General features: G+C 41.5%; 2 protein-coding genes across 4 annotated transcripts; both read left to right on the top strand.

The window, feature by feature from the left end:
- Positions 1-12,351: 12,351 nt before the first annotated feature.
- ndnf (neuron-derived neurotrophic factor) lies at positions 12,352-26,632 on the top strand. Its single transcript, XM_044129350.1, has 4 exons — positions 12,352-13,215; positions 21,569-21,763; positions 22,087-22,211; positions 24,438-26,632. The coding sequence occupies exons 2-4, from the start codon at positions 21,570-21,572 to the stop codon at positions 25,832-25,834; spliced, it is 1,716 nt and encodes a 571-aa protein (XP_043985285.1). The 5' UTR covers positions 12,352-13,215; position 21,569; the 3' UTR covers positions 25,835-26,632.
- A 7,395-nt stretch (positions 26,633-34,027) lies between these two features.
- Positions 34,028-90,723, top strand: prdm5 (PR domain containing 5). Of its 3 annotated transcripts, none has more exons than XM_044129807.1 (17): positions 34,028-34,458; positions 37,606-37,711; positions 40,860-40,943; positions 43,617-43,739; positions 46,841-47,009; positions 47,105-47,282; positions 47,526-47,618; positions 47,718-47,839; positions 48,501-48,580; positions 54,749-54,833; positions 55,910-56,067; positions 56,557-56,650; positions 61,290-61,450; positions 66,393-66,486; positions 78,144-78,229; positions 83,426-83,530; positions 88,488-90,723. In XM_044129807.1, exons 1-17 carry the CDS (start codon positions 34,415-34,417, stop codon positions 88,650-88,652), a joined length of 1,947 nt encoding a protein of 648 aa, XP_043985742.1. In that variant the 5' UTR covers positions 34,028-34,414; the 3' UTR covers positions 88,653-90,723. The 3 variants fall into 3 exon arrangements, with proteins under 3 accessions (XP_043985742.1, XP_043985744.1, XP_043985743.1); XM_044129808.1 differs by lacking the exon at positions 34,028-34,458 and adding an exon at positions 39,812-40,241 and having other exon boundaries at positions 37,623-37,711; positions 88,488-90,692; XM_044129809.1 differs by lacking the exon at positions 37,606-37,711 and having other exon boundaries at positions 34,393-34,458; positions 88,488-90,692.
- The last annotated feature ends 31,173 nt before the right edge of the window (positions 90,724-121,896 follow it).

The following is a 121,896-nucleotide window of genomic DNA, read 5'->3' as shown; positions in this document are numbered from 1 at the left end:
TTTTCTCATGATGAGGCGGATGCAGCTGTCATTACAACATATTTTAATATCAAAGATGACCTGAGCAAATAAAAAAAATAAGCTGTTTACAAATGATTATTTTATTTATCAAAGGGAAAGAACATCCAAACCGATCAAAGCTCTTTGTGAAAATATGTCACCTCGACTAGTTTCAAATTATGAATCGACTGTCACCAACAAATGAAGAAAATCATGGAACGCTCCTTCACAAGAGTGAAACTCGCTCCAGGAAGTCATCAAACCCTCCAAAACATCGTCTAAACACCTGCAACGCCTCACCCACGCCTCGGTTCAGATCAGAGGAAAACGAAACAAAAGTTTCGCCGTGGCCTAGTCAAAGTCCAGACTTAAATCTGTCCGAGAGGCTGACCTTCTGCTCTGTCCTCTAAAAACCCCAGTCGGCTGCGGCGGATGGCCGCTTGCACTGGGACAGGCTCCGGTTCTGCTGGAGATTTCTTCCTGTTAATGTGGAGTTGTTCCTCTCCACCGTCCCCACATGCACGAGGGATAAGGGGTTGCTGCAGGGCTCCGTTGTCATCCAGAAAAAGTTCATGCTGCAGCTCTGTGAAACCCGCTGACTTTCTTTGGGCAGAAGACCTTTGAACGTACTTTGAACAACTAATTGAGTTACCGTTTGAGGACCACGATCAGTTGGAAAGATTGAACTGAAATCATTTGTTTTTCTTAGCTCTTTGAAACCACATTTCTCCATGAATTGGTGCTACATAGATAAAGCTGAATGGGACTGAATTGGTTGGGATTTTTTTCCCCCTTCTCCCCTCATTGGATGAAATGAACAGTTAAAACTATTTTTGCGTTTATTCCGTTTATATTTGCCTGTGCTTGAAATTCTCTTCCATGATCTAAACCTGAAATCCGTCAGGAAGGCGAACATGTGCTCACGGTATGTACGTGTGACCTCACATTGTCGAAGGGGAGCCAAGAAATCAGTCCGACCCAAATGATGATCTTCTCTTGTGTTTGTTTCCTTTGTTTTAGCCCCTCTGTGGACTCTTGCTCCTAATCCAATTCCCCCGATATTCCCATGAGCTCTCTCCGGTGATCGTCTCCATATCGCATCTTCTCTGCCTTCCTTCCTCGCTCTTAGCTTTGTGCGCACGTTTGAGCGAGGTGGGGATGTTATCTTAACATCAGTGTGACTTTCCTTCGGCTGTCGCACAGAAGCCAGAGCGCTGTTGTAACAGCAAACACTCACATGAGGAGATAAGTGACCCGAAGCCTCCTGTTCTCTTTATTTGCAAACAAATACGCAAAAAGGACACACCCACAGGCCCTAATGTCAGGTCCAAACAGGGGTTAGAAAACACACACGGGGATGCCGGCCCTACTGTATAGAAGAGACAAAAGGCACACACACACGCGCGCGCGCGCCCGTGCAGGCTGTGTGTTTTTCTGATTCAATCTCCGCAGGCACCTGTTCGCCAGTGCATTACCGCCGGTAATGCAATTAGGTGTGTGCTTGTGCCTCGCGCCCGTGTTTGTCCGAGCGGTCGGGGCTGACACACAAGCGTCTCGCGTGTCTCTCGGAGGGAACCGCAGCTGGGGGTCGAAGGTCGCCGGCGACAGGTGTTTCTCCGGTTTGCAGATGGCGCGCGGAAAGCCAGCAGGTGTAGCGGATATCGCTAAAAAATAATAATAATAATAATGTAACAAACAAATAAATAAGCAAGTAAATGAGCAGCGTTGTGTGGCGATGTTGTCTGATGTGACCTCTTCAGAAAAACGAAGTCCAAATTAAGATAAATTGATGATATCTTTTGTTTATTTTTTATTCTTAGGGATAAATGCTTATTATCTTGTCTAAGAGAACATAGATGTGGATTCATTTTAGATTCATTTTAACAGGTGGAAAGGTCAAAGTGCGCATATATTCTTAAAAGAACAACAGATTGCTCAGCCAAAGTATTCACACCCGTTAACTTTTTTCACGTTTTATTATGTCACATCCATAAAATGCATATTTTGTGTGACAGACCAACACAAAGTAGTTTTTTAAATTATTATTAATAAAGTAAAAGTGTATGTGGTCACTACCCTTTATCAAGATTCCCCTGAACATAATTAAAAAATGTAAAATGACACACAGTCGCGGTGGAAGAGCAACTTGGCATATGTAATATATGTAATATGGTGGTGGCAGCATCATGCTGTGGGAATTTTGCAAAAGCGTACGTCTCCAGGTGAACGGACACAGGTGGATGACTACAAAGGAATGCCACACATTTCAGATTTTACTTCTGGTAAAATAAAACTAAGTACACACCCTGTTATGCTTTCTCTGCTTCCCAAAGATGCGCTGTTGTTCGGATCCAGCGCGAATCCAAAGCCATAGTGAGGTTTGTTGTTGCCGCGGGAGGGAGGAGTTGAACATGCGAATCCTTTTGCAAATTACCACGTGTAATTCAAAATGCACTTTTGTTTTGTTTGACACGCTAAAACAAAAACAAATGCTCTTCACTGTGATGCAGGCTGGTGCTCGATTCGGATGGTAGAGAAACAAATGCAGAATTTGATACTTTACGTTTTATTTGGGTTACCGTTGTCTCTCGCCACATTAAAATCATAACAAAAAAACTATTTTAGACCTTAGACATTTTTGTTCACGCATAAAGTCAAAGTGTTAATTGAGTCTACAAAGAATCAGAAATATGAGAGATTTGTACCTTTGACCTCCAACCATGACTTCCCTGTGGTTGTCGCAGCTTTGTTTCTTGATAATAAAAAAAAAGAAAGAAAGAAAAGAAAAGGAGGCATGGTTAGGTTTGAAAATTGCCTTTCTGTCGTCTCACCTCCTCTTGCTTGTTCTCGCCTCCTGAGTTTGCGTCCCACCTGGGGGCCGCAGCAGGACGTGAGGAGGTGAGATGTTGGCAGACGAGATAAGGCGCTTTCTGGTTACTTCCTGTGTGCTTATCTTCGGTGTTTCATGAAAATTGCTTGCATAACAAGTACGACCTCCCATTTGATTCCCCCTTGATTTTAAAAATGAGGGAGCTAAATCACTCCTAAACCTGAATACATTCAACATTGATTTAGGATTTTATGTCTCTTCTCTTTTTTTTTCTTTTCTCCATTTATTTAAAATATGTGCAAAAAAACATCAGAAGAATTAGAAAACACAGCTTATGAAGGTCAGGATGACTGATGATCAGCAGTCACATATTTGTACTTGGATTCTTGCTCTCCGTAGGGTGTGTTGGTGTGTGTGTGCATTGCAAATGGTAAAAAAAAAAGAGAATTTGTCATGCAAATTGAGGATTAATAAACAAATATTTCCCTGAAGTCGCCTCAGGACGTTTATGTAGCGACTGGCAGTGTTATCGTGACGTGCAAAATGCTAACGGTGCCCTGTAACACTTTAAACGGTGATTAAACTGTAATGCAGAAACGGCTGGTGCTGATTAGTAGTGCATGTTGTGTTTCGTTGCTGTAAAATTTTAATGCATCGCTCAACCACAGCTGTAAAAATGACAAATATTCATGTATACTTATCCAAGAGTAGTTCTTCATCAAACACATAATAATGTAGTTTATGAAACTTCTGTGCTCCCTGTCAGAGTAAGCTCTAAACCTGACAAGGGAATCGATCAGTGTTCCCAAAAACGATCCTGTAAATCATTAGATAATGGGAGGGATTTGAAACTACCACTACCTGGTAAAAATTTGCCTACTGCAAGAATTTCCGCCAAAGAACAGAACATCTAAAGCGAAAACAGATCTCCAAGTTTCACAAGAATCTGCGGGTAAAAGTGTTCGACTCCTGGAAACACTTTTATCTTAAGGAGCACCAATCCCAAGTGGGAAAGGAGATAAAATAATGTACTTTATTCTACTTAATGTTAAATTCTGGCCGAGCTTCTGAGGATGGTGTACATTTCAGCAAACAGTTTTGCTTTCATTTGGGGCCAACAAAATAGTTACAAAAAGCCATATTTCTTTCTTGTTATGTTCACTTTTTTTGTAGTGGTCTGTTCAAATGGAGGGCCTTGGTGCAGGCAGGGATCATAAATACCAGGATTTTAATGATGAAATGGAAAATGTCCAAAGTAAAATCAAAACAAAGGTCCACCGGCAGAACAGAGGTAGTGCAGCAGAGAAATCTAACCAAAGGATAAATACTGAGGAGAGTGATTAGATTGGGAGACAACTGATGCATGATTAGACTAATGTGGTGAAAGTTGGCAGATATATAGTCTTTCAGTTTTATTTGACAAAATATTGTTTAAAAATGTAGAGTTAATGTAATAATTTTGATGGGATTATACCCCCGCCGCCACTAGAGTTACACTTTTCTTGGGATCAGTCTGTACTGACTTTGACATCAAGCGATGCCTAGCGCCCCCGTGTGGCTCAAACCGTGTGACAAAGGTGGCGCTGTTACTGGTGTTTTAGTTAGCTTTAATTGTTTTTACTTCCACATTGTTTTTTCACACTGCATGGGATGTTTTACTGCAGGTTAACTTACTATTGATAGTCCATGCTATCATTAGTATTTAAGCTAGCAGTAGGTTTTTAGCTAATTTTAAGTTTTGAACTGCTGTGACCTTACAGATTACAGATCATTTTCACCAAAAACATTCAGCTTACAGCATTCACACTGCATTTTTGCATCAAAATTGCAAATTGTGCTGCTTTTATTTCGTCTATCTCACTGCTCTCTATAGCTGACTTGTAATTTTATTCATATAATTTCATACATGCCAAGTGTACGGCATAAATAATGTCCAGAAAAATAGAATTGATAGGAAAAAGACAAACGTTTTCTTTCCAGCTGTATGTAGCATTATTATTTTTCTCTCAAAGGTGTCCAACCAGTTGTGCATAAGTTCATGATGCTATAACAGAAACATTTTTCATGTTCTAACTTTATTGTGATTCATTTTGTTGTTCTGAAAGACCATTTTCAAGTGTTTCCAGCAATATAATCGCTTTTTTGTTCAGAATGTGGAAGGCTTTTGCCACAATGTGAAAAATATTTAAAGTTCAATAATAACATGTTTTTATGTTACGCCATAATACAGCTTTCTATTTCTTGTGCTTGGGTGAAGTATTTTTTCTTATGTAATAATTACCTCAGGGCTATTTTCAGCATTTATGCAACTACTGTTTTAGCACTGATAAACGAGTCCAAGAAGGCCATTTACAAAAAATACCGAATATTCCTGAAAGGCTTGGCAGAAGCATCCGCAGTGTGAGGATCGAACCAGAGGGGGGCAGTCTCAGCCTTTCCTTTCTTGACTTCTTCGCTCCTCCCAGAGATGGGAATAAGGGACTAAACCTTTAAGTGGCTTCTAAAAGCTTTTCCAGTCCCCCGCGGCTTGATTCAAAGCAATTAAAAAACACCCCGCCTCTATCGTCTGCATTTCCATTTGTTTTCCATTCCAGAAATCTAGATTTAAATGTTGATCATTTCTTTCCCCCCTCCGGGGGCGGCAATACAAAATCCTGCGTCAATAAATGTATTTCCAGCAATTCATTTCAGACATTTACATGCTCCGCTAAACTGAGATATTGTACATGGAATATTATGAGAGCATTTTTATAGTCTTTTCCACTAAAGTGTCCTCTGGGAAACCTCCCTGACAAGCAGAGCAGATTCCAATGTTGTTGGTTTTTCTTGTGGAAAGTGTACCACGTCAACCTCAGAACAAATTAAATTTAATATAATCTCTCAGTACCTCTCCCCCCCCCCCTCTCCCAACATGGCGGAAACATCAAATCTGATCCACCATCAGGACTTCATCTCAATCTGTTAAAGGTCGATGATTTTGTGTTCAATTGTAACATCTTTCTTATGCCTTAGATCTTTTTGCTAGCGAATGAATTACAATTAATTATATATATATATATATATATATATATATATATATATATATATATATATATATATATATATATATATATATATATATATATATTGGACAGGTTGCCAGTCTCGAGGGTAACACAGAGACATACAGAACACACAACCATTCACACATCACACCTAGGGAGAATTTAGAGACCAATTAACCTGACAGTCATGTTTTTGGACTGTGGGAGGAAGCTGGAGAACCCGGAGAGAACCCACCATGCACAGGGAGAACATGCAAACTCCATGCAGAAAGACCCCGGGCTGGGAATCGAATATATATATATTTCAAATATATACACATTTAAAGCGAAAACATGTTTATTATTAGTAACTCTTTGGTGCAAAAACACCAAAACCACAACTTATTCACTGCATGTTTATGTCTGTTTGTAAAAGGTTGAGATGGAACTGCACATGAAGTGTCGGCAGTGTTTGCGAGGACCATTCGCGTAAATAATCCGTGTAAAACATGCGACCTTCCAAAATCGTCAAAATCGTCCAAATTTTACGGTGAAGGAACCTGCCCAAATTAATCACATATTGACGCGAAGTATACCCTTCGCGTCAATATGTGACGCATGGTCAGACGGCGTCCCAACTCGTCAATATATGACGAGTCGGGTGTGAGAATGTGTTCAGACTGGCAACACAAAAAAAGAGACACAATCAAAAGATCAGATGAACATAACGTTTTACTTCTATTTGAGGAAAAAGAAATGTGTTGAAGTAGTTCTTACTTAACCTAAGTACAATTTTTGGGTACTCTGCCCACCTGACAATAACAAACTGGCAGGATAAAATTATATCTGTCAGGGGAGATATAATGTCTCATCGTGTGTGTGTGTGTGTGTGTGTGTGTTTATATATCAAAGGTGTGAATGCGGCTAATGATGCAATGTTCCTCCTGGTCTGTCCTCCTCGCAGCCTGCAGACGGGAAGCAGAGCGGGGAGCCTCCTCCACTTGTTTCTGCCTCCTCATGGCTGTGTTTACAATAAGCATACCGCGCCTGGAGCAGCTGCCTTCTAGAGTTTCACTAAAAAGCTCCGGGACGGACCTCTGTCTGAATCTGGCTGTAAATGGAGAGGCGAAACCTTTGCTCTTTGTTTATCCCTCCCTGTCCCCAGAGTATTCCAGGCACCGCCGACATGTTGCCCTGACGAGCGCTGCCGACGACCGCTCCCTTATTGGATAACGAGAGGAAGTCGAGACACTGACATGACATGAGCTCATCACTTGCGTTTCCCTTTCATCTGACTTCGGTCGTGGCTTTTAGGCCTCTGGAAGAGCTTTTTGAGGAGGAAGTCAGGATGAGTTAATTAGTAACTTGAAGGACGGTCCGATTTCCAAACAAGCGAGACGCTCATAAAACCCGACTGCCATGTTTGTTTATACTTTTATCAGTGGAACCTTCTAGTTTTCTGCTTCACCAAAACCCCGCTAAGGGGCGTCGCGTGGGACAGTTGTTAAAGCGGGAGCTAGCTACATAGCTCAACATGGCTGTCACGAGTTTGAATCCCACCCTGAGTACCTTTCCCCCACTTTCTGTCCAACTACTTGGAAATGAAAGCAACTAGAGCCGGAAAAGACCGTCTTAAAAACCAATCCAAACTTCCCAAGGCCCGTTTTATCTTCTGTTTGAGCTAGTAGCCTCGTCTGCTGAAGGCCCAGTGGGTACGCGGTGGGGTGAAGCACGCACAACCCGGCTTCCTGTCGCCATCCTTTCCCTCCCTCATTCTTTCCCTTGAACCCTAACCTCCTGCCTTCGCCTCCTCCAGCTCTCCTCAGTGATGATGCCTTTAGCACGACGCAAAAGTGTTTGCTCTGAGCAAGTGTATCTGTAAGAGAACCGGGGAGATGGGTTCCATCTTCAGCAGGGTCAAAGTTCATGCATTGTTTGTCCTCCCTACTCCCTTTGAGAGGAGACAGGAGGTGGGAATGATGGGGAGAGATGTTTGCAGAGAGGTTGTTTGTCTGGAGAAGGCTTTCAGCTCTTCTGAGTTAATGATGAACTACGAATTAGGTGTGATAGGCAGCTGAAACGTTGCTACTTTTCTTGCTTTCTGCTTCCCCCCGTCATACCTGAGTAAATATATAAAAAAAAACAACTTTCAAATGCTGAGTCTCTTATGTATTTAAAAGCAATGTAAACTCCTTTGTAATCGCCCCTTTCTGTCAATCTTAATTTAAGTGTGATAGGTTTATTTTTATTAGCCGTACCGAGGTTTCATCAATGCCAGACCTTTTTAATCAAGAAATCGCTCAAAAAAAAAAAAAAAAAATCCATCTGGCAAAATAAACTAGGCCAAAAGAATGTGAATAGGCATCCCATCGTGTCCCGATCAAAGGAAATTCGAGAACACATCAGAAACAAAGTCTGGAAAACAAGCCTTTTTCTATGTCCTTTTGGAGTTCATCATTCAGCAATAAGAAAGAAACTGGGTAAAAAAAAAACAAGGTGAAAATAAAACCCCTCCAGGTCTTCAAGACTGTAGTTTGCATTTTCAAACATTATCGTCGCCTATTAAGATGAGTTTGATGATCTGAAACATTAAGCACAACAAAAAGAGCAAAAACTGTAGAAATCTGTAAGTACCTCTAAAGGCACTGAAGTTGTGTTTCCGTCCTGATGACTTCTCGTGGATCACCTGAGCCACTGGAGGTGTGTAAGAGGATCGCCTCCACCTCGGCGTGCAGTAACGTCTTACCCCCCAGAGCAAACACGACCCAGGTCAGAGTACAATGAGGTTTCTGTTTTTTGACAATGACCTGGTAGCAACATAGGACAGATACTCCCTTAAATCATAAACACGGGGAAAAGGTTTTCGTTACACCCTTAGTCTGGGGTATCAGTGTGAAATGCAACACCCGCAACGGCCAAAAACAAGTTTGGTTTTATGCATTACTTGATATTCGAAGAGGGTAACAAAAAGTCAGCCCTGCAATTGTGTCACAGTTTTATGAGATCCTTAAAGAAATAGCCAATTAAAATTCCAGCAGAGATCTGTATGTTTCTCACTTACCAACAAAAATGTTGCAGACGGGTCAGTTGAACATTACTGACTTTACTTTTTTTTATATTCTAAGTTGGGTCTAGCTAATTTAAGCTCTTGATTAATTGAACATCTGCAAATGTGATTACCTTCCATTCATTTCTGGTTTGATGGTCTTGTACACACGCAAAGACATCAGCACTGACCTTAGAGAAGAAATTGCTGCCGACCATTAGTCTGGAAGGGAATTTTCAAACAAGATGAAGTCGATCTTTCTGCGGTCACAGCAAATATCCAAAAGAAAACTCACCACAAGGTCAGACAGTGCAATGCTCAAAGACTTGCTAACAAGTCAAATCTACAACTGAGACTCTGGAGGCCTTGGTCTCCATTCAAGTTTATGGCTGAAAAAGACAAAGTGTCTTGCTGAGAATGGTTGCTATAGAGCTTAGGTATTTTTTTTCTAAAGACGATCAACCAAAACGATGTAGGTTTGTAAAAGCATATCTGATTTAACCACAAGATTAAATCCAACACTCCTCTGTACGTCCAAAACGCTCCGGAGTCCAACAGGAGACAAACTCCTCAACAGTTTGAAATTGAGCCATGCAAAGGGACCGTTTTCAAATGAACCGGTTCATGATTGTTTGTTTGTTTGTTTGTTTTTTTAAACGTGAAATGAATGTAGCTCACCTGCAAATCCCTCATCACAGCTCTGTTTGGGGGTAAAGACGGAGTCCGTCTGTGTTTTTCAGGGTCAAACTGAATATTTCACCCCGCATTTTCCCTCAAGGTGGGCGAACGGTGACTGCTGAGCTGCACAGACGCATTACAGGTAGTTTTATACGGTAGAATGACTTAAAAATGTGCAGTGAGGTAGTGTTGCTGCCCTGTTTTTTTTCCAGGACAATTTACTGTTGAGTGGTTTTGACAAAAAAAAAAAAAAAAGTCATGCCAAGAAGATGTTTTCTTCTCAACTGTGGATCACAGTAAAAATGTGAAGCGCTCTGCTGGGGAAAAAGTAACAGGATGTGCTTTGTGAACAATCTTTTCCCCTAAATTAAAAAAAAAAAAAAATAAAAGAAGAAAAAAGTAGTTCTTCATTGACTTTAATGGAGGAGATCATTTTCTCCATCTGCGCTATAAATCTTCCCCAGTGTGGATACGTTTTCAGGATTCAGCGCCCCAGCACCGCGCCTCAGTTCATTTTTGTGCGTCCATATCCATGTGCATAATTAGGGGACTTGTGAATGCACATGCCCTAAGAGCTGATCTGTTTTCACAGCTGAGTGGTGGGGCAAATAGACATTCAGTTTGGCCTCGGTTTCACGGTCAAGGATGCTGAAGTCATGAGGGGTAATATTTATGACCACCAGGGATAAAAACACACACATATATATATATATATATATATATATATATATATATATATATATATATATATATATATATATATATATATATATATATATATATATAAAACATCTGTATAAAAAATGTAATTTTGAAAGCCTGAAATGTGTTAATTACTTGTGATGTATCCAACTTGTGTTGCGTTTCAGCCACAAAATTCAAGGCATTTTGTTTGGGTTTTGTGTGACAGACTAACACACAGCATTACTTAATTAGTTTTGGCTTGGAATTTGTTTTTTATATGGAAAAATCTGAAAAATGTGGAAGCGCGTTTGCATCCTTCTCGACACTCTGTGGAGCCACCTTTCCCTGCATTGCCAGCTGCAAGTCCTCTGGGAAGCTGCCAGCATTGCACGTCTACACACTGAGAACATTTAGCTTGTTTCCCAAGATTCTCAATTTGATTTAGGTCTGGACTTTAACTGGGTCATTCCAACATGAATACACTTTGATCTGAATCATTGTATTGTAGCTCTGGCTGTATCTTTCCATTTCCAGATGATTATTCAACCTGAACCTGCATTAAACTTCTCCAGGACTTCATCCCTGACCTTTTCGATGCGTTTCTCCGTCTTCACTAATCTGATGAAAAAACGGGTCAGCTATATTTATACAATTATGCAAACACTGAGTAATCATATGGACTTTCTTTAGGTGTATCATATAAAAGAGGACTGAATACAAATGTGTCTTACACTTTTAGGATACAATTATGCACTACATAACAATGAAGCTGAAGTTAGCTTACATAAAACACGTGAGAGAACATTTTAATATGGCAGTATTATATAAAATCAACTTTTTTTCATCCTGTCATAATGTTATTCCCTCATCATAAACATACCTGGAGTGTTGTTTTGGTTCTTTCGTTCATGTTTGAGGAATCCTTTAGTCTCCCGTGGCAACCACTCAGCTGTACAAAACGCCTGGCTGAACCTTTGAGACACAGCTCCTCCTTCTAGGAGCAGCAGTTTACAAGCGTCAGAGCTTACACCTCGCAGAGCGGCCCTTGGTGGCTCCTTCAGACTAGCCGGCAGCAATTAGCAAACACCTGGTGGAACTGCGCATCTGCTCAGCTCATTAAAAGAGCTACTGCTCAGAGAAATATTGATAAAAACAGTGTTAAAGGGTTAATAGAGGAGCCCTGTTGTGATGGCGGAATTTCAGAAAGAGCAGGCGCTTCTTAAAGAGACAGAGGCCCAATTTCATTAACTTTCTTTTAAGTCATATTTCAGCACCTGAAACTAACATAATCACTTGATTGTGTCCAGGGTGCGAATACTTTTCCAAGATGCCATAGTTCCTTTAAAAAAAATAAAAATACAGACTACATTTATTTTACAAAACAAGGTGAGTTGATTTCCCATGCAAGAGATGTTTTTCCTCCCTGTCGTTACCTTTGCTGACGCTAGATGACGCTGTTGTATCAACACTGCGTCCTGTGATTTAGCTGCCTACACAGATCGAAAACAGATACTGACAATGAATGAATGAATGGCTTTGGAATGGGAATATCTTTTCGTCTTCTGTCATGAAGATTAACATAGATTTTAACAGCACGCTGTTGTGTTTACCAGTTAGCTTAACAGCTAACTTTATGTCCGGTCTGTTTTTTTTTTGTCTGTCAGATTTCAAAAATGTAATTACTTTCTCAGGGATCAAGAGAAGACAAGCAGTCATTAGTGTCCATCTGATGACCCCGTAGATGAAGAGGAAGCTGATTTTGTAACCTTGCATTTCAATTCCTGCAGAATTGAAATGCAAGGCGGAGGCGGAATAAATCCAGGGGGTGTGAGGAGGTTAGGGAACCCCCACCACCACCACTCCATCGAATCAAGGCCGTAAATTCGGGAGACTCTTCAGTTCCGAGACTCTTATCTTGAATAAATGTTTGCTTCCCCTTCCCAGCCAACAATAACAGCTCTTCTTTATGGCTCACTGGGAATTTCCACAGCTGATCGGGGGTGGAGGTGGAGAGAGATTTTGGGGGGGGGGGGAGGACGGGAAGGGAGGGCAGGGGGTTCAGGAGAAGACGTCGCGTCCGTGCGGTGTGCGGTTGCATGCGCGCGGGCCAAAACCAAACTACCGGCTGCTGTTGTGATTGTGTCTGTCTGCACACCCGCCCAGGTATCAGAGTTCCCGTGACAGAGCACGCCTAGCACGCCAAAAGCCCCCGAGGGTTGCGTGACTCCGCCAGGGCGCCGCTGCCGCTTCCACCGATCGTTTCCTGGGAGCATGAGAGTAAACACACAGGAAGGATAATCTGCGATTCTGACTGGGAGCCCTCACACCATCTTTAAAATTACAATATCCCACATCTTAATTTACTGTTTTTTTTATAGATTTCTTTTTTTCTTTTTAGTATATACTTTGTTAATCTGATCCTAAAGTTTGGGCTTCAGAAGTGCCTGTTTTCGGGGGCTGATTCTGGTTTCTGCGTCCCGGCGCGCAGGGAAGAGGAAGAAAAAGCAGAGGAAGAAGTTCGCACCAGTTTTCGCCTCCAATCCAGAGGAGGTTTCAATAGCAGCGGCGCGGCAGGGGAGGGACGCGCTGCCAGCATTCGGGATACCCACTCAGTCACACACACGCAAACACACACACATTCTCTCTCTCTCGTCTCTCTCTCTCTCTCTCTCTGTCTTTCTTAGACACACACACAAACACACTCCTGCCCACTGGAGACCAGTTAAATCCGCAAGAAAACTGCAAACGCGCATCAGAGCGGTCGCCTAATCCGATTGATCGGTCCAGACAAGACGCGTGAAAACTGGAGGAACTACTGGACACCGCAGAGGACAACTTGCTCTTTTGATTTTATTTTTCCCCCCACTGTGAGATCGGGGTAAAAAATTTTTTTATTTTTCCCACATTTTACTTTAGGGAAGTTTTGGCCAACAAGAGGCACCATCTTTAGAGAGGTAAGGCTGATGTGAAGATGTTATATTTATTTTTATTACTATTATTATTATCTGGCTTCATGCCTGACCCAGGATTATTTCCTTTATATATATATATATATATATATATATATATATATATATATATATATATATATATATATATATATATATATATATATATATATATATATATATATATACCAGAAAAACTTTTTTTATATGTGGAAACTTTTCTACCACTTCCCCCTTTTTTTCTTTGCAGCTCTCTCTTTCTATATTTAAGATCCGAGCCGATCGGACTTCTTGTCTGGCAATGAGAGACAGAGAGCGGAGGAAAAGAAGAATGTTTTTTTTTTTTTTTTTGCGGCTTACAACTGCGGGAAGTGAAAAGTTTCAAACACATATGAAATCAAGCCCCGGCTCGCATGCTGTTTTAATTTTGAGTTTATCTTCGGGTTTGGCACGGCAACACACGGTGCGGATGAGATGATGAACTTTAGAAAAATCCTCTTCGCCTTTGTGCCTGCCTCCCCTCCCCGTCGGACGGGTTCCCATGCTCCCAGGGGTGACCCAGCACCCAATAAAAGGCGATTTATCATTACGCGCAGGACGTCTCCAAACTCCACGCGCGCTGCTTCTGATATTTGCCCCTGTCATAACGTTTTAGCATAAAAACTTTTCTGTTTCCCCCTTTTCTTCTCCCCTACCATCCCCCTCCAAAAAAAAAACAAAGTTGAATGCGTCAATTTTTAGTGTCAACTTTGGCACCCATGGGTGCTATTGCGCACCTGTGAGATCGCAGTCCGGGACGAAAGGAGCGCTGAAAGCGGAGCTACACTACAAAAACCGAACTGTTTCGATTTAGCCAAGATATTCGGTGCATGCCTTTCATTTAGGTAGAAATTAACCAATAGTTCGTTTGCAACCTTAACCAAGTTTTAAAAAGTACTTACCAGTCCCAGTTAGTTCAATTCTAACTGTCTAAGATCTTTTTATGTTCCAAATTAATTGTCATTGACAAGTCAAATAAATTTTGAATGGTGATAGCTGTTTGACTTTATGTTGACTAATTATTATTATTATTATTATTATTATTATTATTATTATTATTATTATTATTATTATTATTTTAAAACTGTAATAATCACCAAATGATATCTAACTAAATCAAATGAAAACATCTGCACAATGGACAGCTACAAAAACAACAAGAGAATCACATGATGGTTCTCAATCGAGAAAAAAAAGCCTTCCTTAATCTATCCCTAACCCTAACCTTAATCCTCTTTGATCAATACCAGGATCACCTGATTAATGATGATACAACACAAGTGCTTTACAGATGCAGAACTATGTAACTTTGCTGGTCGTCACTGTTACTTTCATGACGTCCTCACTTGTTACGGAGAAGCATAAAACTAAGACTTACCCATGGTGTAGGCATAAAACCTTGTTAAAACCTGTTTCAACATGGTGGCCTGATGGCTTTTTCTTTCTTTACCATACAACCACAGATTGGAGTTCGTTGGCAGTGAACCCCCGTCTGCCAGTGGCTTGCTAGCTGTCAGACCTGCTAGCATGTTCAACACGACACGCAGTGGGGTCAAAGTTTTGTTCCTGCTCAGAAAGTCTCTCAACCACAATTCCTAACCTTTTAAGTTGAGATGCCATGTCCAAGGCGTACCCTGCCTCTCGCCCAACAATAGAAACCAACATCTTCAGTTGGCCTGAACAGTAGAAATTTCATCATAAAATAAACGTGGCTAATGTTCCTAAAGTGGGAATAAATTCTTACAGTGGTATAAAATTTTACTCTTGCTCTGAGGAAGAACACCGTGCAACTAAAAACTAAAAACAATTGCTAACTTTTACGAAGACGACGTATTCATTTACGTTACAACCCACATGTACAGCCCCATATGCAATGGGTAATGATAATAAGGTAGTTAATTAGTCAAAATTCAACCGTCTCCAAAATCTTTTTATTTTTTTTACAGTGAACTTCTATTTATTTTTAATTACTTTTGTTTTACCTGCTGATGTGTTTTTGATTCACTGAAGTGATTCCTTCCAGCTCTGTGACACTTTGTGTTGTTTTCCTCGTCCGGTTCATCTGAGAGCCGCTCAGTGGGTGTTTGATGAGGGACGTACACCCGGGGGAGAGCACGGGGAGCTGAATAATGTATTTAGCCGGGTGAAGATACGCCGACTACTCTTTAGCTTTCTCTGGAGAATGAATCACGAAGATGGAAAAAAAAAAAAGAAAGTGGTGGTTGGGGTTCGGTGGAGTTGGGGGGCAGAGGGGAGAAAAAAACAGTCCTAAAATGGGAAGGTCCGCGTCGCATACCGTAACTAAACCGTGATTTGCATATGAAAACTCTGGGGCTGAAAGAATTCCACCAGTGTTGCTGCTGCTGCTCCTGCGGTCGCTCGCTCGCGTCCTGAGAGGTGACAGGTTTCTGCTTGTGTGTGCATACAGTCTCCTTTGCTTCTCTGTCACACATCCAGAGTCGGAGTGTGCAAGTCTTTTCCCCTTATTTCCTAGTTGAATTATTCATCATATCTCATGTGCCTCCTGATGCTCCAAACCCCACCCACCGCCACGCTCACTTTGCGAAGCCCCTTATTATTCTCCCTCAGACGAACTGCTTTTTCCGTGCGCCACCTATCTGCTCTCACACGCACACATACATTCACACACCATCCGGAATGATGGGCAGTGGGTGGATGACTTTCCCATGAGGGGGGCATTTTGTCTTGTAATCTACAATCACCCTTGTGGCAGTCACAATGCCAGCCACATCAGTCAGACTCAGTTCCTTCTGAGTGGATACTTAAAGCCCACCCCGACCCCTGCTCAGAGACGGGGGGAGATTCCAGGATGCGAAAACCCCAAGGTCCGACGTCGGGCCGCGCAGAGAGCGAGGAAGGAGAAGGGGAGAGGGAGTTGGAAGGAAACTGAGCTCCCCCATTTCCATGACGGCGGCGAGCGGTTCTGATCATGTGGACGCGGTTCAGAAACTCAAACTGTGAGTGATGTTGTGGATGGCGAGGCGACAGCTCCTGAGTGATGATGTAGACTTTGCGCAGAGGGTGGAACAGTGCAGTTTGATGGTTTGGATGCACTGCACTGCACACACACAAGCACACGCACATCCACACACACGCACCCCTACACACTCAAACACAAGATTAAAGTCTCTGTTCTTGGCTCCAAAGTCCCCCGCACACCACAAGTCTCTACCAAACCATTAACGAGCTGTTCTCGCTGTCCAAGAGATCCAGACCTGATTTGGTTTGGCCGGTCTCTTGCGCAGGTCCGGGTTCCTGTGCAGATTTTTTTTTCTTCTCCTCTGTCTTTGACTCTTGATCTTACTCTCTCCCTTCTTCCACTCCATCACCAATCTACCGTGTTGCGCTGCAATTCCCCACGTTGGCCCTGAAGTGACAGCGCTGATGGAACTATCTGCACAGCACCCATCGTAAATCTGCCCCCACAGACTTCCTTTAAGAAAACTCAGAGAGAGAGCGAGAGAGAGAGAGAGAGAGAGGTCCCGTGTGGGCCCCCGCCAGGCGTCTTGTTGGGTGGAATCCGAAATGTGTCTTTATTTGTGTAAAAATTAAACTGCCTTTTATTCCTTCCCATTCTGTTAATGAGCTCCATGTGTCAGCAGGCAGGAAGCTTATCCATATTGACAAGGAGCTGGAAGGAAGGAAAAAAGAGGAAGGTAGGAAAAAAAGAAAAGTAATGGGAGGAAGGGGAGGCCGAGGGCAGATTGGTGAGCACATGCAGCAGGGAGAATGAGTATTGGAGTTTTTTCTTAGGAAATATCTAACTCATTAGACATACTGATTTGAAATTCAGACTGGATGTTGCCAATAACCCGATCAATCCAAACGTACAATACATTCACAAGCAAGCAACGGGCTCTCTCAAAACCTTCGCAGCCTTCTTGTTGGTTACAAGCATCAATCGAAACCTCTGAAAGTTCCACTGAGTCCCTTAAGGGCCATAATCTAGAAGTGAAAGGAATGAAATTGTTACCGCAGACCAGTCATGGGAAGCCAAAGGGATAACTGGTTGTCCGAGGTCCAATGGCCACTTGCAGTAGAACTGGAATCAGCGTCGTTTTTTTCTTTTCCCCACAAAGAGAACGAGTAGAGCACTCAACCGCAGTGAAATCTGTACATTTACTGTGCGAGACTCCACTGCTGAAGAATAGGCGTGTTGAAGCCTTTGTGCTTCAACGCATTCGGATGCCTTTCGGGGAGAAATGGCGCCGTACATCACTCCATAGACCCCATGCCCACGGTGAAGTTTGGAGGAGACAGAACCATGATATTTTCAGCACCAGACTTTGTAGAACTGAAGGAAGGGTAAACGGATTAACGCGCCAGGACAGGAATCGGTTGCCGTTTTTCCAAAATGCTCGACCTGAAATGAAGATGCAAGAAGTGGCTCCCCAATACGCAGCCAAGGAAACCCTTAACTAGCTTCAGACAAAGAAAATAAAGTTTATAGAGTAGCACAGAAGATTAGAGTCCTCTGAACAGTCAAGATTTGAAGACAGGTGTCTGGAGGAGCGGGCCAAAAAATATGAAACTCCAGAGAGAAATTTAAGCTGTCATCATCAAGAGACGCTTTTCAGCCGTACATTTAATACATTTAAGTAAACAAGTGCAACACATTTCTTTCTGTTATTCCGCCTCATCACACAAAACTTTACTTATGCTGTAATTTGGGATGATTGCTTTGTATGAGTGGTTTGCTTGGTAATAGTTTAGCGTCCATTTGGAATCCAAAGCACGAATCTTTTATTTCTGCTTTGCGCGTGATTTGCGTTGTAACGTCCCCAAATCAGAGCCGGTCAAAGCTTTTCCAAGTCTTTAGAGCGGAGTGTCATTCCTCAAAGAAAGGGTGTGGAGGTCATTGTTGAACATTTATTTATTTTTTTCCCGTTACTGTAGACGTCGAAAAGACTGTGTCACGGAAACAGAGAAATGATGACCAAAGTGCTGCGTTTTGTCCTTTAATCCCATTATACGGGGCCTCTTAGGCACCAGTTTCCCCATTATACACACACAAGATGGGTTTTTTTTTTTCCATCTTGAATTCCTGTTGATTCCCACAAAAAAACAAAACGAAAGCTATAAATATATAAACAAGCAGACCAAAAGCAGCGGGGAAACAAAGTTAACACGATTGTGGGTTAGTTCGTCTTAAAATGATTTGGTCTTCGAGATGGACCCAATTCTTCTGTGTTCTAATTAAACATTGCACTTTATTTCTTCCAGATGCTGCTTCGCTTTTAATGTGTTGTTTTGGTAGGTTAGCTGTAGAGCACGGGAGTGTGTGTGTGTGTGTGTGTGTGTGTGCGTGTGTGTGTGTGTGCGTGTGCTTTGGGGGCGGGTGGACAGCAGGCTCGCATGCAGAAACTGCCACAGCCTGGACCGTGTTGACACTGCGACAGTCCTTGCGGCTGCAGTGACCCGCCGCAGCTGCTCTGACATTCAGATGTCATCCCTCTGCGATATACAGCGCGCTGCGATGAAGGAGCGAGTGTTTTCGGTGTCTGTGGGAGAGGTGTCACACATGAGGAGCGCTCTGAAGACACCTATCAAATGTGCTAATGACAGGGGTGATAAAATACTTGGAATATGAGCCGGGTGACATCAGCGCGCAGGGCCACGGCTGGCGCAGGAGAAGGGGTCCTCGCCGTCTCTGTTAGGCGTTTAGGGGATGTTGGAATGACTGGCAGCCGAGGGCAGCTATGCGTGTACCGCCTCCCCTGCCGTCTCGAGTATTAATAGACAACGTCTTTGTTCTAACTGACATGGTTATTTTTTTAAAAGCGGAATGAGACAAGCCGAGACGATAAGGATCTCCGCTCTCTGTGTGAGTCAAACCTCAAAGTACCACTTAGGTGGTTTTTCTTTTGCTCTCTGATGTCTGGCGGTACAACAGCGGGCTTGGCTTAGACAACAGCCAAGACCGAGACAATGACAGGACCTATCGAGGTTTTTTCTTTTTTACCATTTCCTGCACTTTTGGAAGACTGTAACAAAGAAATTAACAATTTTTTTCAATGGAGGTCCATCCTCATCACTTTAAATCCTCAGATTTTTTTAAATCTGCCCCCGTTTACAGTGACAGTGATAGAAACCGCAAAGAATCGAAAGGGAAAGATGTGTGTGCACAAGTGTTAAAGGGATTATTTGCTTGATGGAGAGAAAAAAAAAGAATAAAGGAAAAAATCTGAGATCAACAGGCGAGGGAGGGAGTGCTAGAGAAAGAGAGAGGGAAAGAGGTCATTAAAAGGACACCATCTCACTTGCAGTAAATGGCAGTAAAGTATCTGGCTAATCTGCCATCATTACGCTGATTAAATCTCAGGGGATTTGGCGTTCCCATCAGCTGCAATCAATGGGGCAAAAATCAATAGACAGGCGATACTCGAGAGGCGGTTTGGCCTTGGTCAGCTGCACCTGGCCCAGATCGCTGCTCCAACTGTGGACTGCGCCACCAGCATTTTTATATTGGGGTCAATAAAACTTAAACGACATGGACCGGAGGATTTTATGTTGAGGGTTTTGAGAAATACTGCAGTGTGGTTCCCCCGGGGGCACGAGGTGATGTCTTTTCCCTCTCACACATTCCCACTTAAAGTATAATCAATTTTCTCTTTTGGAGGAGGCCTGGGGTTCTTGTTAGCGCCCTGTTTTTGGTGATTCTCAGTGTAATTTGGATTGCCATTTATAAATTCATAAGAATTTTGCTCAGTAGAATTAAATTCCAAAGTCATAAGTCATAAGTGATGCCAAATTGCTGCACCGAAATATTCGGAAATTATATTGGAGGTCTTTATTTATGTAAATAGCTCATTGAAAGTGATAGCTAACTCTATAAAGTAGCCATTCATTATTTTGCTAACTGACTTTGTGCAGAATAGGAAGTTGAAATGTCTCATATGTCTGTATGCTTGACATCAAACCACAAGCAGTTGTCAAATAACTTAATTTAGCTCACTTAGTTTTACTTTTCTACATTGTAATATTTGGACCTTAAAGAAAGTTATATTTGTGAGAATTTAAAAAAACCAAACTATTCATAGAAAGTTGCACAAAGCACTCATTTATATGTGCTAACCATAAAACTGGCACCAAGATTAGCTTGACCTAACTATTTGATACGAATGCATATTGACAGATAAACATGATTTCATAGAATGGGAAAATCACAAAGAAATTCAAAAGACGTGGTTTTTATGACATGTCAAAAAGCTTAACAGCATCTATTTATTGCATTTAGCTGTGTTGTTAGTGGCTAAAGTTTAGCCAACAATGACAGTTTTCTCACAGTGCTTGCAAATAATTTGGATTTTGTCTGTCACTGTTACTTTTTTCTGTTCAGTACATAAAATAAAAAAGTTAATAAGGCTCCTTCAGTAGTTTTATGATTATTGTCTATATTAGTTTTGCTCTTGTTAGCATAACAGGACTTTATTTCATTTTTAATTAACTCAGACTTTCCTTTTGCCTTTGTTGAAACTGTTGGTTGATCAAACTGATTGATGACTGGGTATTAGTTGCTATAATGACATCATCATTGTAGCTCAAGAGACAGAACAGAAAACTAAGTTCAAGAGAACAAAACAATATTTTTGAATAAGGAGGTGCGGATGCCAAAAAGCTATTTTTAAAGAAATGGTTTCTCCAATAAAATTGACTTCAATAAATCTTGCCTAATTTTTAAAAATAATAATCCATAATGTCATTTAAACAAATAGACTGGGTCATTAAGAACTGTGAAGTAGCCCTTTAGTTTAATGCCGAAGCTCGGAGGAAGATGCCAAGTTTAGTTCAGCTAGCGGCTAACGGTTAGCCGCTAATGACACAGCATACTCACAGTGCTTACACATCATTTGTATCTTCTCTGTTAGCGTTTCCTTTCCTCCTGAGAGCCTAAAATAAACCACAAAGCGATTTAGAAGTAGCAGAAGCCTCTCTGATGGTTTCATGACTGAAGGTCTTCATTAGTGGACTCTGTTAGCATAACGAGGCGACTGCAGAATTATTTTGTTTTTTACATCAAAATAAAAGCGTCAAACATACATAAAGTACACACTTTTATTTCATTAGATAAATTAAAATCGCAAGATACAGCAAACTTCGCATTGACTAGAAACTTTGTGTTGTTTTAATATCCTGAGATCGTCTCTGAAATCGTTTCAACCCCATACCGGAAATTCATATTGCTTTTCCAAACATTAGGTGGTTCGTGCCAAGTCAAGAAACAGTAACTTGTGATGCATGTCTCTACTCTTATAGTAGTATTCTTATAGTAAATACACAACGTCTTTGTGTGTTTCAGAATGAGGCAGTGTAAAGGCTGGAGCTTGGTGCTGCTGATGGTTTTGGGCCTGGGATCGTTGGCCCAGAAGCTGCCTACAAGAGACGAAGGACTCTTTCAGATGCAGATCCGAGACAAGTCGCTGTTCCACGACTCGTCCGTCATTCCAGATGGAGCTGAGATCAGCGGCTACCTCTTCAGGGACACGCCAAAAAGGTGAGCACTCCCCAAGACTGAATAAAATGAGTCAGTTTCATCTCGAGGTGGCTCATTCATACTCGGCATGGAAGAAAATATCCCATTTGTGGATGGTTTCTCCCTATAAATAAGTAGGAATATAAGATGTTTTTCTGTAACGCGATCTATTGAGTCGATGCAGAAATAAATAATAGATGAGAATGTCAGTGTGGGAGAGCAAACAAGGTCGACGGTATAATATCCCTGTGTTCTTCAGTGTTGGTGTCCTAAATGGCCTGTGCATACTGTTTGGATAACATCAGACTATAATGAATCGTAAGCGCCAGTGTTAATTTCCACAGGTACTACTTTGTGGTGGAAGAAGACAACACCCCGTTGTCTGTGACGGTGACACCTTGTGATGCTCCTCTGGAGTGGAAACTGACCCTGCAGGAGCTGCCGGAGGAGTCCAGCGGAGAAGGATCAGGTATAACTTGACATCAGACAGCAGTGGAAGAGGTTAATGACATGCCATGTGGAAATATCTCTATCCCCCGTACATAATTAGCCTGCGCGGCAATGTTAGGCTTGGTGTTTTGGAGGGTTTTAATTAAGTCACACTCGTAGTGTCTAGTCTGACCACTAATGAGGCATGGGCCTGTCCCAAACTGACGTCTATAATTTCAAAAGAGGGTTGTTCCCTAGTCAGCCTTCTGAATCAAAGTCATTATGTCCTTTGACTCAAAGCATTTTTGGCCTTTTCCAAGCTAAATCCTTCTCTTCTCTGTTCTGTCTGATTCCTTCTGCTATTTTTTTAATTTTTTTTGTCTCGCTTCAAAACTTTGTCCATATGGAAGCTGCCCTATGAGCACGAGAGGCCTTGCCAGATGACTAAGGCAGTGGTTTAGACTACAGGAGTGTGACGTGAGCATATATTTGAATGTTAATGCACAAGCACCTGCTTGGGCCGCTGCCATTGCCATCAAATACTCTAAAATGGATAATTGGCCAGTAAACTAGTAAGTTTACAGAAGCCCTACCTCAGGAGAGAAGAATTCATCCTAAATCCAAATAATGTAGAACAATGCCAGCTGGGCTATGCTTGGGCAAAGTGTGAAACAATAACTGTGAAGTTGAAGTTTCACACAAACAAATGTATACTTGGTATAATATTATTTTTGCTATATTACAATCTGAGCATATTTTCATAAATTTTTTAATGCATTAAAAAATGTCACTTGGCTGTAACAGGTACGCAAGTCATCATATCCGTTGCTATGACATGAGTTCAAGTAGCTCAGATTTTCACTAATCATCCTTGAGATATTTCTGCAACTTCACTGGAGCTCACCTGTTGTACGTTCAGATTACTCAGCATCACTTGGAACCAAACAAACTCTCAGTTGACATCAGAGGATGAACCATCAAATGAAGTCGATGGAATTACTTGTCGACCTCATAGACTGGGCTATGTCAAAGCACATATCTGAGAACTGGACACAGACAAAAACAATCAGCAGCACTGATTATTTGACATACAATGTCAAATAATAGCATACTGTGGAGACACTATAGGGAAGCATCCAGAAAGTTAGCTACAGCTAATGCACTACACCGACCAGATCTTTACAGTACGGTGGCCAGATGGACATGGAAGCTTTAATTTAACCAAAAAGCAACACAAAGGGTTAGACCATGATAAACAAAATTCTCTGGTCAGACGAAACTAAATTAGGATCTCATCAAATGGCTATAAAAATCATTTCTGTGATGTGAGCAACTAGACATAGAAGGCAAGTTGACAACATCCAAACATTTAGAGTGTTCAGGAAAACCTGTTTTGAAGCTGTCTGGACCTGAGAATATGGAGAGGATTTGTCATCCAACCTGACAACGACGTCAGGAGAGTTCAAACTGACTGAATCCAAGTCGAATGAGCTCAAAAGGATCTGCAGAGAGGAATCGAAAAGATTATTTTAAGACAGGTGTGCTAATCTTACCCAACAACAGATGTTCCTCAGCCTGGCCTTCAAGGCCAACTTGAGGTCAGAATTGTTGCCAAATGCCCTTTAAAAGAAACATCAAGCCATTGATGGGAATACATAGAGAACACTGAATTACCAGTTGTGCAAAACTGCAGAATTACCCCATTTAAAACAAAGTACCGTAGTGGTTTTGCTATGCCAAATATTTGATATATGCCAAAACTCAACACGCTATCAGTTTTGTGAATCTGACTTTAAAAAGGTGCTACAGCAAGAGTTAATCTTGTGAATTTCTTAATGTCTTTGGTCTTGGTGTCTCCAGGGGGAGTTGATCTTTGAGCATTAATTTCTAGCACTCCACTGAGCACACTCTCTGGCTAACAAACATAATATTATGGTTTCTGGCTTAAGTTGGAGTTGGCACTCAGACTGTCTCTCTCACATACGAGCTACAAGGCGCCTCTTTGTGGCATAGCTTCTCTCGGACGGCCAAGTGAATGCTAGCCTGTGATCTTCGGGGATGTTCAGAATGTAAACACAACCGTGATGCGAGCGAGCTAATTATCTATAGGTTTCATCGCAATCTAACAGCAATAAATTTCTTGTAGTGGATGTTTTTGAAAAAGGCATGAAAGATATTCTACAGTTCTAATCTATACTCATGACAAACTAGCGGAGATGCAACATCACGCAAGGAGCTCATGTTGTGTGTTTGCTTTTCTTTCCAGGAGAGCCTGAACCCCTGGACCAGCAGAAACAGCAGGTGACTGTAGATGAAGGCACAGAGCTCTTCACCTACAAGGGAAACGATGTGGAGTCCTACGTGGCAACAAGCACGCCCTCTGGTCTCTACCAGCTGGAGTTGCTGTCCACTGAGAAAGACAGCAACTTCAAAGTGTACACCACCACAACTCCAGAGTCTGACCAGCCTTATCCGGAGCTGCCCTACGACCCCCGTGTGGATGTGACCGCGTTGGGTCGCACCACAGTCACGCTAGCCTGGAAGCCGACGCCAACAGGCTTTCTGATGGGCCAACCTGTTCAGTATTGTGTAGTAATTAACAAGGAGCACAACTTCAAAAGCATGTGTGCTGCTGAGGCCAAAATCAGTGCCGATGATGCTTTCATGTTAGCTCCAAAGCCCGTCAGAGACTTTAGCCCTTTTGACTTTGTGCACTTTGGCTTTGTTCCCTCTGACAACGGGTTTGGTAAGGAGAGAGGACTTACTAGTAACAAGATTTCACGAGCATATTTAGCCAAACCCAAAGCGTCTGACACTCAGAAGGTGTGCATTGGCAACAAAAACATCTACACCGTGTCAGACCTTAAACCAGACACACAGTACTACTTTGATGTGTTTGCCTTGAACTCGGCCACCAACACCAGCACAGCGTACGTAGGAACATTTGCCCGCACCAAAGAGGAAGCCCGTCAGAAGACCCTGGAGCTGAAGGACAGCAAAGTGTCGGACGTTTTCATCAAGAGGAAGGGCACAAAGTTTCTACGCTTTGCTCCCGTGTCTTCGCACCAGAGGGTGACGCTTTTTGTGCACTCGTGTCTGGACGCGGTCCAGGTGCAGGTGAGGCGAGATGGCAAGCTGTTGCTGTCGCAGAACGTGGAAGGGGTGCGGCAGTTCCAGTTACGGGGAAAGCCGAAAGCCAAATACCAGATACGCCTTCGAGGAAGCCGGAAAGGGGCCTCCACGCTGAAGGTGCTCGCCACCACGCGCCCCAGCAGCAAGCAACCCTTCCCTTCTCTACCCGAGGACACCCGCATCAAGGCCTTTGACAAGCTGCGCACCTGCTCCTCCGTCACCGTGGCCTGGCTGGGCACGCAGGACCGCAACAAGTACTGCATCTATCGAAAAGAGGTGGCCGACAGCTTCGGGGAAGAGCAGCGACGCAGGGAGCAAAATCAGTGTGCCGGGCCAGACACCCGCAGGAAGTCCGAAAAGGTGCTGTGCAAGTACTTCCACAGCCCGAACCTGCAGAAAGCTGTGACTACAGAGACCATCACGGGTCTGGAGCCAGGGAAGACCTACCTGCTGGACGTTTATGTGGTGGGACACAGTGGCCACTCAGTAAGATACCAGAGCAAACTGGTGAAAACAAGGAAATACTGCTAAATGACTCTGCAAAGAATAAATCTATTATATAAATATATATATTAAATAAGTTTATTTAACACTAAGTGATATTCTACTAAGAAGTGTACACAGACTGACTACTCATGCAGCTGGTGGGCCCGTAGTAGAGACTCAACTGTTTGTAGAGAAAGAGAGAGACATCAACCTGTATATTTATGTTTACATTTTTATCTCGGCGCGTCCGAGAGGCCCGAAGCGTGAGCTGCTTTTCCTACCAGGCTTGTCGTCTTGACATCGAGTTGCCACCAGGGAGGGAGGCAGGACTAAAGCGAAAAACCACATTTCCTCAAGCGTCGGTTCCCGTGTCGCTGCATGACGTTTGCTTTCGTCCGTCACATCCTTCGGTAAGAATCACGGCGACCGGAGGAGATCCAGAGGCTTCCCGCTTTGTATAGCTCTCTCAACTGCATACTCGTTTCATGTTTTAGGAGAAAATTTAAATTATTTTATACTTTGTGTCTATATTTTTGATCGTCTCTTTTTATTGATGACAGCGTCGGCTGTTCCAGATAATTTCCGGTCTTTATGTGGAAGCTGTAGTTCAAGACATTCCCTTTATGTATCCCAGCCAGTGTTTTCCTCTAGAGCCCATCTTGTAAACGTATTCTGTTTTGTGCTGGAGATCTGCGTTATCATCACTGTATCGCTGTGTGTGTGTGTGTGTGTGTGTGTGAGTGCGTGGGTGCGTGAGTGAGTGTGTCACATGTACAGAGATGTCCTGCCAATATTCATGTACATAAAGCCTAAATATAGAACAAGTAATCCCTGTGTCACCCTGGGTGTCAAGTTCTTTTCACCAAGCAGTTAACATCGCATCCACAGCTCTGTGATGATCGAGCACATTGTGCGTTTTATTCCAGAGACCTGAAATAACATTCCATACTTTTCCAAATGATAGCCCGACGCTCAAAATATCAGATGTCAAAATCAAAAACGGTTTCGGTAAATCATTGCCAAAAGTAAGATTTAACAAGGAGGACTTGCATTTTCTAACAAATAAATAGCTATACTTGCAATTCAATTCGAGCTTAAATCTTTGGTCCATTTGAGATCTACGTGGGGTGCAGCTGCAATACAAAAACAGTGCAGCATAATGCACTGTTTTTGTATTGCATTATGCTAGAAAAAGGTATTCGAGAGGTAAAGTGTTGAAAAATATCAGTACCACGACTGGATGAGGAGACAATATGCAGTAAAATAACTTGATAAATCTCAAATGTCTGCCGCTCTGATGAAGCAGAGATCAGTTTTCGACTTAGGAGCCCGTGAGTGATGCCAATAAAAAAAAATAAAAAGGACTTCCAAGATGTTAAAACAGCTCAGAAAGTTAATTCAAAGCGCTTTTTGAAACAATCTTTAGACTGTTTGCAGTAGATGAATATCCACTTATCCATTATCTACGCCCAGGTGTCGCAGCAGGTCGTAGGTGTGCTGCTGTCTTATCTCCAGCAGTCATTGGGTGAGCGGTGGGGTAGGCCCTGCACAGGTCAACACTCACAGGACAAACTACCATGCATCCAATAGATGAATATTTCCAAAGAAATGTACTGACCTTGTTCTTTACAAAATGACATAGATTTCAGGGTAATGGGGTTTTTATCCAGAGAGGCATCCAACCAGGCCCATCATCCAACATGACCCATCATATGGTGGACGTTGAAGTGCGACTTGCTGATATCGATTTAAACAAATCCTGATTTCTGTTGATAGAGACTGAATCCGACAGAAACATACAGATTTACAAAACTACTGCCATTTATGGATCAAAGCATACATTAAAGGGGATGTATTATGCAAATATCACATTTTGAACGTTCTATCCTTCCATCTGGGTTTCTTCTGCTTCTAAAAACAACCCAAGTGCTTATAAAAAAAAACCCCACCTGGATGGTTTTTTTTTTTTTTGGCAAAATGAGCCGTATCAAAAACCTCCGGAATGTAACGTCACAAATCAACAGGCACGACCCCTCGCCTAACAACCCCAGGGAAGCCCAGCCGTTACCTAGCAACCCACACTGAGCTCCAGGACCTTTCGTCAGCTGGTTTGCATGTGCTGCACAATGCCTACTGGAAAAGACTAGTGTTTTGTTGTTGACTTTCAGAAACCACTTGGAGGATTCTTGTTGGTTGTGAAGGAGGCAGCACTTCTGCTTTTCAAAGAGGTAGGGGTCGCATAACTGCGCATCTGTTTGCAGCCATTTTCACGTGCGAGGGTAAATGATAGGAGGCGTGGGTAGCAGAAGCTTATTTGAATCTAAAGTGACAAGATGCCCTAAAACAGCTCATTCTGAATGAAGCTCAAAATAGGCAGAACTGAGCAGGACTGAGCATTATCCAAGAATGATTTTATGCAAAGTGGAATGAATATGTTTTGTGTAGCCCACAGTCCTATCCTAACATGTCCAAGGAAGGGTAACAGATCACCTGAACAGGGGCCTGTCACCTTTACTAACTTCCAAAACCTTATTTTTATTGAACTCAACATTTACATAAAAGTAAATGCTTTTATTGAGGTCCAGAAATAATTAATAAATTGAAAAGAATAAACACAAATTTAATTTTCTAGTACTCGATCAACCTATCAATTGGAGCTAATCAAAACAAAAATTGGTTGTTTTCAATGGCTTCTATCTAACACATTATCACTCTGCAGTGAGCGAGCATCATTTGCTTTCTTAAATCATACATAACAAAACACAAAAAAACTAGTACATCATGCCATAAGAAGAGGCCACAGCAGCCACAGGGAAAAGCAATCCACTCCCAGGTTTCATTTACTTTTCAACAAACTTGCTGTGTTTTGCCTCATTTCTGCTACAGGTAAACGAGCCATTACTGATAGTGGTTCGCTTACTTGTTTCACAGAAACTCGCTACAAAAAATACAAACTGACCCTTTACAGCTGCAGTTGGTAACTTATATATATGTTGTTGTTTTTTAACATATTTGTTAAAACTATCGCCAAGTCGTGACAGTAGGACACAGATAATCTGAGAAAAGGTCAAGCTTCTCCACTTCCTCCAAAAAACAAAGAATCAGAGCCAGGAGGAGCAACTCAGCGCCGACAATCAACCTGCTAAATGTGCTAATGGCGGAAAAACAACTTAGCATGGCGGGAAAACCCTTTATCCGTGGTCATTGGTGGTTACGCTAACTAGCTACTACAGCCGCAGACAGAGAGAAAGCGAGGGAGGGGCAGCGCAAAGACCTGCCTCCTGGCTCTGATTGGTCGTTTCTAGTTAGCACTGAGAAGGCAGAGGAGCTTGATTGTTTTGCACAGATTATATTGCCATGCTAAACTGTCACAACATAGTGACAGTTTCAACAAATATGTATTATATACTGCAGTTTCAATAAGCTCTATCTCTATGTTGCTTTTAAGCGCAGGTGCTAGCTGTGGTGTCCTTTTTCGCTAAATTTGCAAAACATACTTCAAACTAAAAGGATACATTGATGTACAAAAGTTTATATACAATGGAAGGAACCATAGTCAAATGTATAAATCCTTAATCCCATAAAAATATCAAAAGTCAGTCAGCTCTTTCATGCGTTGCAGTGATTACTCCTCCTATAGCGGTGACATGGCCCGGCATGTCTGTCTCCTTGTCCAAACCCATCTACACACACATATATACAAAACCCATGCATCAAAGTCCGGCTCTCGTTGCTACAGGAAGGATAAACACAGGGAACACTGCAGATGTAGGCGCTCACGTGGAGGCTCGCCAGTGGATTTCCTGCAGCACGTTGGTTGCCTCACTCGTCTCGGGCCGAACCAAAAGCGGGACATTTCTGTACGCTTCACAGCTGATATCCTTCACACAAGCTGGGGAAAGCATTTGAGCAGAGCTGGCCGGCTTTATTAGCAGGATACCCATAACTCCCACAGCTCTCTGAAAGCCCCTCCGCATTATTCCAGGGCAACGACAGGTTAATGGAAGCCAGGTGGGGCCTCTGCGCATTTCCTGCAACCAGGAGCCCCCGTGACTGACAGCAGGCTGTGGCGGTAAAGTGGGAGCGCAGCTACCCAAAATCAGAGTCAGGATGGAAACATGGCCGTTTTTTTGAGAAATAGCTGCTTTTCTTGGCCACGTCGGACAAGAGTGAGCTTTTCCATCCGCCGCAGACGGCGCTGTACGTGTGGATATGTGGACTAATGTGGGCCTGACCTTCCTTTTCGGAGGACTCAGTTCAAATGTGTCCAACTCTGGATTAGACAGACCGCTATTCAAATTTAAAGCCTGTTTATTTTTTAAAGCTCACAAAGTACAAGTTAGTAGAATCTGCAGAATCTGGATCCTTGACTACGTTCCTAGATTTACTTTGAACTGAAATACTTTTTAAAAATAAATCTTTTTACTAAAAAAATAAATAAAAAAGTTAACTTAGTGTACATCTCAACAATTTTTGGGATATAATTGCAGGGTTTGTTCTGTTTTCAATAAACATACGAACAGACTTCCTGGTGTCACACAGGTTGGAACTTTAGCATCAGGATCAATTTTCAAAGTGCTTGACAAAGATAGTGAAGCAGTGTGTAATTATGAGAAGGGTTAAGATTTATTTGTGTTTAAGTAGACTATTTCTCATCTGACTTCCATGTTAGCAGCAGATATTAACAGTCCCACTGTGGTGCAACATCTGTGTTCCTCCCCGAAGTTATCCTGATTAAAACTGAGGGATGTGTGTCTCTTGCTGCTTTCCCACTGACGATATAATGGCACAGTTTGACATTTTGGAATATGTTGCTTAATTGAAACATGGCAATTTTGAAAAAAACATGTTTTTTTATTAAAAGGTTTGCTGCTAAGAGGAGGTGTTTTGTTTTATTTTCGTTTTGAAATTGGTTTATTTTTCAAAACTGAAACGTAAACACTTTTTTTTGCAGTACATAAGTCACATGATCAACAACCGGTTGTTACTACTGGTGCAAACTACGAAGAAGAAGACAACAGGAAGTAGTAGTAGTAGTAGCAGTAGTAGTACTATGGCATGTTTTTTTAATGACTTATCACATAAGCACCCTTATTTACTTGCGATTTTAATTGCACTCCTGTTTTTTCGACATTAGGGGACTACTGACAAAGCTTTGTGCATATTTGTAATGGAAATGGAGCTATTCTGCCAGATTAGCTGTTACTCCTCTCTAGTTCCTCCAAGAATGGGGAAAACCTTTAGGTTTTGCTTCATGATGTCAGTGGTGGAGAAGCATTAAATTTCTTTCTGGATCCTGCAGGTGTTTAGAAATGGCCCTAACTAGTGGACTAATACAAGCAGAAGGCTCAACCCACAAAACATCACACAAAAATACGGATGTTCCACTAAACAACAGAATAATTGTCTAAATTAGCATTAGCTCACACTGGTTCGCTGTAATCCAGTGACATGACAGCCGTCAGATCTTAATCCAGCAGAGAACCTCTAGATCTGGTAAAACAAGGAGGTTGCGTCATCGATGTGCAGCCAAGAAATAAAGTCTTTGGAAGGAGCACTTTTAAAGATCCGTTTCTTTCCAAATATTTAGATTGAGTTAGGGTTAACGTAGCAGAAATGTATGCGTCAGTGCAGCCAGAGAGCCTAAGGTCAGTCACTCGCTCTATTTAAAGAGCATTTGCACTTTGGCATTTGTGAGTGTGTTTTGTGTACATGAACATAAAATGGACTTGCGGCTCAACTGAGAGCTGAGCTATTCTTTCGAGCGTAAGTTGTGAAAAGAGGGCAAGGAACAGACAGACACACTGGGACAGAGCTAAGTAAATCTCCTGGGTCAGACCCACACTGTCGGACTGATTGGGTGACTGGCATTGAAGGAGAAGGTGAATTAGAGGGCATTTGAAATAAAAATGACATTAACCAGCAATCAAATTGGTTTAAATTGGCGCAGCTAAACTGTGAAAACTGATCATGAGATTATAAATTTTTGAACATCCACACAAACAGGAAGTATGCGGAGAGCAAAACTGAAATGATTTCACTTCAACTTCTCTGGGAGATAGACTAATTACTGAAGTACCAAGTCCAACCCAGTTTTCGTCTCCACTCAGCCCCGATTTTAGAGCTTTCAGCTAAAAAAAAAAAAGAAGGAAAAAAAAAAAAAAGAAATCCGAGGCTTCCTTCCAAACCATTGCTGACCAAGAGCTTCATTCCCAGGAAGGGTGGAGAGGCACCAGTGGCCCTGGGGCATTGCTCATCACTGCTGATTACCATTGAGATAATTCATGCAGTTCACACACACACACACAGAAAAAGACTGACTTCACAAGTGGAACTTTCATTCGGTTCTGCTGCATATTAAACTGCAAGGTCGGTTTTATATTTACGCCGTTTTATCGCCGTAACCAAATAATCCTGTACACATGAGAAAAATTAAGGGATAAGAACATGGTTGGGGTTCAGAGATGTCTGCACACAAATGGAATTTCAGATTGTGTGTATGCATATGCCTTTCTTACTTCCAGGAGTGCATATATATATATATATATATGCATATATGTGAGTGTGTGTGTGTCCACTTACTGCCACCGCTCCCTCTTGCCTGATCTGCCCAGGGGGTGGTCCCCCCCTCTCTGCTCTCTTGTGCTGGTGAAATCACATCTAAGTGCTTGTAATTTCTCATGCTTCATCAGTACTGTAATTTCAAAGGGCTCCCACTGAAGACCCTCCTTGCAGCGGCGACCTGAGGTTGTCAAATGAAAACATCGTTTATCCAGTGGCCTCGAAGCTTCAGGAAATGGTTTGCCGGCTATCCAGCGGCAGCAGCCTTGAAAAAGGGAGCTGCGGTGAGGGTTTCTGAAACATGAAACAAAAGGTGGTCTGGCCCTTCAATCTACAGTATCAGGTTTGGGAGAATTCAGAAGAATGCACAGATCCATTTGGAAAAATCTCGTATGAAACCAATTGTATGTTGGCCAAAGTGAGGTTTTCCCTTAGTGAAAATATTTACTTTGAAAAAAAAAAGAAAAAGAAAAGAAGTCCCGACTATTTATTTCAGCGCAGTTCGTTCCTCTGCTGTGTCCTAGACCAGTGCGTTAAAAAAAAAAAAAAAGTATTTCATTTTATTTTTTGCAGTTTCTGGTCCTCGGAGATGCTTACAGATTAGCCACCGAGTGGCTCGGTTCCAGCGTTCGATTGGTTCAGGTTCAAATTCGACGAGGTGATACTCAAAACCTGTTTGGAATTAGCTGCACGTTGAGAGAAACTTGCACCAAAACTTAGTAAAACCACATGAAATACACGTCGGTTAATCAAAATTCTTTATTATTAATTTTAAAAACCCCCCAATAGTTTTAAAAATATTTTTCTTACTAAACCTTAATTTAACCACATAAAAACCCATTGAGATGAAGACATCTTTCACAAGGGCGACCTGGCCAAGAAAGGCGTTATTAGCACACGCCATAAAAGGCAAACCAGTAAACAAAGACAACAAAAATAGACATTAAAAATATATAAAACGTGAACAATTTCACAATAAAGGGCATCAGCTGCAACCAGTATGGCTTGCAAAAGCATAAAACTGCAGCTCTGACACATTTACTATTTGTGGAAAGTGAAAAATTAGTCAGACCCATTAAGTCCCCTTCACAACAGACAAAACAAGGCCAAAATATCCAAATTCAGGTAGAATGCGAACTTGTTCCCTTGGCAGATTATTTCGCTCGTAACATTTTCCCCTTAAGTGAAATAATCTGCCAATGTAATTAGTGCTTTTCAGTCAATATTAGGAAATTATTCATTTAAAACACCTATTTGTTGCCGAAAAGTAATCTTTGTCCTATTTCACGCGTGCTAAGATATTTGCACTTGAAAATCGATCAAAATTGCTCGGTAAGAGTTTGAGTGTTTTGCAATGCAGCAAGGATCTCCCTGTGTGTCCTTCTCCATCTTGTTGTGCAGGTGTTAAATATCAGCGGTGGAGAGATAATAACTACGGTATCTTAGTGAAAGCAGAGTGAAAGTTAATGCTTTGGAGGGTCTTTAGAGGTCCTCTAAAGGTAAAAAGGAAGGTCATGACTTTAAATAGTTCTGCCCTAGAAGGCCGAGTCACTGGCAGAGCAGCGGACCAAGCAGGACGTAGGTGTTGTATATGAATAAATCAAAGACCTTCAAAACACCGCGATAAGACTTGTTACCGAGGTGGGGCTCTCTCTGCTGTGGATCAACTCACCATACACACCAGAAATATAACTCCAGGCAGCTCACATGTAATTGTTTGAGATAAAGACATCCGTCCCAGGAATGAAAGGGCTTGTTTACCACCACTTCAAAATGGAAACGTTTCCTAAACAGCAGCTCGTGCACTCAGACACGCCGGTTCGCTGCCCCCCCGATACTTGGCTTTTGCTGAAATCGCCGACCAACGCTCGTCATTTGGGCCAATCACGGAGCAGTTAGGCACAGAGCCGCGGCACAACAGGAAGCAACTGGCATAAACACAGGGTCCGAACATAGTAAACAGAACCGCCGGAACACTAAACCAGTGCAGATTAAAGAGGAGCTGGAGGTTTGTGGAAGAGGTGTCCCGAAAGCCGAGCACACACAAACAGTGAGTGATTGGAGATGACGCTAATCTCTGACCGAACAGCGAAAGTCAACAAACCAAGGTGAGCGGAGACAGATCGACTATAATGGATATCATGTGAGGTCCGTTTGAGAGTTTCAGCAATTTACGGCAATGTATCTATGTATATGTTGTTCGGTATTTCTTTACTGTTTAAAGCTCAGACATCACAACTTTTCTTTTCCATCCTTTAAATTGTCGGGTATTTTCTTCGCTTTTTAACCGAATAAGGTAGTTTCCACTTCTTCAAATAAAAAGTGCTTTGGAAAAGTTTTCAAGCCTCATAAATAGGTTTCACCCACAAAACTTCAGTATCATTCATGTGAAAAACAAATTAGCACACCTTATGACAAGCTGTGTTTTCCAATATAAAAAAATATGAGAAAAATTAACAATTAGACTGAGTAATATACTTTTTAAAGTAGGTGAAGTGCAGTTCCTGATGTCGAATAAATTAGGATATAATTGAATATAATATTTTTTCCACTAAAATTGCGACAATCACACATCGGTGTATAAATTTGAGATCAACGATTCTACACTGTATATAAAATATATAAGTATAAGTGGAGAATGTTCAAAACATCTGCCTGTATTCAATTTCTGGTTGTACAAGGAAGTTCACCCCGAAAGCAGACAACAAGATGCTGAAAGAAGTCTCCAAAAATCCTAAAGCGCCATCATTGGTCCGACAGCAAGCCTTGGGAGTAGTCATCCAAAAAATTTGTAGATTCAACTCCATCTTCCTCCTGATAAATTACTGATGTGTTGTTGGGCAAGGCACTTAACCCCAACCTGCCTTTTGATCTGTTTATTGCTGTATGACAGTGTGAATGTATGCTTGCGTAAGGGTTGAAATTGTTTGTAAAGGTATCTTAGCTAAAGCAGATCTGGGCCCCGTATCATGCTGATTACCCACAATACACCCCGAAATTCACCAAACGCTGGCTGAGAATTAAGAGCACAGAAAGTCTTTGGTTGAGTCTGAGCTCACCTCGATCTCGTTGAGATGCTGTGACTTAGCATGGCGCTTGAAAGGAAACCCTCACATGTTTCACAGCTGAAAGTAACTAGCAGGGTAAACACATTTTGTGTGCTGCTTTAAATAAGGCTAACATGTGTTGTTTGAGTGCAATCGAATTGCCTTCTCTTCCAGGTTACGGTAGTTGCAATCAACAGTTTTCCATCTAACAGATTAGCTTGTTTTTCCATTGAATTTTTTTCTGCATGTGCCAGGCTAAGTGATTTAGCATTGTTATTTGAAAGTCATTGTGATTTAAAAGGAGGTAAACATTTATTCAGTCCCCTGTGCAGTTTCATTTGGGGGGTCAGGGGGGAGTTTGTAATGCTCAATCTGATAGAAAGGTTAATGCAACAAAGCCAGCCTTGGTAGCTGAAACTGTCGCAGAGGATGAAGACAGCAGTCAGAACAACAGTGAAACTCTTCTGTCCAATGCCGGCTCCATTAACCCCTGCTTTTAAGAGTCACCTGATCTCTCTGTGTTTTGTTTAAGCTATTAGAGGCTTTAGATAAGCTTAGCAAAAAACATTTTTAATGTTTTTTTTTTTTTTTTTTTTTACTAATTCACTGTTTATAATCCATCCTCCCGCCAGTTGACAGCTGAGATAGGCTTTAACCTTCCCCCAGCCCCCAACTCACTATAATACAAAGTGGTAACAGGAAGTGTGACAGAGTGAGGACATCTGTGTTCAGAATGCTAACTTATTTCCTCCCACACCAAATATTCCTCTCTGTCAAAAGCCTGCAGATTTGTGGTCTACGCAGCTCAAGACTCACCTGGAAACCGAATATTTGGAGTGGCTCCAACATGAAGGCAGCTCGACCTACTTTCTGATTAATCCAGCAAATAACTATTTAAGAAATAAAATAAGACGCAACATCTGTCGCTAACGTAGGCAGTAGGCGACTTTAAGTTCCACACCACTTTTCTCAGTACGCATGTGGAATACAGAGAGCAACGCAGCTGAAGCAACATGATTCTTTAAAGTTGTGACGCAACATGAGGTTCCACAGAATACGGTACATTTTGTGCATGGTAAGGCCAGAAACAGAGTAACAGGAAACTTGGTTATTAGGTAAAGTGTGGAATCTGTGTGCACATAAACTATGCAATAGAAAAAGTTTGGTTGAAATGTGTTTTTGTTTGTTTTTCTTGTTATGTTCTGATGATCGTTGACTTGTTTTCTGTTCAAACAGGACTATTGTTTATAGATTCTGTGTCTTTTCTCCTTCATCTGCTTACACGCACACTTCTGCTGCTTACATAACCATATTAGATAAGACCGGCGACAGTCACAAAATGAAACTGGTTAGACCACGATCTTTGCCTCACTTGGTTACATCCATAAGGTGAGCTGAGCGACGCCCAGCGCTGGACGGTGAATGTCACTTTGTTTCTCTTCCATTTGTGTGACTTGCATGGCTTGTAACATTTGGCCATTTTTTGGCATTACACTGAGGGGTTTTGGAACTGCTAAACGGACCTGGGTGGTGCACAGAGGGGAAAACGGGTGAACTACAACATTATTTCTGTGCATATTTTTTAATAAGCTCATAACTGCTGGGACTCAGAAAAAGGGAATATAAGTTGAGACCCCTGGTCATCGCCAGGAGACCAGGAGTGGCCAGGATTTTCAAAAAGTGATACAAAAGTGGTACATAAGAAGAAATATTTTCCGGCGTGTGTAGTAGTATCTGTGACATACTAGTGGCAGCACACTTGGATTCCTCCGAGTACAGAGAAAGAAAACAAAGTGTGGTTAAATATTATTTTTCCCATCCATTTTGTCTATCTCAGTTTGTGTTTTTTTTTCTTTCTTCTTCTTCCAGATTTTATTTTAAAAGCCCGGCCTATTGAAATATGATAAGAAAATCGTAGCAAGGATTTGTATTACTATTTTAGGAATGGAATGAAACCAGAGTCTGGAAGAAGTTTGGAATTATGCCAGGAGAAATGTGTGTTAATGAACAACACAGCTAAATAATACTGAATACTGAATAATAACTATGGAAGGGATGATTTACCACCCAAACGTTTGCTATTAAGCACAATAAGAAGCATTATTTTCAAATGAGTTCCTGATTTCATTCAGCTACATTTATTTCTGTTTGCTTATGATTTTTAAGTTTTTTTTTTGTCGTATATCTTCCTGTGAGACCGACCGTAAGGCTGCTTTGCTGCTGGCTTCAGGCCAGAACCATAAGAACCACAATACCACAGATGAATTCAAGCCAAGACACACAGAACATTAAAACGTTTGATTTCACGCTAATGGTAAGTGGGGCAAGTGAACATGAAGTTCTTTCTCATCTATGTCAAAGAGTCCTTGGTACACCTTCAAAGCACCTCTGGGGGAAATAAAAAACCTCAAGTCTTCTTGGAAATGATCGGACTTTCCTTGCACACCTTTCTCTTTGACGTTTGTCCAATTCCTCTTTATAAAGCTGACAAGCTCGGCCAAAAAACGTACCGATGCAAAACCGTGCTCAGATCTCTGGAGGTCCTTCATTAGGCTCCGGTTGGGGATGTAGTTGGGTTGCCCCCCATATCTGTTCTGTTTCAAATAGCTGCTTCTGTGTTTTATTAGCTTTTTCTTTTTTTTTTTTTTGAGGGGTGGGGTGGGGGGGATTGGCTTTGCAAACCTTTTATAGAAATGCTGCCTCAGGTAAAAAACAAAGTTTTCAAAGTATGACTATGACAGTTCAGCAAGATTTCAGGATTTCATCCATCCGTCATCCGACAACTTCATATTTGCTCCAATTTAGAGAGACGGGTTAACCTAACAGAGATGTGTTTGGACTGTGGGGCTCAGAGTATGCAAACTCTGCAGAATAATCCCAGATTGAACCTAATTTGAAGTTGTACCAACAGTTCTCAGGTTTGTAAGATTCTCTCCATTTTCCTCTATGTGCAACAATGGTCTTTGTGGATTTGTACTCCAGCTTTCTGAGCGGAGTCTTGGCTTCTTCCTTTCTGAGCAGCTTTTCAGGGAGCGTCGCAATAAATACTGACATTCCCTTAGCTGCTTCAGCCAGCACCTTCACAACTTCTCCAGATTTTTTTTTTGGCGTAGATTTGCACGATTGGGATCAAGACACGTTCCCCTCCGCGTACGGCCGGACATGTTTACATCTCCATAGAATAGTTTGAACTCGTAAATGTGGCGCCTTGAGGAATCTAGAAGTGTAATCACAAAATTATTCACACTAGCTGATTCATTCAGATTTTTTAATGATATCACAAAAGAAAGAAGGATTGCCCTAAAATACATTGACCTTTGTACCTCATTTAAATTAAATAAGCATGCAAAGTCTCAACATCATCATCTGGGCTTTCCCAGATGGATTGAAGGCATAGTTATGTTACAATGTACAGTTAAAAGTTTGAAACCCCCCCAAAAAAACTTAAAAATCTATATCTAATTATTTTAACAATTAGCTAACAGAAATGTTGCAATCCTAACTGACCTAAAGCAGAAAAAGTTTGCTCTGATTTAATGTCAAAAAGACAAACAAAAACATATGGGTTTATATACTTGCCATTACACCACTCCTTTGTTGTTTACAGATAACTGAAGAATTATGGCTCTCTGATGAAAAAAAAACAAAACAAGTTTTAGCTTAGAAATGAAGATTTTAACATGTGATATTGAATTGCTACTCAATGATAAAACCAATAATAATGCCACAGTAGTTTCAATTTGCAATGTTTCAAAGACATTTAGCTTTAAATTGTACTCAAGTGAGAGTAGCAGTACTTCCACATGTTTTTAGTCAAGTAAAAGTAAAAAGTAGCCGTCCAAGAAATTACTCGAGCAAGAGTGAAAAAGTATAGTAAAGTCTACTGAAGTACTGAGTAACTGATCAAATGATCAATTCTTTAATATTTAAAAATGACATCATCAGACGGACCAAGATACACAGTTAAGTGGAAATTTTGGTATAAGTGCGCGAATGATAATGATTCATATAAGTAATAAAAAATAACAAAATTGGGTAAAAAAAAAAAATCCAATTAGTTTCTTTTAATAAAAGAACATAGGAAACTAACAAAAACTGCAGGTGTGTGTGTCTGGTGGATTTTTGGCTAAAACATGTTTGTTCCTCATTCAGTGAAGTTGCACAATGTGTCGAGTATCCAGAAATTGTATTCAAGTAAGCGTAGCGATACTTCATAATAAAATTACTCGAGTAAAAGTAAAAAGTACAGCGCAGTAAAAAAAAACAAAACAACAAACTTCTAAAAGCCCATTTTTTCAAATAAAAGTAAATATAATTTTGTTAATGTAACTAGTTGCCACCCAACTCTGTTTACCATGCTTTTACTCAGGTTGATTTTTTTTTTCTTCCAACCCTTAACTTTTCCTGTTTTCAGTTGCTTTTTGGGAAGTCATCACGCCACTGAGAACGGTCAACATTGCCGCAGTTGGGAGTACAACCCAGCTGCTGTGCTAAGAAGCTGCAGCCTCTTCGGTGCAGCCCGAGTGAAACGCAGGCTGCAGCGTGCAGCAGGGCAGAAAGGTAGCCCCCGGCTGCGGAACTTTGGACCAATCAGGACGCTGCTTTGCCTTTCTACAGCAGCACCAACCTGGACCGCTCTGAGAAGAAACTCTCTTGCCTTGAATTCAAACTGCCAAAAGCTCCTCCACTTCCGCTGACACATAAAACAACCAACTAATTATCACTGAAGGAAACGTTTCCAAGTGATGACAATGTTGGGTATGTACGTGCCAGACAGATTTTCTCTGAAATCGTCCAAGGTCCAGGATGGAATCGGTCTTTACACGGCGAGGCGAGTGAAAAAGGTTTGTGGTTTCCGACTGCGACGACTAATGGGTATGAGTTTGTACACCGGGGGCGTTTTGAAGTGACTTTTAAAAACTTTTTTTTTTGTCGCGCTGTAGATAGATTGTTTGCTCGCCTTGTTTCTCTCAGTCGCTGTCAAAGCCTCGCTACGAGCTCCAGACTGCTGTGACGTTAGATGCCACGTAGCTACAGTAACTGCAGCGGTTTCTCTCTGTTCCCTCCACGGAGTCATGTCCGCGAGGAAGCGTCTCGCGCCTCCGCGTTCATAATCATTTATCCAGAGGTTTCCCTCACCTCCCCACCCCATCCTTTTAGCGCCATTTTACTTACAACATACACATCCTTTATGCTCCCGTATATGCAGAGGAGACTCCTAAAGCTCTGAAACGTGTCAGAGGATGACGGGGTTCATGCGTCAGCGGGGATGTAGTCGCTTTGTCAAATTGTTAATACGAGGTAGTAGCTGAATACAATGTTGCAACTTTTAACCACGCCCCTTGTAAATGCCTGTTTTACTATACTTCTATATCACGTTAACAGTGTACGTGTTGACGTGAGTCTTCCATGACCTTGTTTTCGTTGTTTTACTGAAATTATTCCCTCTCCTCATGTTCAAGGGAGAAAAGTTTGGTCCGTTCGCCGGTGAGAAAAAGCTGCCCAGTGAGCTGGATGAAAGCTCGGACACCAGGCTGATGTGGGAGGTGAATGAACCGTTCACTATATGCTTTACTGCACACCGTTCAGTCGTACACACACTAAAACAAGAAAACACAATGCTAATACACCCCACTACTTGTAACAAGTGATGAATTATCAATACACGACAATGGAAGCATCTAGGTAACTTGGAAGTTGGAACATGTTGTATATCCGCCACGTTCCGAAGTAAAAAGAAAAAGGAGAAATTATTTTAGAAATCAGTTTTCATGCTCCGATCTGAAAAGTGTGGTGTGCATGTGTGTTCAGCCCTACTGAGTTGAGTACTTTTACAGCTGAAGGTCTTTTGGGGTGTGCTTTTCCAGCATTCCACATCTTTGCTTCTTTACAAAAATAGTGCAGTCACATTGAACAGATGGGACAGTTAGACTTAAGCCTGGACTTTCGTTGGACCAGCCCAACACTATGCTTTGCTTCATACTGTAACCATGTCTGTTTTTACAGTAGATCCACATCCCATGTTGGAAGTTATGCATATTCATATAAAACCAGAGTTGCAACCATGAAATATCATTCACATTTCATGTTTGTTTAAAAAACAAGTAGATATTTTCTTTATTTTGTATTTCATAAAATAAGTTCAATGCCCAAAATCTTATAATAGTAACTCCTTTAAAAACAATATGTAGTTTATTATTATTATTATTATTATTATTATTATTATTATTATTATTATTATTATTATTATTATTATTATTAGGTGTTTTTCTTTAGTTTGACAAGTATGTGTTTTACTTTTTCACTTAAATGAACACAACAGTGTTGCTCTTGATCAGCTGTGTCGCTATTTTTTGTCCAATCTGTGGCTAAAATATGCAGGAGATATCTTTTTAAACATCATATGTTTAAAATAAACATGATGTTGAAATCTGTTTTTCCTTACATGACCTTGGTATTTCAAAATCAGTGTTAGTAATAATTTTGATTATTATTATTATTATTATCATCATCAAAGAATTTTTTTTTTAATTGACACAAAATCAAATATTTGTCTTTAATATTTTTATTTTTTAAAACATGTAGAACAGCCAGCCATTGAACTGCCATAAAAAAAACACATATTTTTGTCAGAGTGGCACTAATTATTTAGTTTCATGTGGTGCCTAGAAAGATAGATTTGGTTTAAGGACGTTGAGCGTTTGATCACATTGGAGCTTTGCTTTACAGACGTGTGCTGTAATACTGTAATGAGACGCTATTTTGTGAAAGTGAATACAGACCTTTTTCTTTCATGACAACAATAGGCCGAATAAATCACTTTTCAGCACACAATCTTCGAAAACATAAAAATTAAGCTGTCGTGGCAACCTGCTCACTTTATGGTAGAGTAGAAAGCATTAAGCTAACAATGAAACATCACCGAATGCTACAAACCTTTTCATTTGCCACATAGACGAGGAGAAGCAGCATTCAGCATCTACGCACCACAAATTTGGAACAAACTTCCAGAAAACTGTAAAACAGCTGAAACGCTGACTTCCTTTAAATCTCAACTAAAATCCCACTTGTTTAGAGTTGTATTTGAAACGTAATCAGTTACAAATTTATTGATGGAACCTGACTTAATGTTGTGTTTTGATTGTTGATTTTATGTTGCATTGTGTTTCTGTGTTTGATATGATGTAAAGCACTTTGAAATGCCTTGCTGCTGAAATGTGCTATACAAATAAAATTTGATTGATTGATTGATAGAGCGAGCAGCTGTCGGGAGAAATACACCTGATTGATCTAAATTATTATTATATCCCCCCCCGGTGATTCGTTGCTGTCGATTATAAATATGTTATTGTCAGATTGTTTTGTTCCTTTTCCAGGTTGTTATTCCATCAACGCTGACCGGAGCTGATAAACAACCATGACAGCTGTGGAGAAATTTCATGCTATCCCAATGCCAATCAAACTGCTTCCCTGTGCGTTCAAAAGCCAGATGTCAGCAAATGTTAGCGTGTTTAAGAGCGGTGGAATGAGAGCAAAAGAAAAACTTCTGGAGGAAGACTAGCCATGAATATAAAGGTCTAACTGTGTAGAAACAAAAAATAAAAATAAAAAAGGAAAAGTTTGAATTTTCAGCTGATTTTGTGCAATGAAAAAGAATTGTTTTTTTTTTTATTAAAAACTTCAACTATAACAATACAGATGTGAGGTTAAGCTTGCAGCTATGACAGATCATGCGCAAACGTTTTATAATTAACAGTAACTAGAATTAAAAAGTAAGCAGAGTTCGCAGTCTTGGCACGGAAACGTAATTGGAATTAAGTAGGAAAAAAAAGCATCCTGTATCGGAGAACACAGCTGTCTGCAAAAACGCAGGGTTATCCAAAGAGATTCTCTGCTTCTGTGTGATAAAGGAAACATTTAATTACGTAGCAGATCAATGAGCCAAAGCCGATGTAAGAGCTGACTCTCGTCACTTGTTGGGTGCAAAGTAGCTGGTGATAACCAGTGGCGAAAACGCCGCAGTTATCTGTTGTTGTCACATTGCGAGGCGCGGAGCTGCGTTCAGTGACCAGGTGTTCACGGGAAAGGCCAGCGCTCTTTGTTGTACAGAGGACCAATCTTCAAGGCATCAAGCGGGAGGAGAAAGAAACTAAAAAGAGAAGCAGTTGTTCGTTTCTGAAAGCTCTCACGGTCGCTCTGCTTTCTTTTCTTTTTTTCAGGTTCGTGGCAGTAAAGGGGATGTTCTGTATATTCTGGATGCAAGTAATCCTCGCCATGCCAACTGGCTGCGGTTTGTCCATCAGGCGCCTTCACAGGAGCAGAAGAACTTGGCAGCCATTCAGGTACATTTCCACTCAGCAGACAATGAATCCCTCAGCCTTAACCCGATCAATAAAACAGGCTGCAGGATAGGGGAGCAAAGAATCGTGTCTCTTTGCCTCGAGCGCTTCCATGGAACAATTCAAAATGTTCGCTTTTCCCTTGTAGTTTTGGGCAGACGTTTGCTGCTGCAAGTACGTCCATTTTCCTCCGAGTTCTCCTCAGTTCATCATGTTACAACCACAAAGTCTAACGTGTTTTGTCTGGATTTTACGTGACGGACTCAAACAAACGTAGCCCGTGACAGTCGAGTGGAAGGAAGTGACTGCATGGCTTTCAAAAAAAAAAAAATAATGTTTCCTTCCACAAATCTTAAAAGTGTGGCATGGTTTTGTATTCCGCCCGCTTCACTCTTGTGCAGCTAAATAAAATCCATTACAGCCAGTTGCCTTTGGAAGAGAAAAATTATTGTGATTTGCTTGGAAGCTACAATGTAAAGACAAGTGAAAGGGAGAGGAGAAGCTTACACCTGAAACACATGGGACGCAAAATATAAAAAACCCCACTGCTTTAATCAAGCGTTATGAGTAATTCAAATCATTTATGAATACATTTTTTAAACTACTGATGTCAAATTTGTCATTTATTGGAGCTTAGAAGGATATTTGTTTGTGCGAAAGCGCTGTAATCTGTGAGTTATTTTTCCCAAATTCATATTTTTTCATTCTTTAAGCCATGTCACGTATTCTTTAAACTTTACACCATGGGTTATGTGTAAAAATATAAATACTGTCATTCAACTTTAGAAAAAAAAAATGTCATGGTTTTATTAAAGCTATCAAAACTTTGCCAATCAAATTATTCTTAAGCAGAAAACAGGATATTAGAATAGTCCTAAAAATACTAATTGTGAGAACGCGAAAACATTATAAAACCCTATTAGCTTGTGTTATTATACAAAAATGCATATGGATGTAGAAACCTGTTGGAGAAATGCCACAAAAAGACTGTTGTTGCCGTGAGAGGAAGTCCGACAGAGTGTCGACTCAGAGACGCTGAACACAAACGCTCGAGACACTTTTATGACCTATTTGTTAATAAAATGTGAATCATGTCTTATTTTCCATGGACTTTACGGTCCTGCAGTGCTTCGTGTTGATCCATCGCATAAAATCCCTCAGAAATAGACTGAAATGTGTGGCTGTGAAAGGACAAAGTGTGAAATAATTGACATACTTTTGCGTAGCACCGAGAAACACAACCAAGAGGTCATGTGAATTTAATTTACATTCATACAAACTGGAGCAGACAAGCCTGGAGCAAACACTGACAACTGACAGGAAATCCTCGTTGACAGCTACGATTATAATATTTTTTTTTATTATAAAAATATGTTTTCACAAATACAATCGCTTGCTTAAAGGATGCTTATGGTCTGAATATGTTCCTTGGACGCCGCGTCCCTCTGCAGCCAGATGTTGGAACCATTACGAGTGTAATTTGGGGTCTAAGGTTGGACACGAAGCAAAATTCCTTATCTCAATTTTGTATTCCTAAATGGCTGAGAAAACATATCTTTTATACGACTCTTGTGATAAATGATGTGTCAACAACAGTAGCCAGGTCTACAGCTTTCTAACAAAGAAAAAAAACAACAAAAATCAGATGAACTGAAGAAGAAGAAAAGAGAAACATAAACACAATTTCTGAAAGGACAGACAAACGTGAGGTCAGAGCTCTGGCTCATAAACTTCACCTCTTGCACTTTAGTGTAAAAAGACAAAAGGAAGAGAACAAAAAAAGATAGCTCTCCCATGACAGAAGAAAAATAGAGAATGAAAGAAAAGAACATGAACACTTAGGTCTTAGGGCCAAGTTCCTGCCATTAATACTGGAACACACAGTGTGATTGGTTGTTTAAAGGTCACGCATGTGAGTTAGACCTCTGTGTTTCATCAACAGTGACATTTATTGTTTGGTTTTCCCCTTGGTAATCATTATTTATGTACATTTAGAATCCTATAATTAAAACAAAATGACGGTTTGATTTTATTAACATGACCTTTCAGGACAAGCAGAGTAAATGAACACATTTTTAAGGTTGCATGCCTTTGACCTGTGGCCTCAATCAGGCTTTAAACGACTGTTGTCTGGGGGGTAATGGGTTCAGGCTTCGGTAGACTGACTGTAAAATAAAATGTTCTAGAACCGGGTCAGAGTGCTTTTTTCTCTACGTTCCACCGCGTTCTGCAAGTCTTACTACTTCTTGAACCGTTTGAGGTTTGACTAGGCCATTTCTACACCTAAAAATGTCTCTGGGGGCACTTTTCAGCTCGCACTGTTCTGGAAAGTTAAACTTCCACCCTAGACCGAAAGCTTTGCTGCCGTATGTAGCGCCGTCCGTCTTCACATCAACTGGGATTAGCTTCCAATAACTTTGATTCATTATGCTCATGATGAATTTTATTTACTGATTGTAAATAAATAAATAAAAAAAAACCTAAACAGACAGGATTATCAGAAATACTTTCTTTTGCTTTTTTTTTTCCACAGTTTTTTTTTCCATAACATCACCAATAAATATCAAGAAATGATGCAATATGGTTAAATGCAATTAGTGTGCGCAGTTTAGTGACATAAATCAGACTTTTTAAAGAATCCTGAAGACGCCTATCTCAGCAACAGTATTTGTGTTTGTGGTGCTAAAAATGTGTCATTCAGTCACAACCATACAGTTTCCTAAAAAAAATTGGTGATAGTCTTTTTTTTCATCATAATCTTTATCACAATCACAATTTTACCAAAAAGGAAAATCTAAGTCCATATTCCTATGTGTCTGTTTGCTAATGTTTTCTTACAAAACCTTTTAATCCTTAACAGAACAGAATACATTTTTTTTAAAATATTTATTGATATTCTTCTTGAACAAACAGTGGATAAAAAAATAAAAATAGTAATCCTGACAATAAGGACGATTTTAGAGGATTTTAAATAGCCCTGATTTTAATTTATTGTGAGAACAATAAACCAAAATCTTATCACGATAAATGAGAAGCGATACGATACGATACACTCCCACTTCATCGCAATGCCTTATCAAACGTGACGACGTTTTCTGGATTAGGACGGAGAGAACATCTTCTACCTGGCCGTGGATGACATAGAGACAGACACAGAGCTCCTGATTGGCTACCTGGACAGCGACATGGAAGAGGAGGAGGAGGAGGAGGAGGAAGAAGTCGTGAAAGACGAGGACGAGAACAGCAAAGAGGCCAAGCATCTTGTGGAAATGGGTAAACTTGAATCTCTCTCGATCGGTTTACGAAACCACGTGCAAGGAAACCCGTTTGGGTTCTTCTGTGAGTGACGTCTTTGCATCTCTGTGCAGAACTTGTCATAAAGAAGGAGGACCACCCCTGCCTGCTGTGCGAGAGCAGCTTTCCCAGTGAGGAGATCTTGGCGGCGCACCTCCAGAGTCTGCACCAGAGGCCCAGCACCGAGGAGAAGGAGTTCAAATGCAGGAACTGCGGCAAGAAGTTCCCCGTCAAACAAGCTCTGCAGCGCCAGTGGGTTTAATCATCTGTCGCTTAGCTGGTTGTTAGCCAGCAGCATAGAAAAATCCTGTGTTTAGCTTAAATACATGGAATAGGACGGCGTCTAGTCTTTTATAACATTTCAGGTTACAGCAAACGGAGAGAGTTAAGATGCAGAGCTGTGGGTTGCTCAGTTCCTGTTGCTATGTTGGTTTTTTTATTACTGTTATTTCATGGTCGCATCTGATTTGTTCTACATTTGTGGTTCCTCCTCAGCGTTTTACATTGTTCTGAGTCGCTTGACCCGTCGGGCGACTCTAAAGCACATCAGTGTTCCCTTTGCCACAACACCTTCAGCTCAGAATCCAGGTAACACACACACACACACACACACACACACCCCTTCCGGCCTGTGACACCAAATATTTCCTTCCTCCTTATTTCCCTTCCATATTTCACATTGCACAGTTTCGAACAGCACAAGGAAGCATGCAAAGGAGACGCCAGGTTCATATGCAAAGCGGAAAGCTGTGGGAAACGATTCAAAAGCAAGGATGCTTTGAAGAAACATAAAGGAAACGTTCACACAGGTGGGAATCTGTGTTTGCGCTCGGCACGGTGCCCTTGTCTTTGATGTTCTCCGTCTGTCGCTCCTCCCGATGCACTCATGTACAATTACCGCCCCATCAATTATTGTTTTCATGTAACGTTGCCCATCAACGCTCAAGGAACAGAACAAAAAAAAAAAAAAAAGCAACAACCAAAGACGAACGTGACCTCGATCAGTTAAAACCTCTCCAGTGTTAAGACCCGTCTCTAATTACACGAGCTCCGTAATTGCTGACCTGTGTTTTCTGGGGCGGCTTTGCTCCGCCAGATAATTGAGCTTCCATAGCTATTTATGATGGGATGTAGGGCAGCGTGGAATCCGCGAGAGCCTCAGATGTGAATCGAGTATCAAAGAGAGATTAAGATATTCGTCTGAGAGGCTGATGGAGCCGAAAGTCGGGCCTTCGTTCTTTTCCAAAGACGTGGTCGGGATGGGGAGAGTGTGTGTGGGCGAGGGAGGGAGCGGATCAGACACAACAGATGTTGATCTGGTCATTTAAATGGGGATAAAAGCTTTAAAAAAACAGTGGGTTTACTGTACATGCAATCATAAACTGGTCATTTTTTTTTTTTTATTGTTCCATGCTTGTTCTTAAATTTGGCTCTACTTTTGTCATTTATGTTTTGTTTTTTTTATTTAAGGAAGTGCACGACGGAAACTCACTTGCGCCATCTGCAACAGAAAATGTTCTTCTTCTCTGAATCTTCAAGAGCACAGAAAGGTGAGACGTTTGTAAATACAGCATCTTGCAAACGTGTTCAGGTTGGTGGTCTTTGTCATTTGACGAATTAAAAAAACCCCATTATTTTATTGTAACATCATTATAAGTCAACTCTGTTAAATACTGATTGAATAGATAGAAAATTATGGTTTTCTCCCATTATCAAACATAAGAGATATTAATAAAATAAGAACCTCGGAGGTTACTGAGTAGAAAAATAAGAAAATGAAACACTCTAGTAACAGAGATGTTAGGTCTGTGGTTGCTCTTGAAGGGATGTTAAAACTTCCCTATTTTTTGACTCATCCCTCAAAAATCAACCTTGATTTTTCTCACTGTGTTATTTTCCCCATCATGTTCCAATTTTTCTGCGTTTTCCCCCTCTACTCTTCTGTCATCACATCCTCGCCCTCGTGTCACATCAGTAATTCTTGGTTGGGAAGTTGACGCTGCTCCGTCGTTGTGGCTCAGTTGAATGAAAATGAAACTTTGGTATCTTGTCGAGTGTTTACATTTCTAAACAGAATCCAGCATTTTGTATCCCACGCTGAACTCTGTTTAGACTGTCTCTCTTTCCCGTTCTGGTATGGCTCTGCCATCTTTGTTTCTGTATCAACCGGCTCCGCTTAAAGATGACTAGCAGCCCAACTAAAACACTGAAAGAAGGTCTGAGCATTTAATTGATTGGAACTAATTTTAATCTAATAAAATATTAAAAGACAATTACCTGCAAGTTGAATATTTGCATCCTTACCCCTAACTAAAGCCATTTTTCACTGTGTGTTCAGTGAAAGAGAAACCACCCCACTGTGGAGAAGGGCTCTGGTGAAACGAGACTAAAATGTATTTTTGTGGTACAAAACGTCATGAGTGACTGGAACTAAAACTGCAGATCATCCCGAACACACCGTCCTCCCTATGAAACATGGTGATGGTGGCGTCGCGTCGAGGGGATGTTTTTGTGCATCATGAACAGGGCAAAGTTTATGGAGCTAAATAAATCGCTCTCCCGAAATAAAACCGGTTAAAAACTGCTGAAAGATTTGAGACCTGGGACCCGACAACGACCCCGAAACCCACACCAGAACAGTACGGGGGGCGGGGGGGGAAACATGGTCTGGTGGTATAATGGCCTAGTCTAAGTCCAGATCTAAATACATTTCCGGACCGGTGACAGCTGTTAAATATCGCTGCTCTTCATGCAGCCTGACAGAGAACAGGCCTGGATCTGCTGAGGATTTACTCAGCTCGCTCAGTTTTTACAGCAATCTCTCTCTGGAGCCGTTTCTTCCAGCTCGCTCGTTTCCATCCCGCCGTACGCCGCCTGCAACGCACTCTAACCCTTTTTATCTGACGTTCTGAAGTGCTTTATGTGCTCCTATGATCACTTGTTCCACCACTTTATGATCAATTTGTTGCAAATGTATGCTGGGTGACACAGAGCAGTGGGCTGGTTCCTCTTTCACTGGCTCATCCAAACAGGTCTTGTGAAATTTAAGAGCCTCTATTGGCAGACTGTAAGATTTTAACTTTGGCGTCAGGATCTTCTCTCCCTATAATTGATGGATTGCAGATTTGAACACAGCTGTTTAAATAATCCCCCCCCCCCCACACACACACAATTTATTTTTTTATGCAGACAAATGTTTGCTTTTGTTACTGTGGATATCTTCTTAATTTTGTTTTGTGCTTTTGGTCACTCATGATTGGGTAAGTTCTCATCAGACTGCATTCCTCTGAGTCACACAGCTGTAATTTTAGCGCAATTAGCTGCTATTACATAAATCATTTTAAATAATCGCTTATAACATTTATAACATCACAAGAGCAGTGCTTTCCACTGAAAGTATGGGATTTACTTCACAAAGTTACATTTTGGAACATTTAGCTCAAGTCCTTACTTGGCAATGTCATGTTCAGCTTTTCTCTTATGTAATGCTGTAAATTGCTCATTTGGCCATTTGGCATTGAGTTTAGTGATAAAAATGAAGGAAAAACTTTGAAAATGTAGCTGAGATTTTTGTATTTTGGCCCTAGTATTTCAAATTATTTCTTTAGTTTTTATATTTACCCCTTTTCGGACTGGTGCGCTTTTAATTATTTGCGTTTCTGTTCTGCCATTGCTCTAGTTTTCAGTTTCTTCACTCCCGCTTCCATTAGTTTTGCTGATTGTAGTCACCTGGTTTCCATGTCAGAAATCACTCCGCCTAGAATTTCAGCTCTTTGGTTTCGTGGTTCCTCTGTTGTTCCTGTCCAGCTTTCCGTCACCTGTCTTTGATTTAATTCTCATCTTTCATTAAGCGTCTGGCTCTGATCTGCTTTTGGCTTCTAATCACCAGCATCAAAACAATACAATACTAAAATTTACTTTTTGTGTGACACCTCAGTCAGGGTTCTTGACAAAGATCTGATTCAGGCTCAGACCATCTGTTGATGTCAAAAGCTTACTGACTGCTACCTGGTCACTTAAGCTAACGAACCAAGGAACATTAATTTGTTAGGCATTCAGCGTAGAATCACAAGTAAATGTATTCCGCACTTACTAAATATATTTGTTAATGTTGTTCACAGTTGTGTAGTTTTTTAACACGTGCCTATTTGTTCTTTTGTAGTCACAGATTTACCTATTTTCATATTTTTCTGTGGAATGTAACTGCGAATTATTCCTGGAAAATTTGCCAAGTTCAGATTTTTTGTAGCGCATGTCTAAAATATTGAAAAGAAAATGCAGCCTGGGAAGCTAAAACAGATAGGCCCAATGGCCTGGTGTTTGCAAAATGGCCAGTCCAGAAGCCCCATTCATTTTCCTTTTGCGCTGACTGTTTGTATCCTCAAGTGACGGAAATTAGGAAGACTGCGCATCAGAGGAAGTATTTGCGGATTTTTATCTATTTGCTGGCGGCCGTAATCCCTTTCATCTCCAAATACCAGGGATCCAGTGTCTAGTCTTTTAGCTTGTTTTCCTGTTGTTCTCCAAGTGAATGTCCAAATAACTACAAGAAAAGATCATTACTGGTTTTAAATTAATAGTGAGAGATTCATAAATCAAAATTTGTTGACAACATTCAATTTCCACTTTCTGTAAGTTTTGTAAAAGTGTTCAAAACATTTCTTTATAGCATTTCTGGTGAGAGTATTTAATATACAGGAAGAGGTGATGTCACACTGGGTGTACGAGAGAACAGAGGTGGTAAAACAGAGTTTTACTAATTTTGTCAAGCAACAATAAAATGACTACAGAGTTTAAATTTTTTTTATCTAGTTTTACTAATCAGCATGATTAGCGCAGTTAGCATGGCTACCTGTAAACATCGTTCTTTGGATATAATCCCAACGGAATGTAGAAATTGTAATCCGAGATTTTCAAATCGCTGTCAACATTTTCATATCTCTTTGTTACCTGATGAAAGTCTCAATCTCTCACCTAAATAAACCCTCAACATGTCTTAGTATTTTGTAGTCAAACCATTTAGAATCAATTTTAAACATCTCACTGATGCTTAAAAAGGCAAAATGTGAGTCTTCTTCCCTCAGTAACTATATTCACATGATCAGGAGTTGTTGCAGTGCACTCAGTGATTTCACACATGGAGGATTAGCTCATCGATGTTTATGCTTGTGAACGTACTTGAAGATGAACCATTCTGTCTAATTTCCTCTTATTCAAAAAATGTAAATAGCAATACTCGCATAATAGAGTCGTCGTCTCACTGCTGTTTCGGCGTCAATAAAGTCACATCTGCAGAAGAAGAATTATGATCCAGAGTGAACATTTGATGGCTTTGACGCTCTCAGTTTAGAGCTATAGCATAAAAAACACTCATGTTTTCCAGGAAATTGACTATGGGATCAGACTTTATTTCAATTACGTTGAAATATTACACAGAACATGATTTTACATGACCTCATTATGAAGATGAACGCACATTTGAGAGTTCAGCAGTTAAAAAACCCCATCTGCGCAGGTAGTAAGGAGAGTAATTGTTCATCATGTACTGCAAAAGTGAACGAGTGCATGTGAAATATACAGCAATATTACTCGGGAATATCAAAGTTTATGGAGATATGAATATTTTTGCAGTCTATTATTATTCTTTATGGCATCCGTTGTAAAACCAAATAAAAAAATGTTCGAGGAGTTCCTTTTGGACGTGCTGTTATCCTAGCTGCTCTTCAGCCAGGTCAAAGCTGCACGCTGAGAGACGTTTGGGGTTATATTAAGAGCATCCTGGCCGTCTCCGTTAACTCACCCCAGCGGCTGTCATCGCTTAGCTTTCATTAAAAAAGGTGGTAATTGGGAAGTGTAATTTTCTGTTGTCAAAATCCATCACTCAGCTGGAGCTACTGATATTTTGTAAAACCCTGTTGGCTTGTTCATCTTCGGATGCCACACTTTGTAAGGCTTAAAGTCACCTGGAAGCTGGGATTTACAGTACGGTTTCTCCTCTGGGGGGGCATTTAATCTACCTCCGCTATCTTTTCGACTCGGAGCTCTCCTGTTTCAAGTCTCCTGTGTGTTTTTACTGTAAGAGTAAGATGTTCCTGTGTGGCCACTGAAACAGAGAATCACTATTTCACTGCGGATGCTGGAAAAGTGTTTTGATCCTTTTGCACCAACAAAACCAGAGACAGTAAAATATTTAATTAGCTTAAGGGAACAACATTAAACTTTGATGAATCGGTCGGAGTACGTTGACCTCGCCAAACTCATGTTTGGATTTTATGCAAGAACTTTCTAGGAAAACTGCTTACAGCTTTTTCTAGTTGTCAAAGTTATGACAGAATAATTTCACTGCAGTTAAAAAAGCAGCAAAAGCCATTCTTTTTTCCAGTATTTAACCTTCATACATGGATTAATATAAAGTTAAATGCTTTTCAAAAATGACTGCCACAAACCGGGATTCATTTTATTGAGATTCTTTGTGATCTGATAAACACAAAGTGGTGCGTGCACTTATTTCTGGCTTTTTTTTCTGCTCTTACAAACTAACTAAAGTTGCAACAAATTAGATGGAGAGCCGTTGCTGCCACCAATTTTCTCGTCTTGCTGTGGTTCCTGGCTGCGACTCGGTCATTATATCACATGGATGTGCTTTGATCTAAACTGTTCTATTGTAACTATTTATGTTTAGAGTTACCGTTCTGCTGGAGTTTAACCCTGGCTGATCTTAAATGGTTGACACTATTTTCGGGTTTTTATTTGTACAAATCCATGCACCAGTTTTTCCTACTTCAAAATTATGTGATAATTTATGTTCATCTATCACAGAAAATCCCAACAAAATACATCAGAGTTTGTGGTTGTTATGATTTCATGGGGAACAAGTTTTTAAAGGAATGTTAATACTTTTTGAAAGCGTTGTATTTTCTTTCATTCAGTTTTTCCTAATTTTTTTTATGCACATTAATCCAGATGTGAATCTAGATTGTCATGAATGCCGTTTGTACCTCAACCAGTTTTGCAGGCCAAGCCATTAAACGAGGCAGTAATTCAAATTCTCACTCACACACACACCCACACACGCACACACGCAGTGATCTGTTGCCTGTCATAACACAAACATCAGAGAGGCAGAATTTGTGTCACCATCGAATCAGATCTTGACAAATTACTTTTCCCCTGGAAGGTGGAAACGCTCCAAAGAATCCCTTCCCTACCAAAACATAAAGTGTTATTATAAAGATGGCACATTTATGATTGCGTAACGTGGCATGTTCTCACAACTTCAATCATTTCCGCCCAAGCATGAAGGATTTTTCAAGCCGAGGAGCAATCAAACTTTCCATAATGACACTTTAGCTGAAAAGCAGCTTAAGACTTCCATTATCATCATTTAGCTGAACAAGCTCCTGCAGCAGCAGCACTGACAAGAGGAGCTGTGTTGCATTAGCATATGCTATTGTAGCTGTGGGAACTATTAAAAGCGCTATTATTGGAAGCACGCACTGAAGCAATGAAGGGATTGAGACTTTTCATCACTTTAATTGCTTTTCTGTGTGTGGACATCAGTCTAATGAAAACAGTCAAGATTTTTGCAACAGTTGACCATCCCAGAATTATACCCCCGAGCTCACGTCGGCCCAGGCTTTAAAAGAAGAAGAAGAAGAAGAAAAATAACATTTGCATGGCTTTAACATAAACTCATTGTCATTTCTTTCTTATTGTAGATACACGAAATATTTGAATGTCATGCATGTGACAAAAAATTCATCTCAACCAACCAGCTCAAACGCCACATGATCACACACTCTGGTAAGAAAACACTCCATCAAATGAGCACAGTGGAAACCAGATTATTGCATGAGTAAATGTGTCCTGTTTAAAGTCAGTTGGGATTTTCAATTTCCTATTTGCTAAATGCCAGAGCAATGGGAATTTGTAACACTTTACATTATTACGTACAGGTTTAACCACGTCACCTGATAGCTTTTGGTAGCATTGCCTTTTTGAATGGTATGACTTTGGTTTTATACTTCGAGTATCAACAAGCTTCTCACAAGAGTTTCTTGGACCTCTTAGTGAAATAGTGTATCTGAGTCAGGTTTGCAGGCTGCCTTTTCTTCTGGAATGAGATCAGCGCTTTGTGATGGTAACTCCGAAACCCTGAGTTTGTTTTCCATCCGACACTTTGTAATAAATTTGGCTGGACACTGAGGGTCATCCGCCAAACGTTAACGTCTTGGCTGATGTCTTCAGATGTTGATTCAATAGCCCAACATTATGAATACCATCTTTTTTGTGAAGTACAAACTCCCACAACATGATGCTGCAACACCTTTTACTTCGAAGTTATAACACTGGTAATGTTTTTCCTTTTACGTCCACCGTATAATGATGATCATTATGGCCAAACTACAAGTTTAGTTTCATCAGACATGTCTCCAAAAAATAGAGTCTTTGTCCCTCTGTGCCTTTGCAAAGGTGTAATAAGGCCTTTTCCATTTCTTTTTGAACAATGGCTACTTTTTCTCTGAGTGGTCTTTCAGCCCATGTGGTTACAGGACTTGTTTCAATTCATATCTTCACTTTTTTGCTTTTGTTCCCGTGATGTCTACACTTGGCAAGTTCAGCTTGCTAGACACAACCTTCTGAATTTCTAGGAAACAATAGAAGAAATTCTATGTCTCGTTATTCTAGAATTTAGGAGATAAAAATTATTTTAGAGATCCCAACTGGCCTAACACAGGAAACATTTAGTCTGACTGAATGTCAAACAGTGAGATGAATTAGGTCGCGTGGTTTTTAGACAATCTAGTTTCAGCGTTTTGCACCTTTCTTAAGTTTCATTTCTGCTAACTAAGCAGAATTTGCATCCAACTGTCCCTCAGAGAAGCGACCCTACACCTGTGAGATCTGCAGTCGGTCATTCAAGCGTTTGGATCAGGTCACCGCTCACAAGATCATCCACAGTGAAGATAAACCGTATAAGTGCAAGCTGTGCGGAAAAGAGTTCGCACACCGCAACGTCTACAAGAATCACAAGAAGGTGAGCAAATGCAGAATCAGAGCTCTATTGTTTGTCTTTTAGCAAATTAAGTTAGAGTAGGAGGTCTTCTCTTTATAGATTCATTGTTTTCTTTGGGGAGACAATCTGTCACTTCAAAGTTAGTCATTAGCAAGGCTGTAATCAATCAGGGTCTCGTTGGTGGTTGTTATCTGTGGGGTCTCTGGTCCTTTCCAGCCCTCCGGGTTCCTCGTGTTTACTTTGGGGATTAAGGTGTCATTCAGATTGATAGGGGAGTGGATGGATGGACGGAGCGGTGCGGGCATGGTCAGGTGAAACAGAAGCGTTTTGCACAAGAATCCCCTTAAGCCACTTGTCTTGATCACTTCACCAGACCTAATTGGGTGCTGCTGTTATGTGCGATCCATTAAAATCAGTTTATGAAGCCGTCTTAAAGGCCAAGCTGAGGCAGGAGGCGGCTCAGCTTGCTCATTATGAGAAACGCTGACTCTGCCCGACTCTTCCCTGCAGACCCACTCCGAGGAAAGGCCCTTTCAGTGCGAGGAGTGTAAGGCGCTGTTCCGCACCCCCTTCTCTCTGCAGCGCCACCTTCTCATCCACAACAGTAAGTATGGACCATGTTCTTCAAAGATTGCTTGCTCTTTCACAGTCCCTTGCAAAAGTTTAACTTTTTTTTTTTTTTTTTTACATTTTACAGCCACAAACCTCAAACAACTTTGCTCTCCCTAATTAGGCAAAGGCAGATTTAGAAAGTCGGTAATTCTCAGTTTTGGAAACTTGGCTGGCTCTGTTCTCGTTGTAGCTCTGGCTGTATGTTTAGGTGTCAGACAGCCAGGTGACCTTCCACCTTTCACTACTACTTTCTTTCAGCCCAATCTTTCTTCTTACCTCTGATCCACCAAGATTTGTCCTGTCAACAGTTTCTCCCACCAGAGCTGTGGATCTGTGATGATAGATTGAAGAATGCTCTAGAGATGCTCAAAGCTTTTGTTATAGTCTTATGACCCAACTCTGTTATAATGTTTTCCACATATTTCTCATTGACCTCTCTAATTTGTTCACTGGTCTTAATTTAGCTGTTTGGTCACTAATGTTTTCTAACAAACCTCGGAGGCCTTCATCGGACTTTCATACTTGGATTAAATTCCACAAAGGTTCCCCCAATCAAGTAGTTTATTCGTGAGTCTCAAAGTTTCTCAAACTACTTTATGTTGAGCTTCTGTATAAAATGTCAAGAAAAATTAAGCTGAAGTTTGTGGTTATAAGTTGATAAAAATGTGAAAAATTCAAAGACTATATGCTTGTTTTCTAAGCATTAGTCAGTGTTTCTGCAAGCTTTTTGCAATGCTGATCAGCATTTTCAATGTCCTGTTAAGTCTAACTGATTCTGCAAACATCGGTCTGCATTCACGTCATTGCTTGCTGGAAGATTTCAGACAGTTGCTCATCTTCTTTTTAATGCTATTAGTTTGTTTTTTTTCTCCCTAGTTGTGAATCAAAGAACGTGGGGAAATTTACAGTATGGGAAGTTGAAACTTTCTAATTGCTTGTTGTTGGTCTCCATGTTAGCTGCAGATTGTCCCCTGCATCTGGCAAGAGTTGATTCGCTCTGACCCAGCAAAGAGTTATTCTAAGACCGAACCAGTGTTAAGTTCTGCTTTCTGTAGAAATACCAAAAAGAACAAAAGGAAGAGGGGAAAAAAATCAATAAAGCACTTTAAGGAATCTGCTACGTTTTTCTTCTCAATGCCACATTTACTGGATTCTGTTGCAACGTCATCAATTACGCATTTTTGTCTGCAGTTAAAAGTGGAAAGTGTTAAAACGGTTGAATTGAAGCAGGAGTCTGTCACTGCAGCGGGACATTATCTTATTATCTGTTTCTCTTTAAGAGAACAGAGCTGTAGTGACATGTAAAAAAAAAAAATGAGAGGCTGCCTAAAAACTATGATAAATAACTTGGTTAAAAAAAATTATAGATGTTATGCTGACTTTAAATTGACCAGCTTTAGCAAACGGTAGCCAGCAATTGGTACTATCAAAACCAGACCCATAAAGGCCGCAGCTGCAGAATTCTTGAGTGTATTTTCACAGAGTAATGAGGCATGTAATTGTGTCTGAGGGAAAGAATTTGTTGCATCCTCTCTTAAAAGCAACATAATCTCACTGTACGTCATTGTATAGGCATCTTCTTGGTACAAAGTGCTTATTTGGTGTAGACCTTTCAATGAGACAAAAACAAAACTCCAACTAAATGTATTGGTGTGAATTCTCTTTATTTGGATTGACTCTTGAGCTCAACTAAAAATGAGATCAAGAGTGGTGGCAGGGGGAGAGATGTCTGGGTTTCTGTTCCCCAGAGATCCAATTTAAGTGAAGAGGATGGAAGGATGGATATTTGTATTATTGGATAGATACTATAGATAGATAGATAGATAGATATCTACGATGCATTCTGGCTTGAACTGCTCCAGAAATGTTACTCCTTCCCACTGAATCTTGTGGCTTTTTATAGTTCTTTCCATATTTCCCATATTGCTATGAGTTATCAGCTCGTCCGTGTGGCTGATTAACAACATGTGTCCTCTCTCTGAGAGATCGTCAGGCTGACACACCCTGTGGCTGAGGCTTGGCAGGATGCAGCTCCATTTCTCTCACAGAACCAGATAACAAAGGAGATTGTAAAACTGGAGGCATTTCCTGCTGCTGTCCCAGGTGGCAGGCAGTATACCGGCAGATTTCGCCGCACTGTGGGTGGGAGAATTACGTTATTAATCTGTTTTCTATAGGTGCATTTCCATTATTCTGCCCTAAACTTTCGTCCTCCCAAACTTATTCACCTGGAAATATTAATCTATCCTGGTGGTTTGCTTTGTGCGTTTCCACTGCTGTGCACAGACCTGCTGTTCAGACAAATGATGTGTATCAACTCTGATGGCTCCCTCCTTCCACTGATGCACAAGTGCTTCAAATAGAAAAAGAATTAATCTACCTTTATTTCCTATAGTACAGAGGAAAGCAAAGAGTGTCTCCTTATGAAGAAAAATCTGCTGTTTTCAATAATGAAACTAAAATAAATAATTCTTTCGTAGCGCCTTCACTCTATAACTTTCCTAAAGGGTAACAGTAACAACTTACTCCGTGACTTAAACCCTTTTGGTATTTGCAAAGGTTTATATTGATCAGGATTGCAATGTGCTTTTCTGCATCCGCAAGCAATGATTTATTTTTTTCACAGTGGTTACAGTGAAGCAGAATTAAAACTATAACTAAACCAGAAAGAAAGTGTGCTACATGAACTTTATTTTAGTCAATTATTGCAGACAGGTACCCAAAAATCGCAACAGCCAAAATAGAAGTCACGTTATTTAAAATCGTTCATGGATCAAGTTATAAAAAGAAAGAGGTGTGCGGAGCCTCTTGTCGGAAGCGAGTGACTGAGAAATCACTGAAACAGCATGCTGCTGCAGCCGCTTTGTATGCGAGGATGCTTTTCAAGGACAAGTATTACTTATTAAATATGTGTGAATGTTACACGTTTGCTTTCAGTTTATAATATTTGTATTCAGCACAAAAAAGATTTCTCCCTTACGCGCCTTCTGGTTTACTGTTTTCTGTCACATTTACATTTCAGGTCACATAATCTAAATACATAAAAATTCAAATGGCTCTTTCAAGTTATCCAAACCAACTAGAAGAGAAGTAATTGATCACCAATATTATCATCGATAACTGCCGTCACGTTTGCGATCACTACCGATGAATTTTGCCCCACTTTCATTCGATTCATTGTTTTAATTCTGCTACTTTTGGAAGGATTTTGAGTGTTGACTGGATATTTAGCATCATGCATCACCGCTTCAATTAGATTTATGTTCAGGCTTTGACTAGGGCACTCCAAAACTTTCTTTTAGCGAGTTAGATGTGGATTTGTTGGTGTGCTTTGAATCATTACTGTGCCTTATAACCGGAATACACTTGAGGTCAACGTCACAATCTGATGGTAGGACGGTATTTCTGCTGCACTCTTCAGTAAATTTTAGCATTGTGGCCAAAGCTGTGAACTCTCCCACCGAGCTCCTTCAGACTAGCAGCAGCAACTGGCAAACCCGCTGAGTTCACTATGGGAACTATTTCTCAATCCAGTTCTCTGAGAAACTGGATTGATGCGTTGATATGACGTCGTGCTGAAGGCGGAGCCTCAGAAAGAGCAGGAGTTTCTTAAAGAGACAGTGGCCCAATTTCAAGGTGTTAAATTGCAAAGTCGGATTTAATTCATTTTTGATATAGCATTTTTATAACAACTGAAGGTGACATTGTTGACTTGATTGTTCTATAAAATGGTACTATGTGGCTGGAAAATACATAATCCTGCCCCTTTACGCATGACAGAAGAAACCTGTAATAATAATCATGTCATCCAGTCCAGTTTCAAATTCGGTAAAATTCATGAACATACATTTTCAGAACATGCATGTCTTGCATGAGATGATTTTCATTTTTCTTTTTTTTTTTTTAACACCACCTGTGTTTTTACTACTTCCAGGCTTTGAGAATAACTCATTGTAAGTATGCATGTGTGTGTATATTACTGGGATGCGTGTGTGTTACTGTGTGGACACACGCATAGCTTCAGATTCTGCAAAAAAGCCCGGCTCTGCGTATTAATAGAATCTGCCCGCGATCCGCTGTTGACATTTATCACCGGCAGGCGAACGTCTCCGGCTGATTGAAAACACGCCGAGCCTCGGTTTCCAAGTTGTGTTCTGTCTTATTGAACTGGCCATCACCGGGCTTGAAACCGCTCGCTAGCCTCCATCCGAAGAAGGCTGTGGAAATTGAATGATCTCCATATAATGGAAACACGGACTCCCCAACAATAGAGGCTGTTGTGCAGAGGCAGAGAGCCGAGGCAGACATCGGGCTCCGCGCCGGGAGCTGCTCTGGTTGTCTGCATGCTGTCTGACTACGGCCTTTTTCAGCTCTTTTCAGCAGAACAACTATTAAAACGGGGTATGTTTTCAGTAAAAAAAAAAAAAAAAAAAAAAAAAAAAAGAGTAAAGCACAGCCAGACCATTCTGAAAAACCATTGTGTGGCGCTGAAAAAGCCCTCTGTTTATAGTTTTCTCTGCCCACACAATGGTGAAATTGGGTTCCGGCTCGTTGTTTTGGTGTAGAGCGGCGACAACAATAGCTCACTCAAAGCAGCTCCCTCTAAAGCGGGCTCCCTGTCCTCGCTGCAGGTGAGAGGACATTCAAATGTGACCAGTGCGACGCCACCTTTAAGAGGAAGGACACGCTGAACGTCCACATCCAGGTGGTGCACGACGGCCACAAGAAGTACAAGTGCGACCTGTGCGAGAAGGCCTTTGTCACTCCGTCGGTCCTGAAGAGCCACAAGAAGGTGAGTGGAGCGGACTTCAATCACACGCTGTGATTACGCGACCGCAGCCTCTTTCAACCGAGTTCAGACGAAATTGCCGTGACACGTAAAGTTCAAACTATGGGGAGAAAAGTGGGAGCAAACATACTTATGAAACCGTAAATCTGAGAGTTTTTTTAGTCTGTTTGGGATTTTATTTAATAGATGTGAAGTGGGGCATCGCTACAGAAGTTGAGAACGGTTGCAGTCTCTTTTTTTTTTTTTCAAAATAACAAGATATTTACGTTATCATGAAATAACAACGACAGGTTTCTCACAATAATAAGATCATTTCTTCCATTATCAGGAGAAGACATTAATTCCTTTCTCTTGGTAACAAGATGATTATCTTACTTTTTCCTCAATGGTTTTCTCAAGGTGAATAGTCATGGTTACATAAATATGCCATGAGTTACAGTTATAAATCATGGCATGTCCTTCAAATGTATGCTGTGGTGGCATGCATCTGAAGGATGGAATCAGGTTTAACACACACACCAATCAACTCGTTATCTTGAGAAAACAACTTGGAAAAAGTATATAGGGAAACTGTTTGTTGTTGTTTTTTTGTTACGTTTTTCAATTAAAAAACCTGAAAAATGAGGAATGCACCCCAGGGTAGAACCAGTTACAAGTACAACTGCAGTTTCAAGTCTTAATGAAAAACTTCTTTTTTCTACAAAATAGCTTCAAATCTGGTTCTGTTTATATTTGGACTTTGACTAGGCCATTTTAACAGAAGGTCATCGTCATGCTGGAAGGTGGACCTCAGGTTTTTTGCAGCCTATAACAGGTTTTCTTCCAGGATTCCTTCATATTAGATCCATCCAGCTGCTGAACAAACTCCTCCCCACAGCAAAATGCTGCCACCACCATGTTTTGGCATAGGAATAACATACTCAGGGTGATGTTCAGTGTTCATTTTCCATCATGTTTTGCATGCGAGAGTGCCTTCTTCCATGCGCCTGCTTATACTGCAACAACACAAAATCTTTCAAAGGTTTAGTTTTTGTGCAAACATCTTATCACACTTGAAATAAGCAAAAAATAACCTACAAGTTACTTTTCAGCAACAAATAGGGGCTTGTTTTAGGTCAAAACTCCATCAATTGTGATGAAAAATGACGAATTATAAGTGAAATATTCTGCCAGTGGAACAAAGACTTTCACTTATAATATGAGAATGTCTTGTTCTGTTCCACTGGCAGATTATTATTCAGTTATAACTAGCACTTTTTCATCACAATTGATGAACTATTGACCTTAAACAAGCCCCTATTTATTGCTGAAATGTAACTCGTAAGTTACTTTTTGTCTTATTTCAAATGTACTAAAATATTTGCACCACAGAAACAGACATTCTGACATTCTCTTAATGGTTAAATGTCTCTCCGTGAGATGGTCAAAGCTTGCGATGCTGTTTTATAACCTAAACGTTTTGCGAGCTGACCCTGTTGCTCCTCCAAAAAGTTTCCACTGTTTGACATCCCAACAGGCCTCTTGTCATCATAAAGCGATGCGGCCATCTGCAGCAATATCGCAGATTATCGAACTCGGTGTAGTCATCCATCTTGATTTCTGCCGCTTATCAAATGGATTCCTTTATAGATTCGAAACGACAGTCAGTACATTAGCTCTGCAGGGCTTCACAGCGCCAAAAAAGATCTCTTTGCAGATTATGAGCCCTAAACCTGACGCCGCCCGGGACGATGGTGGATCAATATTGAAACCAAGCAGCTTCTTGGCACGCGGCAAAAGGGAAAAAGTCCCAGAACAGTAGGACCCGAAGACAGCCACTCTTGAACTGTCTCGCTGCTGACCAATGTCTGGAGGCCGCCTGGGGCCCAGGCTTGATCAAAGTCAGGTTGCCGAGGAGACGACGGCTTGCTGGCTGTGTTTACATGCGCCCCATTTGACCACAACACTTCAGTTGCTTCTGGAAACGTTGCTCTCCAAATTGTCATCGCAAATGTGACTTTCCCCCAAATTTGGTCAACAAACATTTTATAAGTGTATTAAGCATATAAAAATAAGTATCGTTATAAACCAAACATTTGACAAAGAAAGTTTAGCTTTATGCTTTAAGGCCTTAGATTTTCATACATTTCTGAATGTTTTTTTGACATGAGGCAAAGAAAACTTGGATTTACATTAACATGCAAAAGGGTTAAAGTCAAACTTTACAAATTACATAAAGCCATTCTTCATATATTTCTTGTTAGAAAAAATGTGATGAAATATTTGACATATTTAAGTAAATCTCTGCAGAGAAACAGTATTAATAACCTTGTGTTTTTGACCTATATTCACTTTACAACTGTACACGTCAGTGTGTTTATCAAGATTTTCAGAAATAGATGCAACATTTTTACAAATGAGAATTCAAATAGTACAGTTTTCCATTGTGATTCCCCCTATGACGCCCCTAAAGAAAATCCAGGGAAAACAACTTATTTCAGATTTCACCAAATTAGCAAAGCAAGAAACACATTAGAAATACATTTAAAAATAGATTTAAAAAGTGTATTTCTAATATTAGGTTTTTTTTTATGCATCTACAGATAAAAAAATACTTCTAACATCAACACAGTGCAGAGCTGATCTGCTGATTATTTCTTTTGTATTTACCAATTAATAATTAAATAACTAGAGGGGCTTTATGGAAGATTTTTTTTTCTGAACTATGGGTAACTAAAACTGCCATTTGAGGAGTTCTGTGTAGAAAATATTTACCTTTGCCTTAGATGCAAGATGTACAGTTTTGTCTCAATCACTGGCCTCTTTTAGAATAGAATTAATTACTTAATTTAGATGAGACTAATAATCACAATTAATCCGATTAATCACTACTACTACTACTAGGAAATACATCTGCAATGTATGATTGTTTATTTTTATCTCCCTGGCTTTGGAAGCCGCACCAGTTCTATTGTGAGTCGTAGCTTTTTCCTGTTTGGAGCAGTTGAACAAATAAAAGCATTAAGTGGTATGTGACTTCTCCACAGTTTGTGGGTAAAGCCTCCTGTCAACATGCACAGGCATTAGTCGAGTGCCTGATGGCCTCTGGAGGCTTAATCAAGTGTCGGTTTACCGAGCAGCAGCTCCAGGAGGAGAAAGGAGACGAAAACAAGATCATCATGGTTAAGGATGGCTTTGAGTGACGGCCATTATCCAGGCTCACTTACAGTCCTTTTGTGCCACTCCAGAATAAAGCGATGAGTCAGCCTGGATTCACGTTATATGGGAACGTGTGTGTTCTTGTCAACGTGAACACGCACGCCGTGTCCTGTCTGCACGCGTGTACAAGAATGTGCAGAATGCACAAATGATTGAAAATTACTGGGTTGCTTTTTTTTTTTTCTGTTCTTGTTATTGTTGTTTCTTCATGTGAAAAAAAATAAATAAAACGTGCGGTAATTAGAAACAACCGTCAATAAATTCCACACAGGCGACGCTCCCTCGGGCTGTCGGTGCGTGAAGGTAAAAATACGGGTGAGGTTTCGTCTGTTGTACGAGCGGCGCTCTGCAGCATTGATCCATCTGGAACCCATGTGTTCTTATCAATGGGTTTTGTTGGTGCATTGCTGAGCGCGAGCCTGCTCGTCTGTGTCAGCTTTTCTCTCTGAGCGTGTGTGGACGGGAGGAGGGGGTTGTAACAAAACACCTGAGGTGTCAAGAGGGACGCGGTGGGGCGACGGGGAGAAGGCCGGGGCCGCGGAGGGGAGGTGTTCCTGCGCCGCCGTACGGCTGTTGAAACTGTCGCTCTCAGTTTGGACCTTTCAGTGTCATTGTTGTTTCAAAAGATTTACAGCAGCCTGGGAAGCAGGAACCCAGAGCTGCGTGTGCAGCCCGGTTTGGTTCATAGCGCTCAGCCGCGTTTTGGTTTTGAAAGTGAAAGGAGGGGAAGGAGAAGGAAAAGGAGGAGTTTTTTAAAAACAAACCCTGGCCTCCTAGCTGGAAGGATCTTTGAACTTTGGATCCTGGCAAATTTCCATCGTCTGTGGGCCGTCTGTGATCTTGCAGAGCTGATGTCAGAATGTGCATCTCTCCTGGAAAAAAAAAAACAACAAAAATTAATCAATCTAAAATTAAAGTCTTACATTTTGCTCTGACGAGATTGTTTAATCTTAGTTTCAGTCCCATACAGACAACTCAACTTGAGTCAATTGAGGCTACTGCTGACTAGCTAATTAGCCAGCTATCTTTTTTGTGTCCGTCATGGTTGATGAGCTCGTCAAACGGGGAGCAATGAGCAGGCGAAAGTTGTTACCACTCGGGGTGAAGCTCCATGTACAAAGCGCGACAAAAGTTTATCATTTTTGAAATTCATCATGTCACATCAAATCCTGCGAGTGCACATCTGGCTGTAGGAGCTCAGCACTTCAGTCAGTTGTCTTGAGGAAGGCAAGCGACTGTGGTCTCATAGTGGAAGCTCCATAGGAAATCAAGCGACGTCGCCTTCAGTGTGTTCTTTGCGCTCAAATTTGCACTTCAAGCACAAATTTGTTGCCTGTTACTGATGTTTGTTTTTGCTACATCCTCATCTTTGTTGCAGACCCACAGGAGGCTGGATGCATTTTGTACCAAAAAACCTCCAGCTAGGTTATTGGGGAAAATACCAATCCCGATATTTGTAGGTTTTTCAGTCTTAACTTTCACTCACGCTGGCATTAAAATGTCTTAAAAAGTCTTTCATGTGATTTGCTGAAACCTGCACACGCAGCTTTTTGTGATGAAATGAAACAGCAGATTTGGTGTTGACAAATAGATGATGAGTATCTGACAAATACACTTTCTAATATTAAAATCCATCAGTCACACTGGATCACATTTTAAGAACACTGGACGGATCAAAGATTGAATGTTTTGTTCTGATGTTGTCTTCCTATCCACCACATGTTTCTCTTTATCACTTCTGTGTCAGACTCACACGGGGGAGAAGGAGAAGATTTGCCCTTACTGTGGACAGAAGTTCGCCAGCAACGGCACGCTGAGGGTTCACATCCGCAGCCATACAGGTTGGTGTCAAATGAATCTGGTCATGAAACGATTGAACGCTTGTGCAGCACAGCAATTACTTGAAGAACGCAGTGGCCATTCTTTGGCACAGGAAGATTTAAAAAAAATCTTCATTTCGCAGCACCTCTCCTGTAAATCAAATCTGGTTGGATCGTGTTTAGACGTTAGAAAGACGCAACATGTTGCCGCGTTGCTTTCATCTGCCTCCTGCACCCCCACAGTTCTGAGCCCTGGATGTTCATCAGCCTGCTTTAAACTAAAGCTACACATTCCTGTGTGTTTCCTTACCAACAGACTGGTGCAGAGGCCTGGCTCGGCCACACAGACGCTTCTTGGCTTCCGTCCCCTCCTTTTTTTTTCTTCCCTCTGTCTCTCCGCCTGCCTCCTGGCAGTCTTATCCTTTTTCTCATTTATTCCCACTTACAGAGCCTCGGAAAAGTATTCATACCCCTTGGACCCTTTTCCCCAATTAGTCACAAACGTCATTGTGCTTTATTGTGGTTTCATGTGACCACAATAAAACAGAAAGCTGTACATCATGGCAAAATGGTGAAACTTAAAAAACACGTCTGTTGCCCTGCAAGACGAAGGTTCTGGGTTCGATTCCGGTTTTTCTCTCCATGGATTTTGCATGGGAACTCCAGTTTTCTCTCACAGTCCAAAAACACGACCAGCGGATGACCGAACAGACGACGAGCGCTCACGTGGTTGCCGGCACGGCAGAGTTTATCTTGGTTATTTAGTGATTAACTAATTAACCCAATTTCTCAACGCGTCAGATAAACGTTTCTCGATAGTAATCGTGTCTTCCCCGGATACCAAAACCAGATTTTGGTGACTAGCTGTTGAGAAATATCTACATTGCTCTCCGAGCGCATTTCCGCATAAAACACTGCTACTGAATTCTGACCAATCACGCAACAATTTGCACAGTCAAAATATTTCCCTTACAAAAAAAATCCCATGAAATGCACATGTGGTCACATGTGGCTCCCATTTTCCTCATGTGATAAAGTATTTTGTTCATGTGATCCATGGTTTATTCAACATGGACTCACATGTGATCACATATTTCTCGCATGTGCACCAGATATGATCAGATTTTTTTTTCCCTATGTAAAGATTAAGTGATTATACTGAATATGTAATAAAAATGTTATTAATTTTACATGTAAAAATCACATCCGAAAATCATGTACCACGTGAAAAAATGCACGTGGTTCACACAGATTTTCACGTTTCCGTGCGATTTTGGAATACTTTGTGGAAAAAAACCCCAATGTGATTCACATGTTTTCACATGTGATGCACATGTGAAAACATGTGTATCCCATGCACATAAACGAAGGTGAAATAAATGTTAAGTAATACAAGAGGAATTAACTTCAACTTTAAGACAAAGTGACACTTATATTTATGTGTTAATAGAAATATTTGATAATAATGTAAAGTATATAGTTAACTAAAAAAAAAAAACAAATGTTGTGAAATAAAAGTTTAAAATGCTTACCGGTAATAAAAAAAAATAAATAAAAAAATAAAGGGTTTAAAGCTCTGCTAAGTCTCTGCAGAGCCCATTAAACACTCGTTGCAGCTGCATGTAAGATTACTGTGTCAGAGTGTTTGCGTGTTGAGTGGTGGTCCCTTAACAAGCCCACCGCACTTTGTCAACAGCTCCTTTTTGTGTCGGCGTGCGTGCCAACGGCGGATCCGTGTGTTTGCGTACATGTGTACGTGTGAAGGACAAACCAACAGAAAGAGAGAATGTGTGCCAGTGTGGTCTGCAGGCCGCTCTGATTGCATTTATATGGCATAAACAAAAGCAAGGAATGCTGGGGGAGGGGTGGGAGCCGAAGAGACACCTAAAAGAAAAGAAAGGAGCAAACAGAGAAAAGACCACTCCAAGAAAGCATCCAGCCGCACGACCTTCGACCCCGACTGGCTGTAAATCTGTCCTCTGGTTCTGCAGTTTTTGGGGTTTTTGTTTGTTTGTTGTTTTTTTTATATGAGGGGAGAAATAACTTGCTCCTTCCCAAAGCGACAACCCTGACATCATATTATCATATACATCATGATACATCTAAACACATATACTGCAGATATGACTCCTGAATTTTACCCAAATTGCAAAAAATGGGTCTAATGAAAGAAGATAAAGCTTCAAGATTCCTTTATTTCCAGACCACACTTCAAAAACCCCAGCATTTTTGGTGTAGTTTCTGGAGCTAATATCTTAGACAATTTGAAATAAAGCAAAACTAACTCACGAGTAACTTCTAAGCAAGACCTAGGAGCTTGTTTTAAGTAAAACAAAACCAAAAAAAATCCTTAAGATAGATGTATAAAAGCACTAGATCCCCAGGCAAATTATTGAACTTACAAGATATTTTTCCCATCTTCTAAGAGAGAAATTCTGCTACTGGAACTTGGACTTTTTATCATTATTAAGGAATTATTGATTTAAAACAAGCTTCTATTTTTTTGCTAAAAAGTCACTTGTGAATTAGTTTTGCGTTATTTCAAGTGCACTGAGACATTTGCACTAGAAATTGGACCAAAAATACTTGGTAAGGTTTTGTGTTTTTGCAGTGCACCCTCAGAGTTACAGCCCCTCACCTCTCCTGCTCCTCTATATGACAGACAGGAAAGCTTAATCTTGTTTATCTTCCTGCTTCACAGGAACAAGTCAGCATTGATTATTTACCTGCTAAACACTGAGGACTTTGTTGGGGGTTCCCCGGAGATCTTCTCCCCACCCCTATCACTTTACGCAAAACACCGCGGCGCTTCGCCGGCAGAGTCGGCAAGCGATCTTCGCAAAGTGTGAAACAGATTAAAGGGAAATTTGAAAGAACATCAACATCAATACATGGAGCGGCACAGAAAGGCACGCAATGTGTGTTTGAGTTGGATCGCGTTTCAGTTTCATTTGGTCAGAGAACATCGTGTTGGGCTCGAACAAATTAGCCGAAGTGCCACGGAGGCTGGCGTCTTCTGAGAAAGCAGTCGGTTTTATGAGATCACTGACAACCCATAAAGTGCGAGCTGTCAGAAAACGCTGGACCGAGGCGTCGTGGAGCTTAGCGCTCATGATGGATGTTTCTATCATTTTCTAAATTATTCTTTCTGGCTCGGCGGCGATGCAGATATCAACTACTTCACATCACAGCTCGGTGAGAGCAGACTTTCCCACTATGTGTGCCACGTTGTGGTGAATAACCGTCGCCGGGTCATTAAAAGCGATCTTTGCCAAGGGAAATGTTGACAGAACCCAGTGACACGCCGTCACATTGACATCATAAGACATGTCATGTTGGCAGCTAGCATCAGTGTTAGTCTGTGAGCCGTGGTGCAACAAACTGGTGTGTATTTCAGCTCATGGAAAAATTAATCTGGGAAGGGGCCCCAGTTTGACTTCAGTGTCTTTGCCCACATTCAACGTCTAGAAAGAGCATTTAGAGGCTTATGGATGTTTATGTCAGTGATTCCTACAAACTGAGAGAGCAGGAACAGAACAAGGACACGTCTACTGCTGTCAGAGCTGCGATGTGCCAATGTGGGTCAGCATGGATAGATGCTCAGTGTAAATAATATGCATACAGCATAAATCCATAAAGCTTTTCCACTACTAAGATTTTTTTTTCTTGGATTCTGTTGTAGACCAACATAAGGTATACATACATCTCAACATAAATGTGAGATAAATGAAAAAATTCTTTTGTTTCTTCCATTTTTAACAAATATAAAATGGTGTACACAGATAGTCCTGTCACAATAAGAAATTTTGATGGAGTCCATATCATTCCTATAATTATCGCGATAAACAATATTATTGTTGTTTTGAGACAATTTTCAAGCAATATAGTGATAACAATGGCATAATGACGGAAGTTTTCCCTCTCAAAGACGAATATGTTTAATTTTGTGCAGAACACTTCACACAGAAACCAGAAGATATTTAAAATGATCCAAAATAAAACAACAGAAACCATAAATAAAATGGATTCTAAAGTCTCTAAAAATATCAATCAAGAAAATATCAATCATCAGAATGAAAATTATCGAGCAAATATGACTTATTACTTATTGCAGCAGTCCTCGGTGTACATTTGTATTCGTGTTGCACCTTTACTTAAAATCCTTAGAGAGTCCAGTACAACTTCACACCTACTACAGTATGCTTATTCATCTAATCTGAGAGGCAAGGAGTCATTAATCAGAGAAACCACCAAGAGGCTCATTGCGTCTCTGGAGGAGCGGCACAGCTCTGGAAGGAGAATACTATTAGTTCTGCACCCACTAGAAAAGTGGCAAGAACAAAGCCATCATTAAAACTAAAGCCATTAAATGTCCAGGTTGCAGTTTACCTCGAGCCATGCGGGGTCAGCACAAATGTGGAAGATAGTGCTCTGGTGAGATTGGACCAAGACTGAACTTTTTACTATTAACATTAAATAAAAAAACAACAAAAAAAAACTGACTGTAGGTCACCTGGAATGCACCAGATGGGGCAGCCCTCAAATAACCTGCAGCTTTAATTACACTGAAAGTTGATTTTACAACGTCTTAACTAAAGGAATGAATAGAAATGTACGCCACACTTTTCAGACTTTTCAGTCCCAAAGAAATACATCAAAGTTTATGTTTGCAACGTGAGAAAACGTGGAAAGTTCAAGGGGTATGAACACTTTGTAACAGCTCAGGCTGCGAATTTAGGCCTGCTATGAAAATGCTTTGAATATTGAATTAGCCAATAAAAACATTTAGCCCCTGAGATGAGACAGAGACAGCTGATTGGGTAAAAAAGAAAAACATTAGACAACCTCAACAATGATCACACCCGCGGCCTCCTCTTCAATGTTTTCAGCATTAGTCAAAGCCAGCTGCATGAGCGAAGGAAGGAGCTCCGGTGAAAACGAGTCTCAGCGCTTGTATGTGGTTCAAAGGGTCATATCTGACTTCAAACTGGGAAACAGTGAAACTGATTACAGGGGTTAAAAAGGATACACGAGACAAAAAAACATGCTCCGGGGGGTCTTTGTGGTCTCCATGACGGTGGCGTGCTGGAGATTCGGTGGTGAATTTATGTTCAGAATCCATAAGCGATCATTAAAAGTCTTCATCTTATTACAGTTTCCCTGCAGCAGCGCTCGCCTTCGCGTGTTGATCTTTCCACCACCGAGGTCCTGACATGTCTGAATAAAGCCATATGTTGGCGAATGTAAACACTCTTTTATGTTACATTGTTTCACACCCAAACAGAAAGTGGAAAGGGCCGGATTCCCGCTGGTACCAACCACCGGGTAATAATTACAGACAAACCTTATATTGCGTTATTAACAGGTTGTTTACAGTAATTTATTTTTTTTTGACATGCGGGGGGGCGGGCGGGGAAATCCCGGTGTCTGCTTTTCCTCAGCCGGGGTTTGAATGAGAGGTGGTTCACTGACATTTGCTCTGATGTGAGCCTCGGCGAACCAAAGGCTAGCGGTGCAGCCTTTTTTAACATGAGTAAATCATTGCCATGTGAATTTTGAAATATTTGTATAATTATAGAAATAACCCAAAGAAGAAAAAAAAAAAAGAGAAGATGTTCTTTGTGCATTTTCTGCTGGGATTGTTCTGTGGCCTGAGATAAGGAGCTCTCTGTTCTTCGTCCAAACATCGGATGAAAAACTGCAGCAATCATCGTTTCGAGCGTACTTTCAGAGCCATACTACAAGTCGTGCAACGCGTCATTTGCGTGTCGTATTTGTGCCGGCTATTTATACGGCACAATTTTTGTAATGTTTTGAAACAGCAAGTGAGTCTGCAACAGAACAGCTGCCCCAAAACAACTAACATCTGGCAGAACTCTGGAGTTATTTACTCACAGATGACTTTGTTTGTCTTAGCTGTGGTCATGGTTACAATCTTCTCAAGCAAAAGCAACTTATCCTGAATTATTCGCTGTTGCTTTGATGATTACGGCCTGTTTTGTGTAGTGAGATTGAGAACCCCATTTTTTATTTTGTCTTGCAGATCTGCAGTGATTACTGCGCCGTTTAAACGTATTTATACACCTTGAACTTTTTCCACAAATTCTCGTGTTACAACCGCAAACTTCGACGCATCGTATCGGGTTTTTGTTATGGAACGACATAAACCAGTGCGTAATTGCATCGCAGAAGGAAAACGGTCACAGTTTAATTTCAGTATTTCTTTTACAAATAAAAATCCGAGCAGTACGGTAATTCCTTTGAATTCAAGCATTCTAGCACAGGGATAGGTTTTGGTTAAACTGTTGCACGTTGTGTGTTTTTAAGGTTGTTTTCTTCCACCACAGTCACAACGTTTCTGCAGCTTCCAACAGGCCCGCATCCTCGATTGTCCTGAACACTGAACTGATTTTTACTAGTCGAAGACGACACAAATAAACAGAAAATTTAGTTTTTAAATGTATTTGTTCATTATTACAAAGAAAAAATATCCAATCCTACTTGAACCTGTGCGAAGAAGTGATTGCTCCCAAAGACGGCCTTCATGGCAGAGTTACCGCTGCTGAGCAAAATCATCTCAGTTTTTCTTAAAGTATTGGTGACGCCACAAACCTTTCAGGAAAACATTCTGTGGATTGATGAGACAAAAAAGCGAACTCTTTGGAAAGCGTTTGTCCTGTTTGTTTGACGTGAAAGTAACACCGGATTTCAGATAAAGATCGCCACACCAGCTTTAGAATATGATGGCGGTATTGTGATGTTCTGGGCCTTTTTTTCCTGCTTCGGGACGTGGAGGACTTGCTGTGATAAATGAAACCATGAATTCTGCTGTCAACCAAAATATCCTGAAGGAGAACGTCCGGCCGCCTGCTGCCGACTTCAAGCTGAAACCAGCTTCGGTTCTGCAGCAGGACAATGATTCAAAACACCAGCAGTTCCATCTTTGGATGGCCGAAGGAAAACAAAATGAAGACTTTGAAGTGGGCTAGTCAAAATCCTCACCTGAATCCTATTGAGATGCTGTGACATGACATAAAAAACACCACTCATGCTGGGAAAACCTCTGAATTACATCAGTTCTGCAAAGATGAGTGGCTCCAAACTCCTCCACAGCTGGAAAAGACTCACTGCAAATGCTTGTTTGCAGCTGTTGCTGCTAAGGGCGGCACAAGCCGTTATCGGGTTCACTTTTTCATTCAATGCCATGTAGATTTGGATTTTTTTCTCCCTTAGTAATAAACGCCTTCAATTAAAAGATGTCTTTGACTTATACTTACGTTGGTTTGATGTTCCGAAACACTGAAGTGTGACAAACCAGGCAACAGTGGCATTCTTGCAGCTAGATTTGAGGATTTCTTGGCTAATAGTTGTGTTGCGATTCTCCCTCTTGATCTCTGCAGCTCTCTGAGAGTGGCAGTAGCCCTGTTGGCCTTTAGTGTTAGGTGAGCGGCCATTTTCTTAGTCAGCTTTCAAATGTGTCACGCCCTTTCCAGTTTCAAAAGATGGACTGAAACGTTGGACGTTGTTTTCACGCCCCTAGCCTTCTGCTCCGAGTTTCTCCACTGCTCTATCCGTCACCTCTCTGCTGTGCTCCTTGGTCTTCATCCTTTCCCCTAACAAACCTCTGGAGCCTTCAGAGAACAGCTGGATTTATATGTAGATCAAAGGTGACCAGCTTTTTCACCAAAGCGACTTTAAACGGGCAGTTTCAGAAAGCGGAGAAATCTTCTGATGCCCTGACCTCATCAGAAAGGTCAAGTGTGAAGGTTTTGGGACAATGGGAATCTCTTATCATGTTCAGGACGCTTATATCGCATTACCTCCAAGACCCCTGACGGCATGAGGCAGAGGGCGGAGAGACCGGGACAGTGGAGGGTCACTGTCTGCTTCAACCGGAGGAAGCCCAGAATTAATTTCTGACGGACAGCGCTAATGTCTTTCAGATCCGGAGCCTCGGAGCTACAAAGCGTTCTCCGTAACACGAACACAAGGCGGCAGGCAAAATGACAAAGCCGACCATCTGCTAACCAGACGCGCAGACACACACATGCGTGCACACGCATACGACACACACAAGTCTGTGCCAAACGGATCGATTAGCAGACTAGGGGTGTGAGGGCCGCAGCGGGGGGGCGGGAGGCAGGAGGGGGAGACACCCAGGGTCAAAGAGACGGTGTACAGTTTCAGCACATGCTAAATCAGTTACCATCTCGGCCCACATAAAGCCCCGGCTCAGCGCTCGCAGCCACCCCTCGTAATCCCCAAACAATCTGGCTCAATCTGGAGAATAAATTGGGGGGGGGGGGGGCGGGGGGGTTTCTAGTTACAGTAACACTCAGCAGAACAGACACTCATCATCTGGCACGCTCGACAGACACCGACGCTGGGGGAACACCGCAGTTTTCCAAGTAGCATTTGTTTGTTTCCTGTTTCAACGAAGAGGTTGAGTTTTATTCCAAGCTTGCCCATTTCAGCCGTAAACAAGAGTAGCCTTGAGCGGTTTGCTGAAACGCTCCTTACGGAAACGGCCTCCTTATATAACACCGAGTTCCGTCACTTTGTCTCCCTGCGTTTTCCAGATGAGTCACACATGTTCAGAACCAGAGAGTGTATAGGTTAAGTAGGTGAATTGGTGTGTAGTCTTGCATTTGCAGGCTAGAGTGTGTGCTCTGCATTAGCTGACAATAGCCAGATTCCTGCGAGGGACGCTCTCCAAGCCGCCGAGTGCGCTGCCACACCATGCCATTAGCGCGGTAATGCCTCCAACAGGACTACCCAAGGCGAGCGCGGGGCCTTAACCCGACACCGCACATGCTACATATAACCGAAGATTTGCTTTCTTCTTTCCCAAACACATCTGGGATTCAGATTTTGCTGTTTGTCAACAACAAAAAAATAAAAAACTCCTGCCAAGCTGTGGGGGTAAGAGGGATTTGGGACGGATTTCCAAGCTGTCCTCCTGCGCATGTTTCCCTGCGTGTGATCAGACCGCATATGTCACGTTAACCCTTTCCACATTAACCTGGGGTTGCACGTTTTATTACCCGGTGTCATTGGTGCTGCTCCTCTGAAGCCCTCTTGTGGGGGATTTATGGTGGGTGGGTTTAGAAGTCGACTTGTATATCTGCTACATGACAGCTGTTGTAACTTTTCCGTTGACAGACGTGCTTTGTAGGACGTAAATATGAAGTGTCATGATAAAGTCCTTGAACATGATTTTTTTTTTTTTTTTTTTTTTTTTTCCTGAGCTGAACTTTTCATAAAACAGATTTAAAAAAAAAAAACTTCCACTAAATATTTTCTGCTCTGTCGGATCAACCTTTTAGGGTTTCGGATTGGACCTGGATTGAATCTGAACCTGAGGAGAAAAAAATGTTCCTCTAGAACAACCGTGTTTATAACCTGGGACAATATCAATCTTCTCTTATATTCCCATGATGAGTTTTCTGATCTAATAAGCATCTTTGCAATTTGAATCCCAAAGAAACACAGCTAATTAACCTTATTATTTAAAAGGGCAGCACGTGTCCCCCATCAATAAAATTACTTGCTTGCCTCCTCAATATCGAGTCACCGAAGACAGATTACAGTCGGGCAAAGCAGGTATGAGATTAAATTGTTGTAGGGAAGGACTAAGCAGCAATAGGTAATATGTTTCTGTTTAAGAAAATGTTTATGTCAGGGTGTTTAATTTTATGCATGTGAACATGGTGCCAGTGAGAAATTCATCTTTTAATTTTGTGCTGTTAAAAAATGAATTTAAACCATTGTTCTCGCTGAGTGAGGTGGTTTCATCGCTAATTCAGTGGTTTACTTTAAAAGGTGCACAAGTTTCGAATTTAACCTTGACTTTTCTCTAATCAATAAAGTCAAATTTATATACCCAGGCTCAATATACATCCGAATTAAAATGTTCAACCCAAGGTCTTATCAGAATTGGTAGGATTGGTTTGAATTGGTTTGTATGTGGGGACACACCCACCTGTTGGCCCAGTCCATACACGGAAGTCGAAGCCTCCCCTGATGCCCACTGGTCGCCTCCTTTATCCATTTACATTTATCCAGGTAGGGGGAAAACTACACACTTTTTGTAGAAATGAGAATAATTCTGTCTGGTTATTTGACCACTGGGACAACATGGAGTTTATTTAAGCCAGGCGGTTTCCAGGCGCAATCTCAATTTTTCTGTGTAACCTGCTAATATTTGAATGCCTGGAATGATAATGTTAAGCATTATCATTCCAGATGCTTAACATTAGCCTTTTTATTCACTACAATATCAATTATAACAAAGTTTGTCTCCCACAAACTTATTTTCTGTCTTTACTTTGAGAGAAAGTGAAGCTAAATTTAAACGTCAGTGTCAACAAGAATAGTTAACGAAAGTGTGTCACAATTACACCGACAGTTATAACCCAAACAGAATGATGTCATCTAAATAAATAAGATGTGCAGAAATGTAGAAGTAGGGTACACCCCAGTATTGAGGGGTACAGCGAATGCTTGACCACCTCTACAATTTACCTTTGACCAGGAAACATTGAGGAAAAACTGGCCGGTTGACCTGAGTGCGCTCTACAGGGTGTGGATGTATCAATTACCAAGCATAGTGGTGGCAGCGTCATGTGAAGGGTCTGTTTCACTTGCACTTGTACTGGGGAGTGTCACAGTGTCAAGAATAAATAATGACAAATGTTGCAGCTCCACTTCAAAACAAGAGCTACATGGCAGACAATGATCCAAACACTCAATCTAACTTGTAAAACATCATTCATCCTAAATTTATTTGGGGTTTGTGTTGATATTTGAGTCTGTCTGCATGCATGTAGCTGGATGAGCGAAACTTGAGCAATAATTTCAAACATATGCGGTTCAAACATTGGAAAGTCTCATAATCTCTAATCTACATAATAGATCAGTTTGTAGGTATAAAAATCAAACTTGTAAATTAGCTTAATATTCTTGGCCACGATGCAAACTTCTAACCAGAACGGTAAATTCGACATATGAATGTTTTCCAGTTTTTTAAAAATTATTATTATTCTTTTGACTTAGGAATTGATTTGAACATCGGTTTGGAAAGATTGAAACAACATTTTCTTATCATTGAGTCATTTCTGTTTTGGGGGTCAGCTTCGTGTTGCTTTAATTTCTGCACAGTTCTGCAGGTTATTACCTCTGCTCTCCACTATAGATTAGCAATCAGCTCTTGGGACTTTTATCAGGCCGGTGGATCAGCACAGAGTAAACAGATCCATGTGCCAGCCAACCGTTTGACTGACAGCCCGTCACTTTCTCTTTGTCATCTGCAGCGTGCGCTCAGATAGGATCTATAAGACTTCGACTGGGGTGCTTTTGATCCGGCCAGGAGAAGCCAGATATCTTTGAATGTGCTCCGAAACTCCTGGCCAGTTGGAGCTCAGATAGCAAGCCACGGAGTGAAACCACCACAAGCTTCAGATCCACAGTGGAAAGTTGATGAGAGAATGATCCGTTCCACACGTCCAGCTCAGCCACATTTATTTTGGGCCTTTTTAGCAACTCCATTTAAAGAAACAGACAAAGCTGTTTAAGAGATGTGCTTTTTCTTAAGCTGTGGTTTAAATAGTTGCTGTTGTTGTTTGGCCGACAATAGTCTTTTATAGTTGGAGTGTTACTAACTGATTTTCATGTCTTAGGTGAGCGTCCGTACCAGTGCCCCTACTGCGACAAAGCATTCAGCAAGAACGACGGCCTGAAAATGCACATCCGCACCCACACTCGGGTATGTTTGTTTTCACCACTTACAGTAAGTTTCGTCACACTTTTTATACAGGGTATTCGTGAATCCTTCAAAGGTCTTAAAATGCCTTAAATCCATTCAATAAAGTTAAGGCCTTAAAATGTCTTCATTTTTAAAAAGTAAGTTGACTTTTAACGTTAATCATGGGTCTTAAATTTTGTCTTAATTTTGTATGTTTTATGTTTTTTTGTTTTTTTTTGTGGAACTTTCTCATACATCTTCATTGAGTGTGACTTGAGATGGTTGAGGCCAATGCTAGCTCACTGCTAACATACCCATGCTAGCTAGTGTAAACTGCAATCACTCTGTGTAACTCCAGTACAGAAAGTGGACACTTACTTTAACACAGAGACTTTTAAAAACATTTATATCTCATTGCTTCCACTGGCTTCATTTTTCAAATGTCTCCCTGATGGGATTTTTTCTCGGCGACGGTTTCTTTATCAAAGAGTCATGATGGATTCACTGTTCAAAACATGATTGTACCTTTGAGTTTCCGACAACAAGAATCGTCCCCATTTCAGTACCTTCTAATTTGACAGGTTTTAATCAATCATTCACAAAGTGTTTAATGATTTCCAAAATAAAAAAATCTAATAATCACACATAAACTCTTATGGAAAGATGAAGCATTATCATCCTTTTTTTTCGTTTTGCTGACTCACAGTTATGGGCGATTGGTGTAAACTCATCCTCAGCTAAATCTCCAAACTCAGTAAAATTTAAAGAACAAGTGAAAAAAAAAAGACCACTTATTTATACAGGGCTGAACACATTATTAAAGTGGAAAATAGCAAACAATTAAATAAGTTTTCTTTATTTCATGGATCAACATAACATACATTACAATACATTACTGATGCAAATGACAAGCTGCAACCTTCAGTGGGACTCATTGGTAATTCGGCTCGAAACATGTCAGTGTAGCTCCAGGTAATCACTTATGGACAAACTTTAACAACTTGCTTTCTGTTTGAAAAAAAACAAAAAACAAAACAAAACAAAAAAAAACGCTGTCTGCTGAAAGCAAGGCAACTTGAGTGCTTTGCTTTGAACATCCTGAACTTTAATGACTAGAGTTTCAGCTGCTCTCTGGAGAGCTTTATCCTCTACGTCGAGAGCCGCAGGATTCTCTTTTACTGGGGAAATTGTTCTGATGGGTTAAAAGCCCATTTTTTCGGGAAATAAAAAAACAATTTAATCAATATAAACACCCATTTTGGTGGCCATGAATACAAAAATATTTTCTATAGAATTTCTTTTAAAATTACTACGGCAAGCACTGTGGCACGCATCGCTTTGGAGGTGGCTGAAACGCTGTACACCCTCAGCAGTTTTCCCATTTAAAAAGATGCCTCAAACCGACATCAGATATCCGAGCGGTTCTGCTTTTCCCCTCTGCTTTTTCTTTGATTTTAAAACTAAATGAAGAGAGTAAACATAATGTCTAGGCAGTGTTCAGGGTGGGAAAAATTAAAAGCCTTAAAGGCAGGCTTTTTCCTTTCTCGCAAGTTTATTTCCAGAGCTGGCATCACTTTTCAACTTATTGAGCTTTTAGCCAAAACAAAACGCTCTAACCATCTAACCATCTGAACATGTGTGCTGTTTATGACAAAATCGACATAAAATGTGTTTTATATAAAATTCCCATCGTCAGTTTGACTGTGACATTCGCAGCCTGTCAGCATTGTTCACTGAAGCGTTTTGTTCCCGTTTTTAATGCTGTCCAGAGTAATAACAGCGGAGGTATCCCGCTCAAGTCGTCCGTCTCCGTAGAAAAAGGCAGATGTAATTTAGCGGTGTGCTGCTGATTAGACTGACTGATGTTTTTGCTCCGAATATTCCCAGACCTGCCTTTGCTCACGGTTCTCTAAAATATGGGCTGAACAGTTACAAACAGCAGAGCGGGATGAAGTCACTGTTGGGGGGAAAAAAACAAAAAACCCAAAAAACTAATGTCATTTGGCCGATGGAGCCGCAGCTCACCGTTAATGAACACATGATTTCAGATGGATGAGGCCGGGGCTTCGTGAGTTTCATCCAACAAACCACATCTCTGGCAAACCTGGGAGGAACATGTCAAGACGCAGATATCAGGCTTCTGGTTTTACTTTCTCACATTTTAAAATTTCACATTTAAATGGATGGGATTCAATCAGATCTTCTGACTGATGAAACGTTTTTGAAACAGAGTTTTTAATCGTTTGTGGCAGTTTGACAACTTAAAACAACAATTTATGGGAATTAGTGGTAGACGTACCGCAGTTTAGTCACTTTATGGCCAATTTATGATCCATGCTTTTTGGAAAAGCATGGATATAATACGAAAATATTTTTTCCAAATATACTGAAAGTTATTCTGTATTAATACAGTCAATATGGTAACATAAATTTAGAGATACGAAAAACAAGCTAATAAAGAATTACCGGTACACCAAATCCAAGCCGGTCACAATAAGCAATTCTTCAATTAATTGCATGATCAATTTCCATTTTCATAATTATTTTCTGCAAAGCTATTTAGTTTACAGACTTCATAATGCCTTTTAGTTATAGTTTCTGTTGTGTGTGGTTTTCATTTCCTTTTATTTATTGTTTTTGGTTTGGTTGTTGTTTTATTTTGCATATTTAAAATATCTCCCACTTCTAATATGAAATCATCTCTACAAAATGAAAGTTTTCTAGTCGTTGACAGTTTCTCTTTACCTTAAAAATGCAATGTGTAAAGTTTACAGAAGTAAATGATTTACATATTTGTTTAAACTATCACTGACAGATAATCTGTGAAAAGTTTGAGTTCCTCTGCCGAGGATATGAAGAATCACACTGCTCCCAGTCAGAAACAACCAATCAGACCAGGAGGAGTGTCTTAGCGTTGCCAATCATCCTTGTGTACGTGATAATCAATGTGGTGGACAAACAGGTGAACGGCTTCCAGGCAAACCGTTTATCTGCCATCGGTGGCCATGCTAACTAGCCTTAGCATTCATAGCTGGCTCTGTTGTGGGGAACTAGCTTTAACGTAGCAGAGTGGAACGGGTAGGATGACTGACGGCCTCCTGGCACTGATTGGTTGTTTCTCACCAAGCTGTGTTTTTCTGCAGTAGGAGCACAAAGAGGACGTGGAAGAGTTCAGTTTTTTCCAGGTTATCTGTCTCATACTGTCACAACAAAGTGACTGTTTTAACAAACATGTAAAAAAAAATCTTCTTTTTTTTCCCCCAAAAAACTTACATACTGCAGCTTTGATCCAATTGCGCTCCCAGTAGAAAAAGCACTACATCACTCTGACCAGTCAGCTTTTCTCCTACAATAACATGGCAATCAATCCTGCAGGGTTCCTGACAGGCTGACACCGCCTTAAGCCATGTTGCCAGCTTGTCTAAAAAAAATAAATCCTTTTGGTTGTTGGTTTCTTGGTGACCTGAAGGCCGTCGGTGCAGAGCGGCTTCCTGCTCACACGGCGCTTTACAAATACCTGCATATTTAATGCGTCACGTGAGAAGACCTGCTGCTCTGGGACTGAACACACAAGACTCGGCCCGCGCTTCGCTGGATGTGCGCTTTGCAGGAGACCGGTCGTATTCAGGTGAAAGGTCGGGTCAGAGGTCAGAGCGCGAACAGCTGCTCGAAGGCCGGAGGTCACCAGGTACAGATGTTTGATGTTACCGGGGTCACAGTGATGCATTGTGGGTGTTACTTAAAAACTCCATCCATGCGTCTTTGTATTAGTGTTTTTTTTGTTTTTAACTTTTCGGAGTTGTGGAAAACTTCTGATTCTGGTGAAAGCCGGGGGATTTCAGTGGGAATTAGCATTACATTGATCGGAACAGAATCCGTTTCCGTGGGGCGGGCAGGGCTTCTCTTTCACACACAGGGGGCTTTATTTCCATTGTCCCCCCCAATCCCACCCCGCTTCCCCTTCGCTCTGTCACATGCGCACAAACAGTCGCATCCTTAAAGCCGCTCGCAGGCGCTACACGCAGTGAACCTGATCTTTACCTCCCTTTGTCTCCTGTGTCACTGGGCACTCCTTGCCCGGCCCACATGATAGCGCCTTTCCCAGGACCCTTGCTTCCTGCATTCACCCTGTTCCCATGACAACTAAGCCCAAAATGGGGCAGAGCCTCCGCTATCAGCCATACTTGTCAGAAAGAGCGGCAGTGGGAACCAGCCCCTCGCTATCTCCTCCTTGTTTCTCCTGAAAGTCTTTAAAGTGTCAGCGGCGTTTCCCCTCAGCGAGCAGCACACGCCTACCGTCCTCCCTCTTCATCATGCATACTGTACACACACGCACACACATAGCTGTGACAACACACCCTCGGCGAGATAGCTGCTTCTGGCTGAATTGCAAAAACACAAAATCTTACCAAGTATCTTTGCTCTAGATTCTAGTGCAAATATCTTAGTACGCTTGAAATGAGACAAAACTAGTTCATAGGCAAGTTTTTCATAGGATATAGGAGCTTGTATTACATCAATAAGTCCTTACATTTGATGGAAAAGTGCTAGTTTCATTAGCAGATTATTTCACTTGTAACATGGGAAAAATGTCTTATTATAAGTGAAATAATCTGCAAGTGGAACCAGAACCTTTTCATCAAATTTAAGGACTTGTTGACTTAAACAAGCTTCTAAATCTTGTGAAAAACGTACCTGACTTAGTTTTGTCTTATTTTAACTGTACTAAGATATTTGCACTAGAATCTAGAGCAAAGATACTTGGTAAGCTGTTGTGTTTTTGCAGTGTGACTTAAGAAAGGCCTCCAAAAGCAGCAGAGGAAATGTCCTTTGGTGAACTGATGGGGTGTGGAGACAGAGGATTGATCTGCTACAGAAACACCTTCAAAGCGAATTTCTGTTCCTTGTTTTCCTTTACTCTTTTTAGGAACCCATGTGGTTTTGATGGTCCCCATGTTGGCCGTTTCCCCATCTCCACAAGCGTACAGGCAGAGCGTCGGGGTGTGAAAGTCACCCTGGGACACTTCCACATCTTTCCTGCATGCCTGTTTGTTTTCCTCGCTCTCTGCGTACACGCTCCAACATGTGTGTGTCTTTACTCTTTTCTTTCTTCTCCCTTTTATTCCTTTTCCCTCCAGGTTTCGTCCATATGTGATGAAAACTGGCCGCGTTCTGTCATGCAAAGTGCCCTCTTTTAATCTCCCCGTCTCTCCGCAGGAGAAGCCGTACAAATGCAGCGAGTGCAACAAGGCCTTCAGCCAGAAAAGAGGGCTGGACGAGCACATGAGGACGCACACGGGAGAGAAACCCTTCCAGTGCGACGTGAGTGCAGACTGCCCTTCATTTCTCCATTCCTCCCTGTTTTCCTCTGTTTTTTTTTTTTTTTTTTTTTTTTTGTTGTTTGGGAAATGTGATGGAGTTCTGGCGCGAGGCCAGATGCGGAGCTCGGTTCGAGCCAGATAGGGATCTCGCCTCTCCGGAGGGGCAGAGAGAACAGATCTCATGTAAACACTTTGAGAGGATCAGAGGGATAAATTACCCTCTGCTTATAATACTGCAGAAGTAATAATTATTCGCAGAGACACGCAGCAGAACTTCCTGTCAGTGTTTTGTAACTTGAAACTTTAGGAAGGACTTCAAGATTTGTCACAACATGTTGTGATCATGACAAAAGTGACAATAAGAACCTGTTATTTAGATTTTCGTCAGAACACCATTCATAAAACAGTATAATTTATATCACTAAACTGCGCACAGTAACTGCATTTAATCATTTTCAAGGGTTATTGATGTTGACTTTGAACAAACAGTGGAGAAAATAGTAAAGCTAACAATCGACAACCAGTTTTTAACATCAGTAATTAGAATTTATCGTGACGAGGATAAATCAGAATTCCTATCGCGATAAGAAGTTTATCACGATAAATGTTAAATGGTGCAATAAATCCCCACCGCCACCGAAACCTCGTCACCGTTTGTGACACGTTTACAGCCAAACCTTCAGGCTGAAAACCGTCTCTACCTTTTGCTAAGTTACTGAAGCAAAAAACATTGATTCAGTTGTAGAAAGCAGCTCTAAGAAGTCGCTGGGCACAATTTCAGATAATTTGACAAAAATACGATTTTTGACGATGTGGCCATGTGACTTTGAGCTCCTACTGCTGATTTACTCATCAGTTCTGTGATGAACTACTTCTGCTTGGAGTCACATCTGAACAAGCACATGTTTTTTATATTCAGTGTGACTAACAGTTTCCAAAAGACACGGTTATCTCTGATATATATCACGGGTGAATTGGGGTTTTTGGTTTTTTTTTTTGCTTTGAAATCTTGAAAAAGATGTTCCCTAAAACTCCAGAAGATGATTCTCCTAAGTAGCGTAGCTTTTCACGGCTAACGAGCGTAGCGGCTAAAGGCTAAGTACCTGCAACGGCTTATGTTCTGGTTCCTTTAAATAAGAACAAATAGTCCAAGCTAAAATATGACCAAATGTTGTTTACCTCGCTGAGATACTGGACTCTTGCTGTGTTTGTGGGATTACAATCGCTGTGCTTTGTAGTTCCTTGCAAAATTGTCCACGTCTCCTGAACCTTTTCACATTGAGTAACGTTAAAACCACAGACTTCATTGTATTTAATGGTATTCTAGGTGATGGACCAAGGAAAAGCAGTGCATGAGTGTCTGTATTCAGCCCTTGAAGTCAATGCAAGTCCAACTTTTGCTGCATCTTCTAGTCTTATTTGGGTCTTTGGGTGTGGAATTCTTCTTTCTGCATTACGTCTTTTGGTCTCTCACATAAAATCCCAGTAAAATACATCATGGGTCAAGGTTTTAATGTGGTAAATGTGTGGAAAAGTTCAAGGGGTATGAACAGTTCTGCACTGGAGGTGCTTGGACCAATCACTTGAGAGAGAGCGGCTGGACCTCAGGTTAGATGACTAACAACAGTGGTGCTCAGCGTTGATGTTAATGGAGATAGTTACTGTTTATGAGATCTGGAGAGTTTTCCCTCATTGAAAGAGCATCAAAGAAGACCTTTGAAGGCTTGGTCTTCTTTCAGTTGGCTCCACCAAACGAAATTTTGCAAACAGCCTTGCCAAAAACACTTATCCACTATCCAAACACAATTCCAAACTTCCCTAATGGGTTTGGGTTACAAATCAGCAAGCGAGTAACCGAAGCCAGTAAAACCTTGATTCTTCTGAATTTTGAGTTTTTAAGGCTTCTGAACCAAAATTAGAAAACCAGAAATTGTTGCAACAACAGGGACCAGTTTGCTCAGATGCAGTTGTCTTTGTTTCACTGAGATGCTAAACAGTAGATCACCAGCAGGAATTTCATTTCCACATTTCCCTCGCTTGATATCTGTGGAGAACAAAAGTGGATCTGGAAAAAAGATGTTTATCCATCCATTCATCCGGCTCATTGCGAACTTTCCACGCTGCGAGAACACAAAACCTTTTCCAAGTTTGTTTGGTCTGGTTTCTAGTGCCAATATTTTTAGTACACTTGAAATAAGACAAAGCTAGCTTACAAGTAACTTTTCAGCAAGAAATAGGGACATGTTTATGTCAGTAAATCCTTCATACTGATTAAAAAGTACATAAGTGAAATAATCTGCCAGTGGAAATACATTACAAAAACAAAAACTACAAAAACTTTTATTTCTGTACAGCAGAAAACATAGAAACTGAATGTTTTTATTTCGGCCTTATTGTAGTTTCAATAAGGCGGAAACTACAATTCCTGAATAAACATGTCAAATTTAAGACCCAGACGGCTTTAAAGCAGAAACCCCATCTACCCAGAGACTCATCTGCAGCTTTATTTAAATGTCATAAAATCAGCATCCCATTCACTGACAATTAAGCATCACCACAAAGGCTCCCTCCTTCCCCCACAAAGATATCAAACACTCATCTGGCTGCTTTTTTCTCCAGCCTCAAAAGAGATATTTCCATGTCATTAATTCGATCCTAGGAACCAGCGGAAATAACAGAAATGACATTTGGATTTTATTAGAGGAGACGGTTCATGTTCGAGTCAGACAAAAAGGGATCCATTTTATGGACGTGAAAAGAGAGCCTGCGGATTCGGCGTCCGTCGCAAAACCGCCGAAACGTCGTCGAGGCATTTCACCGGAGTGAGACGCCGAGGCTCTTTGCTCATCAGCTTCCTGTCACCGTTAAATGTAAAAATAGCCCGCCGACGCTGGGCCGCGGTTAGCAACAGCCAGGTAACGCGTCGATGTAGATATCCGATGTGATCCGCTCTGCTATCAGAGCGGCTGTTTAATGCCGCAGAGACACAGATGTGTGCTGTCTGACTCTCTAAATGTAATTCGCAGATGGAGCCGAGGACGCATGCTGAGATTCTCCCAGCTTTATGTCAAAACGGTATTCCGGCCAATGCTGGATTATCCTGATTGATACGGGGGGGGGAGAGGGGAGCGCGAGGAGTCATCAGTGCAAAATGACTTATTTAGGATAAATGTTAAAGTGCCGTACAATCTCTCCCATCCGTGAAGCGGGTGGAGGGAGGGGAGTTCTCATACTTTATGTCGTCTTTATAAATGAGCCTATGTCACTGTTCTAAAGCCAAACCTCACTGTCAGCCAAGGAACTCAGTAAGTGGAAGCACGAAGGTTTTCCAACCCATTGAACTGCTTCTTAACTTGTTTCAAATTCAACGTGATTTAATGAGGATTTTACACAACAAACCAACAGAGTGGAACAGAGTTAACAGTTTACATGATACAGATGAAGTCCGTCTAACCTGTCTGAAGTTGTTTCGTCACCTTCTTCAAATGAAACCAAATTGGTGTCAAGAGTTTGTGCTGCAAAAAATTTTCATTTTCAAAGATTTTAATAAATGCTTCCAGCCAGGCCACGTTGACAAAGTCGTATTAAATATTGTGTCTGTCAACAGTTATACTTTTGTGGTTGTTTGTGCTGCAAACTTTTTTTTTTTTAATTGTGCCGCCATCATTTTAAAGATATCTCTATGTTTCCAGAGGCCACCAAAGGTCAACTAACCCAGCTATATTTACAAAATCAAAGAAACATGGCGTCCATCAACTGTGTCGGTTTTGTTCAGCAACAATTTAATTTGTGCCGCTATCATCTTAAAGATATCAGTAAATGTTTCCAGCAGTCGATAAAGCTCAACAAGCCAATCCACATTTTCAAATCCAAATGAAATATGGTGTCAATCAACTGTGCTACGTCTGAGCAGCAAAGACTTTAGTTTGTGGCGCTGTCATTTTTTAAGATTAAAAAAAAGAAAAAGTCTCCAGACGTCACCAGAGATCAACCTGTCCTCCTTTGTGGCGCTAGTTTATTGACACCAAACATGCTTCATTTTGTAAATGTGGGGGAGATGGTTGACCTTTGATGACCTCTGGAAAGACTTATCGATATCTTTCATAGGATAGCAGCACAAAGGAAAAATTGTGCTGCACAAACGTTTTTGTTTAATTTGAAGGTGAGTGTGGGAGGGCAACTTCACTTCAGATACTAAGATGCCTTTAAATAAAATAAAGTGCAGTAGATTGTCAGTAAATCACCTAATTAGTTCAAATATGTCACTTGTGTTTAATATAATCTCAGTGTAAATCCAGCAGCTTTATATTAATCAGAGGCTTCATGTAAAGCATAACTAACGTTAACTAAGAAACTCTGAGACAGGAAGGTTGAAGAAATGTAAGAACTGCACCAAAGTGCATGAAAGATATAAAATAAAATGACGAAAAGAAAAGAAAACAGAAAAGTTACAGTGTCAGACCTCAGTTGAATGCCAACAACAACAACAAAAAAAAGTTTTAAGAAGCGATTTAAAATGACCCAGACTGTGGGCAGATCTAACCTGAAGGGTCACTTATTCCAGAGAATGGGAGCAACAACAGAGGAAGAACGACTTCCTTTGCTCGTAGGTCGAGTCCGAGGGACGGGTTGAGTCCAGCTGTGACTTTAAAAAGGATCGTTAAGGATTCTCTCCTTGTCGTCTCAATGATGAGCAAAGAAAAATGGGCAAACTGGAGGATGTGACACAAACGCCTGTCGAACTTTTACAGTTTTCACCTCTAAACATCTTCCAGAATGATGCGTCCCTCTGTGTTGATCTGTCATGTAAAACTCCGATAAAATCTAAAGCAACTCCTGATGTAACGTGACAAAATTCAACAACATTCAAGGGATACGAATACGTCTGGTAGCTCTTCTAGTTCCTCACTTTGCTGCTGTCATGACCCCTGTCAGCCCACGTTTGTCCTGTTTTGCAGGTGTGTGATCTCTCCTTTAGCCTGAAGAAGATGCTCAGCAGACACAAGCTGACCCACAACCCCAACCGGCCCATGGCGGAGTGCCAGCTCTGCCACAAGAAGTTTACTCGGAACGACTACCTCAAGGTCCACATGGAGAACGTCCACGGCGAGACGGAGAGCTAAAGCCAATTACAGGAGCACAAGCGAGATCCCCGAGATAAACCTCTGTCTCGCGTTTTACGCACCAGTAAAGTACAAACATGTAGAGATGAACAGATAGCTGGAATTATTGGCATTACCGATAGAGCCGTATAAGAATATGAGAAACATTAAGGCAGGCATGTGGAAGCTGAAAATGTCTATCCCCCCCCCCCCTCCGTTCCTAGAAGTTCTTCGTCCTCCTGTTTCCGCATTATTTTTAATATTCGAACAAACAGATTCCCATATGTTATATATGCCTCCGGAGCCGCTGTGTCTGCTCCCAGGAACGTCTTGCATTTCACGTCAAATCCTTCCGACCTCCAACTCTTTGTTCCGTTTCAACCAGAGCTCGTTGTACCTCGACGTACTTTTGTGGCCAGCGGCCAAGTTCTGAAGAAAACCAGTGATCCGATTCCCTTTAGGTTCCCTCTCCTGGTTTCATTTGCATCCGTTCACAGTGGTTTTGTTAAAAGTGACACCTGCTCTTAGGGGGCGTCCAGACCTCCTCGGATCTGCGCCTTTTATTTCTGGAGCTGACTGTACACGCGATGGAACCGGGCTGGTGAAAGCAGGAAGTCGCTGCGCGATCTGCACCGACTCACAGCTTTCAGCTTTTGTTTACTCAAAATCCAGAAAGTAGAAACAAGCTTCCATCAGTCAGACCTGCAGCTTTGTTGTTCTTGATCTACTTATGCTTTCACTGTTTTAAGGGGGGGTTAAAGTTCGATCCATGTTTGACATAAAGGGTTTTGGAAAAGCGTTAGCAGCCCTGGAACTTTTTCCTTTTCTGTTTTTGCTGTTACGACTGCAAGCATCAGTGCATTTTAGTGGGATTTTTTTGGAGTTAGCCAAACACAAAGTAGCACAGAACTTTGAACGGTGTTTTTCTTTTACAGAAGGAAAATCTGAATAGCAGTGCACAAACACAAAATCTTAACAAGTAATTTTGGTCTAGTTCCTAAAGCAGAAGTCTTAGTGTACTTTAAATAAGAGAAAACCCAACTTACAAGTAATTTTTCGACAAGATTTAGGAGCTTGTTTAAAGTCAACAATTCTTTAAATTTGATGAAAAAGTACTTGTACAACTGGCAGATTATTTCATGTGTCAAATGGGGGAAATGTCTTGTAATTGAAATAATTTGCCAATGGAACAAGAACTTTTTCATCAATATTGACTTTAAACAAGCTCCTATTTCTTGCTAAAAAAGTTACTTGTAAGTTAGTTTTGTCTTATTTCAACTGTGCAAACATGTTGGCACCAGGAACTGGACCAAAAATACTTTTGTGTTTTCAGCGTGTAGATTCAATTTTGCGCCATTACACAAGTTCGCCTTCTTCCATGTGTTGCTTTTTGCCAAAGGTTTATTGGGATTTCTCACAATTTTCTTTCATCAGTGCTTTTTTGTCTCCTCCATCTTACACAAGGCTCTTTTTTTGGGGGGGCAGGGGGAAAGGCAACTAAAAATCCTGTAAACAGATTAGTTTTTTTCACTGATGTAGTGTAGCAATTTTCCGAGGCCCAAAACAACAGCTGTATGTCTACTTAGTTAAAATCGCACTTTGTTTAACTATTCATCAATTAGTTGTGCTGAATTTTTATTTGGAGGAATCAGAAGAAGGGGTGGCTGAATGCTGATGTCCTAAATCCCTTTTCAGATCCTCGCTGTAAAAGTTTGCAAACTAATCTCGTCCAATCCGTTCCATAGTTCTGTTGTGTTTCGATCTAACACGTGAAATCCCAATAAAAATCGACTGAGGTTTGTCGTCATGATGTTTATGGAGTGTGAGTACTTTAGGAAGGTACTATTTGTTCTCAGTTTTCAGCAGATTCTCCGTCATTAGTGTAAGATGACTGGATTCCGAGTTCAAAAGTTCTTTTTTCGCCACGTATTTGTGGAGGAATCAGTTTCCCACAAAAGGAACTAAAGAAGAAGTTCATTAGAGACTTTTTAATCTCTCTTCATGTGCAAGTTGCCCAAGATGTTGTGCCTTGTAAAATACGTGTTTTTATGTTAATCCTTGTTCAATACAGTGTTTCTTTATAAAAAAAAAATGTTTCAGGAGTTTTTTCTTCTTCTTCTTTTCCCAATGCTATTCCCACTTCCTTCTTCCTTCCTCGTTCGCCGTCCTCATGATTAATCCAGCTGTTTGTGCCGCATCTGGAAAATGTGAATTGTCACTTCACACTTTTTGTGTTTTCAGATGTTATGAAACCTCATCACCTACCAAAAGGGCCATTTCTCCCCCACTTACTCTAATTGCGTGTTTGTGAACTGTTGACTCTGACGGGGTGGGTGGGGGTTGTGGGGGGAGGAAAAAAAAAAAAAAGATCGGCTTTGAGAGTTGATTAAAAGCGTTCATTTCTCGTTAATCTAACCCCTATTCTGAGTTTGGCAGTCTGACGGGAGTGGAGGCTAATTAAGGCTCTTTTTCTTTCCTCTCTTTCTGAGGCCACAGTCACCACTCGCCTGATCTGTAAAGCCACACACTAAAGAGCGCCTCTGATGGTTTCCTCTCTGTGGATGCGGAGACTCTTTCTCACGTCCACCCCCCCTCCCCCTCCCCGCCCCACCCCGGCTCCTTTCGGTATCTCCACGCTGAAATCTGTGAGGTTCTCACGAGCGGCGGGGAGACGCTGTTCTCATCATACGGCCTGGTTGTTCATGCTTAATAAATTTTGCGTGCGCGCTTTTGGCTTCCTAAAAAACATCTAACTGCTACAGCATGTTTCGGTGTGTGTTTTTTAGTGTGACTGTTTGCTCAACAATTAGCTCATTTCTGCCTCTCATGTTCAATTACATCCGAGCTTATGAGCCAGAAACAGACGCTGCGGGACGTCTCCGGTGTTCGTGCCAGGAACACGGTCGGCTCTCCTCGTTCCCTTGGAGTTGGGTTCACCGCATGGCGGTGAAGGGCGCGGCCTGGCGACCGGGCCTCTGCCCGCTTGTGCCACCAACCTACTGCTCTCTAGCAAAGAGGGCTCCGGTCCACACTGATGCAATTTCAAACTCAAAAGTAGCATTTTATGCTGCAGAAGCAGGAACTGGTTAGCAATAGATCCCATGCTATGTGGGACTAAATGTGAGGAAAGGAAGCTTGTGGAGCAACGATTCCTTTTGCATGAATACATGCAGTGCTCATCATGTACCTTCATGACATTAGAACAAAACAGTTAAAATGTTTTTACCTTCAGTAAAACCCACATTTTAAATCAAACACTACTGATCCCCGTTGATTAGGTCGGCGGTCCAGTGAGGCACTGGATGGAGCTGTTGGGCCAACCAGGTCAGGACGACCAAGTCAATGCAGGTCAAGGTGAGCCAACCATTGTTTTCTCTTTCACCCCCCAGACCAGTTCACAGAGCCGTCATTAGAACTCTGCTCATTTTCACACACGAGAAGTTAAATGTAATGTCTACTGCCGTTATTCTAATCACATATAACACAGAAAGACCATTATAGAGTGTCCACTAACTTTCACGTGTTTGGCATCCCAGGGTTACAAAATTCAGCTCATAAACAACACAATGATAATGTTATTTGCTGTCAATCTGTGCTATTCAAAAGCCTTACTCTGATCAGCATGCTGGATGCTTGAAACTCAAAAGCTAGACTTTGGCTTTTTTTCACACCTGGTAGTCCGGTAGATTCGGTTCATTCGGGGAACAAAATTGCAACATTTACTTCACTTTCAGCTGGTGCAGTTCAGTTTGTTTCACACTGCACTGTGTCAAACAAAGCAAACCCTTTGAAAAACCTGTTCCTCCCCTCGCCTGTGGTTCCTTCAAAACCACTGAAGGAGACGACACAAAAACCGTCCAAGGAGAGCTCAGCTTCCTTCTTCATGAAATATAAACAAAAATGGGATATTGTCATGTTTTAGGGTTTTGGGATTTCTCTTTTGTCTTTGTGAGAAAGACCACAAGCTATTTCTCCCACTAGTGTGTTTGTTTTGGTTGTATTTACCCAGAGTTCCCTGCGCTATGCATACATTCGAACTGCGCCAGAGTTCATTTCAACTGGCCAAGACCACAGCTCACTTATTTTGGCGTTCACACTAACAAACTGGACTTTCTAGGCAGACAAACTAGAGTTCAATTAAAGCAGGCTAACCACGGCTGGTGCGAATGCACCTTTAACTTCCAAGAGTTAAATACTTTGATCCCAATACACACGGACTAGAACAGCAGTGCATCTTCCACACACAGTTCAAAAACATGAAAGGACTTCATGTTTCTCCAAAAGCAATTGATTTCCTGATCTTTAGACCTGAATTGTGTGTTTTTCCATTCACCAGCAATCATATCCTGATGTTAACCATGTGAAAGCAGCTCACGGCAGAGTATGTTTCTCCTGCCTTGAAACCCAAAGCAGATATCCCAAGGTGTGAATGTTAGCTTAGCAGCATTAGCCTTCTCATTCTCAGTCGTCCATTGTTCATTTCAGTCTGTCCTTCCTTAAACCCATGTGTGAATCCCAGCCTGCCTGTGTCTCTTCCATTGTGATGGGTGTATCATGCCAAGGCTCCCAGTCAATGTGTTTCTAATTACATGTTTTTACTGGAAGCTCCGGTTTCCTGTGTTGCCTCCCCGTTTGTGATGCGGGCCAGACTGGGCTCCGACCAGCGTCCGCGGAGGCGAACGCCGGCCCCGCCCACTGCGCAGGAGTATCATTACCACGCCAGCCCGGGTTTCTGGTGAGCCACTGTCACGTTAGGAATTGCCCAGACACGCTTGTCTGACCCCTGTGTTTGGCCGGCGTTGCGGGGCAACAGGTAGGTTTCCCCCCAGACGGACCGGAGTGATGTGGAATGTGTGTGCCCAGCGTGGAGTTTCATGTCGAAGGATTTCAATAATATGGGGCAGGGTGTGTTTGGGTATTCTGGGCTCTCACTGTTTTTTTTGTTTTTTGTTTTTTTTTTGGCACTGCCAGACATTCTGTCAAAAGCCTTACTTTTGGAATACCTTAAAAAACAAAAAAAAAAAAAAAACTGACTGATAAATAGGCGATGATAAAATGTCTGAGACCAAAGAGATGAAATCCCTCATCTGAAGATAAACATTCATTCTCCTGGCACTCTCTTTTGGTGACTTCACAAAGAGTGTTCTTATCTTATCTGATCTTCAGACTGCCCTTCAGGCCAGAACAGCAAGGAATTAGGTTAGGTAGACAGAGATTATTTCATTAGGAGGAAATTGGGAGAGGAACTATCATTAGACAGCAGCTAGGTGCTGCCCACCCTGACTTCAATCGCAGCCTGTCGGATTTCTTTGCAGCTTGTTTCTGCTGCCTCTCTGTGGCTAAAATAAATCTGTAATTACTATATACATATTCATGTTCACGATGACATGTATAACCATGTATTTAGGCTGTTTTATAATAATGTAACACTGTGATGGAGTAATGTCATGCAGTGTTTTTGGCACCTCTGTCAAAACAACAATTTCCGCACCTGATAATGAGAACAAAACTCTTTATCTTTGTAAAACACTGAATATTGGACACTTAGAAATACTGAAAATGTCTCCTTTAGTTTTTAAACCTTAAGAGAAAAAGCAAATAGTCCCATGTTTTCTAGCTGCAGTGCCTTGGAAAAGCGCTCACTTTATTGTACTATTGGGGTTTCATGCACCCCACCAGCACAAAGTGGTGCGTAGTTGGGAATTTGGAGGAAAATAACTAATGGTTTTCAAAAACTGGGACAAACAGAAATCTGAAATGTCTTCAAAAAGGACCGCTTTACTTCGATAACATTAACTTGCAAAGACGTGTGACGAGGTGGGAGGTTGACTTTATGTCAGAAAAAAAAAACTATGCTAAACACGCAGACGGAGCTGCAGTGGGATGGTTTAGATTAAAGCGTATTTATGTGTCGAAATGGCCCAGTCATAGAGCAGATCTTCATCCAGTTGAGAATCTGTGACGAGGCTTGAAAGTTGATTGTCTTTGCAGAGAAAGTCTGCAGATGTGCAAAACTGCTGCACATGCCGCAAAGACCTTTCAACAAATGTAGCCAAAGGAGAAAAGGAAAAACTTTGACTTCAGAGGGTTAGGGTTAACAAGAAAATACAAAATTCAATGACTTTTTGACTTTTGCCAAAGCTGCCTGTGATGAGCTGCCAGAAACTGAACCCTGGCCATTTTTTTTTTTATATCACTCTACGTTTAAATAATGCTGCACAAACCGGCAGCTAGCATCGCTTTTCTTGTTCTTTTCATGTAGGGATTTGTTTTTCAGGTGAGCGGTGACGATGGAGTCGACTCCACAGGTCTAGCCAAAACATTAGTGCAAATGTGGTGAAAGATCAGATGCAATTCCTCCTTCTCCCTCCCCTCATTTGTCAGACAGTTGCTCATCCTGCCCTCCTCTGCTCCCCATCACATCCTCTGTTGTTGTCTTAGCCCTCATAATCTTTGGGAGGGAGAGGGGACCTATTTTGCATGCCGCAGCACAAATGACACCAAACTCCCGCTGGGTTGGAGAATCAGGAGAGAAAGACCGGGGAGAACACACACAGCGTGAACTCAGACGAGGATTCACTCTGAACACACTCGAGAGCAGGAGGATTAAGTCATTAGGCTGCTTTATATAAAAAAAAACAACCTTCCAGTACCTGTTTTTAATCACATGCCATCGCTGTATTTGGACCAGTAGGCGTTGGGTCTCTGGAAGCGAACAGAGCCAGTGACATAACATTGGCCTTATTGTCGTCCCCCTCTCACCCCCTCCGCCCCGCCCCGCTCATGCTGCGTTTCTGTTTTACATTTCTGCAGCACGCCTTAAAATCGAGTCCCGGGGAAACCGTACACCGCCGCCTGTTTCCTGTCAGAGCGCCGGGACAAGCGGCAACACTGGGATGCACACTTTTCATGTGCTGATTTGGGTTTCGGTCCAGTGAACAAACACACACACATGCGGCCAAACTCGCACAAGGATGCAAACTTTACTGAAAAAAAAAGAGAGAGAGAGAGAGAGAGAGAGAGAGAGAAAGAGAGAGAGAGGCCTCCAGTATCTTCTGGCCCTCCTGAAAGTGTTTGGTGTGTGTGTGTGTGTGGGGGGGGGGGGGGGGGGGGGTTCTGTCTGGGCCCTGTGAATCGGCCACACACACACACACACACACACATAGCTGCACATGTATAAAGCAGACATGCTCAGAATGATAATCTCTGGACGCAGGGAGGTGATGCGAGGGAAGCGCCTGTTTGTCAGAACAGCTGCTGAGGCCAAAACGCATCCATCTTCCACAGGAAGCTATTGGTCAAACAAACGTAGTGAATCTATTGTTGTTGGCCTGCTGACCGTGACACCGTCTGCCTGCCTCCCTGCTCTCGCATACAGTAAACAACGAGAGCTCGTTAACAGGAAGCACGGCGTGGACAGACGATCGAGGTCTCCAGAATAACAGACGGCCCATCACTCCCACACACCCGTTTAGGTTCAGCGCCAGATAAACACAGTTTTGTGGATGGATGGATGGATGAATGCGTGTGTGCATTCACACGCTGTTGTTTTGGAAGCGGCCCGTGGGATTGCATGGAATTAAATTGGTTCTGATTACAACTTTGAAGCGAGGCAGAAGCTGACTGTTGGGCGCAGATTTCACTCTTGGATTCCTGAGGTCTGTGATCTGAAGGGAAGAGTCGGCTGCGCTGAAGCACGAGGTGTGTCCCTTCCTGCTCAGCCACAGAAATGTGAGGGGAAAGCTAAAGGCAGCCGCAGAAGAGTGAGGTGAATTCACATGAATATTAATGGAATACCGACTTCTTGTTTAGTTGGTTTTGTTTCTGTATTTTGTGCAGTCAGGAAGCACTTGTGCACAGTTCCACAGTCGCATACTGTGTATGCAGCATGTAACTTTTATAAAAAAAATATTTTCTACATATTTGTTTCAAACTGTTAACAAATGGCCGTATGATATGAGACAGGTAATCTGGGGAAAAAAATCAAGTTCCACTCCATCATGGTACTTCTGTTGCCGACTGAAGAAATGCTCTTCTCCTGTTCAGAAACAACCAATCAGAGCCAGGAGGAGGGACTTAGTGCTGTCAATCTGCCTGTGTACTGTTAAATGTGCTAATGGCCGAGGAACGACTTACCATTGCATAAAAACTGTCAGCTGCTTTAATCGGTGGACATGCTAACTAGCCTTAGCATTCATGACAGGCTCTGCTATCAGGACGAAGCAGCGCGTACACAAGCATGATCTCCTCCTGGTTCTGCCCGGATGTTTCTGACAGAGCTGAGGCAGAGAAGATCTTTTTTTTTTTTTATTAATTATCTCATACTATATTTTCACTGCTTTTACATATTTTGACAAATATGTAAAAAAGAAAAAAAAAGAAAAAAAATGTTATACGTTACATATTGCAGCTTTAACCAAAACAGCACCATGCTTCAATGCTTGTAGTAAAAAGCCAACAACTCTAGTAATTTAGCTAATTATTGATGTCTCTGTACTGAATGACTCTACTTTCACTTCTCAGATTTTCTATGGCTTTCCTGCCATACCCTGATCCCTTTAATACACCGGAGCTGTTCTCACAGCCAAAAGGAACCTAATGCTAGAGCGAGGGGCCCCTGGCGTCACTCTGCAGCCAGTCTACTGCAGGTTAACACACATGACTGGGAGGAAGCCAGAGTACCCGGAGAGAACCTCCGCATACACGAGGTGAACATGCGAACCCATGCATGCAGAAAGAACCGAGGACGTTCCTGGTTCAAGACAACTGAATGCAGCGCTGCAGAGCCGCTACGTTTACTGTCTGTAAATATACCGGGTCCGTAGGACTGTGACGGCAGCCCGGCCCGTCGTCCTGGATTTTATTAAGAGGACAAAAAAACAAGATGGCACACATGTACTATATCAGCCGGCTCTGCCTCCTTGCCTGTCGACAGAAGCCAGTGATTTATAGGAGGCTGCGTTCATGTTCACTTGTTGGGAAGCGGATAAAATATGGAAGAGCAGCTACCTGTCTCACCCCCAAGCGGTTCTCTGTCAGGCATCAGCCTTGATCCCATATCTCCAGGAGCCGGGCCCTGTCACTCTGAGGAATGAGTGAGTCCGGCCCAGGTTACAGCGCAGTCGGACTCTCCATAAATTACACTCTTGTTATAATAAAACGCTGTCGGCGGAGCGGAGCGGGTGGAAATCTAGCTGCCGGTCAGCACAATGAAAGTCAAGGCGGAACAAGGTAGAGAACCGTCCCCTTGTCTGACATTACAGCAGAGTTTTAATGTCTTCTTTTTTCAGGACAATATCTCAACGAAAAGCATGAGAAAAAAAGAGAGAAATGAAAGACTTTGTTTAAATTCTCAAGTTTCACGTGGCGGCGGGTCCGTCCTTGAAGCCGTCTTTGAAGCCGCCGCCCTCCGTCTGTGTGCTCCAGTAGCACACAATGGTGTTTGCGAAGGGCTTTCCGCTCGCTTCTCCTGGTAAATGTGGGCAAGCCCGTATGTTTAACCTCTTCGCCAAACCTCACATCTCGCCCTCCGCCTACCACACAGCTCAGGCCGATGTTATCGCCGGGCCACTCATGCGCGGCGGCAGCGGTGGGCACATCGCCCTTCGTGGCCGATCTTTAAGAGCCATTGTGCTCAGAGTCGTTTTAAACACTCTTGCGGTAAATGATCGGGGGCACTCTTAAGCTCCATTAGGCTGAGGGGGAGAGTTATTTTCCGTATTTGTTTTCTTTTCCTCAATCGGGAACACAACCAGCTGCAGGTGCAGACTGAGCGAGGAGACTCCCGGGGGGGACGGAGGACCACCAGACGGAGGTCTCAGTGGAGAGGCTGACCTGGCCTGGTGGAACAGTGGAGGCAATAAATAAGATCTGCACTTCTCAGTGAATTTTAGGGATAATGTGAACAGATAAAAGTTGCTTGAAGGTGAAAGTCTGGAACTTGATGACATACAAGCAAATGGTTTCACATTTTGTCAGCAAACCTCAATGTGTTTCACGTCTTAAACAATCCCATAGGGAATAAGTGTGAAGTGGAAGCAGATTGATGCTTGCTGTTCAAACTATTGAAAAAAGAAAGGACGACTCCAGTAAGTGTGGCTCAAGTTTTTACGATAAATCCTTGAGTTAATACTTTGCACAGGGACCTTTAGCTGCAGTTACGACTGCAGGTCATTCAGAGTGCTTGGCACACTGGATGTTTCTCTCCAGTCTTTCAAAACAGTCAGATTGGATGCAATCTGAAATATTTTCTTGGGAGGATTGTCCTGTATGCATTTAGATCCGTCCAGCTTTCCTGTGCCTGTTCTCAGGTTTTGATGAAAAACTCACCTTCTCCTGTCCTTCCACTTCACAGCTACGTCTTACTTTGCGTCTGTCTCAAATCTCTATAATTGGAAACCAGCAAAAGTTGAAAATGTCCAAGTGTGCGAATACTTTGCATCTTCTAAACGAAGACGATGAAAAGAAAATTCAGTTGTGTCGATACAGGACAACTGTATCTCCTGCAGGACAGTAGATCACGAGTTGGAGAGTCCTGGAATAATGAATCTGAGTTAGTGAGAAGTTGTTTTTGTAATAGCAAAACACAGCACTGAACAAATATTAACTTTCACTCCAGAAACTCTTTTTAGACAGCAGTGATTGATGTCCATGTTTCAGTGTGCACAAAGCGTCTCCAAAAGACTGTTTCTGGGTGCGTCAGGTCATAAATCCTACCAGCTACGATGTGTGCGTTTCTTGAAGGAGTCGTGGCTCATTCAGCTAATATTTATAATGCTTCTTGTCTTCAAAGCGTTTCAAGGTTTCAGTAGTTTCAGATTTTCGTCCTTACGTCCCTGGAAGTCCCAAACAAACTAAATTGTAGTTTACCTATATGTCACGGACTTCTCAAAACAAATTAGCATTCCGCATCTCAGCGGCACGAGGGCCGGCTTGCATCTGTCAGGTTGTTTTGCGCTCTTTTCGGCAACAGGAGGCTCAAACGCGGCCGCGTTTGAAGTGTGCCCCTTTTCGTCAAGAGTCTTGTGTTTGGAGTTGGGAGCACGATTTCGCCCAGGTTACCTCTGCAACAGCTTTTGATTCTGGCCCTTTGTTCTCCAATCAGAAACGTGTTTCTGTTTGAGCTTCATTAGAAGCACGTCCTGAAACCGGAGCCGCTCCTTTGTACGTCTGCCGAACAGGAACCGAGCGCGCTCTAACTGGAAGCAGATCGTGCCCAGGTTTCAGTGAACTGGCCTGCAGATGTACTTGTGTCTTGAGCGCCAGTTCTGTTTGCGAGCGGTGTGTGTGTGTGTGTGTGCGTGTCACACATCTGTCCTTGTGTAACGCTATAGCCCAAAGTGTCAGTCTCTCCTCGCGAGCGTCCCACATGGCCTCACAGCAACACGTATTCACTAGGAATGACATCATTCACCCTTCAGACATATTAATGATTATTTCATTCGCTCCTCTTGCCAAGGAGACACCCTCGCTGCAACCCAGCAGCACACTTAGCCTTCATTTTCCACAGGAAACAGGCCTGAAGTGGCTCTGTCGCTGCCTGCTGTGCTAACAAGCTTCTAAAACACACTTCAGACATTTCTGGATTCGCTTAAAACCGATGCATTTCGCCAGAAAGCCTCTCATCCTTGTCAGCAGGTTCCACTTCTCTGACCATTCGCGCCAAACGAGGTGTCAAAGACTCCAGGACACAAAGCGGTTTGCTACCATCTTCATCTCACCCGTGTTTTTTTTTCTTCTTCTTTCTTTTCTCTCTTCCTACCATTAAAGGAAAAGTGATCCCTGCACAGCAGGTGGAGTAATGCGACTGGTGCCGATTCCTTTATGCCCTCAGAGCAGTTACAGAGATGCCTCAGAGCTCTTGCGCTCTCATCGTTGACGAGGCTTCTCAACCTGGCCTCCTGGGACAGAGGGCGGGGAAATGTCCGCGCACCAGACGCAGGGGAGAGCTTCCAGATGTGACGTGTCAGCATCAACGACATTCGATAATGAGGTGAGGAGCAGGGAGGTTAACTTACTGACTGGCTACAGAGTCAGCAAGAGTATCACAAATAAAACCTTCCATCAGCAGAGGATTGCGTTTGCATCCTTATGCATGGACTCAGGATTGTGTTCATGTATTGCGCTGCAAAAACACAAAATCTTACTGCACAGTTTTGGCCTGGTTTCTAGAGCAAATATCTTTGTACACTTGGAAAAAAAAGTAACTTATGAGTAACTTTTAAGCAAGAAATGGAAGCTTGTTTGAAGTCAATGTTTCCTTTAATATTGATGAAAAAGTACCAGTTCCACTAGCAGATTATTTCACTCATAACAAGACATTTTTCCCGGTTTCTAAGTTAAATAATCTGCCAGTGGAACAAGTACTTTTTCATCAAATTTAAGGAGTTATTAACTCAAAACAAGCTCCTAAAAAGTGCTGCACACTGTTGGCCAGTCGACTGAAAAAAAAAAATCGACATATTTCCCTCAAACAAATAATAAAACATCAAAATCTGGCTATTTCAGAGAGCACCACATAACATTATTACCGTATAGCAGGAATCACATTATATTGCAGTAATACTAACATGATTTCTTTTTGTAGCTTTTCTGTTTGAAATAAATTAATTAGACCTTGTTTTGTATTTTTGTTTTAAATGTGCTAGCGCCATGGCAGAGTGTATTGTTATGCAGTATAATATTAATAATTTTACTAAAGGTAATCATGCTGTAAGAACCTCAGGTCGATGCAAAGCCAACATTTGTTATTGCTGCCAAGCTGCTCTGCATCCAACAAAAAGAACACAACATTCTATTCCTTTTTCTGTAACAATTTATTTTGTCACTAAAATCAGTAGAAAATGTGATTTACCGAGAAAGACAATGGTGAAATTTACAGTCAGATGACAGCCTTTGGTTATTGGTAGAGAGCTTTGAGCCAAGGATGGAGCAGCCTCATTGAGTTGCTCTTACGAAGGATTGATCGCCACGCTCGCCACCGACTGTAATGAATTTGACTTTACTAAATGAGGCCGAAAGGAAAACTGCGTCCTCTGGAAAAAGCACTTTGTCTCATGCTAGACTGACAACGTGCTAAACACTGAGAGACGCGCCAATCCATCTTGTGAGCGACCGTGAACAAGCTAGCTAACGGGCTAACGTCAGAACTCTTTGCTACACAGACACATTTAACTTCACACCCAAACATCTGTTTATTTATAAGCTGTTCAAACATTTTGTTGAATATTTCTCTGGCACATTTTGTAAAGTAAAGAACCACAACTGTTTCCACTGCTCTGCCTCGGGATGTTTTGTACCTGCGGGCGTTGAAAACCAAATTGGAACCAAATGTAGGGTTCAGAACTGTCTGTAGTGAAGAGTAATAAACCAGAAAGTTAATACGATGTCTTATTAAATCATGCAACTTTGTGCATTCACGACAAATGCAGGCTACTGTGTAACTATGCAAGTGCGTTTGTCTCTAATACCTTGTGGGGGCCATTTTCCTGACATACCATGTTGTGGGGACACACTGCTCTTTGTGGGGACTGAAGCCTGGTCCCCACAAGGGGAAACGCTGTTTTTGGGTCAGATTTAGGACTAAGGTGTGAATTGAGTTTTGGTTAGGGTTAGGTATGTAATGGTTAGGGTTAGGATAAGGATAAGGGTAAGGTTTAGGCTGTAGAAATGAATGGAAGTCAATGGAAAGTCCCCGCAAAGATAGCTGCACAAATGTGTGTGTGTGTGTGTGTGTGCTGGCAGTCAGAAGGTTTGTGGGACGGGGGGGAAAGCACACAGTCATGGGGACATCTGGAAAAGATATATGTAAAAATGCTTAAAATATTTTATTGCAGCAGCGTGTTGTCACTAAAAAAGTGTAGAAAAACGACACTTTACCTATAGTGTATTTATTCAATGGAGCAAAACTCAGATGCTAATAAACCTTTACCAGTTTTGTGTATTAGAAAACTTTTCCTAAACGTTTAATACAGCAACACACAACTGAATAAATTTATTTATTGGTCCAGGTGGGAAATTTAAGCTTGATCAGAATTCAAGAGATATGATTCAAAAATGAATAGCGCTTGTTTTCAATTCCTACGATTCATACATGTGCACCAACTTTCACAAATAGCAAACATGTGGGATTATGGGACTTTTGGTGTTTTACGGCAGTTTGCATACGCTTTCCCACTACGGTAAAATTGAGTTTCTAGATCTTACAGAATGGTTATTGTTAGGGATATGGATGTAACCATCTGGGCATTTTACAACAATGGTTTACATTTGTTTTTTGCTGTATACACGGCAAGAGGAGGAAAGAAATAGTCAGCAAAGCAGCCATTAAGGGAAAGCTGCAGATGTATCAACAAAAAGGTAAAAGCAAAAAAAGGCAGGGAATTAGGAGAGAAAACAAAAAATCTAGTCCTCGGATTTTTGCGACTGTCATGATGAGCTCACAGAAACTTCACATCTGATTTTTCACATTGGACATGAAACCGCTTGGAGTTGTGATGGCCGTATTATGACATTGATCATAACTCCACACACTCTTACTCCTCTTCTATCCTTTTCCTGACCCCAACGCCCCCCCCCCATCGGGTTTTTGTCTTCCCCTGGTTTCTGTTTCCACACCACCGTTTCAAAACTCTGACTTTGTGTGTCAATGTAATTAAAGCGACTTCAACACCAGCCTTTGTGCTGAATTCAGATTGGCCTGGGATCAGTTGTGTTTTGCCCAGTTTACCCAGCAGGAATCAACTATGTGTCAATTACTGAGTAATTGGTTTGTACCGTAACCAGCTGTTATTTCTCGAACATTGAGAATGTTTTATGTGTCCTGTCCTGCAGTGCGGCAATCAGAATTGGCTGAGGCCCAACAGGTCGACTTTCACAAGCTGATGCTCCATTTGCTAGAGTCATAGAACTTTATTACAAATGTGTTTGTGTTTATTTCAAATGTAATGGACACAAAGATGAAAAGGAAAGGCAGGGGGGAAATATTTAAAAGGAAAGGAGTAGAGAAAAGAGAGAAGCATAGAGAGATCACAACCTTCAAGTCTGCCCCTAAACCTACGGAAAGAGAGAAAACAAAACCGAAAAACCAAAATAAACAAACTTATACATATATAACAGTGATAACATCACTGGAAAGTACCTGGCACATGATGACACAAGAGACATTTAGTGGCTTTTTCTGTTCTGCCGTCACTTGCATGATCACATGGAGTTTGGTAGCCTCTACTAGGACTCTGACTACAACTGCATCCATGTTTCAGACTAAGCTTTTTCTCCACAAGCAGTTCAGGTTAGACAAAAGATGAAACGTCTCTTGCATATCTCTAAAGAATGGTGGAGGATCTGGGGATCTGCTGTTTCTCTCCCAGAGACCCTAGGGACCGAGAGATCTTTGAAATACGAGCAGATTCTAAAAAAGTCCAACGCCCTCTACCTGTTAACTGAAAATGGGCAATCATTGAGTCTTTCACCAGAGTCATGATCTAAAACATCTGGTCCAACGAGCACAGGAGGAGTTTTAGAGACAGAGGGAAGAAGCAGGACTAGCTGCTTTTTCATTAAAAATGGGCACAAAACTTTCCGCTAATGTCAAAAAACTAATTTCACAGTTGGAGTGTTTCCATTAAATAATAAACGCAATTAAAATCACACATGATTAAGTTTGTTCTTGCAATAAGCCATTTAGAAACATGCTGCGTCATCGTCCTCCTACCACTTCCTGTCGTCTGCTTCATCTTTTCCGCCGGTGGCAACATCCGGTTGTTGATCACGTGACTCGTGTGATGCAAAAAAACCAAACAAAAAACGTGTTTCCATTGCAGGTTGGCGAAATACAAAACATTTGATAGCTGAAAAGTTTTTTCTAGTGCAAAATCTTTTTATAGAAAAACATTAGTTTTTTTCAAAATTGCTGTCTTTCCGTTAACCGTCCCGTGTTCCTAAGAGACGAGGTCCGTTGGACCTTAAGAGGTTTTTATACTGTGCGTCCCATTGACTTACAAGGGTTTTATTGTTGGTGTGGTTTTGGGAAATGACAGTCTGACAGAACTACTCCCCCACTCCCCTTCGCTGTTGTCCAACCGTGACATCTGCTGCTCTCCTCTTGAGTGTCACGCTGATTTGTTTTTGTAATTCCAATTTATGCAATTACACGGTCAATGGAAACACAGCTAGTGAAGACATTGATGTCACTAAATTTACAAAGGAGAAAAACCCTCGTGCGGGGCATCGGCGTCCTCATGTGTTAGCCGTTACTTCGTCAGCCGCACAGCTTGGTCCGCCACACACTCTGGCTAAATGGGCTGTATAGATCAGATCAGGTCCACAGTCGGCTTCCTGCTGGGCACAAAGTCTCTCTCACAGGCATCAGGCCAGATGTCCGCCAGATGCTGTCGGCTTCGGCCCCCTTCAAAGAAACAATTAGGACCAATTATCGCAACATATAAATGAATTTCATCCATGATTAAAATGCGTGGTTTGGGGTTGGAGGGGTGAGCGGGACGCCCGGCCAGGTGGTTGTAATCTCGATGGCGGTCGCAGTGGGGCTTCGCTCTGAGCGGAAGGCAAGAAAAACCTGCAGAGCTGTTTATTCAAGCACTTGGGAGTCAGGACAAGTGCTCCTGCTTCCCCCCAACAAGTCCCAGTTCACCCTGCTAGTAAAGGCATCTGTCCCTTAATACCGGTTTAATGAAGCTCATTCATTTTAATGGAGCCTCATTTTAAACTCCCTGCAATTAAAGCGTGTGTTGCACTTGACTGAGAGGTCGCTGAGACAGTTGCGAGCGCCCGGTTCGGCAAATAAACAGTTCCCCTACTTTAGCCAGCCGGTGGGATGTACGCGAAACGCCATAATCTCCTCTACAGCGGTGGAAGGAAAAACAAAAAAACGGAGAAGGCCCTTCAGCTCGGGGTGGGAGAGATCAAAACCACGTTTCAGGAGATGAAAACCACATTTAGCTAAGTGGCTGGGAGGACGACAGGTGGCTCCGGCATGTTCCAACTGTAACAGAACAATCAGGCGTAATCGGGTTTGAAAGGTTGAGAACACGAGGAGGAACTGCGGAGTGATACAATGAGATGCTGATGTCAAGCGTTTGTCAGGCCGCGACTGGAAACCGCTCGCATCGGTGAAGGATCAAACTCGGGGTAAGTGTCCGTGAGGGTGAGCTGCCGAATGTTTCTGGTGTCCTGCAGAGAGAAATAGATGTGCAAAGGACAGAGAGAGTAAAAAAGAATAGTATGTGAGCCGAGGTGAAGGATGAAGACCTCTGAATTCATCCCACTGTGCCTCCCCCCTGCAACGTCTCCCACAAAAGAACCAAAAATAAATAAATTACAGTGAAATCGATCCTTTAAAGCAGGCCTGTCCAAACTATTCGTCACTAACTTCAAAATTGTCAACTAACTTCAGAAATATAAAAACATACTAAGTACTTTTGGTCTAATTTCAAATATCTTTGGGCATTTGAAATAAGACAAAACCAACTTATAAGTAACTTTTCAGGAAGATTTACGAGAGCTTGTTTTAAATCAATACTTCCTTAATATTGATGAAGAAGTACTAACTAAATTGGCAGACATTTTGCTCATGTTGCACATCTTGCTGAAAAGTCACTTAGAAATGTGTTTTTTTTCTTATTTGACGGAGACATTTCAACTAGAAACTAGACCAAAATTACTTGGTAAGATTTTATTTTATTGCAGTGCAAATATACTTGCAGGCCAAAAGAAATGTAATTTTTAAAAACTAAAATTACCAATATATATATATATATATATATATATATATAAATTACAATAAAATAAGCATGACCTTTTTTAATTGAACATATGAAATAATCTGATTTTCTTTTTCTTTTGTAGAAATGGGATTATCGAACCAAACCCTCAAATTATTTTTGCATGTTTCCTTAAATGAAAGTCATCCAGTTTGTTTGTTGTTTTGAAGAAAACTGAAGAAAGTCCTAATATTCTGAGCAATAAAACCAGAATCCAGGTCAGTCTTCATTTGAAAACACCTTTTTTTTGTTGTTGTTGTATTTAGCCAAGTTTTAACACAGCAGATTTGGGTGCAAACAGGGTTTGCTTCAGAGTAAAAGTTAATGAAAATAAACGAGGTCCTAGTTACCATGACAACCGAAGAAAACCAGAAAGCTTGAAGAAGATCATCGCTTTGTTTTCCATCCAACATTTCTGTGAGTAGATTTTCATTTAAAAGCCGTAGCTTCGTCCTGACGTATTAACTCTTGAAATTAAAACTTGCCTTTGAACATTTTTAAAGGGACACGCACAGCGCCGCACGTGGGAAAAGACGCTGATGTGACGCTGATGCGTTCCGATGCCCAGATGACGAGGGATGCTGCTATATGTGGTCTCTGGTCCCAAAGGGTCAGAGAGGTGATGACATGTTGCCGTCACACACAAACACACAAACCCTGTAAAAAAGTCCCACCCATGGGGGCAAAACGGTCGAGGACGTTTTTGGCTTCCTGTTCATTTCTAGATGTTATATGAAATCCAAAATAAACATGAACGTAAAAGATTTTTTACCTAAACACGATTGCTCAAATGAAAATTAAAAATGATTTGTACATTTGTATTTACATCTGGTTTGAAATCATTGCCTCTGTCAGCTTGGACGGGGAGCGACTGAACACCAGCTTTCCAGTCCTCCTGCAGATACTCAATTGAATTTAGGTCTGAGCTTTGACTGGGCCATTCTAACACATAGAACGCCATGAATAATCTCTAAACCATGTTCTTCTGGTCTCCAGTCTTAAGTCGGTTTTCTTTTGTGACGGCTGGCTTCCTCGTCTTCTAAAGAAAAGCAACCAAACCGAATGATGACCACCGTGTTTGGGAGAAGTGATGGTGCTTTTGAAGTTACATATTTTGCACGCCGAGGAATAACATTTTGGTCTCATCTGACCTTCTTCTCTGTTTCCTACAACTTGTAGGAAACATGAAGGTTGACCATTTAAAATCTTTCTTTTAACAATCCAGACTCTGTGCCATAAAGACCAGAGCTTTTCCTGAAAACAGATTCTGCAGTCGAATCGTGTGTTGGTAGTAGAGTTGTACTTGTTCCACGTTTGAAGAATTGAACTGTTCCCTATGGGATTTTCAAAGCTGCAGTTTTGTTTTAATAACCTGCTCTAAACGTCCCCACAGCTTTCTCCCTGGTCTTTAAGATGCTGTTTGTTCACTTATGTTGTCTAGCAGACCTCAAAGGCCTTTAAATCAGAGTCATCTTCAAATACCGCTGCAATACGGACTGCTACAGGAGCTCCCTCCTGACCGCAGTCATCACCATCTACAATAACTATTTGAAGAATGTTTTAATTAACATGAGCTACATTTAATTTTCCTTTGGGATCAATAAAGTATTTTATATAACAGGTTGAATCTTTTGTTTTATTTCGGTGACTTTCAAAGGCAGTCGGTCACGTTGGCTTTTATTTTGGGGAACATATCTAAAGGTTTTAATTTTAGATACTTAGCAACACATCGTTTCCCTCCCACTTCGTTACTACGTGATGCATGAATAAAATTTGTGAATTTGAAATGAGACCAAAGTATGAAACGTGTACGGGTGGCGAATTCCTTTTTTTTTTTTTTTTTTTTTTTTTTATCAAACCAAATTATTGTTGGTTCACCTCAGCTAGAACCAAACCAAACCTCCAAGCACTTGTGCTCAAACGTATTCCCTGAAGATTTATGCGTTCGCTAATCAAGATTAGAGAAATCCATCTTTCCAGGTATGTCACTTACCCAGCATGCCTCGCTGCTTCCTGGCGTCAGACGGTATGACGTTGATGTACGATCTGTGAAGCGCAGCCTTGTTTTATGTGCCGCTCGGTGACACGGGACGGTTGTTTTATCTCTCGGTGCGGAGTCGGGTGATGCTCGTTCTGCCTGCCCGCCTGGCTGCTGAGGACCTGATGAAAGCGCGGAGCCACCTTCCCCAGAAGGTGAACATCAATCAGGAGAGCAACATGCCAAAGCGGGAGGGCAGCGGAGAGTCATGCTCCGGGTGGAGGAAGGCCACTGGCTCCGTCAGATTCCTACGCCGGACGAATGTTTCAGCAGTGCTACTGCTGCTGCTGCTGGACAGCGTTTAATCTTATTTTTGGATATTTACAGTTTTCATTTAGAGCCGTCACAGGAGTACAAAGGATGCATGCAACATGACGATTAGTTCTTTCAGGGTGGGATAATTATGACGTTGAACTTGAACTATGCGACGTCTTTTGCAAACATGTCCACCATGTTCTAAGAGTGCCGGTCTGAAAATCCTGAATAAAACCACTAAAGCTTCACTCCGTCATAGTACGGCCTTAATGGTTGAAGAGCAAAATGTAAAACATGAACTAATTTGATCTAACTGCCAACCTGCAGTCTGCTGCTTCTTTAACTTGCTGCTTCTAATTTCACAATAGTTGTTTTAAAGGGGCAGTATTATGTAAAATTGACTTTTTCTAGCTGTACATCATGTTATAATGTTATTCCCTCACCAAAAACAGATCCGGAGTGTTGCCTTGATTGATTTGTGCAAGTTTGAGAAATTCTTCAATCTCCGTGGCAACCGTTCAGCTGTGGAAAACACCTGGTTGGACCTGGTAATCAAACATTACGAAAAACTTCATTCTCTGCTCAAATAAAGACACGCGATACATTTTCATTCTGCTGTATGTCTTTATTTGTGCATATATTAAAATGTACAAACGGGTCACATAGTTGCAAACCAACACTTTATAGGCCCGATGAATGAAACCAAGAGGACACACACACACGCACACCTCCACACACCCACACACACCCAAACATTTTCTTGCGTTTCATCAACACACTCATTGCACTTTGAAGAAGCTTTTCAGAACCAATGACCTATACACTTACAAATTATTTTTGTTTTAGCTGCTATTTCCCCCATTTTATTTTAATTTAAAACTTTTTTTTTTTTTTTTTTATCAGACAAAGGCAAAACATCTATTTGGAGGCGATCGCATCAAGCAAACCAAACATTCCAGTTTGGCTTTTTACACATTTCTGCACTTCATCCACAGAGGTTTTAGTGACTCTCAAATCTGCGAACACAATTTCTCTCTTTCCCCTCACTCTCTCTCCATCTCTCTGTTTCCTGATTACTTCCACACACTCGAAACAAGCCCAGCTGGAGACTGTAAAAATAAACTCCATCTTAAAAATCGGTAGAGTAGCCCTTTTAAATTGGTTTCTTTTCATCTCGTTGCTTCCCTGTGTGGCCAGACGCGCGGGAAGCGACAGTCTGAGAGTATGTAGTGTAGTGTGTGTGTGTGTGCATGCGTGCGTGTGTGTGTAAGGAAACGTATAGAGGAGTGTGAGGAAACACTAGTTGGCAAGAGAAGACCTGTCGCCATGCCGCCAGATGTTTCTGTGAAAGCACTTAGCTACTCACACACAGAGGTGTCGGAGGCCTGCATCAGATCCCTGGACCAGACCGGACCGGACCGGACCGGACTGGACCGGACCGCTCTCTGCCAGCACACCTGGCTTCTTTGTTTCACGTGCATCTGGACACAGCTGCACGCTACGTTATATCCACGCCGGTCCATCCATCGTACGTAACAGAAGCAAAACATACGTAAAAAAAAAAATACTAAAATAAGAATATTTTTATTCTTATTCCCAGAGTTTTATCACATAATGACTCGACATTTTGGAGATTCCCTCCGCACGTTTTGACGTCTGTGATTACACATCAAGAGCCGGTATTTCCAACCACACGCAAATTGTTTCTGGAATTCCAGACTGAGCTTTTCTACCACCTTGTAATCATTTCGGTCGGTGTGCTTTCCCCTCGGAGCGCTTTCTTAGGATCTTTCAAACCGTGCCATCCATTGGTGGGATAAGATCTACATGATGATGATGATGATGATGATTGCTCGTTTGCCTTACTCAGATTTTCTGAGTTCGCGTTCTCAAGGCCAGCTCTCTCTCCTTTTTTTTTTTTTTTTTTCTGTGGCGCAGTATGAAACCTATTACTCCTCACTTCTCAGGAGGCAGACAGAGAGAGAGAGAGAGAGAGAGAGAGAGAGAAAGAGAGAGGGGGAGGCCTGGAGCGAACCTCAGGTGAAACCCATCTGAGAGGTTTAATCACAAGTAAAGTTTTGTTTAATAAGCAGTGGATCGTATATCTCAGAAGCTGTTCGGGGCTGGCAGTCTGATCCCCTCCTGGCAGAAGAAGAAGTCTGGCCCATGACTAACTCCCTCCCCTCGTCAGCGCCCGCTGATGATGAGGTGCGCTCCGACGAGACACCTTCAGCTAGGCCAATAAAACGCCAAGAGGCTATTGGTCAAAGTAAATACAGCAGGCATTTATCGATCAACAGGCCTTGCCAGTTTCACCGGCCAGCTTCGCACGAAAGTTGTTTGGTCTGTTCAGGGTACCATTTCGTATCCGTTCTAAGCCCATTGTTTGTTTTCTTTGAAATTGTCCATTTGATTTAATATTATTTATTATCTGCAGGTTTTGTATTACACCTTGCTTTTACTCATTTTGATTCTGATTCCCATTTGGGTCGGTTCTACATGAGTCTGACTGGGAACCTGGACAAAACTAAACTACATTTGGAAATATTATTTCTTGCAGTAAAAAACAAACAATAAATTTGTCAGGATTATTGTTACGTCCCAGCTCAGCCAGGGGGGAAGGAGAAGTAACATTAAAGAAACGTAGATGTTAATGGTTTAACAGTTTGGGGTTTATTGTTTGGGTTTAACAAAATAAAAAGGTAGAAATCAACAACAATCAAAAGGTAGGGGCTTACAACCAAAAGTACTAAATAAAACAAAATCCACTAAACAATCAGCGTTGTGAACCAAAGAAATTAACAAAGCAAAACTGCACCTTTTGTCCAGTTTAAACAAGGTTAAGCAAACAAACTACAAATCTCCAGTAGAGATACAAAACCCACACAGGGACAAAAGCTATCCAAGTTTACAAAAGCTCACACAAAGACAAAGCTATTTACAGCAGTCAAACACCCAACAAAGTGGAAAGCTGCACCTTCTCCCAGGAAGTCTTGATTTTAAAAAGGGAGGCCTCATCACAGATTGGTGGAGCTGACAGTTGATGAGCCAATCAGCTCTGCTGTAGACCTCAGGGAGAGGCACAGGAGGACGAGGGCTGCGTCCAGTTCCCAGTGGAGACAATTAGATTAGAAAGCTGCAGATATACAGAAAAGGAAGAGAAGAAAATTGTTACTGGTCGTAACAATTATGTATCAGGGCGGTTAAATTTCCGCCAAATACATCAGACATCTAATCTTAGAAATTTCTAGAAAAAAACTAGGGTCTTTCTGAGTTTCAAAAGGTTGAAAATGTTCATCTTTTGGAATTTTTTTGAAAACGTCTGGCATTAATCACGAAATTTGAAGGTTTTTTTTTTTTCTAGCAAATTTTCAACTTTTGGAGTTCAGGATGTTTTGGCATAATTTTACTCCTTAGTTTTTTCCCCCCTACCTACAACGACCCTAATAAGCCGTCACAATTGCTTGCATCAAAATACAGAACAATGTCGGTCAGCAATGCGAGCTGATACAAAATGATGCATGGTTCCTGATACACGATGCCTCAGAGCAGATTGCCGTCATGTTTGCTCCTGGAAAAGTCTGTCTCAAAATGCGGACAACCACAAAAGTATGAATACAGCACCTTTATCAATCTGCTGTCGAAAAACGAGTGGTGGTGTTGTTTGAAAAGTAAGTTTGTATCTGTCAAGTCCTGGGTTGGTCTGAGTTTTTCTAGTTTTGATGACTTTTCTTTGTTTACATTTGTTTCACCTTTTGTTTAAATTAACATTTTTCTTTTTTGCTTTAGTTCAGTTCTTCCTTAATAATGTTATTTATTCTTTGTGTCTAGTTTTACTTTGCTACAGTCAGATTTGCTCTCTCTCGCCCCCTGCTGACTCTCTTTCTCTCCCGTCACACCTGCAGCCCGTTAGCCAATCAGCCCTGGTCTGTTGTTCCAACATTCACTCTCTCAGTACTTTAACTCATCTCCTGCTCTCACTCCTGCTAACGTCTACGTTACACAAAATCTGACCAAGTATTTCAAGTCTGGTTTCTAGAGCAAATATCTTAGCACACTAGAAGTAAGAAAACTTACTAGTAACGTTTCAAGAAGATGTAGGAGCTTGTTTTTAAGTCAGTTCTTGAATATGGATAGAAAGTACAAGTTCTACTAGCAGATTTGTTTCGCTCTATGGGGACACGGGGGAATCTATTTTTCAAATTTGTTTAAAGATGTCTATTGTTTTTATTTTGGTTTTTTTTTGCATTGTCATACAAACCACCTAAGATGTACAGAGGTTTGTGGTTGCCAGGGTTAGAGTTAGGTTGGAGCAAAAACAACTCCAAGGGCATCAATACCTTTCTGAGCCACCATACCTCACGATCAGTTCTAAAACTGTTTCTTTTCTCTCTCCTACTACTACAATGAGATTTTTCACTCTGCACTAAAACGTGGACAGAAAGGTTTTAATCGTTAAACTCCTTTTATAAGCCAATATTTTCCATTCTGTATCCGACTTTCCAGAAATATCAGATAAGTGCTTTTTCTCTTTTCCTGTCCAAGCTGCACAGCTCAGCGTCCTTCACACAGCATTTGCTTTCTCATATTAAAATCTGAACCCAGTTGTTGGCTTCTCCAGCCAATCATCAGGTTACACAGTTAAAAACAAAAAAAAAAAAGCTCCTCACACAGAGAGGTTGCTTTTACTGGTGTCACAGGAGTTTGACCTATAAATACATAAAATGGGTGATTTCATTCTGCAGAAATACTCCCAATGACCAGCTGTAGGTTCACAAGCGAGACAGGATCTGTAAAACACAAATGTTTGGCACAATGGAAGTCACATGTGCACTTTCACACTCAACTGTATTGTTTTTTTGCGGGCCTCATCCGTCCGCCTCGTCGATGCGTTTCACACGTTTTGTGTCGGTAGCTCGTGTTCCCAGATTTGTCCGTGTTTTCACTGAAAGCCGATACGCCTCCGCTGGCTGTTTTTGTGCTTAACGACGTCGTCCGCCCGGCCATTTTCTGACGCTCTCAAAACATCAGCGGCGTTTTTTTTTTTTTTTGCTCACTCCCACTAAACCCAAACCCACCCCCAAGGTCACGCATGTCCCGTCGCTCCAACACAAACAGAGACCCGGGTGCTCCACAGCCACCGGCATGACTTTACGACGCCGCCTTCATTCCGTTTAATCTAGCGGTAAGTTTTAAACGGCTAGAGCCAAACAAAGATTTTAACGCGCCGTGACAGTCGGAGAGGGACGTTACCCCCTAAAGTACACCATGCAGGTTTTGTAAACTGCAGTTGATGCGAAGTGTGACCTCCGCTCTGCACTCTGCAGCTCAAATATCAGATGCCCCTAGCACGATAATGAAATGTAATTCATTTAGGCACCATGAATTGTATTGTTGTTTTTTTGTTCTTCTAGAAGCATAAAGTGGCGAATGAGGTAGAAAATACTGAGCAGAACGTTGTTTCCTAATCAGTAGCATGTGCTAGTAAACTCAATTTCAGCTTGAAACACGTTACAGCGAAACAGTGACTTGCAGAATTCTTATATTATTTCTTCATGCTAACATCTTTTAGCAATGTAAGCTGAAAAAAAAAGTATTTTAAGCCGTGGTTTCTGCTCAGACTGTAAAGGAATATGTTCACATAGCAACACAACAATTTGCGCCCCACTGACAATGTCGCTCCAGTTCACTCATAACAAAAAGCTCGTTTTAAATCAACTTCAACCTGCTATAGATTTAAATCCCGTTGCCTTCGTTAAGATAAACTGTATTGTAAAGATGAAACTTCAACAACAGCGGCTGTCATCCATCCATCATCAGAATATTGATCAGTTGTAACTTCAACCGAAAAGCAATCACATTGCGCTGCCTTTGTAACTGCAGTCCATCTTAAAAAATCCTGCAATTTTTTTTAAACAAAACATTCAGTCATTTCGGTGTTCGCCTGAAAGGACGCACACCAACGATGGCAGATTTATTTTTATTTTTTTTCTTTGCTTACATGGAGCAAAGATCAAAGGTGTCAGGATGAACTGCGCTCACTTTCAAGTTTGTCGTGTAAAAACATCACTGTTCAGTTCAAAAATCTTGACAAAGACATCTCTACTTTTTGTGTTTATGCGCAACACTGACCTGTACTTTAATGTGATGCATGCTCAGTAAGTGCTCATACATACTTCTAACTTGCAGTCTTCACTATATTTCATATGTGGCTGTCATGTTTAATACATATGACCATGTCCATCTTCCAGACTTTCATCTGACTTTCAGACTTTCATTATTGCTGCAATTCCTACCTTGAATTCAAAAAATCCTACATAAGAGTATAAAGTGAATGCACCAGTAGCTCTTTATGATGCATTCAGTTGTAACAGCTAATGTCTGTCCTTTCAGTCATGATCTGTGGAGCTTTAATTTTTTTAAGTCTTGTGCTTTCCACTATATCTGATTTGCCTATTTAGACTCTGGTTTATGTAGCAGACCTTTTTCTTCGCAGGTGTTTTTTGTTTTAGTTTCCATAGATCCTCCTGTATTTGTTCTGTTTAATGTTCAGCTCCCCTCATTGGCTGCCTTTGTGAAGCATTTCAGTGATCACTCCTCAGTACTTACATACTTTTTTTCTGTCATTACTTGCTGGATTCTCCGTGGTTGACCCAGGGTTTCTCTTCGTTCTCTCTAACAATTCCCAGCTTTCTGCACCTTTGTCATTTCATACAACAAAATGACGCCTCTCACCACAAAGGAAGCTGAAACACAAAGATAACTATTCACAATCCATTCAGAATAAAAGGGTGACATGCTTTGGCTGATTTTTATTTTTTTTTCCCTCCCTCTCCCCAGTTTCAATATGTTGTAGTACGAGTTATTTTCACATTGACAGGACAGATATTTTGTCATGCTTCTTAGCGGAGAATATTCAATAAAGTGGAATCACAAAACTTGATGCTGGTATTTTTAAGAAAACTAAAAAGTATCATAAAAGTGTAAAAGTATCATAACGCACCACTGCAAAAGTTACGACAAATGCCTTTCCAGTGGAAAAATTCTGGGGTGAGAGAATCATGCACTGAGCTGCTCTGGTTTCGGGCTCATGCTGTAGCCTTTTGTTTTGAAATGTGCCTTGAAAATTAGGAGTTGAGATGCCTCCACTCCCGAGTTACAATCACGAAAAACATTGAGGTAAGACTTAAGTTATGAGGGCAAGTAGTGAAATGGAATTCAAGCAAAGTGCCAAAACATGAGCAAAAAAATGTAGGGCTCAGTTAGACGTGATTTGTTGCTGCTCGATGCATTGACAGGCTGTGAATTTTATGTAACCATAGCAACGGGGTGAGAGCAAAGTGGGCTGAGAGATGAAATTATTTTCCTTGCAATCACCGTGTTAAGCTGAGGTATTCGGTTTCACAAAACAACTAAAAGATTGTTGGTTATTAGCAAAAAAGGGAGAAGTGAAAATCCAAAAGTCGATAGGTTTTGCTACATGTTGGTACCTGAGTGTGTGTGTGAATGTTATTGGATGAATGTCTCTACAGTAAATTGCTTTGAGTTTTCAGCATTCCTAAGAAAATCATTACTTCAGTCCATTTATCATATTTACATCCTGAGACACATAATTTTCCAACAATGTGAAACAAATTCTACATTCATATATATATTTTTTTATCACCAATAAGTACTATCAATTGGGCAGAGAGATGGTTGACAGATATAGACGAGGTAAAACACGTAAATTGCAGCTCGTCCTTCACCAGTTGATTGTACTTCATTTGTTGAAAGGAAGAAGTTGTTAAACACAAAAAGGAAATCAAATTGTTCAATAAAGTGAAACTAACTTGAAAAACCCCAAAATGTTTTTAGGAGCTATTAAAAAAAAAAAAAAAGGTAAAGGCCAAGAAAATAATTTTAGCTGCATTGTCGTCGTTGTTAGCAAGACCTCCTTTGCTCCAACTTTACTGTTACGGTGCAAGAAGTGAAGCCTAAACTGAACTACCGTTCTGCACCGTTCACACATCCCGACAAATACTAGAGACGATTCGACAGACGCTGGCTGGAGGGGACAACCCTGACTGTCTTGGGAAAGTAGAGCGTCTTCAGTCAGAGGGTTCTTCAAAAATCACTGTGGTACAGACAGCTACTGGAAATCTTTCCTGCCACTGTCCACAATAACTGTTTGAAGACTTTGAATTAAGGAGTTACAACAACAATTATTTTCTCTTTTGGATCAATAAAGTATTTCTGAATTTGAATTCGACTTGTGCCGCAAAGCTCCAACCGGGTGACCAGAAGAGAGGAATGTTGTGCTGCTGGTGTTACGATATGTTTAACCTGCTCTGATGAACTGATTCTGTTTTTCTAAGGTGCCCGAAGTAAGATAACTATTAGATGGTGAGGAAGATTGCTTATAAATGTAAAGCATTTCTTGCTTTAACAAGATATAAAAACCCAGTTTGCCATTCTCTCACCATTTCCTCTAAATGTCCCACAAAGTGCTACAACTTCTCTCTTTTAAACAAGAACATGTTTTGATTTCAATTAGACATAAATCTAATGTGAGTTATATATCTATATGAAAGAACTTTCTTGTTTCACTTTCACATGTCTGTCGATCCTTCCTGCATGCAACATAGCCACTCTGGTATCTACGATTCTTAATATCGCTCGCTATTCTCGGCTGCTGCTCGGCTGGCTGCGGGTCATTTCACGTCGTCGACTCTTCAATTAAAGTTCCCTTGTGATCAAGTTCTGCTGAAGGAGAGATGAAGGATGTCTGACTTGACTAATAGCCTCTGCGCTAATCTGCGCTGTTGACTGACACTGTCTCCAATATCCATGTTTGCACAAGGTCCAGCCGTCAGCGTCTGTCAGCCAGTCAGCTCTCATACGTGTCATGAGGCGACATGTGTCCCAGATTTCAGGCCCAAAGTCGCTGCAAGATACACAAACGCGGCTTCTGTCGTCGCCGACGACACTTTAGTGTTTTCTTGAAGTCAGCAGAGACGATGCCACGGTGTGTGGTTGGACCTTTTTTCTACGGCTGTTCTGTGTCTTGTCAGACTTTTATACGGTTGAGGCCCAGGGTCTTTCTGCATGGAGTTTGCATGTTCTCCCTGTGCATGGTGGGTTCTCTCCGGGTTGGTCTCTCTAAATTCTCCCTAGGTGTGAGTGTGTGTGTGAATGGTTGTGTGTCCTGTGTGTCTCTGTGTTGCCCTGCGACAGACTGGCGACCTGTCCAGGGTGAACCCGCCTCTCGCCCGGAACTTAGCTGGAGATTGACACCAGCAAACCTCCGGACCCCATTAGGGACAAGAGTGAACAGAAAATGGATGGATGGATGGATGGATGGTCAACCATTTACTTTTATAAAGCTGTGCTGACACACCTATTTATTTAAGGTGGTGAATTTTAGACAGCTCTTCTTTTCAGCCACTACAACACATGGATGTTTATCCAAGTTTATGGGAAAATATGTGGAAAAATATTGAATGCACTCCACACCAAAGCAATGCAGGATTGGGAATACTAAAACACAGGAGCTAATTGGTTAACCCTACTTTTATTTACTCAGTGCATGGCTGTGTTCATTTTTTTACCTTTTTTTTTTTCTAATTTGAGTTGGTCTTGGGATTTTAATGCTGTTCAAATGCAAATAAATAGATTAGATTGGAAGTAGTTTACAAAGCCATCAAATTATTAAAAGCTGTGCTGTAATGATGACAAAAGTGTTTCTGAGAGTTAAAAACACACAGATGATGGTTTTATCTGTGGCAGAATAAGACACCCTGGAGATGTTTGTGTTACCATGACAACTTGCTTTCAATACCCAAGAGTTATTTTTCAGATTTTTAAAGTTTAGCATATCCACTACATTTCAACATTTACTGAAGGCAGTTTTTTTTATTTATTTATTATTTTTAATAAGGTCATTGTAATTTTAGTTGGGTAATATTTAGCATTAAATAAAAGCAGGATAAAATCTGACTAAAAAAGTACTGGAGAACGATTCAAAGCACCAAAAGGGAAGTGGCTGAAATTAAATTTTGTTCATCCGTAACCGATGCTGCGATTAAAATTTGATCACTGAAATAAAATAAAAAAACTATAAGGTATTGTTATCTTTGTGCTTCTCCTTCAATAAAGTAAGGCACATATTGAATAGATGCAGCGTGACCCGCTTTCTTTTCTTTTCTTACTTTTTTAAAAAGAGGCCATTTTTCAAATCCTTCCCTCATTTGTCATTTAAAAAAAAAAACCCGTCTGATTTTCTCATCTGTGTGGTGACATTGATACAGTGTGTGGGGTCTGAGTGGTGCGCTGAGCGATGTGTTCCACTCCCGTAATTACACAGTACGAGGTTCTCCCCTGGACCCTCAGGATACGTCGGCGTACCTCTCTTGACGGGATGGGAATTTCCCATTACTGGGAGCAGCCCGCTGTTTCAGGTGTTCAAAAATGCTTTTAATGGAGAATGTGTTCCCTCAGCTTTCCCCTCGTGTTGTTCGAACAAGACACCGGGGTTATGGGTCTGCTGGGAGTCTTTGATGAAGGATAGGAGCCGTCTGATGGGGAATCTGTGGCGTTGCCTCAGTTGTAAAGAGTCTGTACTCGGCAAGAACCATAATGGTCGCTGGTTAGTAATTGTGCAGCAGAGTTGGGGACTCCAAACAGCTGCCTGTAAGAGCAACGCTTTTATCCGAGCTGGCAGAGTTGAATATAATTGAGGTAGTGATGACAGGGCAACAGATGGAGCTTTGTGCAGGAATAATTTAAAGGGGCAGTGTTATGAAAATCGACTTTTTTAAGCTTCACATCATGTTATGATGTTGTTCTCTCATCAAAAACACACCTGAAGTGTTGCTTTGTTTCCTTCGTGCATGTTTGAGAAATCCTTTAATCTCTACGGCAACCATCCAGCTGCGCAAAACGCCTGGCTGGACTTGGCTCCGCCTACAAGGACGAAGCTCCTCCTCAGAGCTGAAGTCTCCGAGCTTCTGCCTCAAAAAGCGGCCCCTCCCCCCACTCAGCTCCTTCAGACTAGCCAGCAGCAATTAGCAAACACCTGGTGGAACGGAGCAACTGCTGAGCTCGTTATAGGAGCTACTTCTCAGTGAAACGCTAATAAAAACATTGTTAAAGGGTCAATAGAGGACTTTCAGAAAGAGCAGATGTTTTTAAAGAGGCAGAGAACCAATTTCAAGAGCCTAAATTATAGTCAAATATCTCTTAAGTCATGTTTGATATATGGAGCATTTTTATGACAACTGGAGGTAACATAGTTACTTGATTGTGTTATAAAACGACACTGTGGCTGGAAAACGTATAATTCTGCCCCTTTAACTCTCCTGGAGCGTTTCACATCCGTCATAAAACATGGCGGTTCTCCTCCAGGGGGCAGTTTTGTTAGCTGAACTCTGCCCTCACAGTCCTACACAGCTGCAGGGTGGCATTGAGTGGTACAAAACATTTTGTAGGTACTTTTGGACTTAATCGGTCTTTATGGAACCATGGCAACACAACGGGAGGTTTTTCCATCATGGCCAACGCCGACATATAGAGTCCAGCAGACGTGACATCATGCTACAGACTGTATGTTAACGGTCATGGGTGCTATTGCGCATCTCTTTCAATTTTACCAGCTGCCGAATTTTCTTTTACTTCTGTTCAGTGTGTTAAAACTATGCTCTCATTTTGAGTGAGCACCAAAAATTTTGGTTTAAGCATTCCAGCCATGCTGAGCAAGATGGTTGACAAAACATGACTCCAGCAGTCCTGAGCAAATTTTGTAAGATTATCTTCTCGATTAATGATCTAAAGGATTTGTTGGTCTGAGATTCTGCTCACTTCTGTTTGTTTCCATTTATTTCCATACTGACGACTTAGCAGGAGGCCATCCCCGCAGTTAACGAACAAGTCAAGACTCTGACTGCAGGCCGTCTAGACTGTGACTATGACAGCGTACCAGAGGGAAAACAAGAGTAAATTCATGTCAAAAGAAATTCTGAAATTCAAATTAACCTGAAAAATTGTCTAGAAAAGTCTTGAGTGCCAAGTGTTTTTGAGCCCAGATCTAAACAGTTGCTTTGCTATGAAAACTGAATAATTAGCTATTTTCTTCATGAAAGTTAAAACCTTTAGGCTCGGTTCTGTCCCGTATTCCCTCGGAGCGGAGAGAGCTACATCCACTCAAAGAGGTTTATTAGGCGACTCGTCGACTTCGCAGTTGCGAAAACCCTTCCTGTGTCCAGGCCTCGCTCTGTGACATGGGCTTTTAGCACCGCGAGAGCAGTGAAGCGTTAATGGCTGTGCTGCGTGTTCGCAGAGTTCAGAGCGGCTCCACACAGGGCTGCTGATGGCAAAGTCAAACCGCCCTTCCTGTTCCAAAGATGGAAATCGGCACCTGAAAAAGTCCGTCTGAAATAAACAAACGCTAAAACGCGGGAAGCTCTCGATGGCAGAACTCTGGAGAGCACATTACGCGTCTATGAGTCCCTGGAGGACAGGGGATGAAGGACGCAGTGCGGTCCAAAAGGCCAATCAGTCACGCAGTGGGTCACGATCCAGAATTCCTCTTTTGAACACACTCCTCTGGTATAAAAGCATCCAGGCTCGGACAGAAAGCGACTGGCTCTATTTCAGTGTGTGGCTGTCTCCGTCTGTCTGCGTGAATCAGTGAGCGTCTCCAGGCTCCACAGCAGATAAGAAAGGGCAGCGAGAGGCACAAGGGTATCCATTACTCACCGGGCGCCTATGGAGAGCAGGAGAAGGCGCACCTGAATCGGGTTTAATGGTGGAAATGGATGCACGGTTCCCCCGCAGAGTAATCCCCTTTATGGCCGGGGCTCACCTGTGATATATGGAAAGAGGACAGATGCCAATGAGGGAAGCAGTGGGATGCAGAGGTGATTGGACAGATTCTTCTGGGTGATGCAGGGGTTGTGTGCAGCTTTGAACTCGTGCCACTGTCCGGGGTCATGCTGAGGGTGATTAAGTGGTGCTGTGTTCCCGGAGGAGAGAGAGAGAGAGGAAGGGAAAAAAGGAGAGCGAGAGAGAGAGAGAGAGAGCTTGTTTTCATAGAGCCGACTGACCGGAGACGATCTTAATGGCCAGAGTTGTTAACTTGACTTCTGCTTGGTTCTGGATTTGAGTTACTATGTTCTGCTGAAGATGGGCGGCGTGTAGCTTTGCTTTCCTCACTTTA

Source organism: Gambusia affinis, linkage group LG10 (assembly GCF_019740435.1).
Source record: "Gambusia affinis linkage group LG10, SWU_Gaff_1.0, whole genome shotgun sequence".
In the NCBI taxonomy this organism is placed as follows: Eukaryota; Metazoa; Chordata; class Actinopteri; order Cyprinodontiformes; family Poeciliidae; genus Gambusia; species Gambusia affinis.
This window is presented reverse-complemented; position numbering and strand designations above follow the sequence as displayed.

Excerpts from the sequence above, each read along its gene's own strand:
- ndnf (XM_044129350.1), top strand. The coding sequence starts at position 21,570 with ATGAGGCAGTGTAAAGGCTGGAGCTTGGTGCTGCTGATGGTTTTGGGC. Across the intron at positions 21,764-22,086 it reads TTCAGGGACACGCCAAAAAG|GTACTACTTTGTGGTGGAAG; the intron begins GTGAGCACTCCC and ends TAATTTCCACAG. Across the intron at positions 22,212-24,437 it reads GTCCAGCGGAGAAGGATCAG|GAGAGCCTGAACCCCTGGAC; the intron begins GTATAACTTGAC and ends TTTTCTTTCCAG.
- prdm5 (XM_044129807.1), top strand. The coding sequence starts at position 34,415 with ATGACGCTAATCTCTGACCGAACAGCGAAAGTCAACAAACCAAG. Across the intron at positions 56,651-61,289 it reads CCACCTTCTCATCCACAACA|GTGAGAGGACATTCAAATGT; the intron begins GTAAGTATGGAC and ends TCCTCGCTGCAG. Across the intron at positions 83,531-88,487 it reads AGAAACCCTTCCAGTGCGAC|GTGTGTGATCTCTCCTTTAG; the intron begins GTGAGTGCAGAC and ends CCTGTTTTGCAG.